At 44.8% G+C, this 124,739-nt stretch overlaps 2 protein-coding genes and 1 long non-coding RNA gene across 3 annotated transcripts; 2 read left to right on the forward strand and 1 right to left on the reverse strand.

The window, feature by feature from the left end:
• Positions 1-3,096: 3,096 nt before the first annotated feature.
• Positions 3,097-67,189, forward strand: LOC149451999 (guanylate-binding protein 3-like). The gene is made up of 8 exons (XM_089689943.1): positions 3,097-3,280; positions 15,636-15,763; positions 17,698-17,807; positions 22,211-22,398; positions 33,981-34,238; positions 34,846-35,126; positions 38,593-38,805; positions 67,057-67,189. The coding sequence occupies exons 1-8, from the start codon at positions 3,106-3,108 to the stop codon at positions 67,171-67,173; spliced, it is 1,470 nt and encodes a 489-aa protein (XP_089546069.1). The 5' UTR covers positions 3,097-3,105; the 3' UTR covers positions 67,174-67,189.
• Positions 67,190-67,212: 23 nt separating this feature from the next.
• LOC149452000 (uncharacterized) lies at positions 67,213-75,172 on the forward strand. The gene is made up of 2 exons (XR_016314964.1): positions 67,213-67,698; positions 70,370-75,172. It is a non-coding gene; the product is annotated as an uncharacterized LOC149452000 (long non-coding RNA).
• Positions 75,173-89,391: 14,219 nt separating this feature from the next.
• LOC149452001 (guanylate-binding protein 3-like) lies at positions 89,392-120,451 on the reverse strand. Its single transcript, XM_089689945.1, is given in 14 exon segments — positions 89,392-95,545; positions 95,936-96,009; positions 97,907-98,033; positions 102,929-103,264; positions 103,377-103,458; positions 106,109-106,321; positions 106,619-106,896; positions 110,114-110,236; positions 110,239-110,361; positions 112,971-113,167; positions 115,551-115,660; positions 115,737-115,867; positions 118,399-118,597; positions 120,235-120,451. Coding segments are annotated over 13 exon segments (2,271 nt in total). The 5' UTR covers positions 118,592-118,597; positions 120,235-120,451; the 3' UTR covers positions 89,392-95,261.
• Positions 120,452-124,739: the final 4,288 nt, after the last annotated feature.

Consider the following 124,739-nt stretch of genomic DNA (forward strand, 5'->3'; position numbering starts at 1 on the left):
ACAAATGGCCATTCTGGTTTAAATGGTATTCCAAACAATTTAGCACTAAGTCTTTAGCTGAATATCCGGCCCATACCCTCTCAAATAGACAACATCATAGAATTGAAGAACTACTGCTGTTTACCATATACTGATGCAAATTATTATCTGCCTTCTACTGTACGATATGTTTGAATTGTATTTGCAAGTTTAACTGTTACCTTCAAATACTTCTTTTAGTTTACTTCATTATGTACACTCTCTTAAAACTCAATACAAAATTATTGAAGTATAAAAGTATGGACAAACTCAAGGCACCCTTTAAAATAATGGCCAGCCTTGAGGCACCCCATTCTGAAATGTAAAAAAATATTCTAATAGTTTTACGCAATGCATCAACATCCAGACCCGTAGGACACCCAGCGTTTTATGCTGATTTATTCTTCCAAGTCAAATACACTTTGGCACACTGGTACTGACTCGTATTCCCATGTTTCTCTTCTCCCTGTTTTTCTCCATCACTCACCTAATGTTACTCCAGTGTTTACAGAGAGAGGAAGGGTAGGGGCAAGCAAAGATGTTGTGCAGGTGACCACTGTCCTCCTTATCAACTGATGATGTCATTGGTTGTCAGGATGCCGGCGGCTAGAAGGCTGTAATGGTGCACAATGAAAACCCGTGGCTTTGTATAACTAATCCACCTCTGACTTGTATACAACTTTTGGGCAATATGTAGACATTTTGCCAAGGCATCCCTGAAGAAACATCAAGGCACCCTGGTTGAAAAAGGCTGGATTAGAGGGTGTAGCACTAAACCCAACATTTACTAACACTTACTAAACTTTGTACTCATGTCTTCTGTACAGTTGTGGCTAAAGTGGGCAAGATCATTATAAGATGCAGGGGATGTTGAGAGGAGTCAAAAGACTCTTTGTAGTTTAGATCAGTGTTTCTCAACCTTTTTTTTTTCCAGTTAAGGCACCCTTTAAAATTCTAGAAAATCTCAAGGTTCTCCATTCTAAAATGTAAAAAACTAAACTAATAATGTTACATGACGCAGCAACATCCACACATGTAGAACACCCAACATTAGAGGTAATTTATTCTTCAAAGCAAATACACTTTTGCACCCTGGTACTGACTAGTATTCCAATGTTTCTCTTCTCCTTCAGTTTTTCTCCATCACTGAGCTAATGTGGCCCCAGCACTGACAGAGAGGGGTGGGGGAGGGGCAAACGAGGATGCTGTGCAGGTGCCTGCTGTCCTTCTGATCAACCAATGAGTTGAATATTATCTCTGTGAATACAGCAAGCTGCTGCCAATTATTGCATTCTATGATTCATTTTTACTAAACCAATCACATAACATAAGAAGGAGGTTGGTAAAAAAAGAAAGGACAACTGTCACCCATGTACGCTCTGCCTGTCATGCTTATCTGGAAGCTGACCCATGTGATGTCTGCTAAACATTTGATATATTCCACCTTTTACTGTGTCCCACTCATACTGTATTCACCTGTCCCCTCTTCTTTCAGTATCATGCTGGGATTTGCTACTCATTCCCTACCTCCAGTTAGTGACATATACAGTTACTAATTAAAGAGACCCTGTCAGTAACTCAAACGACTGCAGGTAAACACATAAGAATCAAACATTTTAAATGTGTTTTATTTCCATAAATGGTTTTGCATTCACTTGCAATGTGCCTTTGAACCTGCTAGAAAATGTGATTATACCAGGTGGAGTCGGTTCTCTAATACAGCCCCCCCTCCTTGCATGTCATAGCTTTCTCCTTGTGGTGACTAAACAAGGTCTGTGCTGGCCCAGCTCCTCCACCCCTTACTTCACTTCCCTACATAACTTTTATGTAGCTGCAAGGATAGGAGTGAAGGGGAATACTATAGAGTTTCACTTGGGGCTGCTGACATCACATCCAAGATTGCAATATTCAACAGCAGTCTCTGGGCTTTTGAATGTCTACTCAATTGGGGCATTTACAAGTAAATAACATAAATAAAATACATTTAATGCACATAGAATTTTATGGATGATAGGTCTAGTGGCGGTTTTTACGTACTGCAATGAGCAAGGTACATGACAGTGATCGCAAACAAACAAAGGATTTCCCAGCTACACTTACCAGCCAGCCTGAAAAACCACCAATTTTGCCTTAACAGTTTGCATTAAAAACAGAGGGTTTTGTTTGCACACATTTGCATATACATGTGCAAGCCACAGTCCTGCGTCAAGGGTCCTCTGTATACTGTGGACTTAACTAAAATTTCCAGAGCCTCCATAGTAGGAGCTCATGTATCAATGGATAGGTTAAGGGCAGGCATGTAGCAGACTATATTTTGGCTTAAAGCGATTTTAAAGGTTAATTTTTTTTGTTTTTTGTAAAATAACAAACTTGTCTATACTTACGTGCTCTGTGCTGTGGTTTTGCACAGAGCAGCCCGTCTCCTCCTCTTCTCAGGTCCCCTGCAGGCTCTCCTGGATCCTCCTGTCTGTTAGGTGCCCCCACAGCAAGCAGCTTGCTATGTGGGCACCCGCTGCAACACATGTCCATTCACACACAGAGCAGTGGCTTGGTCCTATCCCCTCTCTCTCATCTCATTGGTTTACTGGCTGTGATTGACAGCAGTGGGAGCCAATGACTCCTGCTTGCTGTCTCAGCCAATGAGGAGTAAGAGACCCGGGACATTCACATCGCTGGATCTCGGTGAAGCTCAGGTAAGGATTGTGGGGGCTGGGGGCACTGCTGCACACAGAAGGTTTTTACCTTCATGAATAGAATACATGCAGGTAAAAAACCTTCAGCCTTTACAATCACTTTAAATTTAGGAAGAAATTTGAAAGTAAAAAAAAAAATTTAACTTTTCAGTTTTTTTTAGTTTATATAATAAAGAACAAAACACCCAGAGGTGATCAAATACCACCAAAAAAAGCTCTATTTGTGTGAAAAAAAAAATACATTTAATTTGGGTACAGTGTTGCATGACCATGCAATTACCAGTTAAAGTAGTGCAGTGCTAAATAGCAAAAAATGTCCTGGTCATGAAGGGGGTAAAACCTTTCAGAGCTTAAGTGGTTAACATGTCTTTTTATTTTTAGGTAGAATATAAGAATGGAGGCTCCAGTGTGTCTGATTGAAAATCTTCAAAATGGAGGTCTCCGGGTCAATGCTGAAGCGATAGAAATCTTGTCCGGGATAAAACAGGAAGTGGTTGTGGTGGCCATTGTTGGGATGTATCGTACTGGAAAGTCTTATATGATGAACAAGTTGGCTGGCTTTCAAAAAGGTGAGAGGACCGCTGCCAACAAGTTGAGCTATTAAAGTGGGTAAAATAAAAATAAAATAAACATATGTAGTACATCTCTGCAAGCACAAGAACGGCTGTTGCTCTTCCAGGCTCCTAAATTCCTGTTATACAATGGAGACACGGCCTCATTTTCTGGAATGAAATCAACAGAAACAGTGTTATTCCTGCCCAATTCTCTTTTATTTCATACTTCCCCTCCTCCCACAGCATTGGGAAATACCTTTTAGTCCAATTGGAAAGACTGATTAGATTCCCTGAGATGACATCAGAAGAGTGAACATTGTACAGGACAGCTATGAATACCAAACAGGATCAACAAGGAATTTTGCACATATTGAACAGATATAACAAAATGCATTTAATGGGACATTTAAGACACCCAAAGGTTGCGAATAAGAGGCATTTCTTGATGGGGTATTGTACAGGACAATAGGGATGGGTCCTAGATGGGAGGTATGTACCCTATTGTTTTGGTTGTGGTCCCTTTAGGGTGAATGGAAAGGAGCACTGTAGATTGCTAAGGGATTTTCACCCAAGCAGGGCGTGGGGTTCTGGGGTGATCCAGTAAAGCGGAAATGTGATTTAGTTTTCCCAGTGTAGCACCTTCCTAGGGAGCTAGGGGGAGCTCTAGTTTCAATTATTAGTGGTAGGCTGAGCAGCAGCCTGCTGCAACAGTCAGAGAGGTCAAATTTCAGTCAGGGGCTGAGAGGTTCTGCAGATCAGCTCTGAGACTTCCCCCTGCACTAGAACGTTCGAGAAAGATCTACAGGTGAAACTCAAAAAATTTGAATATTGTGCAAAAGTTCATTTATTTCAGTAATGCAGCTTAAAAGGTGAAACTAATATATGAGATAGACTCATTACATGCAAAGCAAGATAGTTCAAGCCGTGATTTGTCATCATTGTGATGATTATGGCTTACAGCTCATGAAAACCCCAAATCCACAATCTCAGAAAATGAGAATATTGTGAAAAGGTGGAATATTCTCGGCTCAAAGTGTCCCACTCTAATCAGCTCATTCAGCCATAACACCTGCAAAGGGTTCCTGAGCCTTTAAATGGTCTCTCAGTCTGGTTCAGTAGGAATCACAATCATGGGAAAGACTGCTGACCTGACACCATCACTGACACCCTCCATAAGGAGGAAAGCCTCAAAAGGGAATTGCAAAAGAAGTTGGATGATCCCAAAGTGCTGTATCAAAGCACATTAATAGAAAGTTATGTGGAAGGGAAAAGTGTGGAAGACAAAGGTGCGCAAGCAGCAGGGATGACCGCAGCCTGGAGAGGATTGTCAGGAAACGGCCATTCAAAAGTGTTGGGGACTTTCACAAGGAGTGGACTGAGGCTGGAGTCAGTGCATCAAGAGCCACCACACACAAACGGATCTTGTCAAGCCACTCCTGAACAACAACAACATCAGAAGCGTCTTATCTGGGCTAAAGAAAAACAGACCTGGTCTGTTGCTCAGTGGTCCAAAGTCCTCTTTTCTGATGAGAGCAAGTTTGCATCTCATTTGGAAACCAAGGACCCCGAGTATGGAGGACGAATGGAGAGGAACACACTGCAAGATGCTTGAAGTCCAGTGGGAAGTTTCCAGAGTCTGTGTTGATTTGGGGAGCCATGTCATCTGCTGGTGTTGGTCCACTGTGCTTCATTAAGTCCAGGGTCAACGCAGCCGTCTACCAGGAGATTTTGGAGCACTTCATTCTTCCTTCCGCAGATGAGCTTTATGGGGATGCTGACTTCATTTTCCAGCAGGACTTGGCATCTGCCCACACTGCCACTAGCACCAAAACCTGGATCAATGACCGTGGGATTACTGTGCTTGATTGGCCAACAAACTCGCCTGACCTGAACCCCATAGAGAATCTATGGGGCATTGTCAAGAGAAAGATGAGAGACATGAGACAGAACAATGCAGAAGAGCTGAAGGCCGCTATTGAAGCATCCTGGTCGTCCATAACACCTCAGCAGTGCCACAGGCTGATAGCTTCCATGCCACGCCGCATTGAGGCAGTAATTGCTGCAAAAGGGGCCCAAACCAAGTACTGAGTACATATGCATGCTTCTACAAGGATGAATCTTGGAATCTTCAGCGAGACACTTTCGTTGGTGCACTTAAACTCTTTAAACACTTAAAGTATAATTGTAATCCCGTGGCAGTATTTGTATAGCAAAGCGAATACTGTGTCTGTTCAGCAGGACCATCTACACAACCCAGTGCCTGGTGAATATGAGAAAAGTATGATGCCTCTGTCTGTGTGCCGTGTTCCTGTCATCTGACAGTGGGAGAAATCCCTCTCACCAGATCCTGTGACTAAGGCCCAAACCATCGTCCTGGAAATGACCGGCTCCTGTGGTCACCTCAAGATGAGCACTTCACACTGTCAGTATAGGCACAGTACTGTAGACCACTTCTCTCAGTTTGGATGTTACCTTGGCTGATGCAGATCACCAAGCATGCAGTGCACTGCCCATAAGCACTTCTTTTTCAAGTCCAATCCTTCTCCTGTCACATGCAATCCTCCTCTCCCTCAGGAGGAAAAACAAGATGGGTCCCTTCACTCTCCTCTCCCTAAGCATGATGGCTTTCATAGTTCTTTTGTAATTATATCTCCATATCAACCTATAAGGCCGTTTCTGTTCAAGACTCCATCGTCCACAATGCTTTGCAGCTGCACACCTGCTTGAGAGAGTCCTTGTCATTGGCTCCTTTAATGGCTCGTATAATTGTCTTTCTCTCTCTCTATTATAGTCTGAGAGGAGAAGGGGGGCTGAAATCCCTCACTGCTTTGTCTGTGTCAGGTTACACAGGGGAGGCCAGTTAGCAGATCACAGCCATCAGACAGGATTAATCTATCCTGTTACACACTCCCCCCACCAAAGAACCTTTGGTCCTCCAAAGGCAGTAACAATCCTTGACCTGGTACATGCTTAATATATACACGTGGAGAAAACAAATTAGTACACACAGGAAACCAAACAATTTACATTCTCATAAAATCTTGGCAGAGGAACCTCCCACCAGTTAGCATAGGATGGAAGGTTGTCCCGCCTACAAGCCACCTTAATTGGAATGGCCCAGCCAGATGTGTCAGGGGGTGAGTCAGGATTGTCAACCACCAAATCTGCGGTGGAAGGATCAGGTGTTTCAATAGTCCTTTTTGCAGTGAGAACGACCTCTTCAGAGCTCTCACCCAAAGTATCATATGTTAGTCTCTTTGGTGGGTGAATAACTCTACGCTCTCGCTGTTTTTTAGGCTCTGGGGTTGCAAGCACACGGGTCTCTTCTTCACCATCAACCTTCTCCTCTTCCTGCATTTTAGCTTCATCTCTAACTTCCTCTCCAATGAAGGATGGGAAGTCTGCAGGTTCTGCTGTCAGCAAAGAGGATTGAGAGACTTTCAGCTCTTCAATTAGTGGTCTCCGAGGCACAAACACAGGAGCATCGGGCCTGAGTATCCCGGTGTCGATCACTGTGGAAGGAGAAGGAGGGATAGCAGATTCAGGCATCTGAGACAACCACAGCCAATCCATTCTTATCTCTTCATCTTCGCTGTCTCCATCTTCTGCAGGCTGAAGCACAGACTGAAACCGAGTCACTGGCCGAAATCTCTAGGGGGCCCTGGATGATGACTGTGGATCTGGCTGTAGTGGCACACGAACTGCTTCAGATAGAGGCAACAAATGATTATGATGCCAAGTTTTCAGCGGGCCTGTGCTTCCCTCTGGCCGGATCTGGTATACTGGGAGTCCTGGCAGCTGTTTGCAGATGACATAGGGCTGCGATTTCCACCAGTCAGCCAAATTGTGTCTTCCAGGGAAACCCAGGTTTCTCAGCAGCACCTTGTCACCCGGCTGTAAGTTGTGCACTCGCACCCGGAGGTCAAAGTTTCTGTTATTTCTCTGTCCTCAGGCATCTAACTTCACCGTAGTGAGGATATAGGTGAGAGTGTTATTGTCTGTCCTAATCACGAATTTAGCCCTGTACAAGTAATCTCTCAGCTTATCCACTACTGCCCACTTTAGAGCCAGAAATTCGAGCTTGTGTGAGGGATAGTTCTTCTCAGTGGGTGCCAAGCTCCGACTCACATAGGCAACCGGCCGAAGGTGCCCGTCATGCTCTTGATACAGTACCCCACCCAACCCGTCTCTGCTAGCATCAATATGCAGCTCGTATGGCTTGGTTGGGTCTGTATAGGCTAGAATTGGAGCAATGGTTAGACTCTACTTCAGCTGTCTAAAAGCCTCTTGACACTGAGCAGTCCACTGTTTTTGAATGGACTCTATGGGTTTCCTAGGACCTCCAGCTGATCGGACAGGTTTTGGCAGATCTGGGTCATCGTCTCCCTCTTCGCTCTTCAGTAATTCGCTAAAATAGCTTGCCCACTCAACAAATCTTCTGTAGTAGGAACAGAATCCCAGAAATGACCTAAGTTCAGTCACATTAGTAGGCCTTGGCCAGGAAGTGACGGCCTCCAGCTTCTGGGGGTCGGTGGCCACTCCATTAGCAGACATAATGTGGCCAAGGTAGTTAACCAAGGGTTGACAGAACTGGCACTTCTCCAGGGATAACTTCAACCCCTTATCATGGAGTCTCTTCAGTACCTTCTCTAGACGCTCTTCGTGCTCCTCCAGAGTCTTGCCAGAGACAATGATATCATCTAGGTACACCAATACCTCTATCAGGTTCATGTCTCCCACCGTCTTCTCCATTAACCTCTGGAAAGTGGCTGAGGCACTGGACAGGCCTTGTGGCATGCGGTCGAATTCAAAGAACCCCACCGGGATAATGAAAGCGGTCTTCTCTCGGTCTTCAGGGTGCATGGGAATTTGATAGTATCCGCTCTTCAAATCCAACACGCTAAACCACTTGGCCCCTGATAGACTCTGCAAGGCGTCTTCTATTCTTGGGGTGGTGTATTGGTCAGGAATGGTCCTCCTGTTCAGCGTCCGATAATCAATACACAGCCTCAATGCACCATTCTTCTTCCGTACCACCACTATTGGAGAAGCATATGGACTCCAGGACTCTCGGATAATACCTGCCCCTTTCAACTCTGCCAGTTGCTCACAAAGGTCTTCCAAGTCCCCTAAAGGAATCCGTTGAACTCTCTCCCTGAATGGCTTATCCTCTTTAAGACGGATTCGGTGTTTGGCACTTTTTGCACATCCCACATCGAATTCACTCTTGGAAAATGTGACCTTCCATCCCTGAAGCTGAGCCTTGGCCCTTTCCTTCCATTCAGGTGGAAGAGGAGTATTTTCCATATAGAATTCCTTGACAGGGATCCCATATTTCTCTTTCCCCACCAAATCAGATAGTAAGACTGGGGTGGCTGGGTTAACTTGTCCCAACAACATCCGAGCAGGCATCTTCACAGGCAAGGCCGTTATGTTGCGGACACTAACTGAGATTTTTCCATGACTTCTTTGTAACACTTTAGTTGAAACAACTTCAGGAATTATCTCTACTCCCAAACCTTTCCTCTGGCCATCTGCCTCGATGATGATGAAAGGGCCTGGTTGCTTCCAGTTCAACTTGACGGATGCTTGTAAACAAGCCACTTCACCAGGCTATAACACCTTATCTCTTCGGTCCAAACGCCAGATCTTCCCCACTCCCTCAGCCGGAGCCTTCTGTTCTTGTACCAGGAGCTGATAGGCCTGTCTCAACATGGGGTGCACACTTGTAGTTGAAGTGCCTGACTCCAGAACAACAGGTGTCAACAGTCTTCTGACCAGATCAGTATTAGTTCCTATGATGAGAGAACTTGTACTGACCCCTGGTGGGCGAGGACAGACCACTGCTAACGTGTCAAAAGCCTCGATTTTCCCAGCCACCGAGGGATCGAAAGTCAGCCTGACTGGTAAATAACCGTCATAAGGGAAGTTCTGAGTTCCGATGCCCCATGTCTCCAGCTCTTCCAACTTCTGCAAGGGCAGGTGCTTGAGGTATTTGTCATAGAAGTCTCGGTAGAGAAGGGTCACTTGGGCTCCAGTATCCAAAAGGACCTTAGTGTAGATTGCCTCTACTTGGATGGAAACGACAGGAGAGGGTCCCACCAGCTTGTCCGGAAGCTTGGGTGGTGGGGATCCGAGTCTGTTTGGTGGCCACATCCTCACTACTTTCTTCAGGAAATTTGGATCTGGTTTGATTCTCTTTTAAGTATTGGGCACCTGGTGTGCATTGACCCTCCGCTGCTGGGCCGTATGTGCCAAAGTAAACGGGGCACTAGGTCGCTCGGAGGCAGCAACGGGAGCCCTCTGCAAAGGTTTGGACTTCCATCGCTGTCTCCTTGCGTCGTTTTTTTCGGAGCTCACTACCTCAAATGGGCACCCAGTTTGTTCTTTCACCGGGGCCCTCTGAAGTTTTCCAGCAACTTTCCAAGAGCCAACTTCTTTAATATTCTCACCACCTCTGTTGTAAGGTCTGTCAAGTTCTCTTCATTTGGGCATTGAGCGATGAAATGTCCTACCTCTCCACAGTGATAACACTTGTTATCGGTAGAGGAGACAACACCCCTTCCTCCCTTAGTTAGGGTGGACACTGTCTGCTTCACTTCCTTGAGTGATTGTTGCGTATCGGCATGGGCTTCCATCACTTGTCCTACTGTTTTCTGAATTCCATAGAATGTTTGCTGTAGAGTAGTTTGCGCCTGTGCCAACTGAACTATAGTGTCAATAGAGGGGCTGGACCCTCCATCTGAGCTGGTCTCCGATGCAGACCCTGACTGTATGATGTAAGCCGTAGCACCATGTTTAAGACCCTTGGCGGACTCAGGCCTCTGTGCCTTGGCTGCAATGAGAGCTTCCTCCTCTCTAATAGCCTTTATGAATTTGGAGTAAGTGAGGAGGTCATTTGGACCCCTGGCTCGAAGCTGTAGCACAATGGGATCCAGTGGCTGGGCTTCCTTTTGCACCTGTAGCATTACTGGCCTCTTTAGCTTTCATACCACCCTTCATTATTACTTGTTGAAGGGTTTGATCCAGCCGCGTGACATAGTTTATCAACCTCTCACCCTCCATTTGATAAGTGTGATGAAAGAGATATAATTCTGTGCAATCTTCAACTCTCCCATAAATCTCACGGAGCGCTTCTAGACACTCAGAAACGGAGCAGTTGGGTTTATCCAGTTTCAGGTTTCGAACTACATCAGAAGCTGGTGCCCGCAGGCTCTCTACCACCCTCTGTCTCTTTACTGTGTCAATTACATCCCACTCTTCCACCGCTTGGATGGCTTGATCCACCCAAGTATCAAAGTCATCTTCTCCTGAGGGTGTGGGAACTTTCCCTGAGAAGTATCGTAGTTTGCGATACCCGTAATTGGTGGATCCTACTGGGTTCTTGAGAAGCCCTGTAACTAGTTTCCCAAACTCGTCCACTAGCAAGGAAGAGGATTCTTCTGAGGATGTCACTGGCTTTGAGGTGCTGACTTCTGGGTCCAACATGGCACTTCCTAAGTTCCCTGGAACAGAGTTTGATTCATCCGGATAAATTAGTATAGCATTGACATCTGCGGTCAGTCGGAAACTGTCTTTCTGCAGAACATCAGGAACTCCCTTTTTCCACTCAGGACATAGGTACGATTTGAGCTAAGGTCTACCCTCACATCCAGCACAGATATTCTTTGGTCTACGCCTGAGGCAGCCCATGCTTGATGGATTCGGTCCTCGGTCCAGTCACTGCCAAGGACACTGTTCACTACCCACAACTCCACCTGCCCGTTTTCTTCGCCGCACCACTTAATTGCAGCTGCAGGGTCCATGCCGCCATTGTCTTTCAAAGTTGATTGCAGAGTATTGGAAATTATCCCGGACGAGCCCCCACATGTAGTGATACCCCCGTAGGGGCTGCTTAAGTTGTTCACGCCGCCACTCTGCCTCTCAACCCCAAGAACTGTCTCAGCCCCAACTGGCACACCTGGCAATTGTGTAAGTACAAGGACCAATGAAAAGCACACACTTTATAATAAAACTCAGAGATCAGCTTTACTGTAAGACCTCTATGGGAAGTAATAAACATTAACAACAGATATTCGTTAGGTGAATCAAGAGAACAGCAAATACTGAGACCAAAAGCAATATAGCTCACTTTTACACTCAAGCTTCTTTCAGGGGATTCCAACCATGAATAACCCCAAGAGCAGAGGCAAACACTTAAATGGCGACCTCAAAGTGGATTTAACTTCTCTATATAAATTTGGCTCTATGATGTCCAAGAAGGAGGAGAGCAGAAGAATTTATTCTCTGTTGTGTCAGACTTCTCACTTCTAACCCCTGACACCACAAGCCCAGAAGGCAAACACTGCGCCCAACTGATGCTTAATAGCTACTTTCCAAGGTAAAGCTATTCCCTCACACACCATGCAATATAGAGGCCTGTGTCAGGGATCGCCGCGGCGCTGGTCCGGACGCATGCGCAACAGACCATCTCATGCGGGGTTTCGGGCGCTAGGGCGCAATCCACCGCGGCGATGAGTTCACGCAGGCGCACTAGCGGGCGTGAGTGCGCACCTGGCACCAATGACAGCGCGGGGCGCGATATTTAAATCACCCAGTGCTGTCACTTGTTGCCAAATGGTCTTCTCTGCATATCCTGTTATCTGATACCTGTGTTGTGAGTACTACTGATCCGGATTGTCTGACCTTGCTGCCTTCTCCTGTCCTGACCCCTTGGCTTGCCTGACTTTGCTCCTGGATGTTCCCCACCGACCCCCCGGCTACCGACTCGGCTTGTTTGACTTAGCTCTTGCTCGTCCCTCCATCCATCCCTCTGGGATCCCCTGGTCCCCTCACATCAGACTCTCACCCTGCGGGAGCCTCTGGCAGTCTCCTCTACCACTGGTAGGTATATCCAGTAGCTGTGACCTGGTCTCGGAGCGCATCAAGTCCATCCCCACCATCAGGGGCCCTGGTGAACAAGTGCTCCAGAACTTAGACTCTGCGCTCTGGGGAGGCCCTATCAGTGGATTGCTAGAGGTGCTGTCAGGTGGTCCCTTACAGCCTGAATACGCATGCGTGTGCCTGTATGGCACCAGTAACTTCAGTCTCTTGGTAACAGGATGAATCTTGGGATCTTCAGCGAGACACTTTCGTTGGTGCACTTAAACCCCTTAAACACTTAAAGCATAATTGTAATCCAGTATTTGTATAGCAAAGCGAATACTGTGTCTGTTCAGCAGGACCATCTAAACAACCCAGTGCCTGGTGAATATGAGCAAAGTATGATGCCTCTCTCTGTGTGCCGTGTTCCTGTCATCTGACAGTGGGAGAAATCCCTCTCACCAGATCCTGAGACTAAGGCCCAAATGATTGTCCTGGAAATGACCAGCTCCTGTGGTCACCTCAAGATGAGCACTTCACACTGTCGGTATAGGCACAGTACTGTAGACCACTTCTCTCAGTTTGGATGTTCCCTTGGCTGATGCAGATCACCAAGCATGCAGTGCACTGCCCATAAGCACTTCTTTTTCAAGTCCAATCCTTCTCCTGTCACATGCAATCCCCCTCTCCCTCAGGAGGAAAAACAAGATGGGTCCCTTCACTCTCTTCTCCCTAAGCATGATGGCTTTCATAGTTCTTTTTTTAATTCTATCTCCATATCAACCTATAAGGCCGTTTCTGTTCAAGACTCCATCGTCCACAATGCTTTGCAGCTGCACTTCCTGTTTGACAGAGTCCTTGTCATTGGCTCCTTTAATGGCTCTTATGATTGGCTCTCTCTCTATTACAGTCTGAGAGGAGAAGGGGGGCTGAAATCCCTCACTGCTTTGTCTGTGTCAGGTTACACAGGAGAGGCCAGTTAGCAGATCACAGCCATCAGACAGGATTAATCTCTCCTGCTACATAAAGAACCACAAAAAAAACAAATGGGACTTTACTGGTGCAGAAAACGGACAACCTCATATTATTACAAAAAACATGTTTATTGAAACACATCTTCCAAAAATGTACTATAAAACAGTATTTTGGCTAGTCAGCCTATTAGTATATAGCATTGTACGTCATGACAATCAGAGTCCTCCAGAGGTCGACGCGTTTCACTTGTTAGCTTCCGCAGGACCCCGAAAGAGTTGGAGGCAAAGTTGTTAAATGCCCTAGCTGGAAGATATATATATACACAAAACAGTTAAATATATTAATTACACAAAATTTACACAAACTCACATGTCAACATAAGCGGTGATAAAGGGTAGTAGCATCCACATAGCGGTTAAAATGGTCATAGATGAACTTCCACACATACGGCCAAATCCCTACATTCCCCACACAATGAGGTCCTATAAATCGACCAGATAATCAAATTTCATCCAAAAACAAAAAAAAAAAGATGATGAGGAAATGAGACTGAAGAGCAGGAGTCTGGGAGGGGGCTCAGATGGAGAGGGGCTCACTTACAGGCAGAGAACCTTCGAAGAAGGAAAGCTCAGGACTTCACCCCTGAGAGAGGATCACCTGTACAGCATGGAAGGTGTGGCCCAGCTAGAAGACATGGTAGCACCCACTGATCCACCAGCAGCAGAGAAGGACTGAGTGATTAGACCTGCACCCCCTGGGCCAGTAAGGGGAAAGAGGCACTCTAGTGGGAAACTGGATTAGCTATCTTACCCGGGACTATTTCATACTGTAGTGGCAAGTACTGGATCCCCTGCAAAGGATTCACGCAGCTAGATGTGGAGAAGATTTGTCTGGGTTTGGGGTGGTACAACAGGAGATGCTGGCTAGCTCTCCAGAAGAGTTTCTGCTATGTAAACACTTGTACATAGTGGCTACGGAGTTTGACCTCTGTTGCCATTACCCTTAGGCATCCCATATCAGTGTCAGAAGCATTTCAGAAGCATTGTCTGCTCCATCTAGAGGCCAAAATGTGATATATTTTCACATTGAGGTATTTCAGAAAACGATACCACATTTTGGCCTCTAGATGGAGCTGACTATCATAGGAATAAATCTTTTAGAGAAATTACATCCACAATTCATGCAGCATTCACAAATGTGTGTGACACTCTTCAAACAAATATTGTATAAAAAAAGACCCCTATGTGTTGTGTTACTGCAACTTAGTCCATTCAAAACATGACCATGCATTAAGGTGCACTGTGTTAAGGCAGCCCAATAATTTGGCTGCCCATTTTAAAACACTTTAACTACGTAATATTTGACCCCTTTTCAATGCAACACACCGCATTGTACAGCACACGAGTTGTGGTACTTTGCCATGCAGGTTTACTTTCTATAACTGTAGCAGTGTGTTGGGGGATGTCAAAATGAATGACACCATCAGTTGCTGTGCTTTGTAGTAGGGATGCACCGATACTGATACCGTACTCGTTCTCTGGAAAATGCTTCCGGTACCAGAAACCGATACTTTGCGGTGCAATTTGCATCAATAAAAATTGCACCGCAATGATTAGCATGTGATTTGAATAGGAATGCCATTCCTGTTTGCTTTCCCCACTGTTTCTGTGTGAGTCCAGGTTTGTCATACCCTGCCTCCCTGCAGGCATCCCATGCTGAGCGGAGAGTGGGCATGTGGGGATGTATACTATGGAAGCAAATGCTCCATATTTTCAGTGGTAGGAGAGGAGAGAATTTGACGGGAATTTGAAAAGAGCGCATTTGATTGGTCAGCACCGTCACATGGATGGTGCTGACCAATCAGATGTTGTCTAGCCTGAACTGTCATTGCTGCAATGAGAGGAGAGAAAGCTTTCAAAATTTCAAATCCCCAGACATGTGAATCGGCTTTCTCTCCCCTCCTTGCAGGGAAGAAAGTATGGACTAGACAGCATCTGATTGGTCATCACTGTCCATGTGACGGTGCTGACCAATCAAAAGCCTTCTTTTAAAATCCCTGATGCTTTCTCTCTTCTCCTATCACTAAGAATATGGAGCATCTGCCTTCATAGTATACACCTCCACACGCTCACTCTCTGCTGCAGGGAACCTCCCTGCACCACTTCTGAGTGAACTGAGACTATGACAAGTTTGGGTTCACATAGCAGCAGTGGGGAAACTGCATGAGATTTGTACAGGAATTACATTCCTGTTCAAACAGCATGATATTCTTTGAAGTGCAATTAGTGTCCATACATTTTGTAATAATGCAAATCACACCGCTACGTATCGGTAATAGGTATCGGCGAGTACTTGACCAAAAGTATCGGTAATCGCCAATTAAAAAAAGGTTATGCATCACTACTTTTCAGTAATATGTAGTAACATATCTATTTTACCATACATTACCACAATTCATACGTATGAATGGGCCTTTAGATCTACTGTACTGATAGAATTGACCTATGTATCCGGATATGTCCTGTGCTTTCAGGTTTCGAGCTCAGTGCTGCTGTGCAAGCAAAGACAAAAGGTATCTGGATGTGGTGTGTCCCCCATCCCGTAAAGGAAGATCACACCTTGGTCCTGCTGGACACAGAAGGTCTGGGGGACGTCCGTAAAGTAAGTTTTGACCAAATTCATCTTTAATATCTAGAACAGACTGTGTAGTAATTTTGGTTCCCTCCTCACTCCACCCATTACAGACCACTGTACTCAAAGATCAACTAACCGAAAAATAAATTAGTTATGGCAGCATGCTGATGGGCTTAAATCTGAACTCCAGTTAGATATGAAATATCTCAATTCACTTGTTTTATGTTCAGCAAAATAATATTAAATGTGTTTTTATAAAGACAACTAGTAAAACTATTTGAATCTTTATAAGAGCTTCCTGCAATTTCCTGCACATTAGGAATGGAAAGGATATCAACGCAAGCCAGTTAGATTATGTTGAACTGCATTGGTGATGCCAATCTAACAAGGGAAATTTGCAGACTGTAGAGGAGTTGAGTGATCAAGTCCTTTTCTTTTTCTATTGACCAGTCAGCAGACTGAAGTGGGTGGGTGACCAAGGTGTATTGGTAATCTGCAGAGGAAAAAAGTGAGGTCACGGATCTGACTATGCCTTGTGGTAAGGGTGCCCCAAAAGTAAAAATTCAAATCCTTGGCAGGTAAAAAACTCAAATATACATTATGTGTGTATTTAAACAACTGTCTTAACACAAGTTTTAAACACAATTAGTTAAAAGGAAGGCACCAAAATGAAACATACAGGTCAATGAAAATCAGAAATTAATTTTCTGGACATTTATATTATAAACAGTGGAATGTCCCAAAGGTTGTGAAGAACTCTGAGTTCATTTGAAAAGACGTAGTGTTCCAATTACCAAAGCCCTATCTAAGATTGTAAGCTCCCAGGATCAGGGCCCTCCTAACCCTCTTGTATTGATCTGTATTGTTGCTCTATTGTCTACCGTTATATTGTAAAGCGCTGAGCAAACTGTTGGTGCCATAAATCCTGTATAATAATTATTATTATTATGCAAGCTTTATTTTTTCATCCTTAACACATAAGCTTGTAGGCAGGTGCAGTCTGCTCTTTCCACTGTAGGTGGCGCCTGGAGAGGAAGTCAGGTGAAACCTGGTTTCTCTGTGGCAGGAGTCTCCAAACTTTCCAAACAAAGGGCCAGTTTACTGTAGACTTTAGGGGGGCCGGATTATGGCCAGCGGAGGTATAAAAAGTCTCAGGCCCAACATTAGTGAGAGTAAACATGGTCTCAGATGTGGTTTTCAGTTGCATAGCGCCTGTGGTCAGCAGGAGGTGTAGTGCCCCATCATTGCTATCACTGGAAGGAATATTGGCCCATCATTGATGTTAGTGGATGGAATAGGGCCCCATCATTGAGATTAGTGGGAAGAATAGTGTCCCATTGTTGGTGTCAGTTAGGGGAATTATGCCCCACTTTTGGTGTCAGTGTTAGGAATAATGCCTCTAGGGCCAGATAAAGGCTAGCAAAGGGCCACAGTTTGGAGGCCACTGCTCTATGGTTTCCTGTTCCCTGAAGAAACATTACAGCTGGCTATGCTGCATCCAAGTGACCCCTGGTGGCTATCTTGGGTCAGCAGAGTCTTTGTAAGTCCATGCCCCTAGGTTTTGGCACACATTTGAGAAGTGGTTAGAGTAGGGAAAGCGAACCCATCTGTCAGATAAAGCGCTAGGGGCAGGGAAGGGTTCCTGATGAGTAGGGACAGGTTAAGGAAACACAGTCCAGCTACGGGAGCCCCTCCGCATTGGGGCCAGACCAGCCAGGCCAGGCCGCCCTCTGAAGGCAGACACTGTTGGAGCATCTTTACTTGCTGCTTCTCTGCATTGAACAAAACTGTGAGTTCTACCCGAAGCTGTGCTCTCCTTCTGGGGTTGTTTGTAATTGAGCATTCTCTGCAATGCAAGTTTTGAGTTATCTGCAACCGGACTCTGTGTCACTACTGCCGCTGCACCCCCCCCCCCACAAGCAGTAAACTCCAAGTAACCTGGGGACATTGTTGTTTTACAGGGAGACAAGAAAAATGACCTGAAGATTTTTTGTCTGTCTGTCTTGCTGAGCAGTGTCCTGGTCTACAACAGCCGAGGAACCATTGATGAAGATGCAGTTGAGAAGCTCCAGTATCCTTTGCAATCAGTGCCACTTAATGGCAGATTAATGAAGGTAGCAATGGAACATACTGTAGCTCTTCTGGGGCAGAGAAATGTGAAAGCTTGTAACGCCAGACTATAATAGATATCAGTCTGTTCAGGATATATCATGATTTTATAGTTTATAAAAAAAATCAGTTTCTCAATGTTATTTTCATATAACTGTGCTAATTGTTAATGGTTCATGGTAAACTAACCATGCAATCTAAATCCTCATCTAAAAATGTTATGAGAGACCAAAAACACAAGTGGATGAAACTTTTAAGGTGCAACTGAGATAGTATTAATACATAAAGCAATTGTTTTTGTGATACAAGTTAAAATTATTATATGTATATATTAAAATGCATTAGCTACAGCACATGTAAAGAATAAATGTGGGAAACAATCTTACCTATGTCCTCAAATACAGGGGTACTATTATCACCTCTATTTCTTTGCATTGCCAATAATTCAATTTATCCTATAGAAATACAGTGAATATACTATGCTATTCATTACCCATATTATTCTATGAAAACTTGAACACTCCCCCAATGCATTTTGCACAATGTTGTTTCCTCAGGAGATATGGGGTGAATATTGAAAGTAGTAGACTAGTGTCAGAAATGAGAAATGCTGTAGCTGCCAGGTAAAAATCATCCCCAAGAGGACGGATCACAGACACCTAATGTGTTAAAAAAAATATGTTTATAGGGCCCAATAGCTGAAGCACTGATAAACAAAAAAGAGCAATAACCCTTCCCCCTACTCCTTTCCCCTCCCCACCTGTTATTTTCAGATGGATCATTTAGGGTTTCAATTAGATAAATAGTCTGAAGGCAAACAGCGTCTTCTTTTGCTTTCTTTCTTTAGGATCAACGTGCTCCCTGAATCCACTGACATGCATGTAATTTGTACTAATAGTTTACTACTAAATTACAGTTAGTTTACGGTATATAGGTATGAACCCAAAATACATGAAGAAAGGGGATTTTGTGTGCAATAATTCACTCCAAAATTCATTTAAAAACAAATATACATGGATATACACTCACTGGCCACTTTATTAGGTCCACCTTGCTAGTAGCAGGGTGGATTCCCTTTTGCCTTCCGAACTGCCTTCATTCTTGGTGACATAGACTCAACAAGGTGTTGGAACATTACTCAGAGATTTTGGTCCATATAGACATGATAGCATCATGCAGTTGCTGCAGATTTGTCGCTTGTAGATCCATGAACCGTTGATACAAGGCAGGATAGATCCACCACACCACGACACCACCACCACCAGCCTGAACCATTGATACAAGGCAGGATGGATTCCCCACACCATGACACCACCACCACCAGCCTGAACCATTGATACAAGGCAGGATGGATCCCCACACCATGACACCACCAGCCTGAACCATTGATACAAGGCAGGATGGATCCACCACCACCCTGAACCATTGATACAAGGCAGGATGGATCCCCCACACCATGACACCACCACCACCAGCCTGAACCATTGATACAAGACAGGATGGATCCACCACACCATGACACTACCACCACCAGCCTGAATCATTGATACAAGGCAGGATGGATCCCCCACACCATGACACCACCACCACCAGCCTGAACCATTGATACAAGCCAGGATGGATTCCCCACACCATGACACCACCACCACCAGCCTGAACCATTGATACAAGGCAGGATGGATCCCCACACCATGACACCACCACCACCAGCCTGAACCATTGATACAAGGCAGGATGGATCCCCACACCATGACACCACCAGCCTGAACCATTGATACAAGGCAGGATGGATCCACCACCACCCTGAACCATTGATACAAGGCAGGATGGATCCCCCACACCATGACACCACCACCACCAGCCTGAACCATTGATACAAGACAGGATGGATCCACCACACCATGACACTACCACCACCAGCCTGAATCATTGATACAAGGCAGGATGGATCCCCCACACCATGACACCACCACCACCAGCCTGAACCATTGATACAAGCCAGGATGGATCCACCACATCATGACACCACCAGCCTGAACCGTTGATACAAGGCAGGATGGATCCCCCACCATGACACCACCACCACCAGCCTAAACCGTTGATACAAGGTAGGATGGATCCCCCACCATGACACCACCACCACCAGCCTGAACCGTTGATACAAGGCAGGATGGATCCCCACACCATGACACCACCAGCCTGAACCATTGATACAAGGCAGGATGGATCCCCCACACCGTGACACCACCACCACCAGCCTGAACCATTGATACAAGACAGGATGGATCCACCACATCATGACACCACCAGCCTGAACCGTTGATACAAGGCAGGATGGATCCCCCACCATGACACCACCACCACCAGCCTGAACCGTTGATACAAGGTAGGATGGATCCACCTGCCCACCATGACACCACCACCAGCCTGAACCGTTAGCTGACAGGAGTGGCACCCGGTATGATCTTCTGCTGCTGTAGCCCATCTGCTTCAAGGTTGGACGTGTTGTGCATTCAGAAATAGTATTCTGCATACCTTGGTTGTAACGAGTGGTTATTGGGGTTACTGTTGCCTTTCTATCATCTGGAACCAGTCTGCCCATTCTCCTCTGACCTCTGACATCAACAAGGCACTTTCCTCCACACAACTGCCGTTCACTGGATATTTGCTCTTTTTCAGACCATTCTCTGTAAACCCTAGAGATGGCTGTGCGTGAAAATCCCAGGAGATCAGCAGTTTTTGAAATACTCAGACCAACCCGTCTGGCACCAACAACCATGTCACGTTCAGAGTCACTTAAATTCCCTTTTTACCCCATTCTGATGCTCAGTTTGAAATTGAGCAAGTCGTTTCATCCCGTCTAGATGCCTAAATGCATTGAGTTGCTGCCATGTGATTGGCTGACTAGCAATCTGTGTTACCAAACAATTAAACAGACGGACCTAATAAAGTGACCGGTGAGTGTAAATTTTAATATGTACAACAATTGCATATTTAAGACCATGATTTCCCTTCACAACATTGTCATAATTTATTGTCTACAATAGTTGTATACAGTGTAATATACAGTGCGTACAGTATATCCATGTATATTGGTTTTAAAATTAATTTTGAAACACATTTTTTAGTCTTTATATAATACTTTTTTTTGTTTTGTTTTTTGATTTTTTAAAATAAATTGAGTGCGTTTTCAGTGTTTCACATAAAATCCCTTTTCTTAATAAATGTAACCAGATCCATATGAGATGGCAAGATATGAGACATTTGTACAAGCTTAGCCTGTCTCTCCTTACTTATCTATCAGTACCCATATTATACATCAGGTAAAAGAAAAACGAAAACATCATATATGCACTTAAAGAGTAACTCCACATTTATTGAGAAAAAACCATTCCCCTCTGAGTGATCTACTGTACATTACAGGAATTTTAAATGTTATTGCAGATTTCTACCTTTTGTTATTCCGAAAAAATAGCTGTTTGTTTCTCTGTGTCCATGTGCAGAGTGAATGTGTACACAGACCCCTCCAAAGCCCCCCCCCCTCCAAAAAAGAAATGCATAGCAGATCTTTGGAGGAGTCTATGTGCTTTTTTTTTTTCAAAAGAAGCTGGTAAGCAGGTTTTTTACATTTTGTTTCTCAAATATGAGGCCTCCCGGCATCGAGGCCCGCCCACCGAGATGCAGCATATTTGTGTACTCTCGGCACAAAGAGGTTAACCACTTTGGGGAGATTTACTAAAACTAGTTCACACAGTATCTGGTGCGGCTCTGCATAGAAACCAATCAGCTTCCAGGTTTTATTGTCAAAGCTTAATTGAACAAACTGAAGTTAGAAGCTGATTGGCTCCCATGCACAGCTGCACCAAATTCTGAGTGCTCCAGTTTTAGTACATTTATTTCTTTTGTAAATGTCAGGGCTTCAACATCACTTCTGTTCATCACAGAGATGCCCTTTTACAGACAGGATAAGAACCCCCCAGACATAGCATTTAAAGGATTTGGACATTTTTAATGTTTCGTTTTAAGCATTTGACAATAGTAACTGCCCCTGGCAGAACTGACCTATTGATTTTTTCATTTTCTTTGGTACATGTTCTCAAGAGCAGTGCCCACCCCCATGCTATTTTTTAGACACCTCCTTGCCCAGTAGTCAAGAAAATTTGAATTTGAATTTGACAGATTTGGCTCCCATTGATTTCAAATGGGTTCAGGTTCGGCATCTGAACTTCTTTGAAGTTTGCCAAACCCATGCCGAACCAAACCCAGGGCAGTTTGGCTCACTTCTAGTCCAGGGTTGTGGTGTGATTAATGTACAGGACCTACAAAGATAATAACATGACTTGTACATCCTTAACTCAGAATTAGTATTGTGGGGCAGCTGGTGGAAATGATTAAGGTAAAATCTAATGATAATGAGGATAACAAGAGGGAATTTTCCAGACACTTTCCTGCATTCATCTGGACGGTGAGAGATTTCACCTTGATGCTGGAGTCAGATGGAAGGAAGATCACAGAGGATGAGTACCTGGAGATTGCCCTGCGACCTCAGGAATGTGAGTAATAATATAGTGTTGTGTACCCATTAAAAAGCCGCTGGTGAACTTAGTCATAGTTCCCCAGTTGGAGCACACACAGCTAGGCACACAGCATTTTCTTCACTCTTCCACTGGCTCAAAGGAATAGTCTAGGGGTGTCTTTTTGGGTTTTATTGGAACAAATAACTTGGCTAAGATGTGGGAGCATGGGAAGACACAGATATGAAGAACTGAACACTCCTTAACTATCTTGCAACTATCAATGTACAATGTGTCCCACAGAATCTCTAATGCTGATGGCGACTATGAATTCTCCCAGAGACCAAAAGCTACACACATTTACTGACTCTCCAGCACATGGATCATCTACTCACCCAGCTCAGGATCATCGGTTGCCTCCTCCCGATATCCACCAGGCTCTTGACAGTGAGGGAGATGCAGGCTCACACCATCATAGGACAGTTGGACATGTTAGCCAAACTTCCTCCTGACTCTCTCCAGTGAGCGCTCTCTTCATCCAAACTGATTCCGAAACTAAACTTGTAAATAGCGCCACCAGCTAAGCCTAGCTGGGACATTGATATCTTTATAAAGGCTTCTCTAGTATTCCTGCCATAGGGGGAGAGGACCTGAACAGCTGTGTTGTCCAGCAGGACTGAACTCAGAAACACTGTACTTCTTCCTCAGGCCTTGGGCTATTTATGGACATGCAAACCTCCCCAGGTTTGGAGTACCGTAAATATTCAGGCTGCTTACTCCCACAATAATTCTACAATCCTCTAGAATACAGGGGAAATGAATCAGAGCAGCAGCATGTGAGCCACTGAGCAGATCTGAATATTCAACCCCTGCTCCTCTGATTACAGAGGAGCTAGCTAAATGTACAGCCTACACTAGTCTAGGAGGGTGGTACATCAGCAAATGTTGCAGGTTGGCTATCAATGGGTTTGTAAACTGGGTAAATACTAAAATACTGTGGAGTCAATTCACTAAGAGTTAAATACCGCTTAAACCTTTGCATTACAATAATTAATGTGCTGTCTATCTCGAAAGCAGGCAATTCGCTAAAAATCATGCATCGATTATTGCAGGTGTTCATTTCTTTTGTGGAATTAAACACTTTTTTTTACATCTTATTTTACTGTAGAGCAGATCTCTGGCTGCAATGGGAACTGAAACATTAAGGCCTCATGCACACTGGACATGATAAAAACACCAGGAACATTAGCTGTAGAATACTGCAATAAAAACGTGAATTTGTTTGCATTTTGTAGCGTCTTTGCATTAGCTTTTCAGTGTTTTTTCATTGTTTTTCAGCTTTTGCGTTTTTTAGCAAACTTATACTCCCACAAAATCTTCAGGCTCAAAAATGCTCATAAACACTGGATAGCCACGTTTTTTTAGCATCTGTCAGCTTTTATCTACGTTTTTCAGCTTTTATCAGCATTAGAGCATTTTTACAGTTAAAAAACTCCTCTTGAAACCCACTAGTTCTGGGTTTTTTTTTTTCCAACCAGAAAACACTCCTGCCAAAAAACGCTGATTAAAGCCTATGTGTACATGGACACATAGGATAACATGCTGGGGGGTTTATTAGCTATAGAAAAAAATGCCAAAAGCCAAAATCAGCCGCTGTAAAAATGTCCCGTGTGCGTGAGGATTTAGTAGTAGTATTGCTGCTCAGGAAAGCTGCTGCTAGCATCCTCAGTCCTCCTGCACACGGGATGTTTTTACAGCTACTGTTTTTGGCTTTTGAGGTTTTTTGCTACAGCTAGTAAACTCCCCAGCATGTTATCCTATGTGTCCATACACACAGAGACTGTAATCAACGTTTTTTGACTGGAAAAAACCCAGGACAAGTGGATTTATAGAGGAGTTTTTTAGATGAAAAAAGGCTCTAATGCTAAAAAATGCGGCAAAATGCCACAAACCGGCATTTTTGGACTTTTTTTGACCCCAAAAAATATTTTGTTCAGTCAATAAAACACTAAAAAACACAAATGCGTAAAAACGTGGGAAAACGCCACTAAGCGCAGCAAAATGCCGCTAAACGCTAATGCAAAGACGATAAAAAAAACTGAAAAACTCAAGTTTTAACGTGACTTTACACAGCTAACATTACCAGCGTTATTAAACATCCCGAGTGCATGAGGACTTACAACCAATGACTCTTCTCTGCCCTGCTCATTCATGTGTCAGCTGGAGATTCCTAGCTGACAGGTATATAAACAAAGGAATGAGGACAGTGTTTAAAAACAAATTGCTTGGGGGTTACCCCATAATTAGTACCAGACCATGTGGGTGTGTAATGAATTTTACAATGGACCCAACATAAAAAAAATGGAGTGAGGTCCCACCAAATTCCATTTCAGACCCTTATCTGATCATGCAGCATTGCAGACCAGGAATGAGGGGGGGGGGAGAGCTTGCTCCTTCCCTTCTGAACCATACAAGGCAACATAGACCTCATATGTAAAATATATTTTTCTATTGTAATAATAATATAATAATATAGTATAATTTTATTGTAATATATTATTTTTATATAATTTTTATACGCTTTTCAACTCGTAGTCAACATTTCTGTTATTTATATATTTAAATGTATGCATAAGACACAATTGTGGTAGGACCATGACTGCAACACTTGAGAGGCTATGGCATGTGTAATATAATCCTACTATGATGGAACCCTTCCTTGTCCCTGTTCCTGTGGGTGAATTTTTGCCATGAGCTTGTATGAGGTACAACTTAAATAAGCTGTGCTGTGTGTGTGTGTGGGGGGGGGGGGGGGGTAGTGCAGGGCTGCTGTTAGATACCACAGGGCCTCGTACAACCAACCTTCCAGGGCCACCCTCCCTACAAAACACAGGTTACTATGCTTCAGTTATGAATTAAAACAGTGAATGATCAGTAGCGAACGCTCATTGTGTTCATTCAGGAAGGAAAGGGGCTGGTAAATGTGACCTATTTACTATACCATTCCCACATTCTCCATGCTGAAGGATCCTATTGTGTGCTTTCAGCTGCCGATGGGAAGGAGCCCTGCAAGGGCGGGGGCACACAGGGGGGCCTGGGCAGCAGGGGGAAATGTATGGTGTACAGGGAGGGTGATAGGAGTGGTGGGGGGGTGGTTAGTGGAACTGATCCCCTTTATGACTCTCTATGCAGCAGCTGAAAGCCAGCGGGAGGGATAGGCGAAGAAGCCAGCTTTTAGCTGCTGCAGAGAGCCATACAGGGGACAGGTTTTGCCCCCCTGCCTTGCCGATCACTTCCCTGCCCACTTCTGATTGACCCAGCTGTCTGGGCCCCCCAGTTGCCCTGGTCCCCGTACAAGATGAATAGTGGCACTCCGACGGAAATATCCTAGACCTCGTCTTCTCCAACCGCTGCACTCCCCACAACCTCACTAACACCCCCTTCCCTCTCTCTGACCACAACCTGATTACCTTCTCTATCTCCTCGTCCTCCAACGCCTATCTCTCCAAATGTCACACTACTACCAGCCGTAACCTCTGCAATCTTAACCCTGCCCCCTCCACTCTGCAGCTGATCAACACCACGACCGCATCCTCCCCCTGTCCTGCCCCGACTTGGCTATGACCGCCTATAACAACGCGCTCTCAACAGCCCTTGACTCACTAGCGCCTTTAACCACATGCAACATCAGACCCCGACCGCTCCAGCCCTGGCAGACTGATCACACCAAAACTCTCAAACAACACAGTCGTGCCCTGGAGCGACTATGGCGCAAAACCAAATCCCAACAAGCCTTCACCCGCTACAAATTTGCCTTCCACACCTACACCTCCTCCTTCCATGCAGCCAAACAAGCCTACTTCCTGACCCTCATCAAGGCCCTCTCCTCCAATCCTCGCCGACTCTTCTCCACCTTCAACTCTCTACTCTCTCCACCCCCACCTCCACCCAGTACCTCACTCACTGCCCTTGAATTTGCCAATCACTTCAAAAACAAGATTGACACAATTCGCAAGGACATCGCTGCAACTCACACTCCCTCCAAACCTGTCCCCTCTCACACTGCTACCCCCTTATCCCCCCTCCCCCTCGACATAACCTGCAGGGACTTCGTCGCTGCTCAAACTCCCTCCAACCCCGTCTCCTCTCACACAGCTACCCCCTCATCACCCCTCTCCCACGGCCCCACCACTGCTCTGACCTCCACTCCACCCAACATTCCTCACACTGAAGCCCTGTCAAGAATGGACTCGCCAATAGTGGTGGGACTCACCTGCCTTGTGGGCTGCAGTACCAGGGCTGGCCAGCGGGTGCTCTCAACAACCAGAGGCTCACTCCTGCAATCAGCCATCACCTGGGGCTGATTGCAGGAGGTGTATTTAAGGAATGTCCAGACCTGCAGTCAGTGCCTTGTTGTACTGTTCGCTTGGCCCTGGTTTCCTGATCCTGTTTACTCCTGTCCTGACTCTGCTTGAACTCTGCCTGTACTGACCTCAGCTAGTCCTAACCACTCTCCCGCCTGCTCCTGGTACTCCGTTTGCCCGTTTGCTACCGACCCAGCCCGCCTGACTACTCTTTGTATTGTATGTATTGTTATCTGTGGGTGGTTTGGTTTGGTTTGTTTGCACTGTGTTTATGTTTAGTTTTGCACTGCGTTTTTGTATTGTTAGTCTTAATAAATTATATTGTTTACTATACCTAAAGCCTGCGTCTCCCTGTGTCAGTCCACACACTTCTGGTCATACCTAGATCCCTGACATTACAACAAGGCCATTCCTGACCAGAAGTGGCTGCACAGGGAAGCCATCTTGGCTTGTTGCTGGGAAGGATGGATCTTGATGAGGTTGTGTATTTGTCTCTGCTAGTGTTTGATGACAGAGATTATGCTTATCAGACTCTGAAGGAGTATCCCCGGGATGAACTGCTAGAATGTATAAGGATCGCTCATTGCCTAGTAGATCAGGGCACAGAGTTCTCTGAGGTGCAACCATTGATTCAGGCTTGTACAGTGTTGGCTTCATCTGGTACCCCCGAAAGCAGGGATGAATTTTTGCCGCCATTTAGTGCCGACCAGGTAGAGTCCCTGGTATGGTTATTTGAGGATGATGTGGATTGCTTCTTGGAGCGTTATTCTGCATGTTCACCACAGGTACTAAGAGATTGTATAAACGCAGTGCAGTCATTGACCAGACAGGCTTTGTGTAAGCTGAGCTTTGTTCAACCCATACTGCAGACATGGTCAGACTTGTTGCACCCAGCCTCAGTCAGCTTACAACGTCATTCCTCTGCTCAAGGCACTCTTCCTGCATCCCCAACAGCACCCCCAGTGACGACCCAGTATACTCTAACTACCACATATCAGTCCCCAGCTTCCACTCGCTGCACCTATCCTATCTTTAACCCTGTAAAGAAGTCCTCTGTAGAAACTGCTCCCTCCTCTGTTCCATCCCTCAGCTCTTCTCTGCCTACAGCTGCTCTATCCACTTACAAACCTGCGCTTACTTCCTGTGCTACAGTAACTAAAACCAGGAAAAAGCGAAAATTATTTCCAACCAATACCATCCTGCCAGTATCCAAACCGGTCAGCCTGCCGTCTGAGAACCCACCTTCCGTGGTTCAGCCAGGTGCCCCGCCGCCCACAATTCAGCCTGATACCCTGATGCCTGATGACCCAGTGTACCCTACCCAGCTTGATGTGTCTACCCAGCCTGATGGTCCTATTATGCCAGATGACTCGGTGCCCGCTGTCGAGCCAGACGATCCAATGCCTGATGACCCGGTGCCCACTGTCGAGCCAGATGACCCGATGCCTGATGACCCGGTGCCCGCTGTCGTGCCTGGTGACCCGATGCCCGCTGTCGAACCAGATGACCCAGTACCTGCTGTCGAGCCAGATGACCTGATGCCAGATGACCCAATGCCCGCTGTTGTGCCAGTTGACTCGGTGCCCGCTGTCGAGCCAGATGACCTGGTGCCCGCTGTTGAGCCAGGCGATCCAATGCCTGATGACCCTGTGCCCACTGTCGAACCAGATGACCCAGTACCCGCTGTCGAGCCAGATGACCTGATGCCAGATGACCCGGTGCCCACTGTCGAGCCAGATGACCCGGTGCCCGCTGTCGAGCCAGACGATCCGATGCCTGATGACCCGGAGCCCGCTGTCAAGCCAGATGTCCTGATGCCAGATGACCCGATGCCCGCTGTCTTGTGAGATGACTCGGTGCCCGCTGTCTTGCCAGATGACTCGGTGCCCGCTGTCAAGCTTGACGACCCGATGCCCGCTGTCTTGCCAGGTGACTCGGTGCCCGCTGTCTTGCCAGATGACTCAGTGCCCGCTGTCGAGCTTGTGGCTCGGAGCCCGCTGTCGTGTCAGTTGACTTGGTGCCCGCTGTCTTGCCAGATGACTCGGTGCCCACGGTCTTGCCAGATGACTCGGTGCCCACTGTCTTGCCAGATGACTCAGTGCCCGCTGTCAAGCTTGACGACCTGATGCCCGCTGTTCTGCCAGATGACTCGGTGCCCGCTGTCTTGCCAGATGACTCGGAGCCCGCTGTCCTGCCAGTTGACCCGGTTCCCGCTGTCTTGCCAGATGACTCGGTGCCCGCTGTCTTGCCAGATGACTCGGTTCCCGCTGTCTTGTCAGATGACTCGGTGCCCATGGTCTTGCCAGATGACTCGGTGCCCACTGTCTTGCCAGATGACTCGGTGCCCGCTGTCAAGCTTGATGACCCGATGCCCGCTGTTCTGCCAGATGACTCGTTGCTCGCTGTCTTGCCAGAAGACTCGGAGCCCGCTGTCCTGCCAGTTGACTCGGAGCCCACGGTCTTGCCAGATGACTCGGTGCCCACGGTCTTGCCAGATGATTCGGTGCCCGCTATCTTGCCAGATGATTCGGTGCCCGCTGTTCTGCCAGATGACTCTGTGCCCACTGTCTGGCCAGATGACTCAGTGCCCGCTGTCTTGCCAGATGACTTGGTGCCCGCTGTCGTGCCGGTTGACTCAGAGCCCGCTGTCGCGCCGGTTGACTCGGAGCCCGCTGTCATGCCGGTTGACTCGGAGCCCGCTGTCGTGCCTGGTGACTCAGAGCCCGCTGTCGTGCTCGGTGACTCTGTGCCCGCCGTCGTGCTTGGTGACTCAGTGCTCGCTGTTCTCCTAGATGCCTCGGTGCCTGCTGCTCCGCCTGATGGCCCGATGCCTGCTGCCCTGCCTGGTGGCCCGGTGCCCGCTGCTCCGCCTGATGGCCCGGTGCCCGCAGCTCCGCCTGGTGGCCCGGTGCCCGCTGTTCTGCCCGGTGGCCCGGTGCCCACTGTTCTGCCTGATGGCCCGATGCCCACTGCTCCGCCTGGTGGCCCGGTGCCCGCTGCTCTGCCCGGTGGCCCGGTGCCCACTGCTCTGCCTGGTGGCCCGGTGCCCTCTGCTCCGCCTGGTGGCCCGGTGCCCGCTGCTCCGCCTGCTGGCCCGGTGCCCAGCTTGATGTGCCTCCGCCTGCTGCCCAGCCTGATGTGCCAGTCTTTGATATCCCGCCAGTTACCGGACCCGGGCGGTGGAACATTTTGCCCATTTAGGACTCTTTGGAGCGTCCTGAGGCCGCTCCTTGAGGGGGGGGTACTGTCAGGAATGGACTCGCCAATAGTGGTGGGACTCACCTGCCTTGTGGGCTGCAGTACCGGGACTGGCCAGTGGGTGCTCTCAACAACCAGAGGCTCACTCCTGCAATCAGCCATCACCTGGGACTAATTGCAGGAGGTGTATTTAAGGAATGTCCAGACCTGCAGTCAGTGCCTTGTTGTACTGTTCGCTTGGCCCTGGTTTCCTGATCCTGTTTACTCCTGTCCTGACTCTGCTTGAACTCTGCCTGTACTGACCTCGGCTAGTCCTGTCCACTCTCCCGCCTGCTCCTGGTACTCCATTTGCCCGTTTGCTACCGACCCGCCCTGCCTGACTACTCTTTGTATTGTATGTATTGTTATTTGTTGGGGGTTTGGTTTGTTTGCACTGTGTTTATGTTTAGTTTTGCACTGCGTTTTTGTATTGTTAGTCTTAATAAATGATATTGTTTACTATACCTGAAGCCTGCGTCTCCCTGTGTCAGTCCTAGATCCCTGACAAGCCCCCTAAACACTCCACACCTTCGACCTTACTACCATTGAGGAGGTCTCCAAGGTCTTCTCTGATGCCCGCCTCACCACCTGCCCCCTCGACCCTATCCCCTCACAACTCCTACAAACTCCCTCCCCCTCCATCTTACGCTCCCTCACCCACATCTTTAATCTCTCCCTCTCTTCCGGCGCATTCCCCTCCCCTCTGAAGCATGCACACATCACCCCCATACTTAAGAAGCCCTCCCTAGACCCCAATGACCCGAACAACCTCAGACCCGTCTCCTTGCTCCCATTCACATCCAAACTCCTCGAGCGCTTAGTTTACACCCGCCTAAGCTCTCACCTCAATGACAACAAAATCCTCGATCCCCTACAGTCCGGCTTCCGTCCCCTACACTCTACCAAAACTGCCTTACTCAAACTCTCCAACGACCTGCTAACCGCCAAAGCTAATGGCCACTACTAAGTCCTCATGCTCCTTGACCTCTCCGCGTCCTTCGACACAGTCGACCACCCCCTCCTCCCCAAAAAACTACACTCCCTCAGCCTCAGAAATTCTGCTCTCTCCTGGCTCTCATCCTACCTGTCAAAACGCTCTTTCAGCGTTACCTATAACGCTACCACCTCCCCCTCACTCCCCCTCTCTGTTGGGGTCCCTCAAAGCTCTGTCCTCGGGCCCCTTCTCTTCTCCATCTACACCTCCTCCCTTGGCTAACCCATACACTTTCACAGCTTCAACTACTACCTCTATGCCGACGACACACAAATCTATCTCTCTGAACTGAACGACATATCAGACTGGATGTTGCTCCACTTCCTTAAACTGAACCTCTCCAAAACCAAGCTCCTAATCTTCCCCCCAGCCTGCTCACCACCCCCCATTGACTTCTCCATCACATCCAACAATGCCACCATCAGACCCGCCCCGCAGGCTAGAGTACTTGGTGTCATTCTGGACTCCAACCTATCCTTCCAGCCCCAAGTCCAATCATTAACAAACTCATGCAGACTCCACCTCCGCAACATCGCCAAAATCTGCATGCTCCTAACATCAGAAACCACTAAACAGCTCATCCACTCCCTCATCATATCACGACTCGACTACTGCAACTCCCTCCTCACTGGCCTGCCTCGCCACAGGCTATCCCCGCCTGAGTCGATCCTGAATACGAAAATGCCAGACTCATTCACCTTACCAACCGCTCCGTTTCCGCCACCCCCCTCTGTCAATCCCTCCACTGGCTTCCGATTGCGCAACAGATCAAATTCAAAATCCTAACACTGACGTACAAAGCTGTCCACCATACTGCCCCCAATTACATCACCGACCTAATATCCAAGTACCACCCAACACGCACACTCCGCTCCTCACAAGACCTCCTTCTCTCTAGTTCCCTGGTCTCCTCCTCTCATGCCCACCTCCAAATACCCTGAGGTTTACACCATAGTGGAGATTAAATTAGGCCCTTTTCAGAGAATATATAGTCTCCTGTGGGAGACTATAGAAGAATTTGAGCTAGATCACTCTTTAGATCCTACCCCTTTACCAATTAAATGGGAAACTTTGAAGTGTGTTATACTGGGTAAATTAATCCAATTAGGTTCAAGGTTAAAAGGGGACAGATCAGCTTGAATTGCCACATTATTGGATAATATCTTCGATTTACAACAGCGACATAAGGCAGATGTGGACCCTACGGTATATCAGGAACTAATCAGGAAAAGAGGGACATGATACTCCCTCTTGGATAAGTCTTATATACGTCACCAGGAGCTGACGAAGCGTTATATTCAAGAACTTGGAAATAAATCAGATACCACTTTAGTTCACTTTGTGCGCAAATAACAGACATGCACCTATATACAAAAAAATACTTCTCCGAACTGAGAATTGTCTATACTTCAGAACATATAGCTAGAGCATTCCATAAATACTATCAAGAGTTGTAATATTTAGCTACATTGGACTCCAAAGGTGTAAATGTTGATTCAGCTAAGAAATTGATAGAGTATATTCAGACAACAACATTACCTACTCTCTCTGGGGAAACACTGGAATCATTAGCTGCTCCATTTTTGGTGACAGAGATAATGAAGGTGATTGGGAGATTGCCCCTGGGGAAGATCCAGGTCTGGATGGTTTTACAAGTAGCTTGTATAAGGTTCTTCAGGAGCAACTGTCACCAATCTTATAAAATACTTTTAATGCAATATCTGGGACTTGCCTATTTCCAAGACAAGCTCAAGAGGTCCATTCAACTATCATACCAAAAGAAGGCAAAGATCCTGCGCTCTGTCCTAGTTATCATCCAATTTCACTAATAAATAATGACATTACAATCTATGCCAAAATTATTGCTGATCGTCTAAATCTCTTATCCCTTATCTTATTCATTTGGACCAAGCAGGGTTTGTTTTTCAAAGAGAAGCAAGGGATAATGCCATTAAAGTCCTTACCCTAAATGACTATGCAAAAAAAGTAAAATACCTCTTTCTCTCTTTTAGCAGTAGATGCTAAAAAGTGCTTGATTATTTAGAGTGGTCGTTTATGTCAGCAACATTGACTCAGATAGGGATACCCGAAAATCTGTTAACAAAGATACCAGCATTACATCGGCCCCCGACAGCAAGGGTAAGGGTGAATGGTATTTTGTCAGATCCTATAGATCCCCTATCACCGGTTTTGTATATTCTGGCTATGGAACATCTTGCTATAGCAATTAGAAAGTATTATACAGTAGAGGGTTATGAGTAGGGGAAATCGAATGTAAAATGGACTTGTTGGTTTCAAACATTGATATAAGAATTCAAAGAGTTTGCTAGAGTAAGTAATTTCAAAGTAAATGCTCATAAAACGGCAGTGCTTAATTTGAACATATCTTGTGAGATCATGGATGCCTCTAAAAAAGGTTTTCCATTTCCACCCCATGCAATTTGGATAGGAATTACATTCCTGTTCAAATCGCATGCTAATCTTTGCGGTGCAATTTGCATCCAATAACGTATTGCGGATTCCATTGCACATCAGGAGTATTAATGTATTGCGGATTCCATTGCGTATCAGGGGTATTTTCATGAGAACTCATGAAAATACTTGTATCGGCACCGATACTCCAATGACAAGAAGGGAATTTGATTCACCTATAGAGAGGTCGCCTTATTTCCTGTTGTGTTTAAACCCAAAAAAAGTTGCTTTGCATCGCCTTTACATTTTGATACATGACACATTGGGGTTTATTTACTAAAGCTGGAGAGTCCAAAATCAGACTCCCTTCTGCATAGAAACCAATCAGCTTCCAGGTTTCATTGCCAAAGCTTCATTGAACAAGCTGAGGTTAGAAGCTGATTGGTTTCTATGCAGAAGGGAGTCTGATTTTGGACTCTCCAGCTTTAGTAAATAAACCCCATTGTGTTTTGGAAATTGCAACTCATTCTATGTAAAAATATCCTTTTTGTGATGTCTTTTCTTTATTACTGGCATTCTTTGTTTCTGATTGTGCATTATTCTATTCTTTAAAGCCGAGAGTACAGAGGAGACCTCAAATATACAAGAGCGCAATCGCTGCCAAGATGCCGTCCGGATGTATTTCAACACCCGCAAATGTTTTATTTTCAACCCTCCATCTGGAGATATACAGGTTCTTCAGAGGATGGATGAGGTTTCGGAGGAAGAGTTCACCCCTAGCTTCAGGGCTCAGTGTCAGAAATTCCATGAATACATTTACAAAAATGGTGAAGTTAAACTCTTGGATGATATAAAACCCGTGTCTGGAGAAAGTGAGTTTATCTCCTATAAGAGAGTAGAGACAAAACAAAAAAATAAAAATAAAAATGTCAGTATGTATACCGTCCTTTGTAGACACTATAACTTTCACGTAAACCAATCAATTTACACGTATTGGGATTTACTGGATACGTTTTATAGCAAAAAGTAAAAAATATTTTTTTTTAAATTGTTGACCTTTTTTTGTGTATAGCACATACAATAAAAAACTCACAGGTGATCAAATACCACCAAAAGAAAGCTCTATTTGTGGGGAAAAAAAGGACATAAATTTAATTTATGTATAGAATTGCATGATCGCGCAATTGTCAGTTAAAGTAATGCAGCGACGTATTGCAAAAAATGGCCTGGTAAGGAAGGGGGGTAAATCCTCTAGGGGGCGAGTATTTAAATGTGATTTTTGCAAGTATGCAGTATGCACGAGTCAACTATTTATAATTGATTATTTTTTTTGCAGTGTTATTTAAGAGTTAAGCCACTAAGGAGGGGTAATTTTGATAAAATATTGGCTGAGATTTATAGCCAAGTTAGCTCCTCCAGCCTTCAATGGATGTAATGGTTAAGCACTTATTTTCTCTTTTACATATTTCCTATGTATAGTACTGGGACAGCTAGTGTCTAAATACACAGAAGCCATCACTTCTTCCAGTGTTATGTGTATAGAGGACACTGTGATGAGTATATCAGAGATGGAGAACAAAGAGGCTGTCCGGGTGGCAACTGAGCACTATGAGAAAGAGATGAAAGAGAGAGGAAAATTCCCCACAGAGACACTGGAGGAGTTTACAGAGATGAGCGATCAGTGTCAGGAAGAAGCTATTCAGATGTTTACAGACAAGTCCTTCAATGACTTTGATGTTTCTTTCCATGCACAGTTTATGGTGAGAATGCTTTTCTTTTATGACCATCATATATACTGTATAATGTATATAGTCAGGGATTTTCACCCGTGCAGGTTGAGGGGTTCTGGGGTGATATGACAAAAGGGGAAATTTTCCTAGGATTTTTAAGTCCTGGTATAGGACCCAAATTATTATTATTATACAGTATTTATATAGCGCCAGAAAGGTTTGCTCAGCGCTGTACATTTTAGTGGGGGACAGTACATGAGACAATACAGTAACAAAACAAAACACGAGGGGTTCGAGGGCCCTGCTCCTTGGAGCTTACAATCTAGGAGGGAGGGGATAGTGGTACAGGAGGAAGTGGCTGTGGGGGATGGAGTGGTAGGAGCAGTGGAGGAGAACTGCTGTTAGGTGAGGGTGGGGTAGGCTTCCCTGAAGAGATGGGTTTTCAGGGTGCGCCTAAAGGTGAGGAGGGTAGGTGACAGTCTGATGGATTGGGGTAGTAAGTTCCAGAGGATGGGGGAAGTCCTGGAGAAGTCGGAGCGGAGAGTACGTGTTGGGTGGTATTTGGGTATCAGGTCGGTGAGGTAGTTTGGGGCAGCATTATGAATGGCTTTGTATGTCTGTGTTAGTAGTTTGAATTTAATGTGTTGGGCAATTGGGAGCCAGTGGAGGGATTGGCAGAGGGGGGTGGCAGAAGCGGAGCGGTTGGTAAGGTGGATGAGTCTGGCCGCTGAGTTCAGGATAGACTGAAGCAGGGATAGTCTGTGTTGGGGTAGATCAGTGAGGAGGGAGTTGCAGTTGTCCAAACGTGAGATAATAAGGGAGTAAACGAGTTGTTTAGTAGTGTCTGGGGTTAGGAACTGATGTATTTTAGAGAAGTTGCGGAGGAGGAGCCTGCATGAGTTTGCCAGCGATTGGACATGGGGTTGGAAGGACAGGTTTGAGTCTAGAGTGACACCTAGGACTTTGGCTTGCGGAGTGGGACTGATGGTGGCACTTTTGGTCGTGATGGAGAGGGTAGGGAGGCGGGGGAGCGGGCTGGGGGGAAAATTAGGAGCTCAGTTTTGGAAAGGTTCAATTTGAGGAAATGGAGCGACATCCAGTCTGATATGTCGTTCAGCAGGTGGGTGATACGGGCGGAGACTGAAGGGGTGAGGTGAGGGGTGGAGAGGTAAATTTTGCGTGTCATCAGCATAGAGGTGATAGTTGAAGCCGTGGGAGTGTATCAGTTTGCCGAGGGAGGAGGTGTAGATGGAGAAGAGAAGGGGCCTGAGGACAGACCCTTGGGGGACCCCGACAGAGAGTGGGAGAGAGGGGGAGGTGGTAGCGTTATAGGTAACACTGAAGGAGAGTTGGGTTAGATAGGAGGAGAGCCAGGAGAGAGCGGAGTCTCTGATGCCGAGGGAGTGTAGTTTATTAAGGAAGAGGGGGTGGTCAACTGTGTCAAAGGCTGCGGGAAGGTCGAGGAGTAAGAGGACTGAGTAGTGGCCATTAGCTTTGGCAGTTAGCAGGTCATTAGTGATTTTGAGTAGGGCGGTTTTGGTGGAGTGTAGGGGATGGAAGCCAGACTGTAGTGGATCGAGGAGGTTGTTGTCAGTGAGGTGGGCGCTTAGGCGATTGTAAACTAAGCACTCAGGGTGGGGGTGGGGGGGAGAGAGTAGGGAGTTGAAAGTGGAGAAGAGCCGGCTCCAGTGCGCGACTGCGTCGTTTAAGATTTTTAGTGTGGTTTAGCCAGGGTTGAAGCGGTCGGGGGTCTAATGCTATGTGTGGTTAAGGGTGCTAAGGAGTCTAAGGCAGCTGATGGCGAGTCGTTGTACGCAGTAGTGGTCAGATCAGGGCATGACAGTGGAAGGATACTGTCATACAGACGGTCAGCTGCAGAGTGGAGAGGGGCCGGGTTCAGGTTGCGGAGGTTACGGCTGGTGATGGTTTGACGTTTGGGGGGGGAGGTGTTAGAGGATGGGGAGATGGAGAACGTAATGAGGTTGTGGTCAGAGAGAGGGAAAGGGGTGTTTGTGAGGTTGTGAAGGGTGCAAAGGTGGGAGAAAACGAGGTCCAGGGTGTTCCCGTCGGTGTGGGTGGAGGACTGTGTGCACTATGTGAGTGCAAAAGAAGAGGTTAAGTGGAGGAGTTGGGATGTAGCCGGGTTGTTGACATTGATAGGGATATTGAAGTCTCCAAGGATGATGGTGGGTAGCTCAGAGGAGAGGAAAAAGTGCAGCCAGGTGGAAAAGTCATCAAGGAAGCGGGATATGGAACCAGGAGGCCGATAGATTACTGCAATCCTCAGAGGGGTGGGGGAGAAGAGTCGGATGCAGTGGGCCTCGAAGGAGGAGAAGGATAGAGGGGGGGGTTTGGGAGGACCTGGAAGGTGCTCAGCGGTGACAAGAGCATGCCGACCCCACCACCTCTACGAATGCTCGGTCTGGGTGAATGGGACCAGACGAGACCTCCATAGGAGAGTGCTGCAGGAGAGGTGGAGTCAGTGGCTTGGATCCAGGTTTCGGTGACCGCTAGGAGGTTGAAGGAGTAGGAGATAAAGAGGTAATGGATGGCGGTGAGCTTGTTGCAAATCGATCGAGCGTTCCGGAGTGCAACCGAGAATGGAGGGGTGGATGCGGGGAGGAGGGGGACAGGTATAAGGTTGAGGGGGTTGCGGCGGTTTGTGGGAGTAGGAGGGTGCCTAGTGGGTGAGTGAGGTGGTGAGGGGCCAGGGTTTGGGGAGATATCCCCGGCGGTAAGGAGGAGAAGGAGGGTGAGAAAGGTGGCATGGGAGCGGGATGTGTAGGATCGTGTGGGTCTGTTAGTGGTGGCGTGTGGGTCGGTGGGAGAGTGGAGTATCAGGAGGAGGTGGTGAGAGCTGTAGTGGGGAGATGGAAGTAGTGAGGGTCCGATGTATAGTTCTTTTGGGGGAGTAGGGGGGTAGAGGGAGGAGATTTTGTGAATGGAGGAGAGGAGTACGAGGAGGAGGAGTACATGGTGTCATGGTGTGGTGGAGATTTTCTTGGCACTAGCAAGGTGTGCCTAATAAATTGGCCATTGAGTGTGTATGTATTATATGTGTTTTAAAGCCAAAACTGTTCTTTGTTTTGGATAGTGTTGGGAGCAATTATAACTCTTGTTGAATTGCATCACTGTGTGGATCTGGCTGTGGAGATTCACCTGACATATTTTTTCAGGTGAACATTGTTTTTTGGGCAGAAAGTGAAGGGGAACTCAATATTTTCACCTATACAAGACAAGAAGTAAAATATTCCAAGAGGGTCAGTTGTTCAAGCAAGAACTGTCCAAAAAAGAAAGAAAAAAAGTTTTTGTTTTAGATATACTTTGTATAAAATGGAGTAAAACAATGTACTCTTTGGTTCCTCAGCCGGAATGGCTGTGTCACTGGTACTGGTGAACAAGAGATTTGTTTATTTAAATGGAAGTAGATGCTTACCAAATGTTGAAACTCTTATGTCCTGCCATCCTCATCTCTCACCATTTTACTTCCAAACAGCGGAATATAGAGGAGAAAAAGAAAGAGTTTGCTAACATGAATGAAGTGGCATCTCACAAATATTGTCATCAGCTCATCAAAGAGCATTCTAGCAACCTTGAACAAGCCTTGCAAGAAGGCTTGTACTCCAAATCAGGCGGTTACCAGAAGTTCCAGGAAGATATGGCCCTGGTAGAGGAGAGGTACAACAAAGAACCGAGAAAAGGTGTAACGGTATGTATTGGTACACTAACCTAAAAGCTTTTTTGCATTAAAAAGACTTTCACTTTTCACTAATTACATTTAAACCCACATTTCAGAAAAAAATCCATGTTTATACCACATGCTGCTAAAATTTAGGCAGAAAGAGTTATGTGTGGCCCCTCCCAAATCTCAGCCAGCCTAGCGCATTACCTTGTTAATGTTTTATTAAAGTAAAATGAACAGATATATACTCACAAACAATTTCAGTCCTAAGGCACATCGAGTTCCACAATGAACATAAAAACGTCTGGTCTCCTTCGCAAGTCCCAGATGCCAGGAGATCCTCCAAAGAGGCTTACGCATTTCAAGGGTTAATCACCTCTTCATCAGAGCCAATTTTGGATGTTACATGACTGAACTTTAAATAGTAACTAACTGGGGTCACATGGTCCTCGTACTAGACTCTTCCCCTCCATGGGAGCGTATAAAGGACAAGAGGCAAACACGCCTCATCAAGGACCTATGCACAGGTCTAAAAACTTTGACTAGAGCATATTAGCAAATGCGCCTATTGTGCAACCAGCTAAGGTTGCCCAAAGTCATGTATCCCCTGTCTCGCCCAATCAGTGGCCCCATTCCCATCACCTTAAGTCTGGTGATGAACGGCCCAGTACAGATCATCAGAACAAAGGGGATGGGGGGATGGGGATTCTTTTTAGACAAGAAGGCTGCAAGTGTTTCAACACCCATAGCCCTAACAGTGAAATACAGGACAGGGAGTGCCAGAAACACCAAAAATAGAGTAAGCATACAAGAGGAAGATCTGTGTTCTGCAACACAGGGAAAAATATTTTAAACAGACAGCATGGATTCATGAAAGACTGAAGTTGTCAAACAAATCTGATTTCTTTTTATGAGGAGGTGAGCAAAACCTTGGACAGAGGGGTGGCGGTGGACATGGTATACTTGGACAGAGGGGTGGCAGTGGACACGGTATACCTAGATTTTGCAAAAGCGTTTGACACAGTTCTCCACACACAGCTAATGTGTAAGGTAAAGTCTACGGGCTTGGAAAAATCTGTATGTAAATGGATAGAAAACTGGCTAAAAGATCGTATTCAGAGAGTAGTGGTTAATGATTCATACTCTGAATGGTCTGGGGTCATTAGTGGGGTACCCCAGGGTTTAGTGTTGGGACCCTTAATTTTTAATATATATATAAACAATACAGGGTCTGGGATTATAAATCCCATTTCAGTCTTTGCAGATGACACCAAGCTGTGCCGGGGAATAACGTCCTTACAGGATGTCTCCAACTTACAAGCCAACCTCAATGGCTGTTTAATTGGGCAACTATGTGGCAAATGAGGTTTAATGTTGATAAATGTAAGGTTCTGCACTTGGGGGCTAAGAATATGCATGCATCATACATACTAGGGGGGTACAACTAGGGGGGTCAATGGTGGAGAAGGCTGTGGGGAGGTCAATGGTGGAGAGGGATCTGGGAGTTCTGGTAGATCACAAGCTTAATAATGGCAGCAATGCCAAGCTGCGGGTTCTAAAGAGAGCAAAATCCTCTCTTGTATTAGGAGAGGTATAGACTCCAGATAGAGAGATATCATATTACCTCCCCCCCCGGGTACAAATCATTAGTAAGACCTCATCTGGAATATGCACTTCACCTTTGGGCACCAATTCACAAAAACGTAATTGGGGAACTTGAGAAAGTGCAGAGAAGGGCAACCAAACTGATAAGAGTCATGGAGGAGCTTAGCTATGAGGAAAGATTACAGGAACTGAATGTATTCTCTACTGAGAAGAGGAGATTAAGGGGGGATATGATCTCCATGTATAATACATAAGGGGGGGGATATGATCTCCATGTATAATACATAAGGGGGGATATGATCTCCATGTATAATACATAAGGGGGGGGATATGATCTCCATGTATAATACATAAGGGGGGATATGATCTTCATATATAATACATAAGGGGGGATATGATCTCCATGTATAATACATAAGGGGGGATATGATCTCCATGTATAATACATAAGGGGGGATATGATCTCCATGTATAATACATAAGGGGGATATGATCTCCATGTATAATACATAAGGGGGGGATATGATCTACATGTATAAATACATAAGGGGGGATATGATCTCCATGTATAATACATAAGGGGGATATGATCACCATGTATAATACATAAGGGGGGGATATGATCTCCATGTATAATACATAAGGGGGATATGATCTCCATGTATAATACATAAGGGGGGATATGATCTCCATGTATGATACATAAGGGGGGATATGATCTCCATGTATAATACAAAAGGGGGATATGATCTCCATGTATAATACATAAGGGGGGATATGATCTTCATGTATAATACATAAGGGGGATATGATCTCCATGTATAATACATAAGGGGGGATATGATCTCCATGTATAATACATAAGGGGGGGATATGATCTCCATGTATAATACATAAGGGGGGATATGATCACCATGTATAATACATAAGGGGGATATGATCTCCATGTATAATACATAAGGGGGATATGATCTCCATGTATAATACATAAGGGGGGATATGATCTCCATGTATAATACATAAGGGGGGATATGATCTCCATGTATAATACATAAGGGGGGATATAATCTCCATGTATAATACATAAGGGGGGATATGATCTCCATGTATAATACATAAGGGGGGGTATGATCTCCATGTATAATACATAAGGGGGATATGATCTCCATGTATAATACATAAGGGGGATATGATCACCATGTATAATACATAAGGGGGATATGATCTCCATGTATAATACATAAGGGGGATATGATCTCCATGTATAATACATAAGGGGGATATGATCTCCATGTATAATACATAAGGGGGGATATGATCTACATGTATAATACATAAGGGGGATATGATCTCCATGTATAATACATAAGGGGGGATATGATCACCATGTATAATACATAAGGGGGGATATGATCTCCATGTATAATACATAAGGGGGATATGATCTCCATGTATAATACATAAGGGGGGATATGATCTCCATGTATAATACATAAGGGGGGATATGATCTCCATGTATAATACATAAGGGGGATATGATCTCCATGTATAATACATAAGGGGGATATGATCTCCATGTATAATACATAAGGGGGGATATGATCTCCATGTATAATACATAAGGGGGATATGATCTCCATGTATAATACATAAGGGGGGGGGATATGATCACCATGTATAATACATAAGGGGGGGGATATGATCTCCATGTATAATACATAAGGGGGGATATGATCTCCATGTATAATACATAAGGGGGGATATGATCTCCATGTATAATACATAAGGGGGATATGATCCCCATGTATAATACATAAGGGGGGATATGATCACCATGTATAATACATAAGGGGGGATATGATCTCCATGTATAATACATAAGGGGGGATATGATCTCCATGTATAATACATAAGGGGGGATATGATCTTCATGTATAATACATAAGGGGGGGATATGATCTCCATGTATAATACATAAGGGGGGGGATATGATCTCCATGTATAATACATAAGGGGGGGATATGATCTCCATGTATAATACATAAGGGGGGATATGATCTCCATGTATAAATACATCAGTGGTTCATATAGTGAACTCGGTGTAGTTATTCCCCCTGAGGTCATCACAGAGGACAAGGGGGCGCTCTTTACGTCTGGAGGAAAAGAAATTTATTTTCCAAACACGGAAAAGTTTCTTCACAGTAAGAGCTGTGAGAATGTGGAATAGACTCCCTCCAGAGTTGGTTGTGGCCAGCTCAGTGGATTGCTGTAGGAAAGTCCTGGATTCTTTCTTGGATACACAGAATATAACTGGATATAACATTTATAGGGAAAATTGATCCAGGGAATATCCGATTGCCTCTCGGGGGGTCGGGAAGGAATTTGTTTCCTAGGAGGAGCGAATTTAATCGTGCTTTGCTGGGGGGGGGGGTTGCCTTCCTCTGCATCAACTGTGGGTGTAGGATTATTATTATTATTATACAGTATTTATAAAGCGCCAATAGTTCGCTCAGCGCTGTACATTACAAAGGGGAACAGAACATGTGACAGAACAATACCAATACAATGCAAAACATGAGGGATTATAACTTTTTTTTTTTCTATGGTTGAACTGGATGGACTTTTGTCTTTTTTCAGCCAGACTAACTATGTAACTATGTAACTATATTGACAATATTTGAATCATATGGGATGGCACAGATTAGATAGGTTGTTAGATCACTGCAAGGACAACCCATTTGGCATCAGTTTCACTCATGTGATCAGTGAGAGAAGTTTAGTCTTTCTAGAACTAGAGCTGAGGTCTGAACAGGATGGATCTATTTTATCCAGAACACATTTCAAACACACTGCAGGGAGCTCCTATTTACATGCTAGGCGTAACCACCACTCCCACTGGAATAAAGATATACCCTTTGGTCAATTTTGCAGATTAAGAAGCATTTGCACTCTTAAATAAGATTACATGGAACAAGGGAATGTCATCAAGAAAATATTTAGAGAAAAAGGCTACCAGGATACCCACATGAAGAAGCCTACAATAAATATCTGCTCCTCTATAGGGATGACAACATAGAGAACGATAATGCTTCCACTCTATCCTCCAGGAAACCAACTGCAAATAATAGTAGAACATACCAAGCAAGCTTCTGCACCAGGTTTAATAGCAATGCTCGGGAGATACAACGTATCTTTGCCAAGAACTGGAACATCTTGACCAAAGACCCAGTGTTAGGAGGCATTTTACCCGACAGACCCAATTTTATTTTCCGCCAGCCCCGGGATCTGGTAAGCATAGTTGCTCCCAGTACAGTACAGAAACCTAGGGGACCACCAAAGGGTAAACTGGGTTCATGGGCAACTATCTTTTGACCAGAAGGGTAGTTATAAGTGTGGTGTTAAGAACTATGGCACCTGCTGCCTTATTTGGCACTGTGAAAACAAAGTAATTGGAGCTGATAATAGATCACGCTCATAACTCTAAAATGTATTAATTGTGGCACTCCATTTGTAGTATAGGGTATCCTTTGCCCCTGTTATATGTTAGCTTCACGTCGTGCCCACTTAGAGTCTGGATTGGTGAGCATTAAATGCAGCATACATAATGGCAGAGATAAATATTCAGTCCTGTTCCACTTTAAGGACATTCATGGAGGAGAATATTCAGGGTTGAAGGTTTTTGGCATTGAATCGATCTCCAGTGAGTTTGACAGTGGGAGGAGACATCAGAAAAAGATTTTGGATTTTTTCCTTAGGCAGTCTTGCCCCAAAGGAATTGAATGAGGAACCTGTGATTCACAATATCTTACAGTAAATATTTCCATCTAGTAATACCAAGCATAGAGGATTGCCCAAGGGTGCATTTTGGGACCCCCCAGTATTCAGTTGTTAGTCTCTTCCTGTTACGTTTTTTATATATATTTTTGGAGAGCATACATTTCTCTCTTACACATGGCAGGGCATCAGTCCCATACCCATTAAACCATAAAAAGCATCTTGTATACAGAAAAATAAGTATACATGTAATAAAAATAGTGTACAACCTGAATACATGCATTTACTCCTCTTCTTGCATATACGGTTATGTATAAAATACCACTGTTTTCTATTCTCGATAAAACTAGTAATTAATATATATATATATATATATATATATATATATATATATATATATATATAAATATATATATATATATATATACACAGTATAGTATATATATATATTTTTATGTACATAGGAAATATTTTCTATCTTGTGATGTCCACAAGAGTGTGTATGGTGGTGTTTTACAGTTGCAAGGAAAAGTATGTGAACCCCTTGGGATTACTTGGAGTTTTGCATGAATTGGGCATAAAATGTGCTCTGAACGTCATCTAAGTCACAACAATAGAAGAACACAGTCTGCTGAACATAATACTACACAAACATTAGATGTTGCCATGGTTTAATTGCACATAACATGTAAACATTCACAGTGCAGGGAGGAAAAAGTATGTGAGGCCCTAGCTTAATGACTTCTCCCAGAGCTAATTGGAGCCAGGAGTGAGCCAACCTTGACTCCAATCAGTGTGATGATATTGGATGTGTTGCTGACAGCTGTCCTGCCCTTAAAAAACACACACCTGTTTTGGGTTTACTGGTTTCAAGAAGCACTGTCTGATGTGAACCATGCCTTGCAGAAAAGAGCTCTCAGACGGCCTACGATCAAGAATTGTTGACTTGCATGAAGCTGGAAAGGGTTACAAAAGTATCTCCAAAAGCCTTGATGTTCATGTGTCCACGGTAAGACAGACTGTCTACAAATGGAGAAAGTTTAGCACTGTTGCTACTCTCCCTAGGCGTGGTCGTCTTGTAAAAATGACTGCAAGAGCACAGCGCAGAATGCTGCATGAGGTAAAGAAGAATCCCAGAGTGTCAGCTAAAGACCTACAGAAATCTCTGGCACATGCTAACATTTTTGTTGACACATCTACAATAAGGAAAACATGAAACAAGAATGGAGTACATGGGAGGACACCACGGAGGAAGCCATTGCTGTCCAAAAAGAATATTGCAGCATGTTTGAAGTTTGCAAAAGAGCACCTGGATGTTCCACAGCACTACTGGCAAAATATACTGTGGACAGATGAAACCAAGATTGAGTTGTTTGGGAAGAACACACAACACTATGTGTGGAGAAAAAAAGGCACAGCACACCAACATCAAAACCTCATCCCCACTATGAAACATGGCGGAGGGAGCATCATGGTTTGGGGCTGCTTTGCTGCCTCAGGGCCTGGACGGATTGTTGTCATTGATGGGAAAATGAATTCCAGAGTTTATCAAGACATTTTGCAAGAACACGTACGACCATCTGTCTGCCAACTGAAGCTCCGCAGAGGATGGGTGATGCAACAGGACAATGACCCAAAGCATACCAGTCATTCAACAAAACAATGGCTGCAACAGCACAGAATATGCCTTCTGGAGTGGCCCAGTCAGAGTCCTGACCTCAACCCCATTGAAATGCTGTGGCATGACCTTAAGAGAGCGATTCACACCAGACATCCCAAGAATATTGCTACACTGAAACAGTTTTTTGAAGAGGAGTGGTCCAAAATGACTCCAGATTGTTGTGCAGGTCTGATCTGCAACTACAGGAAACGTTTGGTTGAGGTTATTGCTGCCAAAGGAGGGTCAACCAGTTATTAAGTCCAAAGGTTCACATACTTTTTCCTCCCTGCACTGTGAATGTTTACATGTTATGTGCAATTAAACCATGGCAACATCTAATGTTTGTGTAGTATTATGTTCAGCAGACTGTGTTCTTCTATTGTTGTGACTTAGATGACATTCAGAGCACATTTTATGCCCAATTCATGAAAAACTCCATGTAATCCCAAGGGGTTCACATACTTTTTCTTGCAACTGTAGTACTTTTTCATGCATGCACACAGCATTGATTGAAGTTATTTTATACACATACATGCTGACAACATATAGTTACATAACTGGTTGCATCATGATGTATGATGAGAAACAAAGTAATTTTAGAATCTAGAATTTATTTATAGATCAACCATTTATTTATGCATTTATTTTTATTTTATGTTTATTATTAATTTTATATGGTATTGAATTTATTTTATTCTAGTTTAGGAATTTGCATAATATGCTTCATATGTTTTATCATTTGCTATCTGGGCCAGTGGAACCCTATAGAGGAGGAATATTGAGGGACATGCACATATGTATATATACAGTCAGGTCCATAAATATTGGGACATTGACACAATTCTAACATTTTTGGCTCTATACACCACCACAATGGATTTGAAATGAAATGAACAAGATGTGCTTTAACTGCAGACTGTCAGCTTTAATTTGAGGGTATTTACATCCAAATCAGGTGAACGGTGTAGGAATTACAACAGTTTGCATATGTGCCTCCCACTTGTTAAGGAACCAAAAGTAATGGGACAGAATAATAATCATAAATCAAACTTTCACTTTTTAATACTTGGTTGCAAATCCTTTGCAGTCAATTACAGCCTGAAGTGTGGAACGCATAGACATCACCAGACGTTGGGTGTCATCCCTGGTGATGCTCTGCCAGGCCTCTACTGCAACTGTCTTCAGTTCCTGCTTGTTCTTGGGGCATTTTCCCTTCAGTTTTGTCTTCAGCAAGTGAAATGCTCAATCGGATTCAGGTCAGGTGATTGACTTGGCCATTGCAGAACATTCCACTTCTTTGGTGGCTTTTGCAGTCTGCTTTGGGTCATTGTCCATCTGCACTGTGAAGCGTCCAATGAGTTGTGAAGCATTTGGCTGAATATGAGCAGATAATATTCCCGAAACACTTCACAATTCATCCGGCTGCTTCTATCAGCAGTCACATCATCAATAAATACAAGAGAAGCAGTTCCATTGGCAGCCATACATGCCCACGCCATGACACTACCACCACCATGATCACTGATGAGGTGGTATGCTGAGGATCATGAGCAGTTCCTTCTCCATCCTCTTCTCTTCCCATCACTCTGGTACAAGTTGATGTCGGTCTCATCTCTCCATAGGATGTTGTTCCAGAACTGTGAAGGCTTTTTTAGATGTCGTTTGGCAAACTCTAATCTGGCCTTCCTGTTTTTGAGGCTCACCAATGGTTTCCATCTTGTGGTGAACCCTCTGTATTCACTCTGGTGAAGTCTTCTCTTGATTGGTGACTTTGACACACATACACCTACCTCCTGGACAGTGTTCTTGATCTGGCCAACTGTTGTGAAGGGTGTTTTCTTCACCAGGGAAAGAATTCTTCGGTCATCCACCACAGTTGTTTTCCGTGGTCTTCCGGGTCTTTTGGTGTTGCTGAGCTCACCGGTGCGTTCCTTCTTTTTTAGAATGTTCCAAACAGTTGTTTTGGCCACGCCTAATGTTTTTGCTATCTCTCTGATGGGTTTGTTTGTTTTTTCAGCCTAATGATGGCTTCACTGATAGTGACAGCTCTTTGGATCTCATCTTGAGAGTTGACAGCAACAGAGTCCAAATGCAAATAGCACACTTGAAATGAACTCTGGACCTTTTATCTGCTCATTGTAATTGAGATAATGAAAGAATAACACACACCTGGCCATGGAACAGCTGAGAAGCCAATTGTCCCATTACTTTTGGTCCCTTAACAAGTGGGAGGCACATATGCAAACTGTTGTAATTCCTACACCGTTCACCTGATTTGGATGTAAATTCCCTCAAATTAAAGCTGACAGTCTGCAGTTAAAACACAACTTGTTTGGTTCATTTCAAATCCATTGTGGTGGTGTATAGAGCCAAAAATGTTAGAATTGTGTCGATGTCCCAATATTTATGGACCTGACTGTATATATATATATATATATATATATATATATATATATATATATACACTGTATGTACACAGAAAATTTTTCTATCCCCATGGTCCCAACCCTATGATGCTATATTACACTACTCAAAAAAATTAAAGGAACACATTTTAATCATACTATAGCAACAAGCCAGTGAAACTCCTGGGATATCAATCTGGATTAGTTAAGTAACAGAGGGGTTTGTTCTTCAGTTTCAGCTGCTTTGGCATTATTGCAATGAACAAGAGGTGCACTAGATGGGCAACAATGAGACAACCCCCAAAACAGGAATGGTTTTACAGGTGGAGGCCACTGACATTTTTTCCCTACTCATCTTTTTCTGACTGTTTTTCACTAGTTTTTCATTTGGCTAGGGTTAGTGTCTCTACTGGTAGCATGAAGCCATACCTGGACCCTACAGAGGTTGTACAGGCAGTCCAACTCCTCCAGAATGGCACATAAATATGTGCCATTACCAGGGGGTGTGCTGTGTCTCCCAGTGCAGTCTCAAGAGCATGGAGGAGATTCCAGGAGACAGGCTTTTCCTCTATTAGAGCTGGACAGGGCTGTAGAAGGTCCTTAACCCATCAGCAGGACCAGTATCTGCTCCTTTGTGCAAGGAGGACCAGGATGAGCCCTGCCAGAGCCCTACAAAATGACCTCCAGCAGGCCACTGGTGTGAATGTCTCTGACCAAACAATCAGAAACAAACATCATGAGGGTGGCCTGAGGGCCCGATGTCCTCTAGTGGGCCCTGTGCTCACTGCTTATGTGCGATATTATAGCTGCGTCCCAGTACCTCAGATCTACATGGGTATGGTATGGCTTTCTACTTTTGTATTCATACATTACATCATATATGCATTCCTTTGTATAATTTATGACGTGTTGTTTTGTTGCTAAAGGGACACTATCACTGTTAACAGCACTAGTCTAAGTTTTTAGGACTGTGTGTAGGTCCAAGAGGCGTGTTTGCTTCTTGTCCTTTATATCCTTCCATGGAGGGGAGGGGCCTAGTATGGAAATCATGTGACCCCCTTCAGTTAGTATTCAAACACCAGTCATGTAACTTCCAAAATTGGCTCTGATGAAGAGGGGATTACCCCTCAAAATGTTTTTTCCCCTTTGGAGAACCTTCCAGGACCTGGGACTCGTGAAGGAGATTAGACGTGTTTATATTCATTGTGGAACTTGATGTGCCTTAAGACTGAAATTGTTGTGAACGTATATCTGCTCGTTTTACTTAAAATGATTGCAAAGGTAATGCACTAGGCTGGTGCTCCCCGTTTTCTTGTATTTGCAGTCTTCCCTCAGGGTTTCCCTCGGCCCACTAGAGGGCAGCAAAACCGTGGCCATTATTTGGATCAGCCGAATATAGACTGATTGCTGGCCAGTAAACTTCTCTCAAGTGCAGGGGATTGGTCTTTTCTGTTTGTGGTTGTCATATGTGGGAACAGATATTATATGTCTTCCCCTGCTGACCTAAAATGATTTTAAAGGAAGCTATTCAAAACTGGGATTAATTAGGAAATTGCATATTGTGGAATTTGTGTCAAATGGTTAGAGAAGTTAAGGATGCAGCCACTCCACAGCATCATTGGATGTCTTCCTCACCAGTTTTTATTAGGGCTCATTCACATGGGTACCAAGGACTTGCTATGCGCCGTGTGTTTTTATGCACTTAGAAGAGCAACACAGAGCTGGCAGCCTATATGAGGCAACAGTGATGGAGTAGCTGTACAGAATCACCCACTTAGCCAAGTTTGATTGACGTGGAGGGAAAGCTGTGCAGCCCCAGGCCGCAGAGAAGAAAAGGTAAACATACAAAAAAAAATTTAACTGGTTGTAAACCCTTACATATACCCAGTGAAGTGACTGGCATCAGATGATACACAGAGATGAAACAGATATCCCTACAAAAATTGTACCTGTTTACCTGCAGGCTTCTTCTCTATAGCATTCTAAAACACACATATCAAAGGCTATTTCTCAGCTCCAGATGGCATGGGGTAGGGATCTGATGTCACACATTGCACAGCACATAGGGGAGAACTGAGTGTAATCTGAGACTTGAGTAAAGGGAATGGACACACCTCCTGTGACAAACTAGGAGTGCAGAGAGAGAGCACATAAAGGCAAACCAAACAGGACCAAATATGCAGGATGCTTTGATATACAGGAGGGCAGTAGCGATTTGGCACAGCAAAGAGAAATGGTCAACAGGGACTTATATAAGCTCTGCCTTTATCCAGGATGTCTGCAGGGGTTGCAAGGGGGCCAGCGTCCAATCAAACAGCTGCTCCCAGGTACCCACAGGACATAATAGAGAAACTAAGTTCCCCAGAACTTCCTTCCCCTGCTGCATTACCACTTTGGTTGAAGTGCTACCTACAATGGGGAGTACTAGGGTAGCAATATAGAACAGCAAAGGCAAGTCCTGAGAGACAATATGGCACAAGAACTAGTACGTCATGTGCACAAGCAATCCAGAGAGAACAAGGGACAAACAATGAGGGCACAGGGCAGTAAGCACAGGATAAAAGTCACAGGACATCATTCACAAGGTTGCAACCAAGGGAAAATGGTTCATAGGGAAGGAATCACAAGGCATCAGAGAAGACTACTCTCACTGGTGGCTTCTGAAGAAAATGAAGTGTACAGCAGCAGGCGATGGGTCAGAGTGAGCACTGGAGACACCTGGGTGCAGCAAAAGAGAGGACAGGTCATAGGCATCCAGCCACAGCTTGGAGTTCACCCAGGCAGCAGGGCAACATAAGGATCAGAGAACAAAGAGCAGGGTGGGCCACAGAGGGACGGCTGGCAGATTCCTGCCAGGGAAGGTAGCTTGTTCCAGGGGAAGGTGAAGGTCTAGGATGACCTTGCCACAGTATTAGATTCACTGGGTGGCAGGGTGACCCACAAAAGGAACAAAGGATGTGGAGGGCTGAGAGGATCATGGGTCAAGGCTGGCAGAGAGGAAGAATCTGGAAGTCTGGCTGAGATCTTTGGCCCCCACAGGTTCTGGCAGCAAGTGGTTCTCACAGTCTCAATGTCCAGGAAGAACCATAGACAATATGGATCTACAAGTCCCAACAGTTCCCGTGTCCAAAGTAGCACCCAGTCAATACTGAAGTGTCTCAGCAGTTCTAAGCACCTTCTAGTCTTCTTCTAATGAGACATGCAGCCATAGAATTCCTCTGTGTCCTTTACTGGAGTAAACTCAGAATATTCTCACCATTTTTCTTTCAACATAGGGATATTACATGGTACTTTGAATTCAGTTGAAACATCAGCCCCCCAAATTGCTAGTGCTTGGGTGTCTGACTTCATTCTGGTACAGGATACAATTACTTCTGTGCTACCTGCTGAGAGGAGTTTCATTTAATACCCCCTGGGTGGGCACAGGAACTCCCAGATTCATTATGCAGATAAGCTAACTTCTTTACACACAGCCCCTGGATTAGAAGTTGTTGATTTTACACAGAAAAAAAAATCTAATATTTTTGACCTACATTAAACCCGCCTCTACACAGTCTCTTAGAGAAACATGTCCAGCTGAGGCTTTAAATTACCTTCTGTGTGCTGGAGGGGGAGCAGAGCCATCTCTTAGGATTGCTTGGTCTCAAAGTATAGGTGGGGTACAAGGCAAAGCTTGATTTAAATAATTCAACAACAGTTACAAAAAACCCAGCAGGCAGGCTATCCAGCATGTGCATTCATGGATTCCAGTAACGTGAAAGGAGCAGATACCAGCCAGACTGACAACATCTGTTGAGAGGGGCAGAATTCTCTTGACTTTAGTTTCATCAGTAGCTTGTGTTTCAGGGGACCAAGTGTGTCTTCTACTCTCTCTTCACCTGAGCTCGCAGGGGAATCCTTGGAAAAATCAGTACAGTCTGTGGCACGGGCGGACTGACAAATCATGGGGCCCCCGGGCAATAGGGGATCATGGGGCCCCTGTGTCCTTGCCCAAACTCAAAAAAGCCTATGAAAAAGGTACCAGGGGCATCTCATGGGGCCCCCTACTGACCCCGGGCCCTCGGGGAGTGCCCAAGTTTCCAAATGGTCAGTCCGCCCCTGGTCTGTGGTACTGGATGGGGTGGATGGGCCCTCTGTGCTGTTTTCAGCAAAATCATCAGGGTCTGGGTTTTGGGAGGCCTGAGACTTGAGTATGATAGGTGGTAGGAATTAGACAGTTGGGGCTTCATGCACCGAGGAAAGATCTGCAGTGTCAAATGCCTCCAAAGCATCAGTGGGCCTTCTGAGGCAGTCACCACCCAGCACACAAGCATGTTTTGATGCAATCTCTTTTTAATGGATTGGGATCTTCAGAAATCAGGTCATAGACTGGGGTAGACGGAAAAGACTGCCCCACCACCTGGTACAGAGTGCACTCCCATTTAGGTTCCAGCCAGGGGCGGACTGACCATTTGGAAATTCGGACCCTGCCCAAGGGCCCGGGGTCAGTAGGGGGCTCCATGAGATGCCCTGGTACCTTTTTTATAGGCTTTTTTGAGTTTGGGCAAGGGCACAGGGGCCCCATGACCCCCTATTGCTCGGGGGCCCCATGAGTTGTCAGTCCGCCCCTGGTTCCAGCTTGCTCACACTACCACCTGGTGTTTTTGACCAACAGATGTTTCACATGTTCCTCAAATGTCTTGGAGAAGGTGATGATATCACCGAGGTAAATGAGCACAGTATTGAAATTCTCAAGACATCTCTCCATTAGGAGTTGGTGTTTGGAGTGTTGCTGAGGCCAAAAGGTGTGCAATTAAACTCAAAGTGGCCCTGGGGTGTAATAAAGATGAATTTCCCCCAAGCTTGGTCTCTAATTGGGACTTGCCAGTAGCCACTGGCCAGGTCCACGGTAGAGAAAAACTTGGCTTGCCAAAGGCCATTAGTGGTTCCTCAACCCGAAGAAGGAGTAAGCATCCCTGTGGGCTCATGCATTACAGTAAGTTTGTTATAGTCCACACAGAACCGTAGACTGCTGCCTTTCATGCGCATCAGGAGCGGCCCATGGATTGCGGCTTTCCTGGACCATCCCACCTTTGTAGCATATTGAGAAGTAACTCCATAACTTTTTGGCACAGCACTGGGGGAATGTGAAGGTACCGCTCCCTGGTTAGACGGTGTGTCCCCAGTATTAATAGAGTGGTCAACCACTACAGTAAATCTGTAATCTACAGGACTGGTGGAGAACACCAAAAAGGGCTTCTCTAGTAGCTGATGGAGCAGTCTCTTTTTAGGTAAGGAAAAGTCCTTAAAAAGGACTTGTACTGGGTCTAATTTCAATAAGCCAAGGCTGCCTGCAAGGGGGCATATACCTCTTCAACCCATGGTCGGGTCTCAGAGATGCAGTGGTGAAGTACAGCGTATATGTTGGCCAACGCAGCATGCCTGGGCAGTAAGGTTGGTGTTGTTCCTAGGCTGAAAATCTGTACTAATGTAGCACCCTCCTAGTAGCTAGCAGGAGCTCTAGGACAATTGTTAGTAAGGAGGGCTGAGTAACAGCCTGGATGCAATAGTTAGCAGGGTCAAATTGTGGCCAGAGCTGAGAGGCCCTACAGACCAGCCCTCTGGAATTTCCCCTAGTTCTAGAACTTTGGAGAATGGTCTAGAAGCAGTGGGTGGATATGAGCAGTGGCTGGGCTGTACTCTTGGAGGACCCTGGCCAATCCCCAACAGGAGGCTTGGCAAGGAGCCAGGACAACCTTTAAGAGTAAATGAGCCTGCTCAGCTGCAGGAGAGTTCGGGTGAAAGACAGAGAAGGACGTGAGGCTGGAGGCAGGAGCCTGTGAGGGGGCCCAGATGAAGAGGTACTCACCTGCAGGTAGAGGACCTTGGAAGGAGGAAAACTCAGGACTTCACTGGCCCCCTGAGAGAGGACCACCTGTTTGGCAGGGAAAGAGTGGTCCAGCTAGAAGGCCTGGTAGCAGCCGCTGACCCACCAGCAGCACAGGAGAAGAACTGAGTGAGTAGACCTGCACAACCTGAGCCAGATAGGGGAAGGAGCACTCTTATGGGAAACCAGATTAGCTACCACCCAGGACTGTCTTATTGTCTTAAAGTGACAGGCACGGGATACCCTGCTCAGGGATTCCTCCAGGCAGCCAGATAAGAGGAAAGTCTGGGGTCTGGGGTGATACACCAGGAGAGGATGGCAAGCTTGTCAGGGCAGGGGCCGAGGAACAGACAGGCAGGCCTAACAATGTAACGCACTGGCTGACGACAACCACCACCCACAGACCGAAGTCCCTCAGGGCGCGGAGTCTAAGTCCCAGGCTGCCCTTCACCAGGGCCCCTGATGGTGGGGATGGACTTGACGCAGCCAGGAAGCAGGTCGCGGCCCCCGAGACACCTCAGCTGCGGTAATGGCCGCCGCCAATGGCGTGTAGCTGGTGGAAGAGACAAAAGAGTAGTCAGACAAGCCGGGTCAACAACAACAGGACAAAACAGTACAGGACAGCAGATGAGAATCACAGGTCACGAGCCGGGTTCAGCAACAGAGGGTCAGATCAAAGGAGAATACAAAGAATAGTCGAGTCACAAGCCGAATCAGATACCAGGAGAGTCACAAGAGTCAGAACAGAGTAATAGCAACACAAAGACACAAGACACAAGTGCAAAGAGCATGTGCGGGCCACAGGCTTATATGTCATCAGCCACGCCCCTCTGGGGGGTGGACCTCAGAGACCTGAAGGCATAAAAGGATTCCCACCATGCACAGCAGAATCCAAGATGGACGCCAGCACATGGAGTAACATAACCTCAGGGAAAAGGTAGGACCTTGACAAAGCTCCTCAGAAGAGGATCTTTTGCTGTACAGACTTGTAAATAGTTTCAGGAAGTTTGTCCTCAGTTCCAGTTCCATTAGGCATCCTGCACACCCCTTACCCATCCAAGTTTTATTATTCCTGTTGGAATATATCAGACATTTATGGAGTCTTACTGCATGGTTGCCAAAGAATTATTTGGACCATTGACTGTTATCTTGGAATGTCAAGAAAAGCAAGTATTTACGACAGGATGTGTAACAAAAGGCTGCATACCATTCCTTGTCCTGGGAGCTCACACATACCCGCTAGTGGTGGGGCATGGCCTCAGCCCAGACTCTTGATGGACTCTTGCTCATTGGGTGGAGAACTACACCAGGTGGGTCAAGGGTGTGTGTGGGAGTGCTTGAGGGGACCTTTAAATATAGTGTTGGCCATGCTTCTCTCTCCCTCTTTTTGCTCTCTTCTGCTTTGACGTGGAACCAGCTAAAGATACTCAGCTTTGAGGACGAACTTACGTAACGTATCATCTTTACTATTATTCCTATATATACTCTGTAATATTGGCTTATATTTCTATGTTAGTTTTATTTACTTTGCTTCTTATTTCAGTGTGTTTGTTATTATCGCTAATATTGCATTGTATTACGTCCTTCAATATAGTCAAAGATTATATAGTTGCTAATTAATTATAGGAAACAACAAATAGTATAGAATTGTAAAATAATTACGGGTTTCTAGAAACAAAACCCCTAATATTTATTTCAATTCCGTAATAAAACATCAAACAAATTCAAGGACTGGTTACTGTTTCCTCAATGCAAGTCTGAATGGAAAATGTGTGTTGTCTGGCTGTGAAGGACTATAGGGGGACTCAAATCTCTTCCAACTCCTAAGGGGGTAGTGCTATACCAACACATTTCTGTGGTGAACTCTAGATAGAGTATGGCCCATTCCCCTGACATCACAGGATCCTTCTATATTACTGGGGCCCCTACTGGCAGGGACGAGACCACCTCTTGTAGCAGTGCCAACATTAACTTTTGTTTTGGGGAGTATGGACCACCGCCCTTGTTCAAGTTGCCTCTTAGTAGCATTGTACCTCAAAAGCCTTACGTACTCTGAAGTACTCTGAACTATACTGCCTTCAGGCTGCAGCCATGCATGTGCCAGCCATTTTTTTTTTTAAAAGAATATTTATTGGGTTTGCACAGAACAAAACAAGGCAGGTGGTGAGTGAGCATATGACATGCACATGACATCTTATCAACTTAAGAGGGTTATAGCATAGAGATCTTCAATCACATATTATACTTTAGGGAGATACTAGAAAGCATTTGTATGCCGTCGGGCCGGAAGATTTCCACGCTTGAGTAGATGGGAAACATTGAGTATAAAAGTGGTTAGAAGCAGGCAGGTGTAGGAGAAAGGAAGAGATATTGACGGGTAAAGACTATGGTTTAGAGAAAGAAGATGAGGTTATAGCATCAGTGAAAGTAGTCTGAGGCTGGGTACGTGGGATGTTCATAGATGTCAACTGATATCCGCCACCAGCATTCAAAGAAGGATAAGTAAATACCAAACAGAAACAGGAAAAAGGGGGCTAAATAAGAGTATAAGAAAAGAGAAGGGTGAATAAAGGGAGAGATACTAGAGCAGGAAAAAAAGAAGGGGGCTGCGGAGAGAGGGAGAACAAAAGAACCAAAGGTGTGAGAGGGGAAAAAGGAGAAGGCAGGTGGGTAGCTAAGATTCAAGTTAAGAGTTACGAGTTAGGAGGTAAGAAAGGAGGGGCAGGGAAAAAGGAAGGGAGGGGAAGAGAGTGTAAAGGAGAGGGCATGTATTATCCAGGGACCTAAATAACCTGGAGAGGGATGCAGAAAAGATAGAGTAGAAGGTGGGCAAGTTAGAGATGAGTTCAGGAGAGAGAGTAGTGAATTGATTAGGAACAAAGACACAGGATAACGGAAGTCAGAAATCAATGGCTACGGGTTCCACCAGAAGTGTTGCAAGAGGGGTGTACAGCTCGAGTTGCTTGGTATAGACCTATGGTGTGGGTTGAGAGTTAATGTTCAGTTGACCTGGTGCTAGGATGCATAACGATGAAGCAAGTCAAAGATGGAGACGAAGAAAGTAAAGGAGGGAGGGAAAGAAGAGGAGCAGGTAGTAAAGGGAAGCTACACAACAACATTATATCAAAATATCAGGGTTTACAAAAATCTGCAAAATACTGTAAGGCAGGCACCATTGCTACATGTCATGTGAGAGGTTTCATGAAGCGACTTAAGACGCTAGAGTCCTGGAGAAAGAATGCTTGCTCTTGTGCAGGGAGAGATCCTGTAATGTAGAACCTCCACTTTTGAAAATATTGTCCCTCTTTGGATTTGGACGGAGAGGTGATTAGGTTAAGCCTGTCAAGGCGTAATAGGGAGTTTATATCTTGCTTTATGTCCGTTAAAGTTGGAGGACAGTTGGAGACCCATTTCCTGAGGATGGCCCTTCTCTCTATCAAGAGACAAGTAGATATCCAAGACTTATGGTTTCTGAGGGCTGATAGTTGAGAGGGAGAGGATTTTGTAGCTGCTTGTTCCATGTAGCCGAAGAGAAGAAGTAGTGGATCAAGGATCAATTGGGAGGTGGTGATGTAGGTTATGAAGTTGATCACTTGCTTCCAGAAGGTAGATACAGTCATGGCCGAAATTGTTGGCACCCTTGATATTTCTCCAGGAAATCATGTATTTCTCACGAAACGTATTGCATTAACACATGTTTTGCTATACACATGTTTATTCCCTTTGTGTGTATTGGGACAAAACAAAAAAAGGGAGGAAAGAAAGCAAATTCGACATAATGTCACACAAACCTCCAAAAATGGGCTGGACAAAAGTATTGGCACCCTTTCACAACTGCGGATAAATAAGAATGTTACAAGCATGTGATGCTCCTGTAAACTCACCTGGGGCAAGTAACAGGTGTGGGCAATATAGAAATCACACCTGAAAGCAGATAAAAAGGAGAGACGTTCACTTAACCTTTGCATTGTGTGTCTGTCTGTGCCACACTAAGCATGGACAACAGAAAGAGGAGACGAGAACTGTCTGAGGACCTGAGAACCAAAATTGTGGCAAAATATCAACAATCTCAAGGTTACAAGTCCATCTCCAGAGAACTAGATTTGCCTTTGTCCACAGTGCGCAACATTATCAAGAAGTTTGCAACCCATGGCACTGTAGCTAATCTCCCTGGTCGTGGACGGATGAGGAAAATTGATGAAAGATTGCAACGCAGAATAGTCCGGATGGTGGATAAGCAGCCCCAAACATGTTCCAAAGACATTCAAGCTGTCCTGCAGGCTCAGGGAGCATCAGTGTCAGCGCGAACTATCCGTCGACATTTAAATGAAATGAAACGCTATGGCAGGAGACCCAGGAGGACCCCACTGCTGACACAGAGACATAAAAAAGCAAGACTACAGTTTGCCAAAATGTACTTGAGTAAGCCAAAAGCCTTCTGGGAAAACGTCTTGTGGACAGATGAGACCAAGATAGAGCTTTTCGGTAAAGCACATCATTCTACTGTTTACCGAAAACGGAATGAGGCCTACAAAGAACAAAACACAGTACCTACGGTAAAATATGGTGGAGGTTCAATGATGTTTTGGGGTTGTTTTGCTGCCTCTGGCACTGGGTGCCTTGACTGTGTGCAAGGCATCATGAAATCTGAGGATTACCAAAGGATTTTGGGTCGCACTGTAGGGCCCAGTGTCAGAAAGCTGGGTTTGCGTCCAAGATCCTGGGTCTTCCAGCAGGACAATGACCCCAAACATACGTCAAAAAGCACTCAGAAATGGATGGCAAAGAAGCGCTGGAGAGTTCTGAAGTGGCCAGCAATGAGCCCAGATCTAAATCCCATTGAACACCTGTGGAGAGATCTTAAAATTGCTGTTGGGAAAAGGTGTCCTTCCAATAAGAGAGACCTGGAGCTGTTTGCAAAGGAAGAGTGGTCCAAAATTCCGGGTGAGAGGTGTCAGAAGCTTATTGATGGTTATAGGAAGCGACTGATTTCAGTTATGTTTTCCAAAGGGTGTGCAACCAAATATTAAGTTAAGGGTGCCAATACTTTTGTCCAGCCCATTTTTGGGGTTTTGTGTGACATTATGTCATATTTGCTTTTCTGCCTCTGTTTTATATTTGTTCCAATACATACAAAGGGAATAAACATGTGTATAGCAAAACATGTGTTAATGCAATACCTTTTTTGTGTGAAATACTTGATTTTCAGGAAAAATATCAAGGGTGCCAACAATTTCGGCCATGACTGTATAGCAGAGCAGAGCCAAAGTCTATGGCGTAGTGTAGGTTTGTGGCTGCCGCAAAGAGGGCATGTGAAGAGAGCCGGGTCAGTTCTCGAATAAAGGCAGGACATATAAGCACGATGTAGGATCTTAAGCTGTTGTTCGCACCAGAATTCGTTGAGGTTGATGGCACATGAGGTGTTGAAACCTGATAATAATTGGTCAGCTGTAAATGCATTGTCAAAGTCCTTGACCCACGATTTCACAGAGTTAGATGACTCCAGCGGTTTTGTGTATAGACGATTTAGAGGTCTATATACTGTATATTGGATATTTTGTAGTTTCAAGAGTTTTCCAGAACATTGATTAACGTCGTACAGAATCTAATGGATTTGAATGGTGTAACGGAGTCAACAAAATTTCTTACTTGTAGTACATAGAAAAAATGGTGTGAATAAGGCCATGTAATAAGGGTATCGCGAATAAGCAAATTATATTTTAGATGGGGTAGGAGAGAATTAATATTTGAATGTAGGAGGGCTGTGAGATCGAAGGGATGTGCTATAGCAGACTCTATGAGATGGTTGGAATACTTGAAGGATCAGGTAAGCCAATCTAGGCAGATACGAAGCAGGCAAGAAAGGTTGTATACTCGTGCATTTGCAAGGCCGGAGCCTCCTTTATTTCGCGGTAGAAATAATTTAGCAAGTGCTATGCGTGGGCGTTTGCCCTTCCAGAGAAATTTGGAAATTGCCCAGTTTAACTTTGTTATGTTGCTGTGTTTCAGGAGGAGGGGTATAGTCTGAAGCGGATAGAGAAGTTTCGGGAAGCTCACCATCTTTAACAAATGTGATCTGCCCAAGAGTGAGAGTAGAAGATCCTTCCACATCTCTAATTCTCCAATAATTTTGTTAATCGTGGGTGTAAAGTTAAGCGTGTATGGCGATGTCAGGAATGGACTTGCCAGTAATGGTGGGACTCACCTGCCTTGTGGGATGCAGTACCAGGGCTGGCCACCGGGTGCTCTCAGCAATCAGAGACTCAACCCTGCAAGTCAGCCAAACACCTGAGGCTGATTGCAGATGTATTTAAGGGATGGCCAGACCTGCAGTCTGTGCCTTGGTGTGTGTTTTTCTATGGGCCCCTGTATCTTGTTACCTGCATTCCTGTTCCTGTTCCTGTCTGACTGATTCATTGCTGACCCTGCCTGATCCGGACCTCTGCTGACTTCTCCTGTTTGATCCCTGGCTTGTGACACCGACCATTCTCTGCCTGACCCCCTGTACCTACCTGCCCGTTAGTTGCTGTACCCGGCTCGTGACCTGACTACTCTCTGCCTTCTCCTCCTGTTCCTACCTGCCCGATTGTTATTGACCCGGCCTGCCTGACGACGCTTGCATTGTATGTACTGTCATCTGTGGGTGGTTGGTTTGGTTCGTTTGCACTGTATTATGTTTAGTATTGCACTGCGTTTATGTTTGTATAGTTAGTGTTAATAAATTATATTGTTTATAACATATCTGAAGCCTGCGTTCACTGCGTCAGTCACACACCTCTGGTCACACCCGCATCCCTGACATTACACCAAGGCCAATCCTGACCAGAAGTGGCTGCACAGGGAAGCCATCTTGGCTTATTGTTGCTGGGAAGGATGGATCTGGATGAGGTTGTGTATTTATCTCTGCTAGTGTTTGATGACAGAGAATATGCTTATCAGACTCTGAAGGAGTATACCCGGGATGAATTGCTAGAATGTATACGGCTCGCTCATGTTCTAGTAGATCAGGGCACAGAGTTCTCTGCGGTGCAACCATTGATTCAGGTTTTTGCTGAGTTGGTTTCATCTGGTACCCCCGAATGCAGGGATGAATTTTTGCCGCCATTTAGTGCCGACCAGGTAGAGTCCCTGGTATGGTTATTAAAGGATGATGTGGATTACTTTCTGGAGCGTTATTCTGCATGTTCACCACAGGTACTAAGAGATTGTATAAACGCAGTGCAGTCATTGGTCAGACAGGCTTTGTGTAAGCTCAGCTTTGTTCAACCCATACTGCAGACATGGACAGACTTGTTGCACCCAGCCTCAGTCAGCTTACAACATCATTCCTCCACTCAAGGCACTCTTCCTGCATCCCCGACAGCACCCCCAGTGACTGCCCAGTATACTCTAACTACCACATATCAGTCCTCTGCTCCCACTCGCTGCACCTATCCTTTCTTTAACCCTGTAAAGAAGTCCTCTGTAGCAACTGCTCCCTCCTCTGTTCCATCTTCCAGCTCTTCTCTGTCCTCAGCTGCTCCATTCGTTTGCAGACCTGCGTTTACTTGCAGTGCTCCAGTAACTAAAACCAGAAAAAAGCGAAAATTCTTTCCAACCAATACCATCCTGCCAGTATCCAAACCGGTGAGCCTGCCGTCTGAGAACCGGCCTTCCGTGGTTCAGCCTGGTGCCTCGGCACCCGCACTTCAGCGTGATGTCTCTAACCAGCCTGATGTCAATACCCAGCCTGATGTCTGTACCCAGCCTGATGAACTGATCCAACCTGATGACCCGGTGCCCGCTGTCATACCTGGTGACCCGATGCCCGCTGTCGATCCAGACGACCCGGTACCTGATGACCCAGTGCCTGCTGTCATGCCTGGTGACCCGATGCCCGCTGTCGAGCCAGACGATCCAACGCCAGATGACCCGGTGCCCGCTGTCGATCCAGACGATCCGGTACCTGATGACCCGATGCCCGCTGTCGAGCCAGACGATCCAATGCCTGATGGCCCAGTGCCCGCTGTCATGCCTGGTGACCCAATGCCCACTGTCGAGTCAGGCGATCCAGCGCCAGATGACCCGGTGCCTGCTGTCGAGCCAGACGATCCGTTACCTGATGACCCGGTGCCCGCTGTCGTGCCAATTGACTCAGAGCCCACTGTCGTGCCTGGTGACTCAGTGCCCACTGCCTTGCCAGATGACGCGGTGCCCACTGTCGAGCCAAATGACCTTATGCCTGGTGAACCGATGCCCGCTGTCGAGCCAGACGATCCAATGTCTGACCCAGTGCCCGCGGTCATGCCAGTTGACTCGGAGCCCACTGTCATGCCTGGTGACTCAGTGCCCACTGCCTTGCCAGATGACACGGTGCCCGCTGGCGAGCCAAATGACCTGATGTCTGGTGACCCAGTGCTCGCTGTCATACCTGGTGACCCGATGCCCGCTGTCGAGCCAGACAATCCAATGCCTGATGACCCAGTGCCCGCTGTCATGCCTGGTGACCCGATGCCCGCTGTCGAGCCAGACGATCCAACGCCAGATGACCCGGTGCCCGCTGTCGATCCAGACGATCCGGTACCTGATGACCCGATGCCCGCTGTCGAGCCAGACGATCCAATGCCTGATGGCCCAGTGCCCGCTGTCATGCCTGGTGACCCAATGCCCACTGTCGAGTCAGGCGATCCAGCGCCAGATGACCCGATGCCCGCTGTCGAGCCAGACGATCCAATGTCTAACCCAGTGCCCGCGGTCATGCCAGTTGACTCGGAACCCACTGTCGTGCCTGGTGACTCGGTGCCCACTGCCTTGCCAGATGACACGGTGCCCACTGGCGAGCCAAATGACCTGATGCCTGGTGACCTAATGGACAAAAATATATAGAAACCTCCTGCGCTTCAGATGAATAAACTAACTAAGCAGCCAGCACCCTCTTTTAACCAAAAAGTGTGAAAGTAAATATACAAATTAGTGCAGCGCTAAACAAAATGCCATAAAAATGGACATACCCTAAACTTGTGCATAGAATAATATATTCTACATAAATATAAATGAGAAATGCATGCAAGGATGACCCCCTGTCAATCCCCTATGGGGAAACAACGTGACCATATAACTAAGGTGATAAATAATCATGCAAAAGGACAACACACTGCAGCAAGTGATAAAGTGATTCAATACAGTCCACTTCAAACAAAAAACAAAAAACTGTCCACTTCAAACAAAAAACTGTGTGATTCTTCAAAACGTGATAGTGCCACTGGTGCCACAATCCTACAATGGTCTGAGTGCCTCCTCACCTCCCCACACTGACCACAAGGGCCAATACGCCTTGATAGTATATAGGGTATAACCCTCAGGTGTCAGCCGATCTCAGATCCACAGGAGATTCCACCTCCAACACTGTATTTCCAGAGCCACCTCCAGCCGCTGTAAATGGTGGTAGTAAACCACCATGCGATGTTCAGAGACACAAAACAAAAGCTCCCATAGCGTGATACTGCAAATTTTATTATGTGGTATAGATACAAAATTCCTACTCACATTTCCACAGAAGATAAAAACATATAGCAAGTCCTCATGTGATCCCTCACATGAGAGGGATCACATGAGGACTTGCTATATGTTTTTATCTTCTGTGGAAATGTGAGTAGGAATTTTGTATCTATACCACATAATAAAATTTGCAGTATCACGCTATGGGAGCTTTTGTTTTGTGTCTCTGAACATCGCATGGTGGTTTACTACCACCATTTACAGCGGCTGGAGGTGGCTCTGGAAATACAGTGTTGGAGGTGGAATCTCCTGTGGATCTGAGATCGGCTGACACCTGAGGGTTATACCCTATATACTATCAAGGCGTATTGGCCCTTGTGGTCAGTGTGGGGAGGTGAGGAGGCACTCAGACCATTGTAGGATTGTGGCACCAGTGGCACTATCACGTTTTGAAGAATCACACAGTTTTTTGTTTGAAGTGGACAGTTTTTTGTTTTTTGTTTGAAGTGGACTGTATTGAATCACTTTATCACTTGCTGCAGTGTGTTGTCCTTTTGCATGATTATTTATCACCTTAGTTATATGGTCACGTTGTTTCCCCATAGGGGATTGACAGGGGGTCATCCTTGCATGCATTTCTCATTTATATTTATGTAGAATATATTATTCTATGCACAAGTTTAGGGTATGTCCATTTTTATGGCATTTTGTTTAGCGCTGCACTAATTTGTATATATGCCTGGTGACCTGATGCCTGCTGTCGTGCCTGATGACCCGGTGCCCGCCGCTCCGCCTGGGGGCCCGGTGCCTGCTGCCCCTCCTGGGGGCCCGGTGCCTGCTGCCCCTCCTGGGGGCCTGGAGCTTGCCGCTCCGCCCGGGGGCCCGGTGCCCGCCGCTCCGCCCGGGGGCCCGGTGCCCGCCGCTCCGCCCGGGGGCCTGGTGTCTGCCGCCCCTCCTGGGGGCCCGGTGCCCGCCGCTCCTCCTGAGGGCCCGCCGCTCTGCCTGGGGGCCCGGCGCCCGCCGCTCCGCCTGGGGGCCCGCCGCCCTGCCTGGGGGCCCGGTGCCTGCCGCTCCGCCTGGGGGCCCTGTGCCTCTGCCCAGAGTCCAGCCCGATGTGCCTCTGCCCGGAGCCCAGCCCGATGTGCCTCTGCCCGGAGCCCAGCCCGATGTGCCTCTGCCCGGAGTCCAGCCCGATGTGCCTCTGCCCGGAGTCCAGCCCGATGTGCCGCTGCCCGGAGTCCAGCCCGATGTGCCAGTCTTTGATATCCCGCCAGTTACCAGACCCGGGCGGTGGAACATTTTGCCCAGCTAGGACTGTTTGGAGCGTCCTGAGGCCGCTCCTTGAGGGGAGGGTACTGTCAGGAATGGACTTGCCAGTAATGGTGGGACTCACCTGCCTTGTGGGCTGCAGTACCAGGGCTGGCCAGCGGGTGCTCTCAGCAATCAGAGACTCAACCCTGTAGTCAGCCAAACACCTGAAGCTGATTATGCAGGTGTATTTAAGAGATGGCCAGACTTGCAGTCTGTGCCTTGGTGTGTGTTTTTCTATGGGCCCCTGTATCCTGTTCATGTCTGACTGATTCATTGCTGACCCTGCCTGATCCGGACCTCTGCTGACTTCTCCTGTTTGATCCCTGGCTTGTGACCCCGACCATTCTCTGCCTGACCCCCTGTACCTACCTGCCCGTTAGTTGCTGTACCCGGCTCGTGACCTGACTACTCTCTGCCTGCTCCTCCTGTACCTACCTGTCCGTTTGTTAGTGACCCGGCCTGCCTGACGACGCTTGCATTGTATGTATTATCTGTGGGTGGTTTGGTTTGGTTCGTTTGCACTGTGTTATGTTTTAGTATTGCACTGCGTTTATGTATTTTAAAATTAATTTACATATATTTATTCTTGAAAATTTGCCATTGATAAATGGCCACACAAATACAATATAGATATAAAGAATTGCAGCAGCCTCCATTTCATTTTCCAGGGCCTCTACTTTCAGAAAATATATTGTTTGGGGGTTCTAGGTAATTTTCTAGCAAAAGATGTTGATTTTAACATGTATGTGAAAAGTGTCTAAGTTGCCCTGGACAGCAAGCGGCTAAAGAGACTTATAATTTGTAACTTCTGCATATTTGCACTACCTGTATATAACAATATACAGCAGGTACCATGCAATAGTCTTTTTAAACAAAGGTCGGTTCACAGTATAGAAATGCAGTACAGATGTGTTCCGGATGCATTTTTGCATGCACGTTTTTGGCACGTTTTTGATGCATTCCAGTTCATTTTTCCCGCTCTCTTTTTCTTCTATTTAAATAGGGATGTGTGCGCTTCAGTGTGTATTTGGTGCATTCCAGTGCGTTCTGGCATGCTTGTGATGCGTTTTACCGCGTTCCAGTACAGTTATGTGCAGAAAAAATGCAGCCTGTTCTATGTCTTCTTCTGTATCCGGAATGCACTGGAACTGCAAGCTATGACATTGAAAACCATATCACCTACTTTCTGTGCGTTTTGGATACAGAAAAAAACACAACTGAAACGCATGTAGTGTGAACTGGCCCTAAAAGAAATAGGGTCAATTTCACAAAGACATGCTCAGGTTGCACAGTCAGGCCCCTTTCTCATGGGCGACATCCGTTCGGTCACGTTCTTGAAAGAAAATATCTGGACGTTGGCTGTTTAATTTTTAAAAAATGGAACTGCGGACAAGAATATAAAAACAGTGTTGAAACAGTACATTGGCTGCCAAAATGTGGCGCTTTTTCTTTTCACCTGCTCAGGTTGCACAGTAATGGTGGGGGGGGGGGGGGGTGCTACCAGTTAGGTTAGGAGATCCTGAGCAGACATGTGAGAATCAGAGCATGATCAGTTAGAGGGAGAGGAAAGGCAGCTTTACTGTTACCAGCCTGATCTGTCTGTGACAGGCACCCGTACCCCCCAGTCTCCCGTTATATACACCTCTGCCTTAGGCAATGGTCATAAAGCTCTGCCACCTCGAGTCTTATCCTCTTCTGCTTGTGGTCCTTCTTCAAGTATCCACATCAGTGCCTGCATGACATAGGCACTTCCTAGTGGATGTACCACTGCAAAATCATCTCAGGATCCAGAAAAGGATGATGTCCTCAGAGGAAGATGGTAGGGAACCGCCAATCCTGGTAATGGGGCATTGCAATGCTGGGTCAGTGGTTCCCCCCAACCGGAACCAGTGGAGGTGAGGGACCAGGAGGGGGGACTTAGGTGAGTATATTTGGCTTCATGTGGTAAAGAGAAAAAAACTGCTTATCAACATGGGTTGAGAATGGGGGGGGGGGGTCGGGGAAGGAATGGTGTTATTCCAGAGCGGGACTGTAATATCAGGTTATTACTGTATGTGATTACAATCTTGGAATTGCTTTACATGTTTACAGATTTCACATAATGCACTGGTCAGATGTACAATGATAGATAAAGATGAATTTGTGATAACTGGTTATCAATCTTCTCCAACATCTTACAGGCAGAGTTCATTCTTCAGGAATTTATACAGTCCAAAGAAGCTCTCAAAATTTCCATCTACAGGACTGACCAGGCCCTGTCTGAGCTGCAGATGAAACAAGAAGGTAAATCACCATGAAAAATGATCCAGAAGGATGTAAAGTAACAAAAATCGCTTGATATTGGCCATAACCATTCTTTTTTGTAACAAGACTCTTCTGACCTTCAGAAGCCAACGTCTCTGGCCAACCATCGACTCAAAGAAAGGTTTTATAGCTAAATGTACCTCTCACACAACATTTATTTTACAGACATGGAGACAATGTTAATACAACAATAAATAACAATGCACTGTGTCGTATGGCCATGGATCAAATGTCTTTTTAAAATTAAATCATAGAAAGGTTGATTGGGTCTAGTCTAGCATAATACATCAAATTCAAATACCTGGTTTTTATTGCTTTCAACAGAAGAAAAAATGAACATGCAACTTAGGAGAAGAGAGAACCGAATAAACGAGTTACGATCCGAAAATGACAAAGTGATTGAGAAAAGTAAGGAAAGAAGTGTTCATATGCACCTTAGCCAGCTGCTGAAGAAGACAAAGAATGACAACAGCAAGCGGCAGAAAAGACTGGACAGTGTAATCCAGAGCAAGTCCAGGGTAAGTACGGGACAACAATTCATCATCAGCTTTTGTATTGTTAACAATCATTGTACTAACAACCAGGACTGTTGTGTCTAAATTACCTGAAAGTTTTTTTTTTTCAGAGGCAATGTTAGGCCCTGGCCCTGGGTCTGCAGTCAAATGCCCAAGGTCTCAGGCTTGCAGCTAATACATCCTAGAGAGGACCACAGTGCTACCTGCCTATGCAGAGCTTTTTTTCTTAGAGAATACTATAGGTGCAGGAACTCCCTCATTCTGAGTCTCCCCTTGTCTCTGCCCCCTGCCCACCTTGAAGCACCGTCCCTTGGTTCCACCCCCTAACCACCTCTCAGTACCACCCCTTTTACAGAATACAGAACCAATAATAATTTTGTGTTGCTAAATAATTTTTATGGAATTTGTTAATGATAACAAGAGAGGCAATAAAACAGATCCCTTGTAGCTAGCAGCAATAGACCCCCCAGCAACAATAGAGCCCCCTAATCAACATAGATTCCCTTCAGCAGTAATAGATCCAGCAGCCAGTAACAATAGACCTCCCCAGAAGCAATAGGCCGCCAGCAACAATAGATCCACACCAGCAACAACAGACTCCCAACAGCCAGTAATAATAGACCCTCCAGAAGCCAGCAAAAATAGACCGCTCCTTCAACAGCAGATCCCTCTCAGCAATGATTGATCCAGCAACATAAGACCCACCCCCAGCAAAAATGCTGTAGATCCTCACCAGCAACGATAGAACTCCCCAGCAACAAAAGCTCCCCCCCACCCCCACACAAAAATAGATACCCTCCAGCAGCCTAGATCCCCCGGCAGCCAGCATCAATAGACCCTCCAGCATCCCCTGTCATTACATTACTATAGTACTATAGGCCAAACAACAGACAGACTGTATCTCTATCTCAGGATAACCTAAATTCAATGTACTGCAAGTCCAGGGGACTTCTGGATCCTTTAGGACCAGGTTCTCTGGGTCCTTTAGGACCTTGGAAGGGATGAGGTTTGGGTTGCAGCAAGTTTTGGATGTTCCTCTTTGCGAACAGGCAAATAAAATGGCCAGATTTGGCCTTTTTGACCCCTGTGAACGTCTGGCTGCAAATGCAGCAAAAATCATGCATTTAATGCTGGCATTATTGCAGCTGCTAATTAAATGACTTCCACAAGCGTCATTGGTTGCTAGGATGCAAGCGGCTGCACAGTGTCCTTAGTTGTTATGACATAGGCGGGTTCCAGCATCCTAGCAACCACAATCCCACTGCCTGCTGGCTTGTTTCTATATATATTTGGTCAATGACCTCAGCCAGCATCACCAGTCAGCTGGTTGACATTCAGCAGCTGGCCAGTAAGATGTCAGTTGTGGCAAGAGGAGTTATGGGTGCAGGATCTTCATGTGCGGGTTGTCATGTTTGTATCATCTGAATCATTGTTCATGGTGATTGAAGATGGAATTAAAACACTGGAATACGTGATGGATGTACAATGTGGGACATATTTTTTTCTATTTTTCAATAAAATACTTTGTTGCAGTGTGTGTGTACTGCCTTTTTTGTAGGAGAGGATGGGTAGCTTGGGGTACTGTATACCTCTTACCCAGTCATGTGGGGGGGGGGCAGTGTCTGGAAGTCCTCTTACTCTAAAAGGGGCTTTCCGGATTCTAAAACATAACCCGCAACCCGGCAGTACCCCACATCCTTTGGGAAAGGCATCCTTGTTTTGTTGTTGGTATAGGGCATAGTTCAGGTGGGGGGAACATGTTTTGCTTTCTTAGTTAGCCAGGTTTTCAGCTGTGGATAGCGTACTGGAATTGATTTTGGGGGTGTAACTCATGCCTTTTGCTAAAATAAAGTGTGTGTGTATCCACAAAATGGCACCCTACTGCTTTATTTATTTATTTTTTTCAGCTAGCTTCTTCTTCTGGATGCACACTGAGCTGCAAATACACAGCTCAGTGTGCAATCCTGGCGCACTCCGGGTATGCCATAATGACTGACTCCAAGCGCATTCTGACATCATTCCAACACTGGCCGTGTTCTAATGCTTAATTGCAGTTTAGACAATAAAGAGGTCCAGGATCGGACTCTGCTGGTTGATGGGATGTTAGGAACACAAGGCTGGCTGAATAGGATTATGAAATATTTTGCAGGCGAGACCATTCACATATAAGTCACTGTATGTTTGGCTGTTTTATAAAGACGTATAAAAATCATCAAGCGCTTAAAAGGTAGCTGCTATTGCACATAAAGGTAACCAAAGAAAACCTCAGAAGACATAAGTATGTAAAAGTGCAGCGCTGTAAGATCTGTCTAAAACACCAAGTAAAACACATAAATTAAATGATTAAATTATTGCAAAGTGCTACAGTGCCAATAATAAGTGTAGATAAATATAGAAATTAGTGTCCGTGAAGCTGTGACAATCCATATTCAGGTGATCATCAATATTATACAATGTGCTGATAGATATTTCTGGGTGTGGTAAAAATACGCAAAATCTATTATATATAATTTCATTTATGTGTTTTACTTGGTATCTTAGACAGATCTTACAGCGCTGCACTTTTACATACTTATGTTTTATAAATGCATTCTTCTGTAAAATGTACTTTGCTGGATGTCTAACGGATTGCTCAGTGAATATCATGTATAGTAACAAACTTTTTTTTGTCCAGGAGCGGGACATGTACAGGTCGGGTGGTTTTAGCACTTATGCTGCAACCTACGATGACCATGTTGGCTTTCTCTCCAGAGAGAGGACGGCATTGAAAGACCCTGCATTACTAAAACATATAGCAACTTTATTCCGGGAAAATGCCATACAAATTTTAGGCATTGGTCTTCTTGCTATTTTCATGTTGATTAAGTTGATTGTATTAAAAAGTATCTGAATCATTCAGGAGGTGCTACTGACACCTGCTGACTCCTGTTTTTTGCTTTTTTTTTTTATTGCTGAATGACAATTGGTTATTGTGAGACTGCCTCACAGTTGTAGTGTGGCCCCTTTGATTTCAATGGATAAGTCTGACAGGCATTGCCGCCTGTCAAATTTTACACACCTTGTTGCCACTGCTGTGAAGCAAAACATCATGGCCATGGCATGTATACAGTTCTGTCCAGCAATAATTTTAGATTTTGGATGGGTGACTGGGAGGTGGGAAAAACACTGCTCAGCCACCTGTTTTTATCAATCCTGAGCACCTGTGGGAAAGAGCCCTTAATTAGCAGCTGCACTAAATATAGATCTTAACCTCTTGCCGCCGGCACCTCTGGGCCCTTGAAGGGATGTCAGATGCCAGGAGGTGGTTTGGGCTTTCTGATCATGTGACCACCGTGATTGGCTGTCACAGCAGTCATGTGATCAGAAAGCTTTCTTTTAGCCACCTGGTCTCTATAACTGGTGGGAAGGAATTCATGAAGAGGGACATAACTTCCTTCCCCCTTCATCTGAAGGATATAAAACAAAAATTAATAAAAATAATTCTTTAATTTCCCTATTCACTGCAGCACTCCACCACCAGTGATCCTAATTCTCTCTGCTAAAATCAGACCAGTACAAGATGGATCTCCTGATCCACATATATGTTCTGGGTCAACAATGAAGCCCACGGACCAGTATGACAGCCAGGAAAATATAATTTTTCTGGTAAGGGAGGTTAGAAATGGTAGCCAACATGGCTCTCTACGTACAGGTTTTTTTAAGAGTGAAGATCTATTCTGGCTTGGGGCATCCCAGGGTCTTCTTCTCTCTGTGATGGTGTGATGGTAGTAGAAGATCCTAAATGTTCTTCAGAAGAACATTCATGTATTGATGTCACTACCATTTTCTACAATGTTCTTATATGAGCCCAGGGTGACATGGTAATACAACCCCAGTGAATGATGCTGGGCCAGTGAAACAGGACATAGGAGGACCCAGCTCCCAGCATTGGAGTGTGTAGAAGGTGAGTAATAGGGATGAGATGAATGTACCTGGGTTTGGTTCGCAAGAGATTTGTCAAACTTCGCATAAGTTTGGACAGTAATCCAAACCCTATTCAGCCAAAAAGGCATGGGGAGCTGGGTACTGTAAGGGGGGACATAGACTAATGCAAAATGTTTCGGGTTTTTTTTTAATACAACTTTGCAGGGAGAGGCACTGATTTGGGCTTACACTAAAACATTAAAATACCCAACTCTTAAAAAGTTGGGTAAAATTGAGAAAATCTACAATGTAGATTTGCAAAGAAGAAAATACCATTTCTAATAAATTACATTTTCCTGCCAGCTTATATTTTTTTTTTTGTAAACCCCTCAACGGTCTGGTGTCTATTTCAGAGGGTCACTGTTGGGGGGGTCTAGGCAGGAAAATTGAAATTACTAGAAAAGGTTTTTTTTTTCTTTTTATTTCTAAATCATCACTTTTACTGCAGTACATCCTACAGAAGAATGGCAAAAAAAATGCATGAGATTCCTCTAAAATTGCATACTAGACCCATATCTTTGATGATGTTCCAGTTTGGATTTTATGGGGGTACCTTATGCAAAAAAATAATACACACCAGACCCATATTTAAGCATGTAGTCTTGCAGGCCAGGAATGGGGTAGGGACTATTGTGAGCACCACCCTCCTGAACCATACCGGGTCACATGCCCTTATTATGGGCCTCTTACCCACATTCCTTGCCCGGTGGATAGGGATCTGTGAGTGGTGGCCTTACTGAACTCTAAAAAGCCCATTTACTCCTTTAAAAAAAGGAGACCCCTGATATCTACCCTCCCCCACATAAATGTGTTCCTAGTACATAGTTACTCATTCACAAAAAAAAAAATTAAAAAGTAAATAAATACACCACATGTTTAGAAAAAGTACTTTAAGTTAAAACAAAGTCCCACTGTTTAAATAGATCAATCACAGTGATGTAGATCCTGGTCATTCACAATGAACGCCTTCACCAATCTGTTAAAATAAAAATGCTGAGGGGATGCTCTTCTGTCGCACTCCCAAAGGCAAATGACAGATCCCTGGGGCAGCAGCTTTGTTTGTAAACATAAAGGCAGAGATGGAGGCTGATGTCATTGACCAAATTTGGCCATATTTGGTCACGGATGTCAGCCACCATTCCTGACTCTTTGTTTACAATTATCTGTCAGCCAGGAACCTCAGACTGAAAGCTAAAAGGGTCAAGGCGGGAATAAGTCACTGGTTGTTAGGATGCCAGTAGCTGCTGGCTTCCTAGCAACCAATCAGAATTCATCTTGCACTGGTCTGACCTCACCTTACTGAATTGTGAATAGGTTTTCTTTAATAAATAAGATTAGAAGGGATCAACTTATATAACGTGTAATAGGTCAAAGAGAGCACCAAAAGAAAAATCCTTAGGAATCCAAAGCCTTTATTGTTCAACTGATTGCAACAAGCAGGGCAAAAGACAGCCAACTATGTCCGAATTTTGATAACTTCGATTTGAAAATCCATGTCCAACGCACCTCTACTGTTACCTTTTGCACTTATAATACTTGACACATTTGTTCCAATATCTTACACCAGATGAAACAGTTATCTGACCTGCAATGATATACAAGAGCAAATTATATATAAAGACAGCCCTCTTCCCAAAACATATCTCCTATAATGCACAAGTGCTAAAAAACAAATATAAAAAAAATACAATAAAAAAGTGTGGGAAGGTGTCCAAAGAACAACGTATGGAAAAGTGTTCAAAAACATAGCATTCTATGTATTATATATATTTTTTCATATTTGTTTTTTAGCACTTTTGCTAAATAGGAGATATTTTTGGGAAGAGAGCTGTATATATATAATTTGCTTTGGTTGTTGCCCTTTTTTGGGTTTGATAGCGGCTGTCCCTGAATATATTCCTTATTCAGCCATTTTTTTGAGTTCCAGAGGCGCTGTTCTCATTTGTCATTCAATGATATACGAGAGGCTTTCAAGTCAAACCGGGACTTGTAATTTTCCAGGTATAAGAGGGATGTTAGCGTGGTGATACTACACACAATAGTAAGTGACAAGTGTGTCCTATTATTATATTATTATTATACAGTATTTATGAAGCGCCAATAGTTCGCTCAGCGCTGTACATTACAGAGGGGGACAGAACATGTGACAGAACAATACCAATACAATGCAAAACATGAGGGGATCAAAGGCCCTGCTCTTTCGAGCTTACAATCTAGGAGAGGGGGCGCACTTGTCGCGGGACAGTCCTGAGACCATTAATGAAATGGCAGACTGCAGTGTTGGTGCATGGAACATTGCATGGTGATGATGTAAAATCCGCTGATATCTACAGAAGACATCAAGCACAGTGCGGTGATGAGACGCTCAGCCTCAGTAAGACATTTGAATGGTGTAAAAGTTTCAAAGATGGTCATATGTACATCAGTGATGATCCCGGCCGTGGTGGTTCCCAGCCCACAGCAGTCATTCCTGTGAACATTCAGTGAATGGAATGCCTGATCCTGGATAATCGATCCATAATTTGTCCTGGAATTGCACAAGATACAAATCTTTCTGTGGGAACGGTGAACAGAATGATGAGGAAGTGAAGGCGGCTGTCCTAGGATGGGTCAGGCGTACTGACAAATCTTTCTATGCCAAAGCTTTCCAGGCATTAGTTACACGCTGGGATAAATGTATAAATGTAGCAGGGGAAGATGACGACAAATAAATGCAGTTTCCACTCCTTGATATTTGTTCTTTTATTATATCAACTCAAAATCCCTGGTTTGACTTGAACGCCTCTCATATGTTGACTATCACATGGTTTAAAAAAAAAATCTGGTTATTTTGTACTCACTTTCAAAGTTGCCATACCAGAATTATGCGATTGGCCCTTTTCTCTACCCTTAAAGGGTAAGTTCACACAACACTACAACTACCATTACTACTACAACTACTGTACTACTACCCTCCTTCTCTGTCTCCTCACATAACAAATTATATAAAAATTATATTTAACCAAAAGTGGACTTAGTGCTCCAGTTTTGTTTCAGTTTCTTTTTTTTGCCTTTCCTGTTTTTTGTGATTAGAATGGGATTCCCTTGTTCTGTTTAGATTGACCTCATGATTACAGGATACTAAGTAAATGTTCCTGAATTATGGCATAATATCCATTGTTTTAGGTAACGTTTAATCTGTGATATGACATAAATAGCTAAGCTTTGAAACATTAACTGTAGTGAGCATGCAACTGTTATTTATCTCGCTGTACTTTGTTGGTTGTATTGTTTGATTCTTTTTCAATAAAACTTATAGTGAAAAAATTTTTATAAAATACACACAATGATTGCAGAATACTTAATATGTAATACATACAGTATTATATTATAGCATCTGTATTAAAAAATACATAATAAACATATAGTTACAGTACCTCAAGTTTCCTGTACATCCAATGTCTGGATTGTTGCTTTCTTGCCTCCTGATCACAAGCTGTCAATGTCTAATTGAATAAAGATTATATAACAATCAGATGATCTTGTAGACGGTCTATCAGTGATTACACATTCACAATCATGGCGCCTCTGATGAAGTCCAGGTGACAAAACCCACCAGTAGTGCTTTGGAGACACAGTGCATCACTAATTCATAGATCATTTTTCATTGATAAAAACGTGAATAGGAAGGCGCTAATACAACCATACATCACAAAATGAGAGCAAATCAACTCTCAACATCATCCATCTAGTGTGAATCCTACAGCAAAGGTAGGTAATATAATGTGTTCTCTATAACATCTAACAAATGCTATGAAATCATATTCCTATATCAGGTGTGATATACATAATAAATAAAGTGATAGTCCCATAAAGATGAGGTTCCGTACGCCAAACAGATGTGCACTTTCACCACGTGCAGACCATAAGTGAATTTCTCACTCATCGGAAGTGATTGAACCCGGTTAAGGTGGTCACATAGCGCTTTGTTATAATGAATATTGAAGACCAGCAGTAGGTTCTCCTAGGCCTAGGTCAAACTCCCGGTCACCAGGAAATCCTAGATATTGCCCCCAGTTGGATATTCACATGGCTCCAAATAGATCAGTACTGAATAGGTTCTGAATCCCAGGCTTTCCTTATATCAAAGGTGATGCTCCAAGCAGCTCAAGTAAATCAGATGAATTACATACGTTCTAAGTGTAGTGTTTATTGAAAGTATAGAAGCAAATAAACATGAAGCTTTGCACTCACATATAGAGGTGCCCAAGGAACCGGCACCAGTTTGTCCAGCCTGTGTGTATCCAATAGTATGGCCGGCGTGCTTTCCAAGCCTCACCTTTGATAGGCCAGATGTGACGTCACGATCATCCAGAAGTGACAGGATCACCTTCTACTTATGTTTCGCCTGACACCTTCACAAGAAGTGGACATTTTTCATTTATAGAAGCTATAGCGCCGAACTCTGCAGAGAGACCAGTGCGCTCACACAAAGAACAAAAATCCTTCTCTGCAGCATGCTGGCAGGGGACAGGCTTCTCTACTCAGGCTGTAGCTGCTTTCTAAAGAAAATTAACTGTTAGATGTTGAACGTTTTTTGCTTTATTGCACACTGAATGATTTAAACTGAAAGCTCATTTAGAATTTAAGCCCTGGCGTTGGTACTTAAAGATATTCATGTAGGGATGTATAATTGTTTCAAGTGGCAGCCATTGTTACCCCCCCCTTAGGGAAACATAGTAACATTGTACTGATAGGTGCCTCAGGTGAGCAGGGAGCTCAGTAATGCTAAGGACTTAGTGTCCTCTTTCCCCCAGCATACCTCCATAACCCTAGGTTCACATCTGTGCGGGCGGTGCGGCTGTGGATCTGCATGAAAATCCGTGCAGCTGCACCACCCGCACAGAGAATTGCGAACCCGCGAGTGGGTGTATTACTTCAAATGGCACACCGACTGCACTGGAAGACGCAAACGTACTGGGAACCGAGGTTCCCGTGCGGGTTGTGTTTTCCAAAGAAGTGCAGGGACTTCTTTCCCTGCGTGTCACCGGCACAGGAGTCCATTCAAATGAATGGGCTCTCGTGCCAATGCAAAACGCGACCCGCATATATGTTAACCAGGGGTAATTGGCCAAATGACACCACTCTGGCAGGGGACAGGCTTTTTTTCCTGAGGCTGAGACTTCTTTCTAAAGGAAAAAAAATTATAAAAAAATATTTGCACACTTTTTGATTTGATGTGCATGGAACATATTTAGCCAATTTAAACTGAATGGTCAGTTGAGCTTCAAAGTGGTTGTAAACCTCAGACATGAAATATGAACCAAGCATATCCCACTACAGTGGGGATCGAAAGTTTGGGCACCCCAGCTAAAAATTTGTATTAATGTGCATAAAGAAGCCAAGGAAAGATGGAAAAATCTCCAAAAGGCATCAAATTACAGATTAGACATTCTTATAATATGTCAACAAAAGTTAGATTTTATTTCCATCATTTAAACTTTCAAAATAACAGAAAACAAAAAAATGGGGTCTGCAAAAGTTTGGGCCCCCTGCAGAGTTAATATCTTGTACTGCCCCCTTTGCCAAGTATCACAGCTTGTAAACGCTTTTTGTAGCCAGCCAAGAGTCTTTCAATTCTTGTTTGAGGTATCTTTGCCCATTCTTCCTTACAAAAGTCTTCCAGTTCTTTGACATTTCTGGGCTGTCTGTCACGCACGGCTCTTTTAAGGTCTATCCATAGATTTTCAATTATGTTGAGGTCAGGAGATTGTGAAGGCCATGGCAAAACCTTCAGTTTACGCCTCTTGATGTAATCCCCCGTGGATTTCGAGGTGTGTTTAGGATCATTATCCATTTGTAGAAGCCATCCTCTCTTTAACTTCAGCTTTTTCACAGATGGCATCAGGTTACCATCCAAAATTTGCTGAAATTTTATTGAATCCATTTTTCCTTCTACTCGTGAGATGTTCCCTGTGCCACTGGCTGCAACACAACCCCAAAGCATGATTGATCCAACCCCATGCTTAACAGTTGGACAGAGGTTCTTTTCATTAAATTCTGTGCCCCTTCTCCAAACGTACCTTTGCTCATTCCGGCCAAAAAGTTCAATTTTAACCTCATCGGTCCACAGAACTTGTTTCCAAAATACATCAGGCTTGTCTATATGTTCATTTGCAAAGTTCAAACGATGATTTTTGTGGCAAGGACGTAGAAGAGGTTTTCTTCTGATGACTCTTCCATGAAGACCATATTTGTACAGGTATCTCTTTATAGTGGAATAGTGTACCACAACTCCAGTGTCTGCCAGATCTTTCTGGAGGGATCGTGCAGTCAAACGTGGGTTTTGAATTGTTTTTCTCACAATCCTGCGAGCTGTTCTGTCTGATATTTTTCTTGGTCTTCCAGATCTTGCTTTAACTTCCACTGTTCCTGATGACTGCCATTTCTTAATTACATTCCGAACAGAGGATATTGACATCTGAAAACGCTTTGCTATCTTCTTATAGCCTTCTTGAGAACAACTGAGAACAATCCATGACACTGGCAGGTCTCAGCTTTGCAAAGGGGGCAGTGCATGCTATAAATTCTGCAGGGTGCCCAAACTTTTGCAGATGCCATTTTTTTGTTTTCTGTTATTTTGAAAGTGTAAATGATGGAAATAAAATCTAACTTTTGTTGACATATTATAAGAATGTCTAATCTGTAATTTGATGCCTTTTGGATATTTTTCCATCTTTCCTTGGCTTCTTTATGCACATTAATACAAATTTTTAGCTGGGGTGCCCAAACTTTCGATTCCCCACTGTATAGTGTGTACTCAGCACAGAGTACTGAGTGTCATTTCTGACTGCTGCCTCTTTCCTCTGCTATCAGCATGAGTCACTTCTGATACGTTTTCCTGACACCAAGAGATGAATGATGATGAAGGGAGGGACCTCCAGCAGATCGATAGTCTCAGCTCTGTTCCTGTGAGCTGTTTGAAGGGGGTGTGTCCCTGCCCTCCAATCAGCTCTCAGAACTCTTCTCACTCTGCAGAGTGTAACTTCAGCCCCCTTTTTTCTGAAATCTCAGACAAGCTTTATAAATTCTGGACTTTGAATGGATGCAGAGACGAAAATACTGCAGATAAACAGGTACAACTTATGTAGGAGGATATGTTTCATCTCTGTTTATCACCTGAGAGCAGTCACTTTACTGGGTATATGTAAGAGTCTACAACCACTTTAAGGTAAATATGTTATTGTATATGTTTATGTAACGTCAAAAAGTTCAACAACCCATTTCCATTGCCCAGGGGATTTTTGCAGAGGTACATCAAACATACAAAAATTATAGATAACCATATTTTATTTTCTGTATCAAATATTGAGATTTCGAGTTTAAAAATAGCTTTTAAACACATAAGCTAGTTCACCACAAACAATGTATAATTCTGTTTGCAGATCTTAATAGGAAACAAACATATTAAGTTTTCACAAAGTGCCAGCTGGATGCACAGAACGAGGCACATCATAAAACTTTACGTGTTTCATAAATATTAATTCGCTTTATCACAGTTTCAACATTTGGAATAATAATAATAATAAAAATGTTTGAACACTTCCCCTTTAAACCGTAACAAACCAAATTTCATAAATAATGCTACTTCTGTGCCATAAAAATAAAAATGTGTAAAATACACCCAAAAAAAACTATTAGAAATAAAGATACAAAATAAAATAAAAATAAAAAATTAATATAATGTGAACCAGCTGTAGTGCACTCATGGAACTCTCCTATCAATACTCAAACCTGTGAAAACACACAGAAAAGTGCTGCACTAATCACATGAAAATGTACATATTACTCGATCCCATACACTGTACACCACAAGATATGATATCACATAAATCCCACTGTATTATTATGAAAGTAACCCAAAACCCATCTGCGTGTATTTACCCAACCGATATGACAATCAATCTAATTGTCGTAGTGACGTCATCCAAAGCTCGCCGCCACTTATGTGTATTTATAATGGCTGTGCACCGACGCTCCCCATCCATCCTGATGGATCCTGAGAGGTACTGCAAAGAAGAATAGGAGAAATCGCCCAAACATAGGTATGCCAAGCTTGCGTCATCATACTTCATACAACTCGAGGCTGATTGGTGCTAAAGGGTCTTCAACAAAGTATTGAGCTGGGAATACTTATGTACATGGGTTTTTTTATTTTTAATAAATTGCAAAGATTTAGACACAAACGTCTTTCTCGTTGTCATTATGGGGTATTGTTTGTAGAATGTTGAGGAAAAAATGAATTTAATCCATTTTGGAATAAGGCTGTAACATAACAAGAAGTTAAGTGCTGGGAATACCCTCTGGATGCTCTGCATAACAGGTGACAGTGATGGCGGGGGGTAGAGCGTTGGGGCTAAACGCTAGTGCTGGCAGCGAAAGGGGATGATCCTGATAACATTGCCATTTTGGGGACACTAATACTAAGGGGGCACTGGTATAGTTTTGTTTGTAATCAATATATTGATCCGTACAAACACTAAACTAGTAATGGCGGTGATCAGAAACCTATAGCGTGGGTGTGATGGTGTGCGGGCAATCTAACATTACCTGACCCTGACTGGGAGGGATGCTATCTGACCCTGACGCTGTCTGACGTAGCTAGTGGCAGGAATACAGTGATCAGTGAAAGATACTGTACACTGACTCTGTACTATTGGCACTGGCTGGGGGCAATCAAAGGGTTAAATGTGGCAATCAAGAGGCTAAAATGTCTCTATCTAATGTGTGTGGGTGCAGTGTGCTGTCTTTACTCACGTGTAATGTCTTTCTTCTCTCTCTGGAACAAAATGGTTCTCTGGGTTCAAAATATAATTCTGAATACTAATCTGCCAGTTTCTAGAATACCATCTGCATGTATTGGAGGTTATTAATATTGGTGTAAAACCATATTTGGGCATTGGTCATAAACATGGTGGCCTCCCAGCATCCATCCCTTACCCTCTCTAGCGGTATGAATATGTCCGTATTTCTGTGCTCGAAGCGGTACATTTTTTTGCATGGAAATATGTAATTTTTTTATTGTAGGCCTGTAATTTTTAGGAATAACTCACTGAAATCTGTCCGAACAAGAGTCTAGTAAACATCCCGGGGAGGATAACATTTTAAACATGAAATCATAAATTATAATATAATAAATAATCATAAAAAATAATAATATAATAATAAATGTAATTCAATAATATAATCAAACCAAAAACACTGAAATGTGAAATATAGCGCCAAGTTCGCAGATCGCTGAGCTCAGTCGCAGAATCGTTTTCAGTATCTGATGAGGAATTTCCCCCACCAATCATTATCACTCAATTCTGCAAGTGGTTCTGATTTACTATCGCTGTTCTCTAGCCGGTCTAAAACCGCATCTGACCTAAAGGGACGCTTTTTGGACGCCGTGGACGTTTCTCAGTTTCCAGGCAGAAAGAACAGTAAAAATGCAGGCAGGGCGCCGGACAAAGCACTCGGGACAAAATGTATGTGAAATGGGTTGATACAGGAATGTTATACTATGTGATTTTATTGTATTGAGTGAATGTCACTTGTAAAATTTTCAAATTTCCCTCCAGTTCCATCCTCCGTACGTCCCGACGTGGCAGGGAACAGAACCCGGGAAGACAGATGCCGGCATCGGACGGAGGACATTACAGGGGACACTGCAGGGGGGACATCGCGGGAGCGCAGGACAAGGTAAGTGATCAAGGGATCCCGGATCAACGCTGCAGTGTATTCCTGAGTGTAGCTCGGGGGGGTTACCGCTTGTGGTGCTGAAACTTTACCCCGAGCTACACTCGGGAATACCTCCAGGGGGGTTAAACTGGATGATTGGTCGGTCTCTGTCCACACCCCTTTGATATCACAGAAAAGGGAGTGACAGGACTTGGTATGAAAGCTTTTGTTTTCCAATCAACCAAGGAACACCCAAAAGAGATACGGCAAAGTTTTTGCTCTGACAATTGGACTCAGCTACAACTAAGGACTCTGCAAGTATTCCGCCTTCTTACCTCCTTTCTTTTATTTCTCTGTTGCTTATTGTTCTCTTTATGTCTTTGTAACATCCCGTTTTGTAAATATTTTAGTTGCACCATTTTGACCTTTTCATTAATAAACTCGATTTTGTAAAGTGTTAAAATGATCACTAAGGCTTTTGATGCAAACTATAGAATCTGTGTCTCTGGAAGAGAGCTACTGATGATAGTCCTCTGAGTATCCCTGCCTGTGGTGACAGTGTGTGTTACAGACGTGTATGGTAAAATCAACTGTAAAAAGGCAGTGATGGCTGTTTAACCCCTTGCCTACCCGGCACTTATACCCCCTTCCTGCCCAGGCCAATTTTCAGATTTCAGCGCTGTTGCATTTTGAATGACAGTTGTGCGGTCATGCAACACTGCACCCAAACAAAATTTTTTTTGAGACAGATAGAGCATTATTTTGGTGGTATTTAATCACCGCTGGGGTTTTTATTTTTTGATAAACAAACTAAAAAAGACTGAAAATTAAAAAAAAAAAAACGTTTTTCCTTAGTTTCTGTTATAAAATTTGTAAATAAGTAATTTTTCTCCTTCACTGATGTGCGCCAATGAGGCTGCAGTGATGGGCACTGATAGGTGGCACTGATGAGGAGGCACTGATAGGCATCACTGGTGGGCATTGACAAGCATCACTGATGGGCACTGAAAGGCAGCACTCATATATAGCACTGATAGGCAGCACTGATGGGAACTGAGAGGTGACACTGACTGGAGCTGTAAGGTGGCACTGATGGACACTGATAGGCAGCACTGACTGGTTCTGATAGGTGGCACTGACAGAACTGTTAGGGGGCACCGATGTGCACTGGTAGGCACTGAAATGTGGCATTGATGTGACCTCATCAGTACCACCTATCAGTGTCCATCAGTGCAGCCTATCAGTGCCCATCACTGCAGCCTCATTAGTGCACATCAGTGAAGGAGAAAAATCACTTAATTTGCAAAATTTTATAACAAAAACTAAGAAAAAACGTTTTTTACAAAAACGCATAAAAAAACGGTATAAAAAAAAACCCGAGGTGATTAAATACCACCATAATAAAGCTCTATCTGTCACAAAAAAATGATAAAAAATCATATGGGTACAGTGTGCATGACCGCGCAATTGTCATTCAAAGTGCGACAGCGCTGAAAGCTGCAAATAGGCCTGGGCAGGAAGGGGGTAGAAGTGCCCGGCAGACAAGGGGTTAAACACAGTAGACACGACCGAGTTCCGTCTGTCAGAGGAATCCAGCCAGAGATTTACTATTGAACAGGGTCTACAAAGAAAGTGCCCACAGCAGTCTAAAATGTGTTCTGCACATGCGCATTTATCTCGGCCATAGACACTGGGAAAGAGTCTAGTTCTTCACTGTGACAACTTGCTTTAAAAAACTATTTTTTACACATTTTAAAAATTTTATGAAATGTCAGATATTGTTTAAAGTGAAGTCCTGATATTTGGGAAAGCAAATTTCAATGTGAACGTCTCTGCAGTGATTTTTCAGGGTGTTAGACGTGTTTCTTAGCAAGTCTGCTTTTTGGGTCTGATTCCTGGGCTGTGTCTGGTTAGTAAATTCGATTTGGAGTCTACTTGTTGACGCTTCTCTTTAGTAAATGGCTTTTCAGTCTAAAAGTAGACAGTCGCTATTAAAAAGTAAACATTAGCCCACAGAAATGTGTCTAGGCACAATAGTAAATCAGGGTCAAAATGTCTTCATTACACCAAAAAGAAGAGAAAGAAAGCTTTACATCATGCAATCCAATTCAGTAGTATTCACTCCGCGGTTATAATAACGTGAGCAGGCAGCATGTTCCAAGATAAACCGGGGTGTTCCTCAGAAGAACTAAGGACAAAATGCCAGACATTTGTAGAAGCAATGGACTCAGCAGAGAAACACTACACCCTCCCAAGCCGTCAGGTCATCCAAGCAAATACAGTTGCAAGAAAAAGTATGTGAACCCCTTGGGATTACGTGGAGTTTTGCATGAATTGGGCATAAAATGTGCTCTGAACGTCATCTAAGTCACAACAATAGAAGAACACAGTCTGCTGAACATAATACTACACAAACATTAGAAGTTGCCATGGTTTAATTGCACATAACATGTAAACATTCACAGTGCAGGGAGGAAAAAGTATGTGAACCTTTGGACTTAATAACTGGTTGACCCTCCTTTGGCAGCAATAACCTCAACCAATCGTTTCCTGTAGTTGCAGATCAGACCTGCACAACAATCTGGAGTCATTTTGGACCACTCCTCTTCACAAAACTGTTTCAGTGTAGCAATATTCTTGGGATGTCTGGTGTGAATCGCTCTCTCAAGGTCATGCCACAGCATTTCAATCGGGTTGAGGTCAGGACTCTGACTGGGCCACTCCAGAAGGCGTATTCTGTGCTGTTGCAGCCATTGTTTTGTTGAATGACTTGTATGCTTTGGGTCATTGTCCTGTTGCATCACCCATCCTCTGCGGAGCTTCAGTTGGCGGACAGATGGTCGTACGTTTTCCTGCAAAATGTCTTGATAAACTCTGGAATTCATTTTCCCATCGATGACAACAATCTGTCCAGGCCCTGAGGCAGCAAAGCAGCCCCAAACCATGATGCTCCCTCCACCATGTTTTACAGTGGGGATGAGGTTTTGATGTTGGTGTGCTGTGCCTTTTTTTCTCCACACATAGTGTTGTGTGTTCTTCCCAAACAACTCAATCTTGGTTTCATCTGTCCACAGTATATTTTGCCAGTAGTGCTGTGGAACATCCAGGTGCTCTTTTGCAAACTTCAAACGTACTGCAATATTCTTTTTGGACAGCAATGGCTTCCTCCGTGGTGTCCTCCCATGTACTCCATTCTTGTTTAATGTTTTCCTTATTATAGAGGTGTCAACAAAAATGTTAGCATGTGCCAGAGATTTCTGTAGGTCTTTAGCTGACACTCTGGGATTCTTCTTTACCTCATGCAGCATTCTGCGCTGTGCTCTTGCAGTCATTTTTACAGGACGACCACGCCTAGGGAGAGTAGCAACAGTGCTAAACTTTCTCCATTTGTAGATAGTCTGTCTTACCGTGGACACATGAACATCAAGGCTTTTGGAGATACTTATGTAACCCTTTCCAGCTTCATGCAAGTCAACAATTCTTGATCGTAGGTCTCCTAAGAGCTCTTTTCTGCTAGGCATGGTTCACATCAGACAGTGCTTCTTGAAACCAGTAAACCCAAAACAGGTGTGTGTTTTTTAAGGGCAGGACAGCTGTCAGCAACACATCCAATATCATCACACTGATTGGAGTCAAGGTTGGCTCACTCCTGGCTCCAATTAGCTCTGGGAGAAGTCATTAAGCTAGGGTCTCACATACTTTTTCCTCCCTGCACTGTGAATGTTTACATGTTATGTGCAATTAAACCATGGCAACATCTAATGTTTGTGTAGTATTATGTTCAGCAGACTGTGTTCTTCTATTGTTGTGACTTAGATGACGTTCAGAGCACATTTTATGCCCAATTCATTCAAAACTCCACGTAATCCCAAGGGGTTCACATACTTTTTCTTGCAACTGTAAATGTGGATTCAGTGGATGACAACCCCGGGTCCCAGTTTTCACAGACTTTTTTGGGACACCCCCATTCTTATAGGTTAATTCTTCCCTCCTCAGATTGGAATTACCATCCATTGGGAGAATGTGGGAAACCATTTATGACATTTTTTAGCAAAACCATCCTTAGGCTTCATGTACACGACCATTTTTTGTACTGTTGTATTGTTGGTCGAGGGGGCACACGGGACACCTTAGCTGCCATTGTGCTACATGCTGGGTGTCCTGTACCTTTAACCCCTTCCCGCCGACGTCACACAAATATGCGGCCTCACAGAACGGGGCTTTTTTTCGTGGGGCTGCATATTTGTGTACCTGTCTTTGTGCTGGGAGCACACCGCTCGGCGCACTCCCAGCACTGAGACCGTGGTGTCACTGAGAGCACCGGGTCCCGTTCTAACGATCGGGACCCGGGACTCCCGGTCCTGGGTCACATGATCACTGTGATAGCCTCTGATTGGCTATCACAGTGATCAGTCACTGTACAGCCAACCCCCCTTGTTTTTTTCTCTCTCTATGAATGGAGAAGAGAGATACATTGTATCTAACTCCTGGCATGGAGAGAAAAAAAGATGTTTGTAAAAAAAAAAAAAAAAAAAGATAAAACAATATATATTAAAAAATAAAGGAAAAAATAAATAAAAATACCTAGATCAAGGTTTGATCTAGTTCAGTGCCATGGTTAGTTTTTAGGCCAGGGTCAAAGGTCAGGGTCAAAGGTCAGGATTTAAAAAAAAATGGTATCAGAGTCAGTTAGTGTTAATGTCAGTGTGTTTTAGGTAAAAAAAAGACAAAAACAAAATGCGCACTATTGTTTCTGGGCTGTACTACGGGTACCAACAACAAATAACATACACATCTATGGTATCGCTGCAATCGTCAAGAGCTGGAGAATTTATTTTGGGTTGTTCTTTGGTGGTAGGTTATGGTTGTTAGAAGAAACAAACAGCTAAATAAAAAAAAGATTTTTTTTTTACTATTTTGGGCCAGTTTTCCTTTGATAATAAAAAAAAAATCAGGAGATATCCATTACTAGTTACCACCAAATGAAAGCCCAATTTGTCCAGAACAAATCAAGGTATAATCCATCTGGATGTGCAAAGTAGTTGTACAAAGTATGTCAACGGTGCAGAATTGTGCTTAGGCGGTAAGATTTGTTTTACCCTTAGGCGTGAAGGGGTTAAGGAGAGGTGGGCTCCCTCAGGTCCACTTGTCCTTGGTCTATCCATTAAATATATGTGCCTCTACTATGGTGGCTCTTAAAATCTGTAGAGTTAGGAACTACAGAAAATCGGGGTGACGTGAACAGGCTTTAAAGGTTACGCATGTATTTACAAATGTGTGCTAACTAAACCCGTTTTTAACGCATAATGCTAGACAGGTTAATTCAGTTTGTTTGCAGGCTGGTTGGCACCTCTGGATCTTGGGCCTTGGCCATTGTTACCTACCTCTTTAGTGGTCTGCTCGGTGGTCCTCTTCTTCAAATTTCTATTTCTTATTGTTCAGCATTTTTGACTCCTTAGTGTGGTAAGCCATTCCCTTAGACACAAGGATGAAGCTTCCACGGCAGGGACCTGGCACCACATACCAGGAGGTATCTCCCTCAAATGGTCGTTCCAAGAGCCAATACTACACTGAAAGTACATCCCACAGTATTATCACACCCTATCAGAGAGTGCTAAACATTGATGTGTGCAAAAAGGAAAGTGAAGGCGACATGCGGTTGGGTAATATCATTGTAGGCTCTTGTTTACCGCTACAGGAAAGTGCGACTGCAAGTGCGGAGAATCGCTCCATCTGTCTGTTTATTAGGACATTGTGCTTTGCTGGCAGAACTCGTGTGAATGGAGATATTAGTATAGTTTCACCAGACCTGTCGTGTTTTACTTTATTCTCAAACTATGTGTGCAATATGAATCTAGATGTGAAAAGGTCAATTATTCCAGGATGACCACAAAACGGGAAATACCAGAACTTGTGTCAATGTAGATAGAGTACACCTTAGATTGTACGCCCCTTGAGGGTTAGGGACTGATGTGAATGCACAATATATATGTAAAGTGCTGTGTAAATTGACGGCGCTATATAAGTACCCAAATTAAATAAAATAGAGTATTAGTATAGTTACACGACACCCACTGTGTATCACTTCCTTCTCAAACTATGTAGGCAATGTGAACCTAGATGTGAAAAGGTCAATTATTTCATGATGACCATAAAACAGGAAATACCAGAACTTGTGTCAATGTAGAAACAGTATTAGTATAGTTACACAACACCCACAATGTATCACTTCCTTCTCAAGCTATGTGTGCAATGTGAATCTAGATGTGAAAAGGTCAATTATTCCAGGATGACCAGAAAACGGGAAATACCAGAAATAGCAGCAATATAGAAAGTGCAGTAAAGACACCTAAAGTTTGAATAACAACCCCCCGCACCCCCACCCCCTCCCAGACATGTACGGTTCATTTTGGTCCAAATCACAAATTGAGGAAACAAAATTCAGATGAAATTTGAATACAATTTCACTTGATTTTGAATATGAAAAGAATAGAACATAAAAGAATAAAATAAATTAGAATAGAATTAAAAAGAATAGAATAGAAAATAAAGGAATAGAACAGAAAAGAAAAGCAGTAGAATAGAACATAAAAAAATAGAATAGATTAGAATAGAAAAAAATAGAATAGAATAGAAAGAATATAACTGTCTTCTGAAATTTGCACTTTGAATAGGATACATTTGATTTTGAATAGAATACAAAATATATTTTTTTTTTGGGGGGGGAGGGTATTTGGTGAGGTATCAGGGGCCTTAACAAACCCCTGAAGTCTTGCTTTTTGAGAAAAAGACTGAGGAAACACATTTTCCCCCTCCTTTCTACAGCCCCAGCTGCACCGCAGATGAATTAACAGGAGACAGAGGCTCCTATTCATTCATAAACTGAAGAATAGTAAACACAGTTTATTATACAGGGTGACCGTTGGGAGTTGGATGTTGGTGGAACAGGTAGTACACGGTAGGTGGTGATGGGAGGGGGACGAGCTAGGTGTCTCCCCCGCCCCCTACTGGAATACCAATTCAGTCACAATGAAGCAGTGGATGTGTGTTTGCTTATGACAGCTTTGTTGGAAGTGATGAGTCTATTACAGCAACGAAGCAGCTATTTTGGCAGGATGGCTCCACAGCGCTTACTGCCAACCCACCAATGGAAGAAGTTCTTCGAAATATGCTCCCTGGACACCTCATTTCACGTTTCGGAAAAAGGTCATGGCCCCCAAAGTCTCCCGACTTGTCATCATGTGATTTCTTTCTATGGGGGTACCTGAAGAGCCGTGTGTACACTCATAAACCCCGTAATTTGCGTGAATTGAAGGATGCCATCTGACAAGACATGCTCACGATTGGTCAACGGCTGTTGGCCAGAGTGATGGACAATTTCAAGCGAAGGATTGAAAGCTGCATTCAGGAGGGCGGTCGTCATCTAAATTATATTATTTTTCATAACTGAATAAGTAACTCAAATGGCATGTCTTGACTTCTGTTTTTGTAAAAATAAATACATTTCGAGTTGAAAATTTACGGAGTACTGTTTTTTTCAAAACTGTCCAACTCTCATCGGTCACCCTACACTTCAGCTATGAATGAACACAGTAAGTGATCAGTACTGATCACTCACTGTGTTGATTTAGAAAAGGAAGGTGTATTAAGCTACTAGCTTTACCCATCTTATGTCTTCTAAAATGTCATATTGTTAAACTACCATTCCCCTCCCCTCCCCTTCTTTGTAAAGACATTAGTGTCATTGATGCCTATTACTATGATTTTATGTCTGAGAAATGTCTATTTCCAATGCCCCTTCCTTTCCTCCCTGTTAAAATGCCAATAAAATATTTGAACAAGAAAAGGAAGGTGTCAGTAAATTACATATTTACTGGCCCCTTCCCCCCATTTTCCATCCTGAAGATCCCCCAACGAAGCTGGGGGGGAGAGGAGGGAAGCCGGCAGTGCTGCAGGGAGGGTGAGGGCACACAGAGTGTCAGGAATCTAGGAGTGACCAGAAAGGTGTGGACTGACACAGGGAAACGCAGGTTTCAGGTATAGTATAATAATACAGTTTATTATTAGCCACACATATATATATATATAAACGCACAGTGAACAAACCAACCTTCCACTAATCTTAGTAGGTGCAGGAACACAGGCGTAGTCAGGGCTGGAGAGGTGGAATGGTCAGACCGGCCGTAGGGTTCTGTAATGACCGTTCGGTGGTACCTCTAGCAGTTCCCAGGACAGGATTCCCCAGGGCGCGGAGTCTAAGTCCTAGTCTGCTTATTCACCAGGGCCCCTGATGGTGGGGATGGACTTGGAGCAGACAGGAACCAGGTCGCGGCCCCTGAGTATTCCTGCTCGTGCTAGAGGGATCCGCCAGAGGTATGTGCAGGTAGAAAGCCTGATGTGAAGAGGCAGAAGGTGTGAGCAGGGACGGCTGGATCCGTGCAGGATGGATGGATGGCAGAGTAGCTAGCGTGGTCAGACGGGTCAGGTCAGCAACGTGCGGGCAGCGAGGTACCGAAGGAGCAGGCAGAGAATGGTCAGGGTCACAAGCCGGGTTCAGTAACTCATGGGCAGCCCGGTACAAAGGATCAGGCAGAGAATGGTCAGGGTCACAAGCTGGGTTCAACAGGAGACGATCAGCAGAGGTCAGGATCAAGCAGGGTCAGCAACGAGGCAGGAACACAAGATACCAGGTACAGGGGCTCATGGGAAAACATACACCAAGGCCCAGATCACAGGCCTGGTCATGCCTTAAATACACCTTCTGCAATCAGCCCCAGGTTTGGCTGATTGCAGGTGTGAGCTTCTGGCTGCTGAGAGCACCCGCTGGTCAGCTCTGGTACTGCAGCCCACAAGGCAGGTGAGTCCCACCACCAGTGCTGAGTCCATTCCTGACACAGAGGAGCCCAGGCAGTGGGGACATCACATGTGGACAGAAGGGGGTGATCAGTGCAGCAGGTGGGGGAAATTACTGGAATCAAACTTTTATGGCTCTCCCGGCTTTTAACTGCTGCAGGGAGAGCCACACAGAAGATCAGTTCCAGTTATTTTCCCCACTCCTGTACTGATCACCCCCTTCTGTCCACATGCAATAACCCTTCTAGGGGGGGCTGTAGGGGCTCCCCATGTACCTGGGGCCCATGTGCAGTACCCAGGGGTGCCCATGCGAAAAGTTGGCCTTGCTTCCATGATAGGTTTCTTTTAAAGTATTCATAGTTGAATATTGGTGGAGATATTTATCATTCCGGACTTTGTGAATATAAATTCAGATTCTCACGCAATGCAATGAAGAGGCGCTGGATCAGCAATGTTCATTGTGGCTCAGATAAAAGTGGAAGTAATTGGATACATGGAAGTCAGCAAACCACAATGGCATCTGTGCTCAGAGTTACATAATGAGAAGTGTTCTTGTGGTTCACCGCAGAAGACATACATAATAAGGCTTTCAAGGTACAAAAGCTAAAAACAAAAAACAAAACAACCCATGGGCTTCCCCCTCTGTGTGCATTACATCTCTTTCAGTTCTTTTAGTAGAAGCAGCGATGTGGCTGTGTCTTGCGTCGGCCTCCTTTAATGGCTTAGCCACTTGCCTACCAGGACAATGTTTTAGTTTTTTGGCATACATGGTAAAATCTGCATTGTTTGCTAGAAATGATTGTAAACCCCCCCAAAAGTATATATTTTCAGAAAGCAGAGGCCCCGGAGAATAAAATGGTAGTATTGTTTATGTCATGCAATATTTGCACAGCTATTTATCAAATGCATATTTTTAGAGCAGAAAGAAAACTCCTCCTACAAGCTTTAACCAGTGCTCTGCTGAAGTCACAAGACTGCTCTAACTGCTGATGAGAAAAGGTATTTAGCAGTTTATATTTACTAAAATAATTGCATTTCCATGTTCTGTGTACTGTGGGAGAGCGGATATAGTGAATGCAGGGTCCGGGGAGAGCGGATATAGTGAATGCGGGGTCCGGGGAGAGCGGATATAGTGAACGCAGGGTACAGGGAGAGCGGATATAGTGAATGCGGGGTCCGGGGAGAGCGGATATAGTGAATGCGGGGTCCGAGGAGAGCGGATATAGTGAATGCAGGGTCCGGGGAGAGCGGATATAGTGAATGCAGGGTCCGGGGAGAGCGGATATAGTGAATGCAGGGTCCGGGGAGAGCGGATATAGTGAATGCAGGGTCCGGGGAGAGCGGATATAGTGAATGCAGGGTCCGGGGAGAGCGGATATAGTGTATGCGGAGTCCAGGGAGAGCGGATATAGTGAATTCAGGGTCCGGGGAGAGCGGATATAGCGAATGCAGGGTCCGGGGAGAGCGGATATTGTGAATGCAGGGTCCGGGGAGAGCAGATATTGTGAATGCAGGGTCCGGGAAGAGCGGATATAGTGAATGCGGGGTCCGGGGAGAGTGGATATAGTGAATGCGGGTTCCGGGGAGAGCGGATATAGTGAATGCGGGGTCCGGGGAGAGCGGATATAGTGAATGCGGGGTCCAGGGAGAGCGGATATAGTGAATGCGGGGTCCGGGGAGAGCGGATATAGTGAATGTGGGGTCCGGGGAGAGCGGATATAGTGAATGCTGGGTCCGGGGAGAGCGGATATAGTGAATGCGGGGTCCGGGGAGAGCGGATATAGTGAATGCGGGGTCCGGGGAGAGCGGATATAGTGAATGCGGGGTCCGGGGAGAGCGGATATAGTGAATGTGGGGTCCGGGGTTTAGTAACACAGATTGGGGTTTATTTACTAAAACTGCTTTACTCTGAATCTTGTGCAGTTCTGCATAGAGACCAATCAGCTTCCAGGTTTTATTGCTAAAGCTTAATTGAACAAGCTGAGGTTAGAAGCTGATTGGCTCCCATGCACAGCTGCACCAGATTCTGAGTGAACCAGGTTCAGTAAATAGACCCCATTGTGTTTGAATAGCTGCGTCATCATCTCCACCAGCCAAGGAATGATAGCTGTGACCCTGGAAGTGATGTACTACACGCCGCTTTCTGGGTCATTAGTCACAGGAGGATCGGGATGGATGTTCCCCGAGTTCCTCTTGCTCTCACTGTACAAGTAGTTTCCCATTGGCCCCGGCTTTTCAGAGGATTGGGAGTGCATGGGTGCTGCCAGCAAGGGGAGCGCACTTTGGGAGCCCCATAAAAAAGAAATATCTTCCCTAGCTGTAAAAAAATGAATGCTCACTGATGTTCGGTGGTCTCCCTCCCTTCTACCCAGCAGCAGCCAACATGGGGGTTATTGAAGCCCATGTACCATGGCAGGGGGGAGGGTTCCTGCATGGAGAGGCACCATTCTGGGGATCAGAGAAAACATTTGGGCAGCAATGCATCAGAAAGCCAACAGTTGACTACTGCAGACCCTCCACTGCCACCAACAACACAACAAAGGTTGTGGCATAGAAGGGTTAAACTGTATGAAAGAAACGCAGAACTCTGTAAGCACCCCGGCAGTGTTATATGATTTGCCCCAACCCATTTACCTATCACTTTTTCTGGACAGCTTGGCATGTTACAAGAAGTAGAAAAATAATGGATCTACTGGTAGGATCAACAGGTAATAGTAACAGACTGGACATATTTTTTTCTGTAGTTCCACTTTAAATCTCAGCCATTCACCTGTAATAGGAATTTCATTATTTAGTTATTATTCTCTAAGACGTCTCCTCACATAAAGCAACTCTGCAGCTATTATCAGTGCAGTCCGGACTTTGCACTGGTGCTGATAGTGAAGCTGAACCCTCCAATGAGAAATTAGCTTGATAAAGAGCAAGGTGCAACCAACCTTCATTCACAACAAGGCAAGTCATGGATTAGAATGGATTGTGTTTGTCAGAAACCTTGTACTGTATACAGTATTCTCCCCAACAAAACTGGAGTTACTCTTTAAAGGATTCTATACACCTTACATGTGATATGATGTGTGTTGATGCAACAGACAACAAGGTATATGTGTGTCACTGAGCGCTGCCATTCATGCATGGCCTATCAATATACATATGTACATTATATTGCCCCAAGTATTGGCCCCGCCCTCCAAATCATGTGATTCAGGTGTTCCAATCCCCTCCATGGACACAGGTGTATACAATCAAGCCCCTAGGCATGCAGACTGCTTCTACAAACATTGGTGAAAGAATGGGTCGCTCTCAGGAGCTCAGTGACTCCAAGCGTGGTCCCGTGATAGGTGGTCACCTGTGCAATAAGTCCATCCGTGACATTTCCTGGCTACTAAATATTCCACGCTCAACTGTTAGTGGGATTATAACAAAGTGGAAGCAACTGGGAACAACAGCAACTCAGCCACCAAGTGGTAGGCCACGTCACATGACAGGGCGGGGTCAGCGCATGCTGAAGCGCACAGTGCGCAGAAGTCGCCAACTGTCTGCAGAGTCAATAGCTAAAGACCTCCAAACTTGGTGTGGCCTTCAGATGAGCCCAACAACAGTGCGTAGAGAGCTTCATGGAATGGGTTTCCATGGCCGAGCAGCTGCATCCAAGCCTTACATCACCAAGTGCACTGCAAAACATCGGATACCATGGTGTAAAGCACGCCGCAAATGGATTCAACATGTTCCCTGGAGTGACCAATCACGCTTCTCTGTGTGGCAATCTGATGGACGTGTCTGGGTTTGTCGGTTGCCAGGAGACTGGCCAGTACCAGTATACCAGTAATACCAGTATTAGCAGAGGGCGGGATAGGCTTCCCTGAAGAGATAGGTTTTCAGTGATCGCCTAAAAGTAAGTAGAGTAGGCGATAGTCTGATAGATTGGGTTAGAGAGTTCCAGAGGATGGGGGAAGCTCTGGAGAAGTCCTGGAGATGAGCATGGGAGGAGGAGACAAGGGAGCTAGGGAGCAGGAGGTCTTGCGAGGAGCGGAGTGTATGGTTTGGGTGATATTTAGAGATAAGATCAGTTTTGTAATTTGGGGCAGTGTTGTGGATGGCTTTATATGTCATTGTTAGTGTTTTGAATTTTATCTGTTGGGCAACGGGAAGCCAGTGGAGGGATTGGCAGAGAGGGATGGAGGACACTGAGTGGAGGCCAGTGGAGGGATTGGCAGAGAGGGATGGAGGACACTGAGTGGAGGCCAGTGGAGGGATTGGCAGAGAGGGATGGAGGACACTGAGTGGAGGCCAGTGGAGGGATTGGCAGAGAGGGATGGAGGACACTGAGTGGAGACCAGTGGAGGGATTGGCAGAGAGGGGTAGAGGACACTGAGTGGAGGCCAGTGGAGGGATTGGCAGAGAGGGATGGAGGACACTGAGTGGAGACCAGTGGAGGGATTGGCAGAGAGGGATGGAGGACACTGAGTGGAGGCCAGTGGAGGGATTGGCAGAGAGGGGTGTAGGACACTGAATGGGGGCCAGTGGAGGGATTGGCAGAGAGGGATGGAGGACACTGAGTGGAGGCCAGTGGAGGGATTGGCAGAGAGGGGTGTCGAATACGGAACGGTTAGTAAGGTGGATGATTCTGGCAGCAGCATTCATGATAGACTGAAGAGGGTAAAGCCTGCGATTCGGTAGGCCAGTGAGGAGGGAGTTACAGCAGTCAAGGCGTGATATAATAAGGGAGTGAATGAGTTTCTTAGTGGTTTCCGGGGTTAGGAATGGGCATATCTTGGAGATGTTGCGGAGGTGAAGTCTACATGAGTTTGTCAGTGATTGGATCAAGTGCTTACAAGCGTTTGACGTTTGAAACGCTGATAAAATCTACTCCTGAACATAATTTTGGTGCGTTCAAGAAAACGACTGTAAACTCAACTGCCTGTAAATGACTGTAAATGACTCTGTATACACGGGCACATAGGGAAACATAACAGAGAGTTCAAGGGCTGCTGAAAAAAATGCACAACAGCTCCTGAGCATCAGTTTATCAGCTGCAGTGTACATGAGCCCTAAGCCTGACTACTTAGACTCTCAATGGCCATTTGCTTCAGGAAACTCATCCACTCATGTTGCCGAGTCTGAAAGTCGATGCACTCCTGTAAGTGGAAATTGACACAAAGTTGGATGTCTCTGAGGAAGTTGAGAAGGACGAGGTGCTTCTCCCTCTCCGCAAAATGGTTGGAAATCGTGTAATTTTCTATACAATAGATGTTCTCCATCCCCATCCCGGCAAATGTATTGCTCAGCTCAGATTCGGCTCTGCACTTGGTGAGAATAATGAAGGGCAGAACTCCTGCAGAAAATAAGATCCAGAAACAAATACCATCTCAGTTATCAATGCCCCGAATGCAGGTATGAACATCACTAAACCTTTAAATGGGCCTTATCAATAGGGATGCATTGGTGTCGGTGCCGATACTGAGAATTTTCATGAGTACTCATAAAAATGCTCCCAATACCTAAAACTAGGCCGACTGGACATTGGCTGTTCCATCTAAAAAAACTAACCTGAATGGACATGTGGAATGGAAATTGGCTGATGTAAAGGGATGATCATTCCATAAACATATATTGTAGTGCCGTCTGGATCAGCCTGAAAAACGGACGGATCTAGACTGACCATCCATGTGAAAAGGGCCTTAATGATAAATAACTGCTGCTACAAATGTACTTTTGTACTTACCAGTCAACTTTTGAGCTTGTTTCAAGAAATCATTGATGAGGGTGAAATCTTCCTTGCTGAGAATGTGTTCTGAGCTGTAAGAGGAAGGCAGAGCAGTCATAGACCATTACTAGAACCTTCTAATGTAGACACAAAATAACATCTGTGAGGCATGAGCTCTTGGCACATCGGTGAATGGGTGAACCAAATGGCCTGTTTGCCTGCCCGGTGCAGTGAACCTCTGGCAGGTTGTCATGGTGGCTGGGAAGCATCGTGACGGAGATTGATGGATTTATGTTGGGAACAGTATTTACATTTTTTTTGTAATGGTATTAGTGGAATTTTTTATGGTGCTGGGGTGTTTATTAGTCTTTAACTTTTTTGGGAATGAGTAATAAGGGGTACTATTCCCATTCTCCTGGGAGAAGGCAGATATCTGGAGGCCCCCTTATTCTAGGCTCCTTTAAGTTTCCACACAAACCCCCACAATGGGGGGAAGAAGCCCTTGTCCTTTAACTTCTAGATAAAGTGTCTTGCAATGGGTAAGGCGTTGTCGGTGTCTTAGCAAGATACTCCCTCAATGTTGAAAGTCATGTGGCCTGGTATGGTACAGAAAGGGGGCCTCACTCTTGTTGCCCTCCTTTTCTTCACCACCCAGGCTGTATAGCCTAGATAAGGTGTGATTAGAATATTAGAGGAACCCAATGTCAAAGTTTTTCCCATGCAAACAAACCTGAAGATACCTGCCAAAATTCTTGTCAGCTGATATATTTATGTGATCTCCCACTGATGTGCACTTTTATCAGTTAATTTGAGAGGGGAGGTGTCCTGTAGTCCGATCACACTAGGGTGTGCTAGGGTAACAACTCTGCTCCTCTATACATACAGTATAGTGAGTGAGCGTTGTCACCCTAGGACAAGTGAAATCAGGGGCGGACTGACAATTCATGGGGCCCCCGGGCAATAGGGGATCATGGGGCCCCTGTGTCCTTGCCTTAACTCAAAAAAACCTATGAAAAAGGTATCAGGGGCATCTCATGGGGCCCCCTACTGACCCCGGACCAGTTTCCAAATGGTCAGTCTGCCCCTGAGTGAAATAAAAGAAAAGAGGGCTGAGATTAGAAAACCAATGCAGTCACCACTGGTAAGCAGAAAAATACAACATTTCTGTCTTCGAATTTAGATACAATTTAAGTTTTCATCTGCGTTCATAGGTCTCAAGGGTTGAAAATGAACTTATCGCCTTAAAAATAAAATACATACCCAGAATATGTAACATACTTGTGCATAAAAAGTGTCAGTAACATAAAAAAAAACACATGCAGATGTGTTAATAATTAAAAAAACACTGAAAACAATTTACACTTAAAGCGGAGCTCCACCCAAAAGGGGAAGTTGCACCTTAAGCCATTAAGGGTTGGCACCTTTGGGGAGCAGGGGGGAGGGGGTACCCAAATTTGACAGGTACCCGCTCCCACTTCCGCTGCAATAGCCTAGGCGATCGGAAGCCAATGTTGCCCTCCCCCCTCCCTCCCTGTAGTCTTCTGGGACAGGTGACAGGTCTCAGAAGACTATGGAGCCATTCACAAAGCACAGCGCTACTCGAGCATGCGCAGTGGGCACCCGGCTGTGAAGCCACAAGCTGTCACAGCCGGGTGCCCACACTGAAGATGAAGGTGTCGGGGAGAGAAGACGGCCGGTGAAACTAGCCGTGGTGAGGACACCGCTGGACCAAAGGACAGGTAAGTGTCTGTATTTTAAAAGTCAGCAGCTACAGTATTTGTAGCTGTTGACTTTTTTTTTTTCCGGTGGAACTCCGCTTTAAAATAAGTCAAGAAAAATATCAACAAATAACAATAAATGTAAAAAGAATCAATAAATTGTTATTAGCAGGCCCAACAAAGTCATGCCAAATTCTGTATTAGTACAAAAATAAAAGTTCACAGTAAATTATTATATTTTCTATTTGATTTCCCATGAACAGAAGCCTACCTGTACACAAGAACAGGAACAATGAGATCAGGAATTTTCTTTTCTTTGGATTTTTGGGTTAGAAGATCATTTCGCATCTTTATGCTTTTATCCCATTCCACCTTCTTATTTAAAGGTGCAAAATTACCTATCAGAAGAGACGCAGAAGGATTTATATATAATTAAGCATTACATCATCTCAAGCATTTGCAGAGCCATTATGAATATTTCCCATAATTTGCCTAATATACTTATTTCTTATGATCATCAGCGCCATCTAGGGGCCATAATATGGTATTTTCCTTATTGAGGTATTTCAGGAAGATATTGCCTTATGGCCACTAGATGGAGCTGATGTTCATTGGAAATAGGCATATTAGACACAATACAATGATTTATATCAAAGTAGTGCAGCACAACCTATGCAAATTAAATCAACATTAAATAACCCAATGTGTATCCACACTATGTGCAACCAAAGTGAAATCCATATAACATACAAATCCAGTGCTCTTCGTGCTTCCACCACCAAATATCAGATGGCTGCTTACCTCAAATAAATGACCCCTGCATTACCAGTCAGGTCATATAATGTTTGCTCCCCTCTTGAGAAAAGTGGCTCTAGACTTCATCTGCCACTGACAAAGTCCCCACCCTGGACGTAATGCATATGGGGTTAGGAGCCTGAGGCATGACGTCATCCCGCAGTCATCCTGTCTTCCCAGCACGTTGCCGGTGTTTGTCATGTGCGATCCCTACTTGCACTGGATTAAGCTCCCTGGCGGTATTCCCAAGTGTAGTTCGGGGTAAAGTTTCAGTTCCAGAAGCGGTAACCCCCCCCGAGCTACACTCGGGAATACACTGCAGCGTTCCCCCGGGATCCCTTCTGCACGTACCTTGTCCTGCCCTCCCGCGATGTCCCCCCTGCAGCGTCCCCGGCAATGTCCTCCGGCCGATGCCGACATCTGTCTTCTGGGTTCCGTCCCCTGTGACGTCGGGACGTACGGGGGACGTAACCGGCAGGAAATTTGAAAGTTGTAAAAGTGACATTCACTAAATACACTAAAATCACATAGTATAACATTCCTGTATCAAACCATTTCACATACATTTTGTCCCGAGTGCTTTGTCCGGCGCCCTGCCTGCATTTTTACTGTTCTTTCTGCCTGGAAACTGAGAAACGTCCATGGCGTCCAAAAAGCGTCCCTTTAGGTCAAAATCGGTTTTATACCGGCTAGAGAACAGCGATAGTAAATCAGAACCACTTGCAGAATTGAGTGATAATGATTCGTGGGGGAAATTCCTCATCAGACACTGAAAACGATTCTGCGACTTTTGCGAACTGGCGCTCTATTTCAAATTTCAGTGTTTTTGGTTTGATTATATTATTGAATTAAATGTATTATTATTATATTATTATTTTTTATGATTATTTATTATATTATAATTTATGATTTTGTGTTTCAAGTTTTATCCTCCCCGGGATGTTTACTAGACTCTTGTTCGGACAGATTTCAGTGAGTTATTCCTAAAAATTACAGGCCTACAATAAAAAAAATACATATTTCCATGCAAAAAAAGGTAACGCTTTGAGCACAGAAATATCGACATAATCAGACCGCTAGGGAGGTTAAGTGTCAACTGTTGTAAGTGTGTTTTTAGCATTCTAATAAATTGTGGTTTAAATGGAGAACACAAGATTGTGCCTTCTGCTTTTACATATGAACTTCAGCCCTGCTGAGCGATCCATGCGATGAGGGAAGAAGGATTTGCTATTCACATCTAGAGCCACTTTTCCCAAAAGGGGAGAGGACATTATATTATTAATATTGTACAGTATTTATATAGAGCTAAAAAGTTTGCTCAGCGCTGTACATTACAGTGGGGGACAGAACATGAGACAATACAGTAACAAAACAGAACACAAAGGATTCAAGAGCCCTGCTCTTTCGAGCTTACAATCTAGGAGAGACCTGACTGGTAATTCAGGGGTCATTCATTTGAGGTGAGCGGCCATCTGATATTTGGTGGTGGAAGCGTGAAGAGCACTGGATTTATGTCATATGGACTGGACTTCAGTTGCACGTGGTGCGGATACACATTGGACTGTTGAATTCTGATTTCATTGGTTTAGGTTGCGCTGCATGATTTTGATATAGATTTTTGAGAAGTGCTGCAAATTCACATTGGAATGTATAGCTTGCAGCCTGTAGAGTTTTATAGTCTTTGGTCATTTTTCTTTTGTATTTATTTGGTTTGGTTGTGCTAATTGATGTTACTGTATTACAATACAATGAATATTTGCGATGGCTGTGTGGCTGTGCTTGCGGCATTCACACAGCAATTTTGTTTCTCTACAAATAAATCCCTTAATACTGTATATTCATAGATTGATGTCATGTTAAAACAAATTGCTACGGCCTGTGATCAAACAATACAAGAAATACCAAAACAAACACAAAGAGACCTAAATGGGGGAAACTGCACCCAATAAAACACCAAGAACTAGTTACCAGTAATACCAGTATTTTTTTTTGCAGCTTACCTTTTCTCTATTAGGCCTCATTCACATAGAGCATGTGAACCTGTGCCTCCTGTGATGGCCAAATCTACCCACACAGGGACACACAGTTTCATGCATCCTCGTGAGGTCAGCCCCATTGCTATCATTTGGGACGCAATGGCTGCATGGACATAGCCGCTGCTTCCAATGTGACATCCGTGCATTTGCGGATGCAGGGCCCTGAATGAGGCTTTAATGACTATACCTTGTTCTGCATTGTGTCCCTGTGTGGAGGTGGCCATCATGCTAGATGCAAGGCTTTTTTTCCTCATGTCACTGTTGCCCCCATGATGACTGGTAACCTGATGACTGAGGAATGATGGGGGTGGAGGAAGCACAGATCCGCAGAATGGATGAAGCAGAAACAGAGAGATACTGTCACTGCAAGTCATCAGGAACAGTTTCCTCTTCAGCAAGGAGAATAGTGAACAGCACACTAGTAACATCTCACTTCAATTAGCAGTCAGAGGCAGCAGTGCTTATGGTGATCTTCCACTGCAGATTTAGAGCTACGAGACTGTAGGTACAGGGGTACAGGAGTGCCTAGGCACACTGACATACCACGTTCACTGCTATTTTTCAAAAGGAACTCATGACAAAAGGTACATTTTCCGGGTCCTTCTTAGGCACAATGAATACTTCTAGATGTTGCATATAACAGAAAAATCATTTTGAGTCTGTTATTTTAAGTGATTTTTACTAGACAGAACAAGGTACACCCCAGCTAGAGACACATAGTTATCATATTTATATAGCAGTCTGACACATTAGGATAGCAGGTTGTACAAATAGAGTGATTGTGTCAACATTCTGTTCCAGCAGAAAACACAGAATGGCAGCCAAAGCTATTTCCTCATACAAAGTTGGAGCCTATGAAAGGTATAAGGACACATAACAAGGAAATGAACTCTCAGTCTTCAGTGTGTTGCTGTTGTCCTCCTTTACCCCTTGGATTCTGTCCAATATATTTTGTTTATGTGATCTGCCTAACCAAAGTCATTGTAATCTAAACTACGGACTCCACACTGCAAGATCAGACTGATTTTGGTTTCAGGCCGACTTCTTCTACCTTCTAAAAGCAATAAAAATCTGCTGTGGATTCCAATCCCAGATTACAGTAACCAAAACAAAAACTAAGGTTTTGGCTAGAGATACATTGAAGTTGTAGTTACAAAATTAAGGCTAAGCTGTACATACATTTTAGTATAGATAGACAAACATAAGAGAATAATAAACACTGGCAGTCTGATTAGTCAGATTCAACTGAACTTGTTCAGTGATATTGCAGCCATATCAAATATTATCCAAGCCACTTCTTCAGTCCAGCTTTGAAGTGAGGCAGCTACTTGGATAATGCCTCCAATATTACAGAACAAGTCCAGTTGAATGTTACTACTACTAGACATACCATGACCTGTATACATGAGAACCTACTAGAATAGATAGACCATGACCTGGATACATAAGAACCTACTAGACTAGATAGACCATAACCTAGATACATGAGAACCTACTAGAACAGCTAGACCAGGACTTGAATGCATGAGAACATACTAGGCGAGACAGACCATGACTTGGATACACGAGAACCTACTAGAATAGAGAGATTATGACCTGGATACATAACCTATTAAAATAGGTAGACCATGACCTGGATACATGAAAATCTACTAGGATGGAGAGACCATAACCTGGATAAATGAGAACTTACTAGGATAGATAGACCATGAACTGGATACATGAGAACCTACTAGGATAGGTAGACCATGACCTGGATACATGAGAACCTACTAGGATGGATAGACTATGACCTGGATACAGGAGAACTTACTAGGGTAGATAGACCATGACCTGAATACATGAGAACCTACTAGAATAGATAGACCATGACCTGGATACATAAGAACCTACTAGACTAGATAGACCATAACCTGGATAAATGAGAACTTACTAGACCATGAACTGGATACATGAGAATCTACTAGGATAGATAGACCATGACCTTGATACATGAGAACCTACTAGGACAGATAGACCATGACCTACATACACGAGAACCTACTAGACTAGAGAAACCATGATTTGGATACACAAGAACCTACTAGAATAGATAGACCATGACCTGGATACATGAGAACCTACTAGACTAGATAGACCATGACCTGGATACATAAGAACATACTAGAGCAGACAGACCATGACCTGGATAAATGGGAACCTACTAGGGTAGATAGACCATGACTTGGATACACAAGAACCTATTAAAATAGATAGACCTTGACCTGGATGCATGAGAACCTTCTAGGATAGATAGACCATAACCTGGATACACGAAAACCTTCTAGACTAGGTAGATTATGACCTGGATGTGTAAATGTATTATGACCATAAATTCACAGCAAGTCATTCCTTGTTTCATCACCATTTGTAGAAATAAGTTAAAGACCTAAATTTGTAGAAAAATCTTAGAAAAGACTTACATAATTGGGCATAGATTTCCCAAGCTTCAGGAGCATCAAGCTTTGCAAATCCTCGGTTGTCCACAATAGTGATTGCGTCAGAGAGCTCATACGCTCTCCTTTCCAGGGTCTTCCCACCGTGTAATACTCCTTCTCCTGCCTGGTCCTGGAAGCGTCCATTGCCACATACATAGAGACAGGAATTTACAAATGAGGACTTTCCATGGCCAGTGAAACCAAACAGCTGGATAAGAATACGGTCAAACCGGCCAGTAGGTAACTGGTAAGACTGAATGTACTTTTGTAGTTGACTGAAGTCTTTGGGATCTGCGTCCTCTGTCAGTTTGGGCTTGTTTGCTGAATACACAACATAATATTTAACAGCAGTCACTTCTGGGCCACTGAGATATCTCTGATTTTAAAGATATATTTTTTCTTATGTGTAAATACAATATACAAGTCCTCTTACCTGAGAGAGCTTGGTCAGTCTTTAGGATTATATTTTCTATCTCCTTTAAGGAGTCCAAAAAGTCTTTAAGAAATTCCTGAGCCTGTAGAAGGAAAATATTATTTCTATAATTAATTAAATTTAACTGTTACTTTATATACTATTCCTTTATTTTTAACAACCTCATTACAAGCTCGGAATCAAAGGAACACCATTTACAGCTCCATCATTTTGTCCATAACCAGTCCAGAAAATTGCCCCCCCCTTCTACCATGACGCAATTTGAGAAACTTTTCATTGAGAATGTCCCGGTCCTTCACTCCCTTTCAGTATTGCGCAAACTGTTCCAGTCAGAGGATCCAGCTGGGAAACCTTTTTATATACTAGGAATGGGAGAGAGACCTGCAGCATCACTTTTCAGGCACTCAGCTTGACCACCTACACCGCCTAACCCATACCAGCTCGGTTGATACAAAAATGCAGGAAAAGATCTTCAAACTAATCATTCGCTGGTATTGAGTCCTTTCTAAACTAGCTAACATTTACCCCTCTGTGTCCCGTCTATGTTGGAGAGATTGTGGCCATCGTGTTACCTTCCTCCACATTGGGTGGGAGGGCACCAAGCAATGTCCCTTTTGGCAAGATACTAGAGCTCAAATTACAAGGATCATTGATATTGATGTTCCTGATTCCCCTCTGGAGTTCTTGCTTCATGTGCCCTCCATTCCTCTCTGCCACTACAGAAAAAGAGTTCTCCCACATCTGTTGAACGCAGCATGCCACTTGATCCAAATGAATTGAAAAAAGAATCAGGTTCCTGTTCGAGCCGAGTGGATCAAGCTGGTGATTAATGTGATGGAGGCGGAGGAATGGATGGCCACATGCAAGGACCGATACAGCAAGTTTTATTCCATCTGAGCTACATGGATTCACTACACTTCAGGGCCATCAGGGACCTCACAACCAAGCCGCCCCCCCCCTACCGCCCAGGGCCTTCCTGATGCTGAGGGGCAGGGGTGCTGTGACCTTACAAGACTACTCACTCCCACAGTACTTCCTCATATGCTCCCATGTACTTGAATCCATATGATATCCAAACCTAGGTTTTTGTATGTTTATGCTAGAGTCCAGGGGCGGACTGACCATTCGGCCACTCGGGCACTGCCCGAGGGCCCAGGGTCAGCAGGGGGCCCCATGAGATGCCCCTGGTACCTTTCATGGGCTTTTTTGGGAGTGGTTTGAGTGTGGGCAAGGACACATAGGCCCCATGATTCCCTATTGTCAGGGGGTCCCTTGAGTTGTCAGTCCGCCCCTGCTAGAGTCAGACCTAAGAGCCAGACATTATTGTAGATCTTCCTACATAACAGAGTGGCTGAGAGTGTTTTGTGTTTTTTCCCCCACCTCTTTTTTTATCATTGTTGTTGCTCTCCTTTTTTGTTCCATTCCTACTTTATTGCTCATGGCTCTTCATAACTCATTACAGCAGAGACCAAATGATGGCAGCTTGCCTCTGCAGTGTATTTATTTTTGCTGAGAATTTCACCCTGATGCCTATGTTAAACTCAACGTTAGCCATGACACATGCTACACTGTTACCCAAATTTCTATGTATGTTACCGTTCTTTTTTCTGTTTCTGTATATGAAAAGCTTTGCTTGAAAAGAAAGATTATAAAAAAAAAAAAGTAACACCATTTGTCACTACAATGGTAACATTGTTTTACTTAAGGTCAATAAAAACGTGGACCTTTCAGTAGTTTTACAGCAAAAGCAAAACTTTTCATAAAAGCTCCAACATTTAAAGCCTTTTTTGTGTTTCAGTCCAGTGACTTTTCCTAGGCTGAGATGATGTCATAAGTCTACTGCAGGAAGGAAGAGGCATTTCCTCAGTCTCCTCTCCTTCAATGATCAGACTGCTTCAAGTCACATGGGGAGGGGCTGAGGCAGGGGCTGATGTGTGTCCTATATTTGTCAACATAGCCAAGAACTGCACATTCACCAAGATCTACATAACTGAGCCAGCATGTAGGCAGGTGCAGTCTCCATTTCAGGTGGCGGCAATGCAGCTGGAGGAGAAAGTCACAATTGGGTTTCTCTATGGTTTTCTCTGTCCCCTGGAGCAGAGATCTGGTTGGTTACGCTGGATCCAGGTGACCCTGGTGGCCATCTTGGGTCAAGCAGAGTCTTTTTAAGTCCCTGCCCCAAGTTTCAGCACATACTTTTGCAAGTGACTAGTAGAGGGACAGCACACCCATCTGTCAGGGACATCACTAGTGGTAGGGAGATTTTCCAGAGGAGTAGGGAAAGCACAGGGTCTAAGTTTTTATCTTCAGGCTGCATTCCACTCTCCTTGACAGATACTGTCTTCCGCTTGGGCCTACAGACTTCTAATTCTCTCTAAGTGCCCCATTAGGTCTGTTCTTCTGCAATACATCATTTTCTCCAATCTGGGACTTTATGTTCTTTCTGCTGCCGCACTACGCTGCACCTAGCCAACAAGGATCTCATTCCAGGAAAAAGTTGATGACCCTGTATGATGCCAGAATAAAGATGGCGCTGTTTGTAGAGGAAAAAAAACAGATGAAGACATAGCTAGGGGGTAGTACTGTGATCTCTGTGAGAGGTAAAAAGAAAATCAAACATAAAAGACATGGTAATATTTCATATTGGGCAGACAATCCAGCAATCTATGACAAGTGCTACCAAACTGAGCAGGACTTAACAGCACAGAAGAAAAGAAATAAAGTCATTCTACCTTAACACCTTTGTTGACCTCTTGGTTATATCTCTTCATGACATTGTTCTTGTCTTTTACAAATCTCGCATATCCTCCAGGGATGTGGTATTTGTTTTCTCTTAGGGCCTGGTCTACACCATACATGAGCCTTTGAATTAGATCCTCACATTTCTTCCAAGATGAATTTTCATGGATCTTCCAGAACTCTTCTTTCTTCTTCAGTAAGTCTTTCTGCCAACACAAAATCCAAAACTGAATAAAAGAATAATGGGGTTCATGGAAAGGCGATCCTTTTTATTTATTTTTTTTGCTAGAGTAAGACCTCAGGCTTTCAAGCACACGTCTGTTCTTCTGACATAGCATGGTGGTTATGGCCCACCCAAAGAAAATTCTGGAACTGTTTTGTGCTCCTCCAATCTGCTTCTATTGATAGCTAACATGCTAAATTACCCATATAACTGTTTAAATAGAACTCTGGGTATTTTGGACCCCTCTGTCTCCACACAGATATTGTCTCGATCCCAGTACCTTTAGTTGATTGAGATATTCAGCTTGGCTCATGTCATGTTCAACATATTTCTTTTCAAATTCATGGATAGCTTCTTCCTGGGAACTCTCATTTAATCGTTGGAATTCTTCTTCTGTGTTGACTTGCCGAACTTTCATCTTGGTGTCATACAATGCAACTGATTTACTTATTGTCCTTCGATTCTCCTCCATGGACATGTCTGACATTAAACGCTCCAGGTGGGTAATATCTTCTTTGGTGACCACATCAATGTAGGACTTAAGTAGCTGTGCAAAAGCTGTTACAAATGGCACAAAATGTTTACATTTGTTAATTTGCTTCCAAAAATGTTCAAGATTTGAATGTTAAAGTTTAAGATTGTACAGATTAGTTGAACATATTGTAATTTTTAACTAACGTCTTACATTGAATAACATTTCATAGAGGAGAAAAATATTTTCTATATTGTTTGTTCATAAAGAATTAAGATGTGTACATGCCACTGTTTAATTTTTTTTTAGTATATCTTTATTGCCATCTGAATATTTTATTGAAAGTAGTAACAGTGAAGTGGCGAGCGGGCGACCGGATATGATTATTGCACCACATCCCTTACAATTGCAAATATTCAATAGAGAAGATGGGACTTTCAGGGTGCATGAACATGAATACCAAACATATTAAAAAGGTATATAATTTTAATTTTGTATTTTTGCAAAAAACACAAAAGGAAAAAATACAGAAACATAAAAACAATTTCAGTACTAAGAGTAAAACTGAGATTCAAATTTGGTTATGTAATTGTAGTTACTCCCTACATGTTTCGCCCTCATGGGCTTCTTCAGAGAAGATTTTTTTTAAGAAATTTCTACCGCCAAGGCAGTCCTGGATGTGAAAGCTCATGGAACTATGAGAAAATGACCTAACAAAGATCTTAATCGGCCTACACATCCAAAACAGTGGTAGAGGATATAATGGGCATCAAATATCATCTGTTAAATGCTTTAGAAGGATATATAGGTATAACCTAACAAAGATCTAATTGACCTATATGTCCACAACCATAGGAGAGCAAACACAGATTCTGCTAATCACCAGTGCACACTGAGTATCTTGGAGGCTGTTTTGGATCTGAACGAAGATGGATGTTTGATGTCCAGTGTTTGCTCTCCTATGGATGTATAGGTCAATTAGATCTTTCTTAGGTTATACCTATATATCCTTCTAAAGCATTTAACAGATGATATTTGATGCCCATTATATTCTCTACAACTGTTTTGGATGTGTAGGCCAATTAAGATCTTTGTTAGGTCAATTTCTCCTAGTTCCATGAGCTTTCACATCCAGGACATTTCACATCCAGGATATTTCCAGAAATTTCTTCAAAAAAATCTCCCCTGAAGAAGCTTGTGAGGGCGAAACATGTAGGGAGTAACTACAATTATATAACCAAGTTTGAATCTCAGTTTTACTCTTAGTACTGAAATTGTTTTTATGTTTCTGTTTTTATGTTTTTTACAAAAATACAAAATAAAAATTATATAACTTTTTAATATGTTTGGTATTCATGTTCATGCACCCTGAAAGTCCCATCTTCTCTATTGAATATTTTATTGAAAGTGCCAAATTGTGACCTCCCCACACATGATTTTTGTGTTGATTAGGGCAGCATAATACCTAAACCATTCTTATCATGTGACCACGGTGATTGGCAGTCACAGTGGTCACAAGATCAGAAAGCTCCTGATCCCAAGTGTGCATCGAGAGCTTTTCGACACCCACGGGTTCTCCCGGGACCCTGCATTCACTATATCTGGTCTCCCCGGACCCTGCATTCACTATATCCACTCTCCCCAGACCCCGCATTCACTATATCTGGTCTCCCCGGACCCTGCATTCACTATATCCACTCTCCCCAGACCCCGCATTCACTATATCCGCTCTCCCCGGACCCTGCATTCACTATATCCGCTCTCCCTGTACCCTGCATTCACTATATCTGGTCTCCCCGGACCCTGCACTCACCATATCTGCTCCTCCACAGTACACAGAACATGGAAATGCAATTATTTAAGTAAATATTAACTGCTAAATCCCTTTTCTCATCAGCAGTATATAGCAGTCTTGTGACTTCTATCAGTGTCCAGCAGAGCATTGGTTAAAGCTTGTAGGATGAGTTTTCATTTTGCTTTAAGAGGATGCGGGACCCCTGACCCTCTGTCTGGACAGTGCTGATTGGTCCTGTGCTGACCACATGCACTGTCCCAAGAGAAATAAAAAAACTCTCTAGTAGTACACACCAAACTCAGCATGTGCAGCGTGACTCCACACAATATGTCTTATCAGGAGATAAGAGGGGGACACTGGAAGAAGTGGAGGATCAGAGAAGACAGGATCAAACAGCCTTTTTACACAAGGAAGAGGCATTCAGAGGCAATAACAAGTATGCTTTACTACATATACAGACTGACTTTACTATTGTGGGTTTAGTAACACTTTAATGCACACAGCACAGCCAAGAGCCCTTTAACACACACAGACTTGAGGTTCTTGGATGCACACAGCATCTATCTCACACAGAGACTCTCCCAATGGCAGCCACCGTTCCAACTGCCCTCCACTCCTCCTGCAACTCTCAGCAGACCAACATTAGAAGGGCTATGAGCACCTGGGTCCACCCCCTGCTGGTTGTCTACAAAACATTGACACTGGGTTGGAAATTTCTTCCCTCCAGGGGCGGACTGACCATTTGGAAACTGGGGCACTGCCCGAGGGCCCAGGGTCAGTAAGGGGCCCCATAAGATGCCCCTGGTACCTTTTTCATAGGTTTTTTTGAGTGTGGGCGAGGACACAGGGGTCCCATGATCCCCTATTGCCCGGGGGCCCCATGAGCTGTCAGTCCGCCCCTGCTTCCCTCCCAAGGCACTTTGAAATCTTCAAACTATGGAGCCCCATCCAGAAATACAACAATCCCGAAAAAAGCAAACGCAGTTTTCTCCACTCCATATCTAGGCTCCATAGTCTTGCACTCAGCAAAACTCTGTGTGCTTTTCCAAACCATTTCTGTCTATTTTCACCCAGTGACAGTCCCAGCATTGTTACAAAAGCTGGAGGGAATTAGCAAATCCATATAACCAATGATACATGCAAGGTACAGGCACAGTTGCTACTTGAATGGCTATGAATTTTTTTTATATCATTTTTTGTTTGGCATTGTAATGGTGGCAAACAGACTGTTTTATGTCTTCCAGTCTTTCAAGACAAACTTTGGGCTGACATTCAAATCCTTTGAATAATCAATTGTCTATTGAATCCAACCCCAAAAAGTCAATGTTTAGACAAATTTATGGTCTCATGGACATATACACCGATGTTTGCCAGCAAAATCTGTCATTCCTAGGTGGTAACTAAACAAGAGGACCTCCATGTTGTTTGGAGAGCTGTACTCATACTTGTCCTGACCCTGTAGATCCCTGTTGAGGTCCCACCTTATATCAGGTTGGCTATAGACTCACCAGATCCAGTCATCATTTTTTCTTTTGTAAACCTTTTTACTGGAGCTTCCTCATAAATGAACTTGCAGAAATCTTGAGTTTCACTGACAAAATCGGTTTCCAGTTCTCTCTCGGGCACTTGGCCAATGTGCTCAAAGCCTGCCTGTCTGAGGAAGGAAGGCCAAAGAAAAAACACTTCTGCCTTGGAAAATATTTTCTGATAATCCTGAAGATTTTGTTTTGCCTTCGTGCTTTCTGGTATCTGGTAGCTGGAGTGGAAAATTAACCAAGTTGAAAAAAACCTATTCAATCAATTATAATGGGTAAATTATAATGGTTTACTAAACCCAGGACCCTGCATTCACTATATCCAGGCTCCTCAGACCCTGCATTCACTATATCCAGGCTCCTCAGACCCTGCATTCACTATATCCGCTCTCCCCGGACCCTGCATTCACTATATCCGCTCTCCCCAGACCCTGCACTCACTATATCCGCTCTCTCCGTATCCTGCATTCACTATATCCGCTCTCCTCAGATCAAGCATTCACTATATCATCTCTCCCCGGACCCTGCATTCACTATATCCGCTCTCCCTGGACCCCGCATTCACTATATCCGCTCTCCCCAGACCCCGCATTCACTATATCCACTCTCCTCGGATCCTGCATTCACTATATCCGCTCTCCCCGGACCCTGCATTCACTATATCCGCTCTCCCCGGACCCTGCATTCACTATATCCGCTCTCCCCGGACCCTGCATTCACTATATCCGCTCTCCCCAGACCCTGCACTCACTATATCCGCTCTCTCCGTATCCTGCATTCACTATATCCGCTCTCCTCAGATCAAGCATTCACTATATCATCTCTCCCCGGACCCTGCATTCACTATATCCGCTCTCCCTGGACCCCGCATTCACTATATCCGCTCTCCCCAGACCCCGCATTCACTATATCCGCTCTCCCCAGACCCCGCATTCACTATATCCACTCTCCTCGGATCCTGCATTCACTATATCCGCTCTCCCCGGACCCTGCATTCACTATATCCGCTCTCTCCGGACCCTGCATTCACTATATCCGCTCTCCCCGGACCCTGCATTCACTATATCCGCTCTCCCCGGACCCTGCATTCACTATATCCACTCTCCCCGGACCCCGCATTCACTATATCCACTCTCCCCAGACCCCGCATTCACTATATCCGCTCTCCCCGGACCCTGCATTCACTATATCCGCTCTCCCCGGACCCCGCATTCACTATATCCGCTCTCCCTGGACCCTGCATTCACTATATCCACTCTTCCCAGACCCTTCATTCACTATATCTGCTCTCCCCGGACCCTGCATTCACTATATCCGCTCTCCCCGGACCCTGCATTCACTATATCCGCTCTCCCCGGACCCCGCATTCACTATATCCGCTCTCCCCGGACCCTGCATTCACTATATCCGCTCTCCCCGGACCCTGAATTCACTATATCCACTCTCCCGGACCCCGCATTCACTATATCCGCTCTCCCCGGACCCTGCATTCACTATATCCTCTCTCTCCGGACCCCGCATTCACTATATCCGCTCTCCCCGGACCCTGCATTCACTATATCCGCTCTCCACGGCCCCGCATTCACTATATCCACTCTCCCCGGACCCTGAATTCACTATATCCACTCTCCCGGACCCCGCATTCTCTATATCCGCTCTCCCCGGACCCCGCATTCACTATATCCGCTGTCCCTGGACCCTGCATTCCCTATATCCGCTCTCCCCGTTCCCTGAATTCACTATATCCGCTCTCCCCGTTCCCTGAATTCACTATATCCACTCTCCCTGGACCCTGCATTCACTACATCCGCTCTCCCCAGACTCCGCATTCACTACATCTGCTCTCCCCGGACCCCGCATTCACTATATCCACTTTCCCGGACCCTGAATTCACTATATCCAGTCTCCCCTGGCCCTGAATTCACTATATCCAGTCTCCCCGGACCCTGCATTCACTATATCCACTCTCGCCAGACCCTGCATTCACTATATCCACTCTCCCTGGACCCTGAATTCACTATATGCACTCTCCCTGGACCCTGCATTCACTACATCCGCTCTCCCCAGACTCCGCATTCACTATATCCGCTCTCCCCGGACCCCGCATTGCCTATATCCGCTCTCCCCGGACCCTGCATTCACTATATCCGCTCTCCCCGGACCCTGAATTCACTATATCCACTCTCCTGGACCCCGCATTCACTACATCTGCTCTCCCCAGACTCCGCATTCACTATATCTGCTCTCCCTGGACCCCGCATTCACTATATCCACTCTCCCGGACCCCGCATTCACTATATCTGCTCTCCCCGGACCCCGCATTCACTATATCTGCTTTCCCCGGACCCCGCATTCACTATATCTGCTCTCCCTGGGCCCTGCATTCACTATATCTGCTCTCCCCTTTTCACACTTGAGCATTCTGTTACCTGTAGCAAAATGCTCGCCGCTCAAAAAAGTACTTGTATTCTCTAAAAGGGGCGGTTCTGGAAGGTGGGTAGGGTTGGAACCAAGGGACGGTGCTTGGAGGTGGGTAGGGGATGGAGACAAGTGGTGACTCAAAAGTTCCTGCACAAGCCCTGCTTGTAACTGTCAGCCATGCAATGCCTCATGGGACTAGTAGTTTGGCAACAGCTGGAGGGCCACAAGTTTGACACCCCTGGTCTATAGCCAGAAAGGATAGCACATGGTCAAGCTATCTGTCCTGTCTCAGAAAACCAGGAAACTTGGATATGTGATTATAGACATACAAAACAACGGAAGTACAAATATTAATTATTTAATGAAGACACCAAAAAAGATTATTTTTGATGAGCAAACCTGAACGTACAGGCTTCCTTTTCACAGTTGTCCAAATGTTCATCTGTGGTGGTTCTGCGTCCTTTAACCTCTGATTTGAGAGTAAAATCCCGTATGACCCAAGCAAAGAATGGCGGCAAGCTGGATGGTATCCCTTCCTGGCATTGGGTTTTCTCCTCCTGAATGGAGGCTTTGTATAAGATGTTGTAGTGTATTCGTAACCCAGAGCTTAGAAAATATATTGTTAAAGGAAAAACAAAACCTGTTGTGTTCCCGTTTCCTCCCTGAATTTATTAGGAAATAAGGAAGATTGATTCAGAATGTATCTAAAAAAAAGAATCATATGTAAATACTGTCACAACCATGCTATGTGGGTGTTTGTAGAGCCAGAACCCCATGGAATTATGGGTTGTTGAACATTTGGGAAGCATTGTGGGCATAGACAGACCAATGCCATACCAGTATACTGAATCACAAACAGTAACTGCATTTTCTGTAGTACATGGCCCTATCTTAGTTTCCCTTGGAAGGAATCCCACCATTTTTGTTTGCTAGTATTCAAACTTCTGGAGCTCATTTTCAGACTCTGGAGGACATTTTCATTCGGAATGGTTATTAATTTTTGTATAAAAAAACACGAGAAGAAAGATTGCATGGCACCAAATGCTCTAGATAAGAAATTTATCCGATTGGTAATAGATACAATTATAAAAACCTGTCATAACTTGTGACCTGATAAATATATCAAATCTTTACACCTTGACAGCTATTGTTGGGTTACTTAAAGCGAAGCTCCACCCAAAAGGGGAAGTTCCTCTTAAGCCTTTGTCCCCCACTCCCTATTAAGGATTGGCACCTTTGGGGAGCGGGGGGGAGGGTGTACCCGAATTTGACAGGTACCCATTCCCACTTCTGCTACGATCGCCTAGGCAATTGTAGTCTTCTGGGACACATAACAGGTCCCAGAAGACTACAGGGCCCATTCACAAAGTGCAGCGCTTCTCGATGGCATCCGGATGTGAAGCCACAAGCTGTCCCAGCCGGGTGCCCACACTGAAGATGCCGGTGCCAAGGAGAGAAACCAGCCGTGATGAGGACGCAGCTGGACCAAGGGACAGGTAAGTGGCTGTATTTTAAAACTCAGCAGCTACAGTTTTTGTAGCTACTGACTTTATTTTTTTTCAGGTGGAACTCCGCTTTAAATTGTGACAACTAAAGCAGACCATAAATGTACTGAGGTTTGGTCAGTTCAGCAGGAAGGGGCACAATTCCTTCCACTGACACCAATGATGGGGCATTGTTTATTCCCACTGATGTCATGACATTTTCTGCCCTCACTGGCCTCCAAAAGTACTATAAACAGTAAACTTGCCCTTTGTTTAGAAAGTTTGGAGACCCCTGATCTAGGGGCTACTTAAGGGCATCAAGTAATTGCTTTGAGATTCTGAGTTAATCCTGTTTAACCATGATCAGTTTTGTACATGAGACTTACAGAAGCTGCACAAAAGATAGAAAAGGCAAGCTAAGCTTAATATAGGTAGGAAAGGTATATAGATGAAGAATAAATAACAAAAATGGAAGAGTGGAAATTCCCATTCTCCACCCAGTCTAAGTAGAGAACACTTTACCCTCATTGAGAAAAATGCATGGCATTCTATGAATGGCTCCCATGATGAGCGAGCAACCCCTATGGTTACTATGCTGCAGGGCAGCTGCTTGGCATGGGACCTGGGAGGCAGCGAGGACCACTGTAGCAGTGTTGGCTACTACAGTGATTCTCGCCTTACACAGGGATCGGCAAGGTATGTAGACTTACATAGGTCCAAGCTAGGCCAATCAAACTATGCAGAAAATTCTGCACCTGTAGCTCAGCTTAAAAACTCTTCACTGCAATAGAGGAGATATTATATATACCCCTCCACCAGCCTGGGTCTGCTACTTCCCTCTGTTCCAGAACTGCATCCTATATCAGTCATTTTGGCATTCATCAGTAGCTCAGCATCCATCAGTTGCCTCACTACTGGCAGTGCCAGATATTTGTGTCTCCTGCTATAGGTATTGGTCCCATCCTCCAAGCCCTACATCAGGGATCTCCAGACTTTCTAAACAAAGGGCTATTTTACTGTCCTTCAGGCCTAAGGGGGATCAGACTGTGGCTGGTAGGAGTAGAAAATGCCCCGCTGTCAAAGCAACACAAAGCAATACCCCATCATTGGTGTCAGTTGGAGGAATAGTGCCCCATTGTTGATGTCCTTGGGAGGAATAGTACCCCATTGTTGGTATCAGTCGGAGGAATAGTACTCCATTGTTAGTATCAGTTGGATTGTTGGTATCAGTTGGAGGAATAATACTCCATTGTTAACATCAGTTGGATTGTTGGTATCAGTTGGAGGAATAGTACCCCATTGTTGGTATCAGTTGGAGGAATAATGCCCCATTGTTGGTGCCATGAGGAAAAATGGTGCCCCATGATTGGCATCAGTGGGAAGAACAGTGCCCCAAGGTCCAGATAAAGGCAAACAAAGGGCCACATCTGGCCCCCTGGCCACAGTTTGGAGATTTCTGCCCTACATCATTACAGGAAAAGTGACAAAAGTGATATCAAGGATACTATAGTTTCTCCAGAGCTTCCTGGTTGATACTCCCAGTACTATTGTAGATGACAGCACTGCTCATGAGTATGGCCAACATCAGGATGATGCAGCCATTGTTCTTGTCTTCCTGAAAGACACATTTGAGTTGGTCAGTAGTAGTAGTGAATAAATGTGTTTGGGCTCATTTATCTTTCCAATCTTACATTCTCGACTTCTCCCAATCCTTCGGTGTCCAGCAGTACCAGTGTGTGGCCAGGCTTCTTGGGGTGAGGAACGCACCACATCCAGATGCCCCTTGTAATGGCTCTAATGGTGTGACCTACAGCAAAACCACCTGTGGAAGAACCAAATCCAAATAATGGATGTTTTAAAAATCATGTTTATATATTAAATCCATGAAATACTATCTTTCAAATTTTGATCTTTAATAATGATCACCCCTTTGGTGTAACAATGGCACTTCCATTGGGTTTTGGCAATAAAATATAACAATACTGTATAATATAAATCTTACTAGGGCGTTTTTTCAGCCGGAACAAGGGGGTATTCGGTTCCGGTACCACCAGCACTGAATGTACAATATATAATAGCAAAAGGGTGCTGAGGTGTGCTGGAGGGTCTACAGATGCTGGTCGCTGGAGGATCTATTGTTGCTGGGGCATCATTTGTTGCTGGGAGGAATCTACTGTTGAGGAATGGGTCTGTTGTTGTTGGTTGCTGGAGGGTCTATTGATGCAGGCTGCTAGGAGATCTATTTCTGCTGGCTGGGGTCTATTGTTGCTGATGTGTCTATTGTTGCTGGAGGAGGTCTATTGTACCTGGGGAGATCTATTGGTACCAGATGGGTGTATTGTTGCTGGCTGCAGAGGATGTACTTTACAGCTTATCAAGAACAAATTCCATATGAATTAATTAGCACCACAAAATAATTCCTGGTCCTGTAGTCTCTAAAAGGGGCGGTACTGAGAGGTGGCTAGGGAGTGGAACAAAGGGATGACTCGCTTGGAGATGGATAGGGGGCGGAGACAAGGGTCAACTCGAATGAGGGAGTTCCTGCACCAATTCTCTGAGAAAAAAAGCCCTGAATCTTGTATTCTCATAATTAATTTTGTCCTGTCTCTCTTCTTGAGGTTTAGTTTGGCCTGATAACAGAACCCAGGGCAAGGGACCCTTCTGCCCACCCCTTTTCCCAGCCCTGCCTGATGAAATCCAAAGCAATGCAAAGAAAAGAAGAATTGCCACATCTGGTCATAACACAATGAATGACCAATTTGTGGATGATCCAAGAGCCAAATACAACCATTAAAGTGTTACTAAACCCCGGACCCTCCAACCACTATATCCGGTCTCAACAGATCCTGCACCACTATATCTGGTCTCCCTGGACCCTGCATTCACTATATCCGCTCTCCCCGGACCCCACATTCACTATATCTGCTCTCCCCGGACCCCGCATTCACTATATCCGCCCTCCCCAGACCCTGCATTCACTATATCAGGTCTCCCCAGACTCCGCATTCACTATATCCGCTCTCCCCGGACCCCGCATTCACTATATCCACCCTCCCCAGACCCTGCATTCACTATATCTGGTCTCCCAGGACCCTGCACCACTATATCCGCTCTCCCCGGACCCTGCATTCACTATATCCACTCTCCCCGGACCCCGCATTCACTATATCTGCTCTCCCCGGACCCTGCATTCACTATATCCGCTCTCCCCGGACCCTGCATTCACTATATCCGCTCTCCCCGGACCCTGCATTCACTATATCCGCTCTCCCCAGACTCCGCATTCACTATATCCGCTCTCCCCGGACCCTGAATCCACTATATCTGGTCTCCCCAGACCCTGCATTCACTATATCTGGTCTCAACAGATCCTGCACCACTATATCTGGTCTCCCTGGACCCTGCATTCACTATATCCGCTCTCCCCGGACCCCACATTCACTATATCCGCTCTCCCTGGACCCCGCATTCACTATATCCACCCTCCCCAGACCCTGCATTCACTATATCCGCTCTCCCCAGACCCCGCATTCACTATATCCGCTCTCCCCGGACCCCGCATTCACTATATCCGCTCTCCCCGGACCCCGTATTCACTATATCCGCTCTCCCCGGACCCTGCATTCACTATATCCGCTCTCCCCGGACCCTTCCTCCACTATATCTGGTCTCCCCAGACCCTGCATTCACTATATCAGGTCTCCCCAGACCCTGCATTCACTATATCCGCTCTCCCTGGTCCCTGCATACACTATATCTGGTCTCCCACAGTACACAGAACATGGAAATGCAATTATTTTGGTAACTATAAACTGCTAAATACCTTTTCTCATCAGCAGTATATAGCAGTCTTGTGACTTCTATCAGTATCCAGCCGAGCACTGGTTAAAGCTTGTAGGAGGAATTTTCTTTCTGCTCCAGGAGGTTTCAAGACCCCTGACCTGATTGGCCCTGTGCTGATCACATGCACTCTCCCAAGGAAAAAAAAACCTCTCTAGCAATGCACACCAAATTGAGCATGTGCAGAAGGGCTACAGGCTCAGTCTGTATCAGGTGGCCATTTCAACAAGAGGAGGAGCAGAGAAGACAGGATCAAACAGTGTTTTTACACAATGCAGAGGATTAACCCCTTAGGTTCCACAGTGAGTATAACAAGCATGCTTTCCTGCATCTACAGACTGATTGTACTGATGTGGGTTTAGTAACACTTTAAATTACCGATAATGAAAAAGCTGTCCAACAGAAAGCTGTAGGCAATAATTATCTATATGTATACAGTGTTAATTCATCAAACTATTTTTAATCCCATGAGATACACAGAGAGATTAGTAGAGTAGTATCTGTCCCTCTTACCTGTTCTGTGACCTGATAACTTGCTGATTAGGTAGGATTTTCCAGACCGGTAAGGTCCCACAATGGACACCACAACCAGCGGCTGGGAGATCTTTGCCAGGATCATGTGGGCATCCTCATTTACACGCAGATTATTATCCACATAGTTCTCAATCAGACAGATTGGATGGGTCATCCTTGGTGGGGGAGCCATGGTAAACTAGAAAGGCAAACAAAATCTGTATTGTTTGCTAGAAAATTACTTAGAACCCCTAACATATTAAAAAAAAAAATATATATATATATATATATATATATATATATATATATTTAGCAGAGGTCTTAGAGAATAAAATGATGGTTGCTGCAATATTTTTGATGTTACTCTGCATTTTTTCAAGCACAATTTATTTTTAAAACAAAAACACTTTAATGAATTTTAATGCAACAACAAAACACATTATATTATTATTATACAGGATTTATATATATTATTATTATTATACAGGATTTATGGCGCCAACAGTTTGCTCAGCACTTTACAATATAAGGGAGACAGTACAATTACAATACATTTCAGTACAGAAGGAATAGGAGGGCCCGGCTCGTGGAGCTTACAATCTAAAGGAAGGGGGAGGTGATACAAAAGGTGATAGTTGCGGGGGATGATCTAGCAGAGGTGATTCAAGTACAGTTCTTAGGTGGAGGTGGGGTCGGCTTCCCTGAAGAAGTGCGTTTTCAAAGATCGCCTAAAGGCAGACAGGGTGGGGGCTGACCGGACATGCTGTGGTAGGGAGTTCCAGAGGATGGGAGAGGCTCTGGAGAAGTCCACACATTATATAACCCAATGTTTGGTAAAATAGAAAAGATGATGTTACACCGAGTAAATAGATACCTAACATGTCACGCTTTAAAATTCCACACACTTACGGAATGGTGACAAACTTCGATACTTTAAAAATCTCCGTAGTTGACGCTTTAAACATTTTTACAGGTTACCAGTTTAGAGTTACAGAGGAGGTCTAGAGTTAGAATTACTGCTCTCACTATAATGTTCGCGGTGATACGTCACATGTGTGGTGCAAACACTGTCTAAGCCCTTTGCGCCGGTGCCTCCCGGCCCTTTAAGGGTTTCAGAAGCTGGGAGGCGGGGTCTAGGGTCATGCGACTGCCATGACACGTCGTCACGGCAGTCACATGATCGGGAAAGGTCCCGATCGAAAGAGGAGATTTGGGACCTTTCCGTGAGTACCGGACATGTGTGCTGGGAGCGCGCAGAGCGCGCACTCTCAGCATATATGTTCTTTTTTGATAGAACGCAAATGTGCGGCCGCTCAACATCTAGGCCCAGACACCGGGAGGCCGCACATTTGCGTCCAGCTGGCATGAACAGGTTAAATATGCCTGCGCAACCTATGTATAAGTTGGCCTCCCAGAGGGACGGGGGCGCTTGCATTTTTTTATTTTAATTTTTTACACTGTCCTTTTTATTTAATTTTTTTTTACTTTTATCACAAAAAATGTAAACATGCCTAAGAAATAAAGCATGACAAGTTCTTTTTATGGAAACATTGGGTTCTATAAGACCCCTATTCTCTCCTCTACCCTTGAAAGCCACCCAGCAGCTATTTAGCCACTGGGATTGCTTTTACTTAGTAGAGCTTCTCCAGCAACAAAAAATAAAGCCGGCACTATGGCTGACAGCTGCAGACATAACCCCGGCATTACCGCTTGAAGTCAAGCAGTCAAGTGGTTTTTATGAAGGCAACAACATTGTTTTCCATTCCACTTGGAAAATCTCACTGACAATATGGCATATCGCCCCCCCCCCCCGGTAGCAGGTCTGGGGGTACTTACAGCAATGCGGGGAGGTCTCTCTGGGAGCAGCTGCTGCACTGCAGACTGTCCTTGTCCTTACAGTTACCTCTCCTCCTTCTTGTAGGTCTGTGAGAGGTGTCCCTGTGCCTCACACCTCGTGGATCTGTCCTCTGCCTCCCCTGTACTCTGGGATGGTCACATTTTCTAAGCTGGAGCTCTATGACTATCAACTGACGTAACATCGCGATTCTCCATCTGAAACCTTTTATTTGACATTTCTCAGACACTGAAGTGAAAGTGGAAGTACAGACTTCATTCCTCGCCCAGGGAGTGGTGTGATAAACGGTACAAAAATAAATGCTGTACTCCTCCCTTACCTGCAGGGTGCAAGAATGGAGAAGTTTGGAATGTCTGGCACCTTGTTAACCCCTTGTCCTCCAGAGGATTTACCCCCCTTCCTATCCAGGCCATCGTTTGTGATACAGCTGAAGGGGGGTACCAATGAGCTGGGGATCTGCTGAACGGGGTACTAATGAGCAGGGGGGTTATATTGGGCCCCTTTATAACAGACAGAAAATCAGCACACACGGGGCATTTGCCACGCTTCTTTAACCCCTCCCCCTCCTGAGGATCCCCCCCCCCCCTTCCTGACCAGGCTATTTTTTGCATTACTGCCCTGAGTTACTTTAACTGACAATTGCGCAGTCATGCAACACTGCACCCAAATTAAATTTACATCCTTTTTTCGACACAAATGGAGCTTTCTTTTGGTGGTATTTGATCACCTCTGCATTTATTATTTTTTGCTCTATAAACAAAAAAAGACCAACAATTTTGAGAAAAAAACAATATTTTTTACTTTTTGCTATTAAAATTTAAAAAATCTAATTTCGTTATAAATTTAGGCTAAAATGTATTCTGCTCCATGACTTTGCTAAAAAAAAATAAAAAAAAGTGTATATTAATTGGTTTATGTGAAAGTCATAGCGTCTACAAATGGCGGTATAGATACTGGAATTGTTTTGTTGTTGTTTTTTTTATACTAGTATTGGCAGCGATCAGCGACTGATAGCGGGACTGTGGGACTGCAGTGGGCATTCTGACAATGGGGGGGAACTGACTTGGTGTCACTCACATCCCCAGTGACACCGATACAGTGATCAGTGCTAATAAAAAGCACTGACACTGTAATAATGACACTGGGCAGGAAGGGGTTAACATCTGGGGCGATCAAAGGGTTAACTGTGTGTGTTGTACTGTGTAAGCATGCTGCTATGCAGAGCCATACAAAGCAGTGTGCTGGAGCTGACAGGGGAGAGATCTGTACTGTTTACATACATACCTCTCCCCCATCAGTGATACTTGACGATCGCCGGGTGATGGAGTGGAATCAACGTCCGGGACCTGATGATCGACAGCTGATGCCGCCAATGGCAGAAATACAAAATCATGTATATATATATATACACTGTATGTGATTTTGCTCAGCCCTGCCGCCCTGTAGCAGTAGTTCTCCTATAGGGCAGAGGGGAAGCGGTTAAGGGAGTACTTAATACAAAAAACAAGGAAATCCAGACCAGGCCCTTTGAATATGACATGTATATTACGGGGGCACTTCACACAAAAAAATAAGACAGGGGTCTTCTCGGAAATCCATACCAGGCCCTTAATCTGAGCATGTAGCCTTACTGGCCAGAAAAGGTGGAACAAGCGTGCCCCCCCCCCCAAAACCATACCAGGCCAACATAGGGAGGTGCCTTGCCATGGGGGACATGTTAATAAGAACAAGGGACTTGCTGTATCTTTACAAGTTTTCCCTGCGGTTGTGGGGTCTGCAGTCAGGTGGTTCATTGCACACAACATACCCTTTACCCTACACCTCACCTCCCACTTACTGCACACACTACCCACCTTTAACCCTACACCCCCCTTCCTGCACATACTGCCCCCTTTAACCCTACACCTCCCTTCTGCACACACTGCCTCCCCTCTTCCTGCACACACTGCCCCCTTTAACCCTGCACCCCCCTTCCTGCACACACTACCCACCTTTAACCCTACACCTCCCTTCCTGCACACACTGCCTCCCCCCTTCCTGCACACACTACCCACCTTTAACCCTGCACCTCGCTTCCTGCACATACTGCCCCCTTTAACCCTACACCTCCCTTCCTGCACACACTGCCTCCCCCCTTCCTGCACACACTGCCTCCCCCCTTCCTGCACACACTGCCCCCCTTTAACCCTGCACCCCCCTTCCTGCACACACTACCCACCTTTAACCCTACACCCCCCTTCCTGCACACACTGCCCACCTTTAACACTACACCCCCCTTCCTGCACACACTGCCTCCCCCCTTCCTGCACACACTTCCCCCCCTTTAACTCTGCTCCCCCCTTCCTGCACACACTGCCCACCTTTAACCCTACACCCCCCTTCCTGCACACACTGCCCACCTTTAACCCTACACCCCCCTTCCTGCACACACCGCGCACCTTTAACCCTACACCCCCCTTCCTGCACACACGTCCCCCCCTTTAACTCTGCTCCCCCCTTCCTGCGCACACTACCCACCTTTAACCCTGCACCTCTCTTCCTGCACACACTGCCTCCCCCCTTCCTGCACACACTGCCACCCTTTAACCCTGCACCCTGTTCCTGCACACACTGCCCCTCTTTAACCCTACACCCCCCTTCCTGCACACACCATGCCCCCCTTTAACCCTGCACCCCGTTCCTGCACACACTGCCCCCCTTTAACCTTTCACCCCCCCTTTCGCCCTGTATATGGGATTATAAAGGGATGTGACTAGGAGATGATTAGACCGCTATCAAAAGATGAAGTGGCGGGATCCTGAGAACAAATGCACATGGAGTGAATTGCTGGAGATTATTTACTGTGTGTCGGGGTGTGAAGTGGATGAAGAGCTGCGGGAGGCTGCAGGAGGCTGCGGGAGGCTGCGGGTGGCTGCAGGAGGCAGACCTGGTGAATAGCAACAGCAAGTTCATGAAGCAGGTGACCAGTGACAATGGAAGAGGCATGGCTTAGAAAGTGACATACGGGGATGAATGATCATTTTGTCACAATGTAACAGTGATTGGAGAGCCATGATGACGGGGGAGTGGCTTGGGAGAATGGTAGACGAGAGTTCCGTTATCGGCATCGGGTGTTGTAGCCTGCATTCTTGCACCCTACACCAGGGTTTGCAGTGGGTCTGTGAGAAATCAAGATTGTGCTGCCGCTGGCCCTGGGTGGAGAGAAGGGAAGTCAGCGGTGCACCCTGGGCAGCTGCCTAGTTTGCCCTGCTGGCAGGGGATAGGCTAATCAGGATGTGGCTGCTTTCTAAAGGAAACTAGCTGTAATGCGCCGTAAACATTTTGTTTTTCTCACCTGGAATATATTCAGCTAATTTAAAAAGTATCCCGGAGTGCGGCTCTAATGTAATGATAAGAGCCTATTCACATTCACACGCTGTGTTAGCTTCCACCACAAACATGTCAGTAAAATGAGGCATAGTAATACACGCAGCACTGTGTGTGTTGTGGGGCTATTCATTCTAAATGACAACTCCATTATCATCCCTGGCTGGGATTACTGGCTTCGTAAAGTGACATATCAGCAGTGATTTCATCATGTGCTTCTCTATGCAATGCAGGCAGATCATAGCTGGGGGGGGGGGGACTGTACATAGCCTCCTGAAAATATCACAGCACCCTGCCTTAGTACTCCTGCCAGTGGGCTGGCTCTTGGGAGGAGTTATGCAAAATATTAAAATGCTTTGATGGATGGATGCCAATTTGGAGGAGTGGGCGTTCTTAGGTAGACTTTGGATGAAGACTACCCTAGGTAACGCCCACATGTGATGCTGAGCCTCCGTGATTGAAAGAACTGAAATGCAATGAATGAAAGGGGCGGGGCAGGGACAGTCAGGCTGGGGAGGAAAGCGCTGGATGATGCAGGACGTCCTCCAGCCTAGAAAGGAGGCGGAACTCTAGTGGATTATCTCTTTCCATCTTTTGATGATAGCGAGCGAAGATCTATGGTCTGGTGCAGGAATTCAGTGCCAATCATGGCAAAGATCTGCACCACTTAGTAACTGAAGAAAAAAAGAGAGAACAAAGGATTGGCAGATGACTTCTCGTCAACAATGTTATCCTCATAAAACACACAGGAAGCCATAACATGTTACATAGAAATTTATTATACGCATCACAAAAATATTCAGTGCCACTGCAAACGTATACTCCTTACATTGTTCCTTCTATCCAGTCTGTGGGCCAGCTCATGTCACCCTAGAGGTGTTGGGTGCTTCTATGGATCTGAGGTCTCCAAACATTTATAAATGAATAAAGCCCACTTTGTATTAGGGACACCATCAAAGTCTCCCTTACATTAGTGTTCCTATTAGATTCGCCCTTTACATCAGGGTCCCCATAAGAATGCCCCCTTAAATTTGGGTCACTATCAAGAACCCTTACATCAGGGTCTCTATCAGAGTCCCTCTTACATCAGAATCCCCATCAAAGTCCCCTTATATCAGGG

The sequence above is a fragment of the Staurois parvus genome, unplaced genomic scaffold, assembly GCF_062004578.1.
Source record: "Staurois parvus isolate SC_StPar_1 unplaced genomic scaffold, SC_StPar_1.0 ptg000503l, whole genome shotgun sequence".
In the NCBI taxonomy this organism is placed as follows: Eukaryota; Metazoa; Chordata; class Amphibia; order Anura; family Ranidae; genus Staurois; species Staurois parvus.

What these genes read in the sequence shown, in the direction of transcription:
- LOC149451999 (XM_089689943.1), top strand. Translation starts at nt 3,106, where the DNA reads ATGGAGGCTCCAGTGTGTCTGATTGAAAATCTTCAAAATGGAGGTCTC. An exon ending in GTCTGGGGGACGTCCGTAAA is followed by an intron (nt 15,764 to 17,697) that starts GTAAGTTTTGAC and finishes GTTGTTTTACAG; the next exon opens with GGAGACAAGAAAAATGACCT. An exon ending in CTTTCCATGCACAGTTTATG is followed by an intron (nt 35,127 to 38,592) that starts GTGAGAATGCTT and finishes ACTTCCAAACAG; the next exon opens with CGGAATATAGAGGAGAAAAA.